Raw genomic sequence first — 144,179 nt, forward strand, 5'->3', positions numbered from 1 at the left:
TGGCCTCGTAGAATGAGTTTGGGAGTGTTCCTCCCTCTGCTATATTTTGGAAGAGTTTTAGAAGGATAGGTGTTAGCTCTTCTCTAAATGTTTGATGGAATTCCCCTGTGAAGCCATCTGGTCCTGGGCTTTTGTTTGTTGGAAGATTTTTAATCACAGTGTCAATTTCAATGCTTGTGTTTGGTTTGTTTATATTTTCTATTTCTTCCTGGTTCATCCTTGGAAGGTTGTGCTTTAATAAGAGTTTGTCCATTTCTTCCAGGTTGTCCATTTTATTGGCATAGAGTTGCTTGCAGTAATCTCTCATGATCCTTTGTATTTCTGCATTGTCAGTTGTTACTTCTCCTTTTTCATTTCTAATTCTGTTGGTTTGAGTCTTCTCCCTTTTTTTCTTGATGAGTCTGGCTAATGGTTTATCAATTTTGTTTATCTTCTCAAAGAGCCAGCTTTTAGTTTTATTGATCTTTGCTATTGTTTCCTTCCTTTCTTTTTCATTTATTTCTGATCTGATCTTTATGATTTCTTTCCTTCTGCTACCTTTGGGGGTTTTTTTGTTTTTCTTTCTGTAATTGCTTTAGGTGTAAGGTTAGGTTTTTTATTTGAGGTGTTTCTTGTTTCTTGAGGTAGAATTGTATTGCTATAAACTTCCCTCTAGGACTGCTTCTGCTGCATCCCATAGGTTTTTGGTGATCGTGTTTTCATTGTCATTTGTTTCTAGGTATTTTTTGATTTCTTCCTTGATTTCTTCAGTGATCTCTTGGTTATTAAGTAGTGTATTGTTTAGCTTCCATGTGTTTGTATTTCTTACAGATTTTTTCCTGTAATTGATATCTAGTCTCATAGCGTTGTGGTCGGAAAAGATACTTGATATGATTTCAATTTTCTCTAAATTTACCGAGGCTTGATTTGTGACCCAAGATATGATCTATCCTGGAGAATGTTCCATGAGCACTTGAGAAGAAAGTGTATTCTGTTGTTTTTGGATGGAATGTCCTATAAATATCAATTAAGTCCATCTTGTTTAGTGTATCATTTAAAGCTTGTGTTTCCTTATTTATTTTCATTTTGGATGGTCTGTCCGTTGGTGAAAGAGGGGTTTTAAAGTCCCCTACTATGATTGTGTTACTGTTGATTTCCCCTTTTATGGCTGTTAGCATTTGCCTTATGTATTGAGGTGCTCCTATGTTGGGTGCATAAATATTTACAATTTTTATATCTTCTTCTTGGATTGATTCCTTGATCATTATGTAGTGTCCTTCTTTGTCTCTTGTAATAGTCTTTGTTTTCACGTCCAAATAGTTATTTTATCTTTATATATGTATCTAATGAGATACCTGAGAATGCCCTGCTTTATTCAAGAGTAATCTAATTTTTTATTTACTTGTTCAATATGTGCGTGCACGCATGCGTGTGCATGCGCCCACACACACACACACTTCCTAAAATGATTGGGTTTTCTACTCTTGTAACAGCAGTGGCCTGTATTTTTGAATAAACATGAACAATTAAACATAATGATTGTTTTATGGAAACTTTTTGGTCAGAGACCCAAGATTTCAGTGAACTGTTGCTATTAATAATTAAATAATTTTTAGGTAAACATTACATTAAACAGCAATGCTATATTGTAATAGTGTACCTCAGTAGATTAAACCTGAAAATATTTACCAGGAATTAATTGTTTTAAAACTTTAGGTGTCATTTGGATCCAAATTCTAAAATATAAAATTTTCCTTTTTCCCCTATATATTTTGTGTATATTCTTGGAACTCTACAAAGAAGTTACTGTCTTGTTTTTTTTCCCCTCTGGCAAAATGAGAAAAGGGGTATTTTATGGAGGGATCATTAACAGGTACTTGTGCTTTGAATGGATTGATTGTACTTGCTGCCTTTAGCTATGAACATCTTTTTGACAACTGTCCCCTGTTGAATATCTTGGAGAAAAGAAGGAAGAGAGGAAAGGAGGAAGACAAGGAAGAAGGAGAGGGTGGGAGGAGGAGGGATGGATGGACAAAAGGAAAGTATTTCCAAATTGCAAGACAGCGTATGAATGGAGTTTTATCCTAGTTAGACAAGCTTTTTGAAACTCCCAGTTGATTATTTAAAGCACCAAATACACATTTCTTTGCAATGATGTGTATTCTCTTTTCTCATTCTACCACAAAGCAGTGAATCTTTAGCTTTGGAATATGTTGATTATTTTATTTTAAATTTTTTCCAATGAAAATGCCCAAATTACCAAACATAGTGTAAAAATTTCTTGTGTAACTTAAATCTTGTCCTAAAATTTTAACGATTGTTATAGTATTTATGGATCAAATATTATAGTATAGGTGTTATTTTTTTGTTAAATTTTGTAAATTTTTAAAGTTACATGGACTTTTAGAAGAAGCACACCTGTAAATATAAAGGAACATCTAACCCTTTCATGTTCATCACAGGTTTTTAAAAAATTTGTGCAGCAGTTTTTAACTCTTCTACAATCATATAATACAGGAAGAAATACATAATTTTGTCTCCAATTTTTAGTGGAGAAAATTGAAGGATAAAAAAAATCTCTAAAGTTTCAAAATAAATTATTCACTCAAAAAATATTAGGGGGCTTCCCTGGTGGCGCAGTGGTTGAGAATCTGCCTGCCAATGCAGGGGACACGGGTTCGAGCCCTGCTCTGGGAGGATCCCACATGCCGCGGAGCAACAAAGCCTGTGAGCCACAACTACTGAGCCTGCGCGTCTGGAGCCTGCGCTCCACAACAAGAGAGGCCGCGATAGTGAGAGGCCTGTGCACCGCGATGAAGAGTGGCCCCCGCTTGCCGCAACTAGAGAAAGCCCTCGCACGGAAACGAAGACCCAACACAGCCAAAAATAAATTAAAAAAAAAAAAATTTATTAGGTCCTTGCTCCATGAAGCAACTTATATAGCAGCAACATTTGTAGAAGAAAATTATGTGATTTTGGCAATTACAGTAATTTGGTAATTCACGTGAACAATGTATGAACAGAAAAATATAAAATTGCACACTTTTTTATTGAGTAAATTTGACTTGTAACAGTGCATATGTTTAAGGTATACAGTATGTTACTTTGATACATTTATATATTGTTAATGTGATTGCTGAAGTAATATCACATTATATAATTATAATACACATGATCACGTTATATAATTATAGTACAGTATTACTGTCTATTTATTATACTGTTCATTAGATCTTCATGGCTCATTTACCAGTTCTTACAAGTTTGTACCCTTAAAGACCATCCCTCTTGTCCCTGTCCCTGGTAACCACCGTTTTATTCTGTTTTTCACAGGTTTAACTTTTAGATTTCACATGTAAGTGACATCATACAGTACTTGTCTTTCTCTATCTGACTTACTCTCTTAGCATAATGTTGTAGCAAATGGGAGGATCTCTTCCTTTCTCATGGCTGAATAACATTCCACGGTGTATGTATACCACATATTTTTTTACCCATTCATCCACTGATGGTCTTTTGGGTTGTTTCCGTATCTTGGCTATTGTGAGTAATGCTGTGATAAACATGGGAGTGCGTATATTTTGTCAAAATCCTATTTTCATTTTCTTTGGTTGTATACCCAGAAGTGGAATACCTGGAGTATATGATAGATCTACTTTTAATTTTTTGAGGAGCTTCCATCTTGCTTTCTATAGTTGTTAGACTAATTTACATTCCCACATCTTCACCAGCATCTGTTGGTCCTTGTCTTCTAGATGATAGCCATTCTCACAGGCGTGAGGTAATGTTTCACTGTGATTTTGATTTGCAGTCCACTTAGGATTAGTGATGTTGAGCATCTTTTCATGTGTCTCTTGGCCATTTTGATGTCCTTTTCGGAGAAATGACTATTTACTTCTTCTTCCCATCTTTTAACCAGATTGTTTGTTGTTTGTTATTGAGTTGACTGAGTTCCTTATATATTTTGGATATTAATCACTTATTCGATAAATGGTTTGCAAAATTTTTCTCCCGTTCTGTAGGGTGTCTTTTCATTTTGTTAATTAATTTATTCTTTTGATGTGCAGAAGCTCTTGAGTTTGATGTAGTCCCATGTTTTGATTATTTTCTTTTATTGTTTGTTCTTTTGGCATCATGCCCACCAAATGATTGCCAAGACCAATATCAGTAAACTTCTCCCCTAACATTTTCTTTTAGGATTCTTATGGCATCAGGTCTTATGTTTAAGTCTTTGACCCATTTTGAGTTAATTATTGTGAGTGGTGTGAGATAGGGGTCTACTTTCAGTGTTCTGCATATGTTTCTCCAATTTTTCCAGCACCATTTGTTGAAGAGGCTGTCCTTTCTCCACCGGGTATTCTTGGCTTCCTTGTTGAACACTAGTTGACCGTATATGCCAAGGTTTAATACTGGGCTCTCTATTCTGTTCCGTTGGTCAATTTGTCTTTTTTCCCCCCAAGTACAATACTGTTTTTCTACTATGGTTTTGTGGTATAGCTTGAAATCCAGAAGTGTGGTATCTCTGGCTTTGCTCTTTTCTCTCAAGATTGCTTTGGCTGTTCGAGGTCTTTTGTGGTTCCACACACATTTTAGGATTGTTTCTTCTATTTCTGTGAAGAATGCCTTCGGTATTTTGGTGAGGACTATGTTCAATTTGTTGATGGCTTTAGAACTATTGATATTTTAACAATATTAACTCTTTGGATCCATGAACATTTGTTTGTGTCATCAATTTCTTTGATTTTGTTTGTGTCTTTCCATTTGTTGGTGTCCTTGATTTCTTTCAGCAGTTTTGCAGTTCTAATTGTACAGATCTTCCACTTCCTTGGTTAAATTTATTCCTAAGTATTTTATTGTTTTTGATGCTATTGTGAAAGGGATGGTTTTCTTTATTTCTTTCTCAGATGCTTTATCATTAGTGTAGAGGAATGAAATTGAGTTCTGTACGTTGACTTTGTATCCTGCCAATTTACTGAAATTGTTGATTAATTTCAATAGTTTTTTGGCTGATTCTTTGGGATTTTCTATATGTTCCATCATATCATCAGCAAATACTGACAGTTTTACTTTTTCATTTCTGATTTGGATCTATTTTCTTTCTTTGTCTTGCATAATTGCTCTAGCTAGGACTTCCAGTACTATATTGAAGAAGAATAGTGAGACTGGGCATCCTTGCCTTGTTCCTGATCTCAGAGGAAACACTTTCCATTTCTCTCCATCAGGTATAATGTTACCCTTGTGTTTGTTATACATGGCCTTTATGTTGAAGTATGTTCCTTCTATACCCAGTCTGTTAAGGGTTTTTATTATGAAAGGATGTTGTTTTATGTCAAATGCTTTTTCTTTCTCTATTGAAAAGATCATGTGATTTTTATTTTTTCTTTTATTGATGTGATGTGTTGGATTTATTGATTTGCATATGTTGACCCATCCTTTCATCCTAGGAGTAAATTCCGCTTGGTCATCGTATATACTTCTATTAATGTGTTTTTGAATTTGGTTTGCTAATATTTTGTTGAGAATTTTTGCACCTATGTTCATCAGGGATATTGGTCTATAGTTTGCTTTTCTTGTGGTATCTTTATCTGGCTTTGGTATCAAGGTAATGCTGGCCTCATAGAACAAGTTTGGAAGTGTTTTCTCCCCCTCAATATTTTGAAAGAGTTTGAGGAGGATTGGTATTACTTCTTTAAATGTTTGATAGAATTATCCAGGGGAGTTTTCTGGTCCTGGAGTTTTCTGTGTTGGGAATTTTTAAATGACTGATACAGTGTCTTTACTCATTATTGGTCTGTTCTTACTTTCTATTTCTTCCTGATTCAGCCATGGTAGGTTGTGTGTTTCTAGAAATGTATCCATTTCTTTTAGGTTGTATAATCCATTGGCATATAATTGTTCAGAGTAGTCTCTTATGATTCTATGTATTTCTGTAGTATCAGTTGTAATGTCTTCTCTTTTCATTTCTAATTTTATTTATTTGACTCTTCTTTTTTTTCCTGAGTCTAACTAAAGGTGTGTCAATGTTGTTTATCTTTTTGAAGAAACATTTTGTAGCTTCCTTGATCCTTTCTATTGTTTTTCTGGTTTCTATTTCATTTATTTGCATTCTGATACTTACTATTTCCTTAGTTCTGCTAACTTTGGGCTTAATTTTTTCTTCTTTTTCTAGTTCCTTGAGGTCTAAAGTTAGTTTGTTTACTTGAGATTTTTCTAACATCTTAATGTATTTATTGCTATAAACTTTCCACCCAGATCTGCTTTTGCTGCATGCCATGATATTTGATATGTTGTGTTTTCATTTTCATTTGTTTTGAGATATTTTTTATTTCCTTTTTGATTTCTTCTTTGACACAATGGTTGTTTAGACGTGTGTTTACTTTCCACATGTTTGTAGATCTTCTCATCTTCCTCTTGTTGTGGACTTCTAGTTTCATACCAATTGTGGTCACAGAAGATAGCTGATATGATTTCAGTCTTCTTAAGTTTGCTAAGATTTGTTTTGTGACCTATATCATATGATCCAGCCTGAATGTTCTATGTGCACTTGAGAAGAATGTGTGTTCTGCTACTGTTGGATGGAATATTCTATATGTGTCTATTAAATCCATTTGTTCTAAGGTGTGGTTCAAGTCCAACGTTTCTTTGTTGATTTTCTCTCAAGACAATCTATCCATTGCTGATAGTGGGGTATTGAAATTCCTGCAATGACTGCATTGTTGTCTATTTGTTCCTTAATATCTATTATTACATACTTGTATATTTCAGTGATCAGGTTTTGGGAACGGACATATTTATTATTGTTATATCTTCTTGATGTAGTGACCCCTGTACTGACCTTCTTTGTCTCTTCTTACCTTTTTTGGCTTGAAGTGTGTTTTGTCTGATACAAGGATGGCTATACCCACCTTCTTTTCGTTTCTATTTGCTTGGAATATCATCTTCCATCCTTTCACTTTGAGCCTATGTGCCTTTAGAGCTGAAATGAGTCTTCTGTAGAGAGCATAGAGTTGGACCTTGTTTTTTCAGCCATCCACCCACTATGTGCCTTTTGATCGGTGAGTTCAATCTGCTTACATTTAGGGGTGATTATTGATATGTAAGAATTTACTATTGCCATTTTATCTTTTGCCTTCTGCTTATTTTGTCTCTCTTTTGTTCCTTTTTTCTTCTCTTTCTGTCTGCCCTTATAAGTTGGTGGTTTTCCATGGTGATTTGCTCACTCTCCCCTTTTTTATGTTTATGTTTCTGCTCTAGATTTTTGCTTGTGGTTACTATGAAGTTTACATGAAACATCCTACAGGTAAAATAGCCCCTTTCCTGCTGATGCCAGTTTATCTTCATTCACCTATAAAGGTTTCATCTGCTTACTCTTCCCCTTTTCTATTTTTAATGTTAGAAATGATCTCTATGCTGTGATTTCATTACCAAGTTGTAGTATCTATAGCTATTTTTAATGCTCTTTTCCTTTAACCATTATATTATAGTTAAGAATTTAATATAGTGTTCTAGAAAAGATTTACAGTATTCTAATTATGAGTATTTATCATCTTAATCAGAGTTTTGTGTACTTTTGTCTTTTTGTTTCAGCTTGAAGAGCTCCTTTCAACATTTCTCCTAAGGCAGGTCTAGTGGTGGTAAACTCCCTCAGCTTTAGTTTGTCTGGGAAAGGCTTTAATTCTCCTTTATATCTGAAGGATAACTGCCACATATTCTTAGATGGAAATTTTTATCTTTCAATATTTTGAATATGTCATTCCACTATCTATCTCCTGACCTTCAAAGTTTCTGCTGAGAAATCTACTGTAGCCTAATGGGGGTACCTCTGTAGGTTGCTGTCTTTTTTTTTTTTTTCCCCCCTGGCTGCCTTTAAAATTGCTTCTTTATAATTGAATTTTGACAGCTTCATTAAAATGTGTTTTGGAGGTCTTTCTGTGATGAGATAACAAGATATTCTGTTAGCTTCGTGGATCTGTATATTCATCCCTTCCCCAGATTTGGGAATTTCTCAGCTATTATTTCTTTAAATAAACTCTGTCCCCTTCCCACTCTCTTCTCCTTCTGGGATGCCCATTATTCTTACGTTTCCCTTTCCAATAGAATCAGATATTTCTCATAGGCTTCACTTTTTAAAAATCTTAGCTCTCTCTTTTCTTCCACCTGAATTATTTCTATATTTCTATCCTTGAGCTTGCTAATTCCTCTTCTACCTGATTTGCTCTATTTCCAGTGCATTGTAATGCATTCTTTATCTCATTTATTGAGTTCTTCAGCTCCAGAAATCTGTCTGATTCTTTTTTAGAATTTTAATCTCTTTGGTAAAGTATTCCTTGTGCTTGTTATTTTCATTCCTAATATCATTGCATTGCCTTTATGAGTTTTCTATTGAATTTCTTCATAACAGCTATTTAAAACTCTTTATCAGTTAGATCACAATATTCCATACCTTTGGGTTTGGCTACTGGAAAATTGTCTTTCTTTTTTTTGCGATACCGTACTACCATGATTCCCTAAATAAAAAATGAAACACCATTTTTATTTAGGTAAGACTTTGTTTACTTTGATCCTAAGAATGCAACAGGTTGGCAGTTAGGAGCCTTCCTTTCCAGAAGGTGGCGCTATGGCACAAGTTTTTGGTTTCTCTTACCAGCGTTAACTAGCGGCTTCTAAGATTGGGAACCCACACAGTTAAAACAAAACAAAACAAAAACAACAACAACAAAAACAACGCGTGGTGGCAGAATGTGGGCGCAGGGGGGAGGTGTGTGTACTTAGCACTTGGGGCTTTGTGGGTGTCCATGGCCTGGTAGAGGTATCCTCAAGTTGGGATGGGGGCGGTGTCCCGGGGGTCCTTGGGTGGTCGGTCCCCTTGCCTCCAGGGGCAGACAGCAGGAGACATTTTACTTCAGTTCTCTTTGTCTGTCTACTTACCTTTCCTTTCCCTCTGCCCATTCACTGCAGTCTCTCCTCAGAGAGAGCAACTGGTCCCGCCAGCTGTAACACACGTGGCTGGGTAGACTTCCAGTCACTGCCTTCATCCTCCAGCTCCTCTGCCAGAAAGGTGGTGCTGGCTCGCTGCCAGAACAGCAGCCGCCTTCTGTGCTGTCACAGCCTCCTGCCACCAGCTCTGCAGCCACTTACCTCAATCCCTGCTACCTACTCCATGGTCCAGTCCACCCACTTTGGATGCACAGGTGGATGGATCTCTTGGATGTCGTTGTATGCTGTGGATAGGTGCTTTTTTTTTTTTTTTTTCTGGTTATGGACGTCCTAATAGTTGTAAATCAAAGGAGAGAGAGAAAAAAGGAACGATTCACACTATCATGATACTGACGTCACCCCAAAACTGCATATTTCATTGCTCTGTGACTATTTCAACAATTTGAGTAAGTTGTGTGGCATATTAGACTTTGCCCCTTAAATGGATATTTCAGATTTATATACAAGCAAGGAAGTTTTCCAGTTAATGAGCTATGGATAGTGAAAGTCTTTTTAAACTAAATATTTAAAGTAATATCAATACTAATATGAGTCAACAGCTGAGTTTCCCAAGTGCATCTTTCTGGGCACTAGCGTGATAGGGCTTCAGATTTTTGAAAGTATGTCTTTTACACTGCCCAACTCTCCAATTCTGGTGTAATAACCACAGAACCTAATACAGATACCAGGGCTACTCATATGAAAACTGCAATTTAGTGCACACTCCTGGTGGCCACGTTGAGGGTCTCTCCTGGCACAGTTGAGGTTTTCATCCACTGCAGAGATCTCTCAGCTCCTGTCCCGAGTGTTGTACATTTCCTTCTCTGAAGAACAGAATGTGTCTGCCTTAAGTACACAAATAAATCCTCTCACTAAATCAGAATTTCAGGGGCAGGGATGGGGAATTGCCCCTTGGGTATCAGTGTCTGAAAAACTGCTGTGTCTATTTCTCCCCTGAATTTCATTGCACAAAATTATACAATCTTGATAAATCTAGAGATGGTACTTCTAACACAGACATGTTCTCATCTTTCCATTTGTGAATTATTTTTGAAAAATATCTGAGTGTGTTGGATTGCTGAATTTTACTGACATGCCCTGTTTAAGCAGGAATGAGAATGCCTTCTGAAATGAATACTTCATTGGCAGTCCCTTCCTATTAGTGAGAACCCCTCTTCTCTATCTATATTTTCCTGGGTCCCACTATCACATACCTACCCCACACCCAGCCTGGAAATTAAGACCGCATGATTTTTCTGTTAGGATGAACTTGGCTGTTTCAATGTTTTAAGCTCAATATATGTCAGGGTTGAAATATAACTTAGATATGGAGATTTAAGAAAGTTGCTCTCGGACTTGTGATCAATTTAATTCAGCAAACATTTATCAAATGCTTACCATGTGCCAGGCACTGTGATGGAAGCTGAAGAAATAAAGATAAATAGTGGTTCTTTAAAAAAAAAAAAAGTGCTGTTCCTGTATGAGAAGCAGTATGATTCATTAAACTGGCACAAGTTATAATTTTAGAAACACTCCCACCACTGGGAATCTGTTCCTTTTGTCGAATATAATTTTTCAGCAGTCATGAGTGAATAATAATTGGGATAATTAAAATTGACCTTTAAAACAGATCTAAATCGTTTTCTGCTTAGGGTGCTGAAGCAGGACAATCCATGAAAAACTACAGCCATTCTCCCTCCAGATATTTGATTCCTCTGAAGGCTGGTAGAGTCACACACCCTTGCACGATTTTAAAACCATGAAGGGATAGAACTAAGTTTTATAAATGGGCTCCAGGATGTATAACTGGGGAAAAAAAACCCTGAAAGTTTCTCTTCTTTCTCAGTAAGTTATTTAAATCATAGCACTTATTTTTAAGTGAATACTCAGGGTAGTTGATAAAGAGAAAGCCCCCCTGCCCTTTTTTAAAAATAAACTTTATTTTTTGAGCAGTTTTAGGTTTATGTAAAATTGAGCAGAAAGTACAGAGATTTCCCATATACCCCCTTCCCTCACACATGCTTAGCCTCTGCCATTACCAGCATCCTTCTCCAGAGTGGTGTTGATACTTTTTTTAGTTTACAATTGGTGAACCTGTGCTGACACATGATAGTCAGCCCAAGTCCATAGTTGATGTTTCCCTCTCGGTGTTGTACATTCTGTGGGTTTGGACAAATGTATAATGACATGTATCCAGCATTATATTATTATACAGAATAGTTTCACTGCTCTTAAAATCCCTTGTGTTCCTCTTATTCATTCCTCTCTCCCATCTAAACACTGGCAACCACTGATCATTTTACTGGCTTCACACTTCTGTTTTTTCCAGAATATCATATAGCTAGAATCGTATGGTATGTAGCCTTTAAAGACTGGCTTCTTTCACTTAGTAATATGCATTTGGGTTTCTTCTGTGTCTTTTCATGGCTTGATGGATCATTTCTTTTTATTACTAATGTTCCACTATATGGATGTACCACAGTTTGTTTATCCATTCCCTACTAAAGGTGTCTTGGTTGCTTCCAAGTGTTAGCGTTTAATGACTAAAGCTGCTATAAACATTTTTGTGCCTGTTTTTGTGTAGACATAAGTTTTCAACCCCTTTGGGTAAATACCAAGGAACAGATTTTGGATTGCATGTAGGAATATGTTTAGTTTTGTAAGAACCGGCCAAACAGTCTTCCAAAAAGGCTGCACCATTTTGCATTCCCACCACCAATGAGAGTTCCTGTTGCTCTACATCCTTGCCAGCATTTGGTGTCATTAGTGTTCCAGATTTTGACCATTTTCATAGGAGTGTAGTGGTATCTCATTGTTGTTTTAATGTGCATTTCTCTGAAGACATATGATGTGGAGCATCTTTTCATATGCTTCTTTCTCATCTGTGTATCTTCTTCGGTGAAGTGTCTGTTAAAGTCAGCTTCGGACCATTTTTTAATTGGAGTTGTTTGTTTTCTTATTGGTAAGTTTGAGTTCTTTGCATATTTTGGATAAAAGTCATTTGTTCGATGTGTATTTTGCAAATATTTTCTCTCATCCTATGGCTTGTGTTTTCATTCTCTTGACTGTCTTTTGCAGGGCAGAACTTTTTAATTTTAATAAAGTCCATCTTATCAGTTCTTTTCTTCATGGATCGTGGCTTTGTATCTACAAAGTCTTTGCAGAACACAAGTTCATCTAGATTTTCTCCTATGTTATCTTCAAGGAGTTTTATAGTTTTGTGCTTTACAGTTAGATCTGTGAACCATTTTGAATTAATTTTTGTGAAGGGTAAAAAGTCTGTGTCTAGATTCATGTTTTTGCTTATGGAAGTCCATTTGTTCCATTACCACTTATTGAAAAGACCATCTTTGCTCTATTGTATTGCCTTCGCTACTTTGTCAAAGGTCAATTGATTATATTTGTGCAGGTCTACTTCAGGGCTCTCTGTTCTGTTTCACTGATCTATTTGCCAGTTCTTTTGCCAATACACTGTCTTAATTACTGTACCTTTATGGTAAGTCTTGAAATCAGGTAGTGTCATTCCTACCACTCTGTTCTTCTTCAATATTGTTTTGGCCATTCTGGGTCTTTTGCTTTACCAGATAAACTTTAGAATCAGTTTGTTGATATCCACAAAATAACTTGCTTGAATTTTGATTGAGATTGCCTTGAATCTATAGATCAAATTGGGAAAAACTGAAATCTTGACAATATTGAGTATTGTCCATGAACATGGAGTATCTCTCCATTTATTTAGTTCTTCCTCGATTAATTGCTCAGAGTTTTGTAGTTTTCCTCATATAGATCTCATGCATATTTTGTTAGATTTATACCTAAGTATTTTATATTTTTTAGGTGCTAATGTAAATAGCATAGTGTTTCAGATTCCTAATTCCACTTGATCATTGCTGGTATATAGAAAAACAATTGACTTTTGTATTTTAACCTTGTATCCTGTGACCTTGCTATAACCAGTTATTAGTTCCAGGAGTTTTTGCATAGATGATCTTGTCATCCATAACAAAGACATTTCTTTCCTAATCTGTATCCCTTCTATTTCCTTTTCTTGTCTAATTGCATTAACTAAGACTTCTAGTAGGATGTGGAAAAGGAGTGGTGAGAGGGAAAATCTTTGCCTAGTCTTGATCTTAGTGGGGAAAGTTTCCAGTTTCTCACCATTAAGTGTGGTGTTAGCTGTAAGTTTTCGGTAGATATTCTTTATCAATTTGTGAAAGTTCAACTCTATTCCTAGTTTACCAAGAGTTTTTACCATGGATGGGTGTTGGATTTTGTCAGATGCTTTTCTTCATCTATCGATAGCACCATGTGATTTTTCTTTGTTAGCTTGTGGATGTGATGGATTACATAAACTGATTTTTGAATGTTGAACCAGCCCTGAATACCTGGGACAAATTCCACTTGTTTCAGTATGTAATTCTTCTTCTATTTTTTAAAAATCTGTTAAAATTTTTATTTTATTTTACTTTATTATTTTGTTTTTGGCCACACCGTGTGGCTTGTGGGATCCTAGTTCCCTCACCGGGGATTGAACCCGGGCCCCCTGCAGTGGAAGCATGGAGTCCTAACCACTGGACTGCCAGGGAATTCCCTGTAATTCTTCTTATACATTGTTGGATTTGATGGCTAATATTTTGTTGAGGATTTTGCATCTGTGTTCGTGAGAAATATTGGTCTGTAGGTTTCATTTCTTGTAATATCTGTGATTGGTTTTGGTATTATGGTACTATTAGCCTCATAGAATAAGTTAAAAAGTATTCCTCTGTTTCTATCTTCTAAAAGGGATTATGGAGACATGGCATGATTTCTTCCTTAAATGTTTGGCAGAATTCACCAGGGAAGCCCTCTGGACTTTGTGCTTTCTGTTTTGGAAGGTTATTATTATATTATTAAAATAATTATTTGAATTATTGTTTTAAATTTTTTAATAGATATTTGTCTTTCTCCGTCTGACTTATTTCACTTAGTATGATAATCTCCAGGTCCATCCATGTTGCTGCAAATGGCATTATTTCATTCTTTTTAATGGCTGAGTAATATCCCATTGTATATAGGTAGCACATCTTCTTTATCCATTCATCTGTCCTCAACAAAATACTAGCAATGCAAATCCAACAATACATTAAAAGGATCATACACTATGATCAAGTGGGATTTATCCTAGGGATGCAAGGATTTTTCAGTATCTGCAAATCAATGGCTGTGATACACCACCACAAGTTAAAGAATAAAAACCATATGATCATCTCAATAGATGCAGAAAAAGCTTTTGACAAAATTCAACACCTATTTATGATTAAAGACTCTCCAGAAAGGGTCCTAGAGGGAACATATTTCAAAATAATATAGACCATATACAAGTAACCTACAGCTAACATCATACTCAACAGTGAAAATCTAAAAGCATGTCCTGTAAGATCAGGAGCAAGACAAGGATGTCCACTCTCACCACTTTTATTCAACATAGTTTTGGAAGTCCTAGCTGTGGCAAACAGAGAAGAAAAAGAAAAGGAATCTAAATTGGAAAAGAAAGAAGTAAAACTGTCACTGTTTGCAGATGATATGATATTAGACATAGAAAATCCTAAAGGTGCTACCAGATAACTACTAGAGCTCATCAATGAATTCAGTAAAGTGACATTTTCTTTGCTGAGGAATTTTTAGTCTACTTTAGAACATAATGCATATTGAAAAGATGCCATTTATATACAGTTGTGTATAAAGTGGATTTGAAAGTTCTGAAGAAACTAAGAGCATGCATCACCAAGGAGCTGTAGTAATCCAGAGGTTTGTCTGGGACTGTTTTTTATTTATGGAGGGGGTAGATTTAAGTAGTTTTAGGAGGAGGTCAAGGGTCTGGAAAACACTCAGATAGTGTCACTTAGATTGAGAGGATTATGTTTTCCCTAGCTATGGGAAGTTCCAAATTTCTAAGATTTTACCTGGAGAAAAGAATATATATATAATTTTTAAAAACAGAAGCTGAAATATTGTTTAATAATTTCAGTATAAAGCTGTTCTGTTGGCAGGACAAACAATAGGCCATTGATTAAAATGATGTTACAATAGGTACAACTACTGAGACAATGTTTGCTCATTTAATACATAAGAACGTATTATAGAAGCATGCACACAGGGATGTGCCGAGCACTCTGATCTGAATCATACATAAATCATGAACAATTACGGTGTGTCTGTATTTTCTGTAAGACACGTTACAATGGATCCTCAGTTTCCCTTTAGAGTTCCTAAGCTTTTCTGAGAACATTTGAGCTTCTGAGTACATTTGAACTTTTGAAGGAATAAGTGCATTTCAAAACTGAGATTATTTCATAGAATAATTTCTTATTAATATGAGTGTTATTATGAAGAGAAATAAACTTGCTTTAGCCTATTGAACTGTAATATTATCTGTCTATTTTCATTTGTTAATTCTTACAAGATTATTACTTGTACTCACCTCATTTTCTCCCTAAGTGGTAAATAGTTGTACTTTTCAGTTGTTTTGCCATCTCGTTTGTTAAAAACAATTATTTATGAATAATTGTTGTAGCTTTGAAGCATTTCAGGATTCATCTTTTTTTTTTGGATAGAAATAGTATGTATCAGACTATTGATAAGAATAATATTCAGTGGAAATCAAATATTTTTTAATGATTCCAGAAAAAGAAAATTAAATTGTGTCTTAACAATTTTGGCTCCAGTAATCGTAGTATAAAATATAGACATTTCAGATTGAAAACAATGGTTAAGGAGATTTTTGGGTGGCATCTGAGACTTCACCTTACTTGAATGTAATTTAGTTAAAAACACAGTGAATGTACAGAAAACACTGTCCAAACACAGAGCTGCTCTTTTCCAAGTACCTTATTGGACATGGTCACGTTTTTTGATCACGTGCATTCTCAAATTTGACTGTGTGGAAGTGAATTGGAACAACCAATTAGGGTTGTAAAGAAAATGATCACTTTTAAAATTGTTTCTCAAAGACAAAGATGACTTCATAAGTGCCAGTACATCTTACTCTTTTTTTTTTTTTTTAAAAACTAAGATTCATATGCCTTCTTTTGAGGAAAGAATAAAAAATGAGAATATGGCTTGGAACGTTGCATGCTGCCTTCTATAACTCTCTATAGGGAAAACGTCCTTATAGAATATTTTGAAGAAGCTTATGTGATGACTTGTCTTACCATACTGAAAATAATAAAAGCAAACACTATTAATCCTCATAGAAACCCTATGAATTGTGTGATTCCCCTTTGTCCAGTTGTGTGATTCAGTTGTGTGACATCCTCATTGTACAGATGAGGTAACTGAGGCTTAGGGAGGGCCAGTGACTTCCCAAGAGTAGGCAGCTTGGTAAATGTCATGCCCACACCCTGTCTGGCTCCAGAATCTACACTTGGTCCTCACTGTTTCCAACCCAGAAAGGAGAGACCCCAATACGGTGAGATGAGAAAGATGTGAGCAGAGGGGACTGAGTGGGGAGCGTCTGGGGAGACTCAGAAAGGAAGGCGTGCTGGGGGGGGGTGGTGGGGGAGGCTGGGAAAGGAGCAGGCTTCCCAAGCTAAACAGTTGATGGAGATAATCTTCACTTACCCTCCACCAGCTCTGTGACTTTGAGCAGGTTACTTAGATCCCTGGGACCCCTTTACCTAAAGGGGGAATGATGCAGGCCTGGTCTGCTCAACAGGCAGAGAAATTGTCCCCTGAGAAATTGTCACGTTAACATTCGAGTTAGCACAGCTGACTGTGGATTGTGGATGATCCCAATCTTCTGGAATTTTCTGAATGGCTAATAATGCCCCAGTAATGTCTCAACAGCTTTGTACTTGCAGTGCACACACTCACAACGGGAGCTTCTTTGCTCTTCCTTGTGCCAAGGACCCTTCGGGCACTTTGCTGAAGCCTGACCCCTTCTCACAGCAATGCTTGTAAATGCATAAAATGTATACATAGGGTTACAAAGTAAATAGTTATATTGAAATGCTGATATCAATGTACTAGAAATTGTAACATAGTGTCTTCTTAGTTATTAGCGCATTCAAAAACAAGATCTAGTGGTGACTTTAATAAATACTGTTATTTTGAAGTAAAGGGGACCATAAACAATATTTCTAGATGTCTTGGACAATGATTGCTATTAAAATATCTGTAACTTATGTTGGTAACATATGCACGGGCACTGGTGAATATAGTCTGGTTTGTCTACATTTGTGACTGAAGAATATGCTAAATTTTAGCTAGAGGTTAGTGAAAATAAAGATGTAATTTTTTTCTATTCATCTCAACAGACCCCCTATATCATATTTGTACCACACGTTAAGAACCCCTGAGCTGTGTGGTTCACTGCTTCAAGTTCTGTGAAAAACCCTCCTGAGCTTTGATTGAACTTCTAATGAATCTTTAGATCAAGCTAGGGAAAACCGGTACCTTAAAAGTAGTCTTCCTATTTGCAATCATTGTAGTCTGAATTTATGTAGTTTTTCTTTAATGTCTTTCAATACAATTTTTATAATAATCTCCATAAATGTCCTGCAAATTCTGTAAGATTCATTCTTAGATACTTTATATGTTTTGTTAGTATTTGCTATTCTATTTAATTTCTAACTATGGATAAGTTTAGAAATACTATCAGCTTTTGTATAATGAATTGTTAAGCTAGCCAATGACTTTCAGAATTTCTACCTCCATAATCGTATCATCTGGAAACGATAACGGTTGCTCTTTTTTATCCAATTTTGTGCTTTTAATTTTTAAATTTTCTCTTACGTACTGATAGGACTTTCAGTGCAATGTTCAATAGAAACAGTGGTGTCTGTGAAAGTGTTCTTTCTGATTTTCAAGGAAATACTTTGAATATTTTCCCACTTAGGAGTGACATGCTAGAACCAATTTTTAGCAGCTAGCAAGAGCCAATCATTAACTTTTCATGAATTTTGCATGAAAATACAATCATTATTAAAAATTAAATTACATAAACATAATTAATTAAATCATATTAAAACAAAAGTAATACATTCTGAAAACTCACCACTTCCTACTTTATGTCATCTTGCTGTTATCAGTGCTCTTGAGGTTATTTACATACCTTGTGTCTGCGTGGTGAAAATACTATATAATGATTCTTTTTCCAACTTCCTGGTCAGTGACATCACGTTGATAGCTTTGAATTGGCCATGGTACGAGTATTTACACCATGGAAAGTGGCAAATGCTACCAATCAGGGTTTTTAATTTTCCTTAAGAGCCTGTTGTTCAACGTTTACTAACACACCTCTGATCAAGACTGATGTTTGCCACAGGCTCTAGCATTTTCCTAGCCTGTTAACTAAAAAGAAAGGAAATTAAAGAAGAAGAGAAGGGAGGGTGGCAGGGAAATAGGAAGGAAAGGAAAGTAAAAGGGAAGGAAGAAGAGAGGAAGAGAGGACAGGAAAGCTTTAATCAGTGTATTAACCCGCACGTGGTGTTTCCCCCCAGATAGCGGTGACGCTCCTCTGGCGTCTGCCCTGCCCCGGGCTTCCTTCAGCAGCTCCTCAGAGCGGTCCAGCAGCCACGGCCCTGGCTTCGCAAGCCTTAATCGCAGAGACGGTGAGTCTGCAGCTGTCTTCTTGTCAATCCACGCTGATTCTTTCCCAGAGAGAATTATTTTCAGTTTTAGTTCATATTCCTTCTTATAGGTCAAAACTTAATTATATTGAGTTTAATGAAACTGAAGAAAGCAGCAGGTTCATCATATCTGCTAGTATTCCTCTGCTAGCTTTCTTCTTGCTTATGATCCAGTTTTTGGTTTGTTTTGATATCTTCCTTCCCTATTGATTGCCAGCAAATGATCATCAATAAGATTTATGAGAAGGGAATTATTGGAGTCTAGATTTTTTCCAGGGTTATCATCCCTTTTTAGTTTTAGGACCGGCGACAGAAGGGTGACTAGTCAAGTGCGCTGGTCATGAATAACTACAACAACACAAGAAGGAGCCAGTGCTGCAGCCACTGGGGAAGCCTGATGTTTGCAAGATGTGAAGCTGCCAAAGGATGTCATGGGAAAATGACTCCATTCCCAGGACTTGGCCTGGGAGGAGACCAGGTGAAGGCTGCTACTGAAAATAAAGATTCCCTTCCTATTAGTGGGAAGGGGGGAGTTAATGACTTACTTTTTGGAAAGGTCCATTTTTGCTACTTGAATGTTGTCGAGTGAATTACCTCTTCTATTGCACAAATACTAATTCAGTGGATTAAATAAGTGAATATATACACTTCAAATTCAAATGCTTTGCTACTTTTTTTGATTAACTTTCATTGGAGTATGGTTGCTTGACAATGTTGTGTTAGCCTCCACTGCACAACAAAATGAATCAGCCGTACCCATACAGATATCCCCTCCCTTTTGGACTTCCCTCCCACTTAGGTCACCACAGTGCATTAGGTAGAGCTCCCTGTGCTATACAGTATGTTCCCATCAGTTGTCTATTTTATACATAGTATCAATAATGTATATATGTCAATCCCAGTCTCCTAATTCCTCCCACCCCACCCCTTTCCCCCTTGGTATCCATACATTTGTTCTCTACGTCTGTGTCTCTATTTCTGCTTTTGTTTTGCTACTGTTTTAAGGGATAGATTTTTTAAAGGAAAGATGAATTCAGAAAGTAAAAGTTAAAATTAACTGTGTCCCATGTAAACGCACTGCTGTAAATTCTGGAGATACTACTAAGGAATTGAGTGTTTTCCTCCCTTTCTTTGACATTTCTAAGATCAGAGTTAAAGTCTAGCTTGAACTTTACTGTGTCCTTAAGGATCAAATTTGGGAACCTAGTAAGTGATCAAATAGATTGGCAGGGAAGAGTAAGAACACAGGTGAAGAAATTCAGTGAGCTCAGGATGGGAAGGCATGTCCATTAATTGTCCACCTTCATGGTCTTTTCCCAGGAAAAAGCATTTTGTGGCCAGATACTTACTCCTCAAAGCATCATTCATAATCATTTTTAGCACCCCAGTAAAAATATATTCTCATTGAAACCAGATTTCAATGAGATCAGTTATCAAATTACCCATTTTCGGTCTGGTGGTTATTCTAATATCAGCTTAACATCTAAACTTTCCAGTGGTTTCCCTAAAATTGTAAAAACTAAATAAGCCATATTTAATTAGTTTAAAGTGGCCCGAGGGGCTTGTGTGTTGTGTTTCTAATTTGCATGTGTAGAGTATCTTTATGATTCAGGCCTCCAGTGCTATCAATATGGTGGCACTGGGAAGTTTATAAACATTAGAAGGGAAAATCCTGAAGCTTAAGATGAACTTATTTCCATTATATTTAATTAAAAAACTAATAACTCAGAATATTATAAGACATCATTATAAAATGGTAAGTACAAAGCTTATCTTTTATATTTAAACTACTCTCTTTGCAAATTTAAATTAATTATTTTAAGAGTGGCAATCAACTGATGAGGGTTTTTTTTTCATGGTTGTTGCTACTCTGATTGCATATAGTGTACATTTCACTAAATATCCCTAGATATTACCACCTGATTTCAGACCCATTTCTAAAGCATGCTTTAGACAGCACAATTTATCAATATTCCTTCTGAAGGATTATCTATATGTGTTTTCTGTTAAAAGCCAGCATCCCCGAGTCTTTATTGACATTTCCTTTGCCTTGGTAAATGCTGGAGAACATATTAGTTCACTTTAGTTTAGATGATTATGATGTAAAATGTGGATAGTATGAAATGTGGATGAATATAATGAGGGCGATGATTCTTCATATATAGTAGTTTTAGCTTTTTGGAATATTTTGTGTATGATCTAGTGAGGAAAATCCTGTTAGACTCCCTGATTGTATGGTTAAAATTTCCTTGGTCTGTGTTGTGGTATTTGGAAGTTTTAAAGAGGGTGGTCTGTCTTACACCCCTAGTTTCTTATTTTGCCCATAAGTCATTGCGCTTCTAGAATGTTCATGAAGAATTAGAAATGTCTCAAATATCACAGCTTCCACCAAGAACTTTATACATAGCAGCTGATCAATTCATCTACCTGATACATAAAGGTAGTAAGAGAATAGTCTATACATAATTTTTGATTGTATGTGTGTGCATATATATAAATTTGACCCACTGTCTAACCCCCCAAAGCCAAATAATTCAAACTTTAAGGCATTTTATGATTTTAAAGTACTTCACTGATTCAACACATAACAAATGTTAATTAATTGACTAGAACTTATTGCACATTTCATGTTTTCTCTTTTACATATTTTTTACTTATGCAGTTTATGTATTTATTTTGTTTTCTATTAATTTATGAAAAGTAGTAAGATATTTCTTAGGAAAGACTTTGCAATAAATAGAAGAAAGAAGTCTATGAAGGATATTAAGAGGAATGAGCGGAGAAGTTAGGAGGGATCCAGGCGTTTCTAGGGACAGGTGGGCCAAAGCAGAGAGATGCAGACCTTGCATCTTTGAAAACCATGATTCCTGAGCATGTTACCACCTGTTTGCCAGTGTTTTCTGTGAGCTCCCTAATGGAAGTGTTGGTTATTGTAGAGATAGGAATGGGCTAGTATCATCACTCAACATTGGACTAAGTGCTCCTGGAGTTTACTTTTGAAATTTCTAGTCTGGTTCCTCTAGCATTCCCATTTTGAAGTCTGGGATTGGGTTCCAGATAATACATTTAACAAAGTATCCCCTCTGAGGTCATACACCTTACCTTTTTATACAGAGAAACACAAATTACTGGAAATGCCTGAATGTATAATTTTTCTGAACTGATGGATTTTTTTTAAGGGGTAAAACACAGACACGTACATGTATTCATATACCTATTCAAGAAAATTGATGCCATTAGATAAAAATGTAAAGTTCTTGAAGCTTTACATCTTTACAGTCAAATTGGGTTTGACTATTCATATTAGCTGAATTTGTTTTCATCAATATTAAATTGATATTTCCTAGAATTACAAGTGACCTAATATTTCTCATGTAAAATCAAGATTGCTGAAATCTGTGTATTCTAAATAAGAACATGCTATAATATTGACTTCATTTTTTTCTTCTCAAAAATCTCCTAAAGGAACTTTATGCAGTTTATCCAAGTTTATTCAAAACAAAAGTTAAAAAACCAAAAGTAAACAAACTACCTTAGAGTAAACCACGCTGGACTTTCATTCTAGATCTTGCATGTGAAAATAACCTTTTGTTTTTACAATTATTGTTACTGGAGGTGACCCTTCATGAAACTGGCTTTAGCATTTCAGATGCTGCTTTCCAACTCCGGATAACATGTTCTTTTTAGCCACGTGACGTGTCCTCTTTAGTCACCGCAGGCATGGTGGTGAGATGAGTGGTCTGGCCAGAGCTGATTGAGATTGATTAGGAGGAAGTGTACACACATTTTGTTCTCCTTTTTTGTTCCCCCAAAGTGCTTGCATAAACAGTCATCCCCAGAAAGAGGGACAACTCCGTTCATGGCCCAGATGCTGAAAATCACGCCCTCTAATGCGGCAAGCCACTCATCACTGACAGTGCAAATGAGACTGCTTTAAATTTAACTTGATCAAAAATGGCATATCAGATTACTATATTGTGTATTGCAAACAGAAAGTAGATGGAGACAAGCTGAACTGACTGGATGTTTTCTTTTCTCTTTGTAATTCTTCACCTTTCCTGTACCGAGACATTGATCATATTTCCTCACAACAGACTTATGTGTTGGTGGAGCCAGGAAAGACTTTGTCTAATGCTCCCAATACAATTGATGGCTGAGCATATTAGCAACAATTCTCAGCGTTAAGATATTTATTTCTCACTTTAGGAAGTACATTTACTAGTACAAGTTAATACTCCAGGTTTTAGCAGGAAATAAATACACATGATTCGATTAGGAGACAATGCTTAGGCCTGGGCATCAGACACTAAATATTTTCTTATAACCTGGAACGTCTGATTATTTGGACTCTGCAATATCCCAAATAAGCCATGATGTAAAATTCACTGTTTTTTACAAAGAAATGTTAGAAAATGGAAAGAGTGAATAATAATTTAAAATATCTAGACGTATATCAACTCCTGATATAAATCAGAATATTACTGAATACATCAAAAATGTTTGATGCAAATCTTATAATAATAAAATTGTCCCTCATATTTTTTCATAAAATCGTAGTTCTCCAGTATTTCTATCTTTTATTCACAGGCTACGTGCCTGGTAGAACTGGTCAGTATTCCCAAATACTAGTCTGAGCAATTCAGATGGCAATAAAAGGGCTTGCAAACCAGATTTTTATAAAGGCATATGAATGTACTGGGGACTTTTTGCCTCTGGATGTCAGATTTTTCATTCTGTTTATCTGTGCTTCCTAAAAGTTTTTAGACCTATTAGGGCCAAGACACATTCTTTTTCCGATTTTTCTTAACAAATGATCCTGCAGATGCAACTGTGGGTATTGAGTGCAGTGGACAGGCCAAATGTAATAGCATCCATGTAAAATACACCCATGTACTAAAGCACAGAGCACTGTCTTGGTGACCAGGCAACTTTATTAAATCACGGCATGATGGTAGCATGTGAGAGGAGAAGCCCCCAAATCCCAGGGTTCGTGCAGACCCTGCCGTACAGTTGTCACACAGAACTCATCTGCTCAGATTTTCCCATGGTCCTTTTCAAGGTCTGGAGTCTCCAGGTTACCTCCATAGAACCTAAGATGCTAGATGAGACAAACCAGAACAAACCAAACGTGTTTTTCAGCGTTGTCAACAACCTTCAGGGAGGCAATGTTGTCATTTCTCTCTACCAAGTAGCCCAAATTATAGCACTACCCCCAGAATAAGGCAATCCTCAGTCTCTTTTGGATTCAGTGGACTCTTTTGAATGGGTGAACATCTTCCAGGGATGCTCAGATTTCTTTGTTCCTGCTTCTTTCCAAGACAGTGTTTGGGTTTACAGAAGGGCTGGTGCCCTCATGGAGCTGGATGGTGGGGCTTCTCACGTTGGGGCTCAGCTCCTTGCTATCTGCTGAAGGGAGTTCGTCTGCTTTTAACGCTGAGGGTTACTTGGCACCTGCTCCTGAAGCCTGTGGCGGATTTACCTCTTGGTAAGACCGTGTTCCCAGGGAACAGGTCATTGTCCCTTCCGGGATCTTTGCGATGTCACTTCTTGCCTCCCTGAAGCCTGACCATGAGTCTCATTTGGTTTCCAGCCTGAGCAGCCTTGGTTACAGGTTTAATTTGCCTTTGCCAAGTTGACCTGTTCAGATCCAGTCAGACTCTCATCTCACTTCTGTGCCCCCTTTTGATGGCCTGTGGGCAGTCTGGTTCACCATGCCAAGGGGAAAAAGATCGTCAAATGGTTTTGTCCTGGCAGTTTAGTCCAGAAGAAACCTATCACTTCCACTCAAAGCTTGTTGGCCAGAGCTGGTCACATAGCCTCACCCAACCACCAGGGGGCGTGGAAATCGCAATCCTCTAAGTGCCTGGAAGGTAGAAGAAGGGAAATAGTTGGCAACCATTAGTAATGACTACACAGCCCCCTACAAGGTGATCTCCCAAAATTCCAAATGGAAGCCAAGACACAGCCTTTCCACAGCTTGCTTATTCCTCTCACTTTTCTGATCCCCCTGGGACTTCGCTCCTGAGCAAGGTGTCTGAATCACCCTCCCACCACCTTTTACCCTTCCTCCATTTCCTCTCTTTCCCACGATCGTCTGGGTTCCCATCTCTTCTTCCTGCCAAAGAGGGAGACATCACACGTCCTGTTTCCTATTTTCTTAGTTGGTCTTTGCCCTCCCTGGCTTCTCTAGGGCTTCATGGGATAATGATCACTGGCTAACAGGATTTACCAGAGAGGAATGAAAAAATTTTGCAATCCTTGCAAAATTATGTCTGTGTTTATAATCTGCCCAGTAAGTATCTTATGGTGGCCACAATTTTGCCATAGTATTTTTCCAAGAGTCAGTACTGCCTATGACGTACTTGGCAACTTCCCAAAAGGTATGTGGAAGCCCTTCTAAGCACTATCCAAATTCAAAAATAGTTGTCTAGCAAATTCCACTCTGTTCTTTTCCAAAGTAATCACTTTTACATCATGTATAATATACAGAAATGTTCATGAACGTTATTTATTTAACAGAATGTATCCTTGACATACACCGTGATGTCTTTGTGTACTCCACTTTTAATAAATATTATTGGCATCCCTATGGAGATATATTTTATCCCATTACATACTGCTTTACTCATCCAATGCAATTACATTGCCTCTTGTAGGGATATTCCCTTTTTCTTGTTTGGAGTCACTGATGAAAGACGTACCAAATGAGGTGACCTTCAATCCTGCCAAAGGGGTGAGGTTCAATTAGCAACCTTTCATGAGGCATCTGGGATCACTAATGATCAAAGCACACAGGAGTCTTGAACTTCTGGTTTAACTTGTAGCACAGAGACTGGTCCAGGAAGGCCACAGCCAGTGACAAAGGCTAATGGAATATCTCAGTGGACCCTGTGGTCAGCTACTCCCACCTTTGCTCTGAACATTAATGAGGAGCTTCTGGACTAGGGGCTGACTGGAAGATGGTATTTCAGGGGTTCCCTGTTCTCTCTGTCCTGTGATCCTTGCAGTAGACTCTTCCCTTGTTGCCATGTTTCCTCCAAGGAAATCCAGTGGAGCAGGCTTTTCTCCGACACAAAATAATGCCATACTTTGCTGGGGATGAATGCCTACACCCCAAAAAAATGCACCTTTGTCAGTAGTATTTACATTTTGTGATGCTTAGACCTCATCCTTTTTGCATTCTCATTTTACTACTCTATTTTGTATAGCAGCTCGTCTGTACATATCTCTTTTTATCCAAGGCTTCCACAGTGTGCTTACAAATTGTAATGAATTCAGCTACATAACATCACTAAAGAAAATGGTAAGTTTTACCATCAATGGACTTTTTTTCCAAAGGCTTCTGGCTAACTGAGCAGTCAAGTATGGATGGATAATTTAGTACTCATGGTTTTATTTCTAAGCATGTCACCCTTGCATTTCCTGACATGATCCTACACTGAATTTAATTAAAAAGAAAAAGGAGCTCTTGCCTTAAGAAGAGTAACGGTGTGTCCCTGGGAAGTGGTGGGGGCCTTGGAGCAGAGCGCCTGGCCTCCTGCCCTTCTGGGCATCCTGGATTCCCCACTGCTCTCTACATATCAGAGGGAGATGCAGCTATTCTGAGTGGCCTCAACAATGATCTGGAATCATATCTGTTCTGAATAACTCAGGGGGCCTCTGAAAGATGCACAATGATGCTTTTATAGAATTAGACCAGATCTCAGAGCTGCATCTCTCATAAACATGAAGATTTCACGGGAGATGCACAAATAAACTTGGTCATACATTTTATTCAGTCATGCATGAGGTATTTAGCACATGTTCGGATGGTTTATAGGCTTGCTGGGCAATTCGTATTTTATTTCTAAGGTGAGAAATGAGCAAAATCATCTTATAGTCTTGTCAATACAGAACTTCAAACACATAAGAACTGCAAAGCCTGAGATCAGTTCAGATCTGAATGCCTCTCTACTGTGTGTTTCTTTAAAATTTGGTCAGGAGTGTCTATGAGAGAAGCAAAACAAAACACACAGTAGCAATGGATTTTTGTTTATTTTATGCAGAAAGAGCTGCAGTGATGAATGTTAATTGCCAAGGGCATTGAAAGTTGTCCCTCGGGACACTGCACACAGAACTTAAGGGAGTCACGTGTGAACAGTCACACTGTACTTTTTTTCTTTAATATCACTGGCATTTAATTTGAATCACAAATTAACAAGTATACACTTATTTTTTATTTAATTTTAAATTGTTTACAAAACCATTATAGGGTATGTCTGCATTTAGTACAGGAATCTGTTTTACAATTAGGCAGCTCTGTGTGATTTTTTCATTATGGATACACTTTTTGGAAAACTACCTGTTGTCTCCTGCTCAGGCTGCTAGCAGACTGCAGGAAGCACAGCAGAAAGGGAATCAGAGGTTACCTAGACAGGTCCAGAGGGAGGATTTCTGCAATTTTTACATCCTGATAGCCAGAAATGGTATATGTAGATAGTTGGAATTGCTCCTTAAGAAATCAGAGCTGGAGCAAATGCTTAAATTTCCCTCAGCAATGTAGGCAGGGTTGTGACAAAAACACCAATATATAAATCCCAGAGATCTCTGAGTGGGATGGTCAGGGAGCGTCCCCAGGGCCTGCCGCCCTATGGCCCCTTTTTCCTGGGAACATCTGTTACTCCTGCTTATCTCACCCTCTCCCCACTCACCCAGCCCCGCCTGGAATCTGGAATGAGTTTTCTGTGAATTAAGATACATTTAAGAGAGGAAAGAAATACACAGAGCTTGATGAGCTCCCATTTGAGACAATGTAATGGAGATCTTGGAGGGAAACTTCCCTTGGTTACAATTTCAATTTAGCCATTTACTTGCTTGACATTTAGATGCCCTGGAGATAGGTTAGTCTGTTCACTTCAGATTATCCCACTTGACTTTGCTCCCTTTGGTATCTTTCTGCTCTGGACCTTGTTCCAACTTGAAGAAGGCATGAGCTATTCTCCTTTTCAACTCTGGGTAATTTCTACCTCTGGGTAATTTCCCCCTCTGCACAAAGCTGACACTCATTATGACAGTGCATGCCCCGTGGCCACCAGGGGCAGGGGTCATTTTCATCTTGATCAGTGACCAGAATAATTAAGGCCCTAGCTGAGAGTTTCCTGTTCAGCCTTTCCTCTCCCCAAAGACACAAGTCACTGCCTGTGTCTGAGCCAACGAAAGGGGGGGGAAACAACCACACAGGGATAACTAGAGACAGAAACCTTCCAATATATCTGCCAGTATATCAATATAAAAGACAGTCTGGTATTGATAAGCAAACAATACTGAATAACTGACAAATCGCAGGGATATGTTCTTAGAAGGGGTAGAGAATGAAAAGGGAGCTAAGCTTTAATAAAATACCCTCACCCGAACCTAAAATGATTGTTTTTTGCTTGTCTGCAAAGCAGAGACTGTAACACCCGTCCCACTTGCCGGGTGCATGGAGGAGTTGTGAGGTAGCACTTAGAGCATCAGGGAGGGTCCTGAACACATCACATGCTTGTGACAAGTTTTGGCTTTCCTCATTTTCTCTCCTTTATCTAGTATAAAGTGGCAGGTAACGGGCCATTCAGTAATGAAAAGACTGCAATGCCCCACACTCTGGATGTCACCCCTCTTTCACCATGACTGTCTCCCATCTTGCGATCGTGTATGGGAGAGAAAGTATTGTGCTAGATGCTCTAACACAGCTTCTTGTTGAATTCTCATTGCAGCCCTAAAGCATACCTATCACACTTTGCTGGGAGGGATGTTTTGTGTTCAGTGTCCTAAGCTGTGGAACCTTGTTCTGTGCAAGTCAGACCCTCTGGACATGTTTTCCTTTGTATGAATTGTGACACTTTATTCAACTAAGGGGCTGAGGCAGGAGACAGGACGGTGACAATGGAAAAAGACAGTCTGTGGTGTGGTCAGGGGAAGAGCTGGGTGGGAGGGCAAGTGCCTTTCTTGTGGGTTCAGCGCTGGTGACTCCAAAACAGTAATTGCAAATCCCTGGGCTCTGTTTCAGGGGGTGTTGGTTCCCAGGGGGAATTTACTGAAGATTTGCAACATTGAATAATGCAGGCTGATCAGTTTCAGAACCACTGCTCTGCAGCTAAGAGCTGGTGGGGCGGCTGTGCTCAAGCGTACCCACTTTAATGTTGTTTCAGTGTATTTTGTTTTGTTTTCCATTACAGAACAGTGATCTCCCTTACCCGTCAGTAAAACTGTTCGGGGCTCCCTAACAGTCCTCAGGTTACATTTGTGCATTTCCCACTTTTTCCAGTCATTAGAAAAAAGGGCATCTACCCCGGTGGACTGCGTGCATGGGCGAATGCACAGTAATTCAGCATCATCACCCTACAGGGGTCTGGGGATTACGCCGTGGCTGTGTTACCCAGCTGAAATGAATTGCTTTGCAGCACAGGGAATTCTGCAGTTTCATTACTTTATCAGAGTACCTACTTAATCACATAGCTTAATTTGCATACCAGTAGCACCTTCTCACCACAGGTAAGGAATATGAAATGTTCAAGGTTGATTACCAGCAGATGGTGAAGAGTGGTTGACAGAGACGTGGCTGCATCATCTGTGGGAGAGGCTGGTCCCAGGGCAGATGCTGGAAGCATGCTGACGCTTTTTACTCTGTTGCATTTCTGTCCATGTGGTACCCGTGTTGATGATACTTCCCGCTTCAAGAGAGATTAAAGATGACAGAGAAAGATTGTGAAATGCAAAAAGAAGAAGTTATCTTCAGTACATTCTTTACAACCTTGATACTAAGAATACAGGACATTTAGCAGTTTCACAGAGATTGAAACTGATTCATATAAAACTTCAAATGTAGAACCTTTAAGTTAAAATGATCAGCTAAATGCCAACACCTAATTTCTGACTTCTTTTGGCAATTATTATAAAATTACAGGCAGTTGCAGAATAATGTTACTTGGGACTGTTAGTTAACCCTCAGCTAGAACCCAGAAGGACTTATCATTCATCAAACATTAGATGGGACCTTTGCACAAATCAGTAGAAGTAGCAGGGAGGTGTTGGGTGGTGATCAATCTTGTTATTAAAGACAAAGAAAGACTGAAAACTATCACAGGTTGGAAGACACTAAGGAGACAAGGTGACTAAATGCAATGTGGGGTTCTGGAACAGAAAAAGGGAGTTAGTTAGTGGAAAAACTGGAGACATCAAAAGAAAGTTTGTCATTTTGTTACCATTGTACCAGTGTTAATAGCTTAGTTTTGATCAAAATACCATGGTGATGTCAGATATTAACATTAGGACACACTGAGTAAAAAGTAGACAGGAACTCCCTATCCCATCTTTGCAACTCGTTTGTAAATCTGAAATTATTTCAAAATAAAAAGTTTCATAATGCATTACAGAACAGCCAGAGTTGTGGCATGTTTAAGATGTGGATCAAAGGAAAAGACATTGTGCTTGTGGTTGAGAGGAAATTTTGGAATTTTGGAATAAAGATTGCAGGAAATGAGGAAATCTTAGAAAGAATTTGAGTTTTAAAGAATTTGTAAGCTTTCAATTTTGCTAAGGGTTATACACGTAGTGCCATTAGCAGAGGACATAGTGAAGCAACAGATGTGCCCACTTGCTAGTTTCACCTCCACACCCTGATGTAAGCGCTCCACTTCCATTTTCCTTTGAGCTGTCTTGTAACCATGTCACACACCTCCTGACATGTACTTGGTCGTAACAGCTTTTGTAAACAGGACATGGATGTTAATAATAGCCCCTAATAAAAAAGATAATAAATGTTGTCTAAAGTGTCAGACCTTATTATGAGAGCCTCAAATTAGATGTCAGGACAATGGGGAAAATTGTTTTTAAAGCTAGTTTTTTTGTGTTAAGGACTGTTTACATGACACTGTGTTTTCTAGACATGGATAATTAGCAAAATATCAGTTCCAGAATGCATTTCAAACCTGTTTCCCAATTTTTATATTGCATAATAATTTAAATTCAGAAAATTTAATATGACATCTAAATCCAAATTCAAAACTCATGTTTCTGTTAAACTAGAAGAACAAAATATATCAATAATACATTCACAGGTATCCCTAATTCTTCGGTGTCTCACAGGCACTGGAGAAAACAAAGCACAGTAATTTCCACTCTGCACCTATTGTCTTGAATACCTGAGAAACTCCTCCCCATTCACTTCCTCTGGGTTCTCGCTCACCCTCCCTGCTGACTTTTTAGAACTCTCCCTCCCTGCACAGAAATCACTTTCACCTCCACCCCTCCCATATTGCATTTCAAATTGTTCTTTGAAATGTCTGCTTCTCTTATGAGTCTGTAAGCACCATGAGTGTAGGGCTATGCCATAGCCCTCTTTGTTATCCCAACATTCCACATTGTACTTCCTCATGCTGGGAATCCACAATTAAGGTTTTCTAGCTTTATTTTCCAACAAAGGAAAGTTTGTTATTTTCCAACAAAGGAAAGTTTGCCCTTTGTTTATGTCCAACAAAGGGCAAGTCATGCATTGAAGCCAGTAACGACACTAGTTCCAAGCACTGATGTAATGGCATGGTGTTTAGTTGTCCACCTATTACATTAAGCAATTTCACTTAGCGGGACACCCCAATACCAGAGAGTCAGGGGTTATGAACTAAGAAACAAAACAATTAATATAGGCTTCATCCATTTACATTTAACCTGTGTTTTTATTTTGTGTTTGTGTGTGTGTATGTGAGTGTGTTTGTATAATTCTGGGGCATTATATAACGCAGAATTTGAAACTATGATTTTCATAAATCTTATTTATGACCCCATTCTTACAGGTTAATATAGATTTCAAAGATTTCTCTGTCTTTACCGGTTTTCTTCTTTTTATTCCCACAAAAAGGAGCTGGTGGCTGGTCTCCCCTGGTGTCAAATAAATACCAGTGGCTGCAGATTGACCTTGGAGAAAGAATGGAGGTCACAGCTGTGGCCACCCAGGGAGGACACGGGAGCTCCGACTGGGTGACCAGCTACCTCCTGATGTTCAGCGATGGCGGGAGGAACTGGAAGCAATATCGACGAGAGGAAAGCATCTGGGTATGTGCTTTACTGAAAAGCAGTCTGTCGGAGGATGAATTATGCCAGTTACTGCATGTTGCTGCCCATCTGTCAGATCAAGTATAGAACCAGAGCCTCCTAAGTTACTTGAAAGTGTTTCCACTGAATGTAAGCCACATGTGACGTTCCAGAATACACCGTCCATGGCTAATTTATGAAATAAGTAAAACAATTTTATAATGTAGCGAAATATTGAAAATGTCTTCCCATTATTCCTTTAAATAGTGTGAAGTCTAAGGAATAAATAAGTCACATACGACTGATTTTATTTTTGTTTGATAACAAACACAATAGTTTATATTGCCTCAGCATTTTTAAATAAAGCAAATTCATTTTCTCTGTGCCCTCTGATAAACTGAAATTCCTGAAAGACCCTGAACATGTAAAAATAGATGTAATGGAGAGTCTCTCTGTGGAGGACTTGTTGAGGGATATGTTGAGTTCCTGCTCCAACAGGAACTTGGGCACCATGTGGCCCCTTGTAATTTATGGACAGTAGATCCCTAGGATTCTTTGGAATCATAACTATTTTACATCAGTGACATAGTTCCTACTTCTGATTACATATCCATGCTTCTTTTAGAAGAATTAAATTTTGTTTGCTTAACTTTTTGAATATTAAAATTTATGTAATTTATTCTTTATTTAGCATTTCATATCTTTAAATCACAGTCTGCTGTGAATGAGAAGCTCTAAAAGTAGAGTGTTGTAAAGGTCTGCAGCAGGTTTGCAATTGGCTGATGGGGTGTGGCCTGAAGAAGATTCATCAGGTGGAGAAGAAATTACTTTTTTCTTCTTCTTAAAAATATAATTTAGATGGTTGCCAAGAGCCAGGGGAAGGGAGTAATGGACTGTAAGTGTTTTAATGGAGACAAAGTTTCAGTTTGAGAAGATGAAAAAGTTCTTGAGATGGAAGGTGGTGATGTTTGCACAAGAATGTGAATGTTAATGTCCAGAACTGTACACTTAAAAGTGGCTAAAATGCTAAACTTTTTGTTATGTATATCTTACCACAATAAAAAATACACAGTGTATCTTCCATTTAATTTAGGCTAAGAATGTTGTATAACTTAAGAAATTTTTTTTCTTAATTGTCAGAGTAAGAAGAAAATTGTCAGCTAAAAAGCCGTTATGTCTTAGCACATAGCTTATCTATAAAAGTAACAGGCAACAAAATGATAATATTCGTTGTGTAACAAACGGCCCTCATTTGAATTTCCTTAGAACTCTGTAACTTATTATAACTTAATAGATTGAGGTCTACTTAATTTCTTATCCCTGGAGCTTTTATTAGTTAGTCAATAAATGTTGATGCAAATTGAATCAAGAAAAACTAGTTAGTTGTCTAATACTAGATAAAAGAACAAAGTGGGAAGGGCTATGTGAGTGTTTTTAGGGCTGGCTGACCTAAGGTTTCCAAACAAGTAATTGCCATGTGTATGATCCGAAGCAGATATTAATGTTGTGCTTATTCTAAGAACACCAAGTCCAAAGCAGGGTTAAGGTCAATATTGCTTAAGTGAGTTAAAGCTTAATGAAACATCTACTTACATAGAGAACTTTTGTTCAAAATTAAATATTATTTTTCAAAATTAGTTAACTAATAGTTAATGCCTACTTATTCTTCATTGTATTAATTAAGGTTCATATTTTCGCCCCGCTCCAATCCCATTTGATTGAGCAACTCTAACAATTCTTGTTTTTAGTTAAGCAGGTTGGAGAGGAATCATATGTAAGCATCACCCTCTGCTGATTTCTTTAAAGGTCAGGCACCCTTGGGGAAGTAGGGTCAAGAATATAGTGGCATTATTAATCCTAGATCATGCAGGTGAGGACAGAAGCGGACCCCTCAATCCTATCCATCCTATCACACAATAAACATGGGTAAAGTGGCCTGCCTTACACTCCTGCTGAGCTTGCATCCCTCCCTGTGTCCCCAGCACTTCCTGGTGCCTGGGGCCGAGCACGTTGGTAAATGTTTGCTGAATTAAAACGAATGAGTGGAAGATCCTCACATCTTCTGCGTGCACCACCGTGGGTTAAGTGAATTCATCTCCTAATCTGGGCCCGACTATACACAACTGGCATTGACAGCAGCAAATCACACTAGTGGATGATTCTGACATTATCCTCACAGTTTCTTTAAAAAGATTGGGCTGGTTTGGCTGCTTTCCAGACCTCTCACAAAATGTCAGCTGCTCTTAAAAATCAACCATACACCTTACCAGAGGTTCTACCCCTTCTTCACGTGGTTGTTTTAGATATGAATTGCTGATGTTAACTTGAGAATGAATTTAAGATTTTAAAAAATGTCCTTGAGATATTATACTCTTCATTAGTGAAAGTAATATGTTTCTTCATGGTGCCATTTACTTAATTTCCTATCACTGCTTTAACACATTTTCATGGATTTAGTGACCTAATACAAGACAGAGTTATTATGTCATAGTTCTGTAGGTCTAAAGTACAGTAGACCTGGCTGGGTTCTCTGCTTAAGGCATTTTTCCTGGAGGCTCTGGGGAAGACTTGTCCTTCAAGGTGTCTGGAGATTCCCAGAACCTTCCCCAGGTTCCATGATTTGCTGGGAGGATTCACAGGACCAGTGTGTAGTCATACAGCTATGATTTAGCAGAGTGAAAGGACACAGAGCAAAATGAGCAAAGGAAGAGGGTGCTTGGGGTGAAGCGCAGAGGAAATCAGGCCCAGGTTTCTACAGTCCTCTCCCAGGGAAGTCATACGGGACTAGCTTAATCCCCCAGCAGTGAGTTATAGAAACCCACATGGAATATTACCAACCAGCTGAGCTCATGTACTGGGGGCTGGTCATGTAGGCACCCTCTGCCTTGCATGTAACAAAATCCCAGGCTCCCAGAAGGAAGGCAGGTACTGAGTATGAACCACACTGTTGGAACAAACATTAGGCACAGTAAGCCACCTTTATCATTAGAGTCTTGGGAATGGGCCAGACTTGCAAGCAGGCCTTTCAGAGGGCAGCAGTCAGGACTGCCCTCCTGATGCTTCTGCATACACACTCACTCACTTCCTTGTGGGTGTAGGACTGAGACACTGATCTCCTGTAGGTTGCCAGCTGGGGGCTGGTCTTTGCTCCTAGAGGTTTCCCACATCCCTTATGCTTTCTGTGTGGCCTGTTCTTGCAGCAGGGGGTCAAGTCCCTTTCGTCTTTAAATCGCTCTTTGTTCTTGTTCTCCTTCTACTGCACCTCTCTGATTTCCTCTTCTTCTAGCTGGAGAAAGTCCTCTACTTTAAGGGCTCCTGTGGTTAGACTGGATCGACTTGGGTAATCCAGGACAGTCTTCCTAACCATAATCCCATCTGCAGAGTCCCTTTTGCCATGCAAAGTAACATATTCACAGTTCCTTTCTTTAGGGCCTGGACATCTTTGAGGCCTTTCTGCCCACCCCACTGTATTTATACATCTCTGTTTTTTTTTTCTTTCTGCATTTGGTATCCTTTCCTAGCAAACACATTTCTCATTGGATCTGAAGATGTTTTCCAGAGTCATATGAAGTCATGTTGCAGGGGTATCTGAGCACCTGCTCGCAGTTGGTGTGTCACAGGTGTCCCCCCTGAGAGGCTGCTGCCCCGCCATCACTAGTGTAGCTCTCACCCACAGCAGCGTCCCCAGCTTGTGGCCTCCCTGATGTAACCTTGACCCCCAGCAGCAAGAAAGACTGTGTATTGGCTTTCTTCTCAGGAAGCCTCCTTCTACTTTTATAAGAAAGTCCAAATCAAGCACTCCTTCTCTGGCCTTAAAAGTTTTGTGGATGTTCTCCCTGTCATAATTATTTTAAGTGACTTTTCTTGTTCTTCTGGGTCTATCTGCTGTCTGTGCTCTGTCCGCTAATACATGTTAACTCTTTCCAAATTCCGAAAACTCTCAGAAAAAGGTCAATCCTAACTCCTTACTGAAAATGGACATGAGATGATAATAAGACAGAAGATCTTTACTTATGTTACTTTGGGCAAGTTGTCCATATGCTTTGCCACATGTCTGCCATGGAATATTAATTAATATGTGACATGCAATGTACACCTCTCTAAATTCTCAAAATTATGAAATTGAGACATGGCTGGCCACCAAGTCTTTGACTAAGGGATTTGAGGACTGCAGGTCCAGTTACTGAAGGTTAGTTATCCAAATTGACTTTCTTAAAAAAAGAAATTATGTTCTTCACTGGTGATATGTTCCACTTTAATATTTTTTCTTAATGAGTGACTGCTTCCATGGCTGAACTGGATTTCTATGTGAAAATAACCAAAAAAATTAAACAAATACTCAGATCTGTGAAATACATTCCAAAAGGGTTTTATTTAAATGGAAATAAAGGCATGTGTCTTACATGACAGAAAAGGCATCACCATCTCTCACCAAGGGATGCACTACATCTCAGGACATACAAACTCTTTTGATGTGCAGAGTAAATGTCCTCACTTGAAATGTAGTGGAAGAAGTATCACTGTTTGAACAAGTTTAGAAGGGGTGCATTTCCTATACGATGTGAACAATCATGGTTTATATCGGTCATTTAGTAAACCAGGTGGCTTGACCAAGCTTGGTGCTAAACGTCCATAGGACTTAGAAGATGAGTTTGCAGCTTCAGCCCAACTAAATCAGGAAGTGGCCAGAGTCTTAGGACGCTGAGGATCATAGACCAGCAGTGCAGTGAGCAGTGCAGCAGATCGGTGGTCACTGACAGAGCTCACTAATGTTGAGTTTCTACTGTTTCCCTGAGAATATGTCAGCCAACACTTACATCAATCTACTGTGACTCTGAGATTCATTACAAGAATTTTGTGGGGCAGCCCTTGCGAACCAGGATTCTTACCTGCAAGCTAATGTGAGCTCTGAGCTCCCTGGGGGCCTCTGGACCAGGCTGGGGAGAGGTGTGGGCGCCAACCACTGTCCTGCTCTGAGTCTGGGTCTGTGAGCATCCCTGGTGGGCAGGAGAGGTCTGTGAGTGGGCAGCCTAGAGCGCTGGCAGTATTCTAGAGGGGTGTTGGGGCAGCTCCATCACCACCCTCCTGGGCACCTATTTGGTCTTCTTGGGACCCTCTAGCAAGCCTTGTCCTTCCCAGACCACCTGCCTGCCCTGACTCTGTCTCTTCTCCCTCGCCGTTCCAGTTGTTTGGGAACAATGGGCTGACTCAATGAGAGCCAGGCCAATACCCACCTCTCCTCTCGGGAGACCGTGCCTAATGGTGTCCACTGCAATGGTGTCCTCTGTTGAGGCTTATCTGGCCCAGGGACCACTGGGTCCCTATTGGCCATGGGGACCTTTCCTCCTGCAATTCCTGGGTGTTTTTTCTTCTATTTTATCAATACTTTGTCTTCATTCTCATCTCCTTACTATTTCTCCCTCTTCTCCTCTATCCTTCTAGTCTTTCCTTATGTATTTTTTTCACCTATCATTAAATACTTTTCTCCTTATTTCTCTCTTCTCTCTCCATTTTCCCCTATATCCCTCTTCTATCTGTATTGTTACAAATTCTAGAAAATCAACTTGAATCAGTCTAGGTAATTTGGGAATCCGACCACACGGAGAAGGGGAGGATTTAGCTGGGTCTCTGGAATGGCTGTAACTAAGAGGCAGCCCTGCCCTGTGCCTTCTGTGGATTAGCTTCTGGCATTCATTTTCCTATATTGGTTCAAAAATCTGAGGAAATGCTCGGACTTACTTGGCTCTGGCTGAGGGGAGTCTCAGATCTCACCACCTGTGAAGAGCTGATCTGATCAGGGTGGCTCCCAGGCCACCCTACACTTAGCACCGAAGCCCCTGGATTGGGGGGTGGGGCCATGTAAAGACTTGATGTCCACCCTAATGGGGGCACTTAGAAGGGAGGGATGCTGGGAGGGCCATATTATCAAATTTCCTGTTCTTTGTCTCTCTCTCTCTCTCTTTCACTCTCTCTCCATGACCTTTTGCTTTCTTTTCTATATCTCTGCTTTCCTCTTCTTATACATCTTATCTTTCTACTCCTCGCCTTCCTTTTTTCTCTATGAATTAAAGGACCTAGATTGCTATGAGTCCTGCTACTCAACATGTAACCTACAGACCAGCAGCATCACCTGGGATCTTGATACAAATATGGAATCTCAGCCCCCACCCCAACCTATTGAATAGAATCTGCATTTTAACAAGATGAGCAGGGGATTCCAGTACAAGCTAGATAGTGAGAAGCACTGACTGGGATGAACCAAGTCCCATCTGTGGGGGAAATTGTTTTGCCCCTTAACTATCCTCCAGCTGCCTGGATCAGAGGAGACTGTGCCGCCTGCTCTAGGATGCAGCTTATCCCACGCACGTGTTAGCCTGAACAGGTGATGCTCTCTGTAACAGGGCCTCAGGAACCTTGCTCCAGTGCCCTCTGACTGCAAGACACCCTCTTTCTCCCTGATAGTCACCAACCTAGGGGGGGTGGAGCCCAGGTATTTTCTCATTGTTATCAGTGAATAACAATCAAGTGGTTAAAGTTAGTCCTATCTTTGAGAACTATAGTATTTCCTGAATCGCTATACTCTGCATTCATTAGGAGTTTATTCTTCATATTAAAAACTCATCAGAACTCTAATTCAGAAGTTGTATCCTTTATGAATTTAAGATGGAAATTGTTATTCAAAATGCATTGAATTAAACTTAGAATTTAAGTGCATTTTTCTTCCTATGCAGGCCCTTTGTGTGAAAAAGGCATTCTTCTAGGAAAGGACTGGCAAAATATATTTGAGAAAAATAAGAAAAGAAATTACTTGAAATAAACATAAGTTCTAGTATAAATAATTCTATTTAATAGATTTCTTTCGCCTTGAAAAAATAGGTAGCAGTAGGTCCTTAAATGAATATAAAATAGACATAGCAAATCGTTTGAACCTTTGTTCTTCTCTAGATCATTTCCAACCTAGAACACCAAGTAGACTAATTAATAAGGCTAATTAATATTGTATTGAAAGATTCACAACAATCTCACAGTGCTCTAAGAGAGCAACAAAGGTGACCCCAAACTTGCAGGGCAGAAAAAAGACAGGGAAATACTGGAAGCATGGGGGTTGGGAAGGGGACTGTTTGTTATACCTGTACCACTTCATTTATTTAAGAGAAAGAGCTGATGCACATATGGCAAAATATTTACCTTGTTAAAATAAATCTAGATTATCAGTACATGCATATCTGTTTTGGGGGGATGTTTGAAATATTGCATAGTCAAATTACTAAAGAATATTGGATTCAGGTTTAAAAGAATTACGTTTACTTGGTATAAATAGAAAGATCATATGACTGTGTAGTTTCAGAATAAAGAGGGATAAGAACAGTGTCAAATCATAATAAGAAAAACTGGACTCAGAGATAAGGAGGGTTTGTATGTAAGGAAGCAGACACTCTGCTAAGTGTGAAGCTCTATTGGTAGAAGGAGCAGAAATTCTCTTGACAGAGATTCCTGCTAATTCAGTCATTTAAATATATGTTGGTTTATTTCAGGTCTAGGTTAATACATTTATTGCTAATGAGTTGATGACTCAACAGAGCCAAGCCCCACATCAGGTAGGAGGTTGCAAAGAAGGGTCCATCCTACCACATCAGGTAAGAGGTTGCAAAGAAGGGTCTGCAGAGTGTGCCTTGGCTGTCTGAGGCTTGTGCCAGCTCCAGGCTTGCCGATTTCAAGTTTGGCTCTGAGACTGGGTGGTTTTGGGCAGAATAGGAGCAGCATTTCAATGATTCTGTATCGATCTCTTCCATGTACTTGGCCTTGTCAGGGACACGGCCCTCTCCTTCCTAACCATTCACCTCATTACGTCAAGCGCATTGATCCCCGAGGCAGTGACTTTGTACCATGGACAGTCTTGTTGATTGCACTTACCATTGTGGACCACAGTTGAATTTTCTGTACATGTCTCCCCCTTCTGGGCTCTGAGAGCCGTTAGGTCAGGGATTAATCTCCTCAGAGGGCCAGGCCTATTACAGATTCTCAATAAGGAGTTGTTAGATTGAGTTAAGGAAAAGTTGCTGTTCTCAAACAGACCTCAACCCAGATGGTTAGTTAAGTTAAAACTTAGCCAACTGTGTGATGCTGCTTGTGTGATGAGAGGCTTTCGGTGCCAAGCCTAAGTGTAACAAGAGGCTTAACACTTCTTCCCCACAAAGTTGTACAAGGACGATGCCCTACTGAACCTGAGAGAGAGGTGGTTCCATTTGCCCTTCATTGCAGGTCTCAGTGACAATAGAGATAAAAGCTGGATTTGGTCTGTCAAAAACTCTCAGAGCAGCTGAAAAGGTTGAGGCAGAGAAGTGAATGAGACACCTGAGCTGCTACCACAAAGTAGCCGATGGGTCCCTGGAAACCCAGGATCCAGTAACAACTGCCTCTTGCCAGGGCCAGCTGCATTCGGTGGGTGTGGAGCGTCCTTCCTTCCATTTGTCGATTACAATCCTTCCCAACTTGAAAACCTTCACTCAAATCCCTTTTACTCTGTACTAAAATTGTGTAGACACGCCCTTCTTTTTCTACTCCTAGGATTGTTCATTTTTATTTCTCAAGTATTACTTTTCTTTTGCCATATTTATTCACCTCGTGCTTATTTCACATCAATTCTGGCATCAGGGACTACAGCTTGTTTATCCCGATATCCTTTGTACCTACTTTATTGCTTTGCAAAAGTAACGATTTTGCTCATTTGAATTGCCAGGTGTTATCAGGTTGGGAGGGAGGGGTGTGGTGGTGAGTAGAATTTTAAATATGCAGCAGGATAAATAGCAACTCTTGAGACATCTTACAAATTACAGTTTTACTTTTCCTGGAATGAAGTAGTTCCAGAAGTGGTGTTATTAGAGATATATGGAAATTAGGATATATTTTATGAAAAAGGTAAATCTTAAACAGTAATATGAACAGAGTATGGCAGAGTTGTGGGGGAAATAGCTTTAGAAGTAGACTTTTTTATTCATTTGGGAGATGGCAAAAGTACTGTTTTTGATCAAGAAAAGTAAATGATGGAAAAAGTGAATTTTTACCAAAAAAGGTGCTCCGGCAGCAGACTCATTGAAAGGAAGTGCTGCAGAGCCAAGTTTTGGGAAGGTGGAAGGCAGGAGAGCCCAGGGAGCATCTCACCAGGGTTTCATGGAAATTCTTCCTCGTGACTGCAGTTCTGGCAGCTTAGCTTCATAGGATGTTGTACTAATAGTGGGTCTCATAGGGAACGACAGGCAAAGTCTACAAACTCTACAATTTGCACACATAATGTAAATGTACAGAAGGCACAGATATGGTATGTACTTCAGGCTATTCATGGGTGATTTCCTGGGTCTGTTGTTTTGACATAAAAGACTCAAGTGGTTTGGTACCAAACTAATTGGGATCTTGCGAAAATGGCCCCCAGCAGAGGTGGAGTGTTTGGAGCACTGCTGTGTTCACAGCCCTTGATAACTCCTGTGGTTTCTGCACTCTGCAGTCCTATGCCACTTAACACTTAGAACAATTTTCTGCCTTTGATGCAGACCACATTTTATATATTTGTATAGACAAAAGCAATGATGAAAGTTTAAAATTTTGCAAAACAGGAAGACAGGCTTTGAGTACTTTTTTTAATATTAATATCACAGTCTCAAAACTCTGAGATGTTGAGAATTTCTGATCAGCAAACCTCAAACTTTCAGAGTGGCTAAGATTAGGGCAGCAGTTGAGAAGCTGGATGCTGTTCAAGCATGTTTAAGGGTCTCAGACAGAGAGAAATATTGGTTTAGACCAGGGGCCAGCCAACTTTCTCTATAAAGGGACAGATAATAAATAGTTTTGGTTTTGTAGACCATGCAGTCTCTGTTGTGACTGCTCAACTCTGCTGTTGTGTGAAAGTAGCCAGAAGCAATATGTAAATGAACGAGTGTGGCAGTGTTCCAATAAAACTTTATTTAAAAAGCCACACAGCCAGCTGGTTCCGGGTTTAGGTTGCTTACCCCTGGTCTAGTCCACTTTGTATCTATTTAAGGTATGATGTATGGATTCAGTATGAAGAAATGAAAATTACAACATCAGTGTGACACAATGTAACCTCTCCCACTTGAACTCCACAAAACCTTTGCTAATACTCTCGCTTAGGACAGTCCTTTTCAAACTGTGTCCTAGAAAAACTTTCTTTTCATTTTAAATGTATGCATGTAATTTGATGTCTTTCAGAATAAGATATAGATAGTATACATCTGATCTATGATATTATTACATAGCATTTAGCATAAAACTAAGGTTAAAAAGAGAATCAATTTAAAGAAAACTATTAAACCAATAAGAAGTGTTATACTGAGTACTTAGTGAGTGCCTGACACTGCTTCATGCGCTTTATACATATTTATTAAACACATCCTCACAACAGCCCTCTTATGCCCAGTTTACAGAAAAGGACACTGAGGCATGAAAAGTTCAAGTTCACTATCCTCAAATCACAGAACTAGTTAGTGATGTAACAAGGATTTGAACCCTAGCTGTCTGGCTGCAGGGCCCACAGTCAAACCACCTTAGCACAGTACAGAGGATTCATGTTGGAGGTGAATAAAGTCATGATACAGGATGGGGATCCTCTTCCTCAGGGCGTGGGAAGCAAGCACTCTCAGACAGTGCTGGTAGGAGCATAAAATGGCATAAGCTGGGGATATGCCCAAAGCATATACCCAAAGCGGGATCTTGAAGAGATGTTTGTACACCCATGTTCATCACAGCATTATGCACGTCCTTGGAGGACAATTTCTATAAACTTAAGTGCTCAAAAGCACCCGCTATTTAGAGCGCTGAAGATGACAGCCCAAAAGGAGTAATGTTTTTAAGTCCTGTCAATACATCGTCTACACCAAGTAACAATTCCACTTCTAGGAGTTAGTCCCACAGGAACACTCAGAGGTGCACAGAAAGTGCCTGTAAGAAAACTAAGTGCATTGTTTACAGTCAAGATCCAGTTTTCTGTCAATAGGTGAACACAAAGAAATTACGAGACTCCATTTTATGGAATAATATAGTATTATATGGAATTCATTCCTTTGAAAACAATGAGGTTATTTAATTAATTGATCTGTTTATTTATTTGAGGTAACGCTGGTTTAAAACATTATATAAGTTTCATGTGTACAAGATTATCAAATGCATTTATTCATAATGAGATTTAAGAAACATTTTTTTTTTACAGCTAGGAAAAGGGATGTATTTATTGTGCTTCCATTAGAAATTTCCAAGATGAACATATACGTATATGTGCATGTAAATATATATAGACTATTTCTGGAAGCATACAAGATAAATTATTAATAGTATTTCTCATTCTGGGTAAAGATATGCCATGAGTACGCGATGAATGGTATTTTTAAACTACATGCGTATATTGCTGTTCAATTCAATACCAGGTTTTGAAAGGATTAGAGGAAAAAAAGCAAAGGCAATACAAAATAGTTTTTTAATTGTGGTAAAAAAAACATAACATTAAATTTACCATCCTTACCATTTTTAAGTGTACGGTTCAGTGGTGTTAAGTATATTCACGTTGTTGTGGAATAGATCTCTAGATCTTTCTCATCTTGTAAAGCAAACTTAAACCCACTAAACACAAATTTCCCTCCCCATCCCCTCAGCCCTTGGCAACCATCTCTCTACTATCTGTTTCAATGATTTTGACTACCTTAGATACTTCATATTAGTGAAATCATACAGTATTTGTCCTTTCGTGATGGTTTATTTCAAGTAGCATAATGTCCTTGAGTATCCATATTATAGCACAGGACAGAATTTCCTTCTTTTTAGGGCTGCATAATATTCTATTGTATGTATATCCCAGATTTTGTTTATCAGTTGCTATGGTCTGAATGTTTGTATCCCACCAGAATTCATACGTTGAAATCCTAACCCTTTAAGGTGATAGTATTAGTAGGTAGGGGGTTTGGGGAAGTGACTAAGTCTTCCACTAAGAAAGGGCTTAGTGACCCATAAAGAGGCTCCAGAGAGATCCCTACCGGATTCCAACATGAGAGAATGCAACAAAAGTCTGAGACCCAGGGCTTCCCTGGTGGCGCAGTGGATGAGAGTCTGCCTGCCAATGCAGGAGACACAGGTTCGAGCCCTGGTCGGGGAAGATCCCACATGCCGCGGAGCGACTAGGTCCGTGAGCCACAATTGCTGAGCCTGCGTGTCTGGAGCCTGTGCTCCGCAACAAGAGAGGCCGCGATAGTGAGAGGCCTGCGCACCGTGATGAAGAGTGGCCCCAATTGCCGCAACTAGAGAAAGCCCTCGCACAGAAACGAAGACCCAACACAGCCATAAATAAATAAATAAATAAATAAAAAAAAAAAAAAAAAAAAAAGTCTGAGACCCAGAAGAGGGCCCTCACCCAAACTTACTGGCACCCTGACCTCAGACTGTCAGCCTCTAGAACTGTGAGCAATAAATTTCTATTGTTTGTAAACCACCCAGTCTGTGGTATTTTGTTATATCAACTTGAATGGACTAAGAGATCTATTCGTCCATCTACGGGCAATTGGGTTGTTTGCACCTGTTGGCTATTGCGAATAATGCTGTGATAAACATGGGTATACAAATATCCCTTCAAGATCCAGATTTCAGTTGTTTTGGACATATACCCGGCAGAGGAATTGCTGGAGCTTATTATGCTAATTCTATTTTTACTTTTTTTGAGGAACCTTCATATTGTTTTTTATAGTGGCTGTCCCATTTTGCATTTCCACAAGGGTTCCAATTTCTCTGCATCCTCCCCTAAATAGTGTTTTTATTTGGTTCCCTTACGCACTGAAATAGCCTCAAGATATGTGGGGAGATGCAATCCACATGGACCCTGAGTGCTTGTGTGCTCTTTCTAGATAGGCTAAGAGTGAAGGCTCTAGCTGCATTTTATCCAGGCCATTCTCAGGGTGTGCTAGAGAAACAGCAGTCCTGAGAGATGAGAGGCCAGCCTCCCCCAGGCAAGGAGCAGGTCTGCATCTTCTCATTACAAGAGCAGTGAATCCCCCGAGCGTGGTGCTTGATCCTCTAAGGCAGCCCACTGCCTGCAGCATCATCCGTCCTGGACCCTTTGCATTACCTGTAGCACATAGGGAGGTTCATGGGAAACCGAGGCAGTATTCACTAAGCCGTGCCTCTGCCACGTGAACAGCTTCCAAAATGGTGCCATTTCTCAGATGCCTTTCTGGATGACCATGAACTATACGACGCTCAGTCTCTCTGTGCTGGTGTTTGGAATGCTTTCAGTTATCGTCTTTTCTCTTTCATGGTGCTTTTGTGCTGATCTTGTTTCCCAGATTATACACTCGACCTAAATTATGTCAAATATAAGATCTGTGTACTAACTGTTAGAAGTCAAACCATTTATATGGCCTTTTTATTAAACATAAAAAATATAAAAATATGCTCATTACTTACTTGAGATTTTCAGCTCACATTGGGATTTAGACTTAAGTTTCCTTCATGTAAGTAGATTCTAAGTCATTTCCACAGTGAATATATTCCTAATACAGGCTTTTAGATGATATAGATAAGAGTAAGTACTATTTCAACTTAAGAAAAACCTTGTTGGGTGACTTTCTTCTTTTTTAAAAATTAATTTTATTGAAATAGAGTTGATTTACAATGTTGTGTTCATTTCTGCCATGCAGCAAAGTGATTCAGTTATGTATATATACACATTCTTTTTCATATTCTTTTCCATTATGTTTTATCACAGGATATTGAATATAGTTCCCTGTGCTATACAGTAGGACCTTGTTGTCTATCCATTCTATATATAACAGTTTGCATCTGCTAATCCCAAACTCCCAATCCATCTCTCCCCCAGCCCTCCTCACTCTTGGCAACTTCAAGTCTGTTCTCTATGTCTGTGAGTCTGTTTCTGTTTCCTAGATAAATTCATTTGTGTTGTATTTTAGATTCCACATAGAAGTGATAGCATCTGATATTTCTTTTTCTCTGTCTGACTTACTTCACTTAATATGATAATCTCTAGGTCCATCTGTGTTGATGCAAATGGCATTATTTCATGCTTTTTATGGCTGAGTAGTATTCCATTGCATATGTGTACCACGTCTTCTTTATCCATTCATCTGTCGATAGAGATTTAGGTTGTTTCCATGTCTTGACTATTGTAAATAGTGTTGTAATGAACATTGGGGTGCATGTATCTTTTCTAATTATAGTTTTCTCTTGATATATGCCCAGGAGGGGGATTGCAGGATCATATGGCAACTCTATTTTTAGTTTTTTGAGGAACCTCCATACTGTTTTCCAGAGTGGCTGCACCAGTTTACATTCCCAGCAACAGTGTAGGAGGGGTCCCTTTTCTCCATACCCTCTCCAGAATTTGTTATTTGTAGACTTTTTAATGATGGCCATTCTGACTGGTGTGAGGTGGTACCTCATTGTAGTTTTGATTTGCATTTCTCTAACAATTAGCAGTGTTGAACATCTTTTCATGTGCATGTTGGCCATTTGTTTGTCTTCTTTGGAGACATGTCTATTTAGGTTTTCTGCCCATTTTTCAATTGGGTTTTGTTGTTGTTGTTATTGAGTTGTATGAGCTATTTGTATATTTTGGAAATCAAGCCCTTGTTGGTTGCATCATTTGCAAATATTTTCTCCCAGTCCGTATGTTGTCTTTTCATTTTGTTTATAGTTTCCTTTATTGTACAAAAGCTTGTATGTTTGATTAGGTCCCATTTGTTTATTTTTGCTTTTATTTCTATTGCCTTGGGACACTGACCTAAGAAAACATTGGTACTATTTACTTCAGAGATTGTTTTGCCTATGTTCTCTTCTAAGAGTTTTATGGTGAGGTGGCTTTCTTCTGGCATATATAAGGGTAAGCTAGGGCTTCCCTGGTGGCGCAGTGGTTGAGAATCTGCCTGCCAATGCAGGGGACACGGGTTCGAGCCCTGGTCTGGGAGGATCCCACATGCTGCGGAGCAACTGCGCCCGTGAGCCACAACTACTGAGCCTGTGCGTCTGGAGCCTGTGCTCCGCGATGGTGAGAGGCCCACGCACCGCGATGAAGAATGGCCCCAGCTCACCGCAACTGGAGAGAGCCCTCGCACAGAAACGAAGACCCAACACAGCCAAAAATAAATAAATAAATTTATAAAAAAAAAAAAAAGGATAAAATCAATCAGTTCAATTTAAAAAAAATAAAATAAAATAAAAGGATAAGCTGTCTCTGAGATTATATTACATTGGTTTGGATGCATGGACAGGAGTGCATCTGTCTGCCATGCACCCTAAATACCTATAGGGTGAGCTCCGGACCTGAAGCACATGACTCATCTTCCAGTCATTTTCCCAATTACCCTGTGGTATGCTTGAAAACCTCTGCTTATTTTATTGGCATACTCTACCTTTCACTTTGTCCTTGAGGAGGGATCAGTTAAGAGCTAAGGAAGAGCAGTTTTGAAGAAGAGTCGAAGGTCAGGGCATTTTTCTAGAAGGAGCTGTGCATAAGAAAGAAGGGCAGGTAGTGGAAATACCAGAACTTAACCTCACACTACAGCTATGGCCAAGGGAGAGAAGTTCAAAATAAATAATATTTGATGTGCATTAGACAAATGAAGTTTATTTGGATTTGAACTCCTGCCTTCTCTTTTGTGTTTTTTAATGTTCTTAATCATTCAACCTGAATGGCTTATCTTCCTCTCAGAGCTTTGAACATTTTAATGATTCAGTATCCTTCTTTTTGAGAAGAGAGAGAAGAGAAAAATCACTTGAGCAGTGGAAAGAGATCCCTGGGGAGCTCTTGTGTATGCTGCAGCAAATGCTTTATTAGCTAAAGTTCCCACTGATGGAAAATTCAGACATAGGAAAAGCTCCTACATATTGGAAGAAAATTTGAGAGTTTCCAAAAAATATCGTCAGAATGGAATGCAAAATTACTGTGGCAACACTCTTTCATCCATATGTACCCAAGTAATAATAAGTGAAATGGTCAGTGAATTACATCGCCAATAAGTTTTCTATCCTTAGATTAAATAAATAATAAATACATGAGTCATTTATTAAAGGAACCTGACTGTGATATCTAGGGTCTTTTGAAAACCCTCCCCTGTCAAACAGTACAGGGCACCTTTAAACTGAAAGGAATTAAATCTCTCCCTGTATGAGTTTCCTAGGGCTGCTGTAACAAAGTACTGGAAATTGAGGGGCTTAAAACAACAGAAATTTATTCTCTCATAATTCTGGAGGCTGGAAGTCCAAAATCAGTGTCTTGGCAGGGCATGGGCAGGGCAAGGGTCTCGGGAGAATCTCTTCCAGGTCATTCTCTTAGTTTATGATGTTGTCAGTAATTCTTGGAGTTCTTTGGCTTGTAGATCATCACTCCAATCTCTGCCTCCACTGTCATGGGGTGTTCTCCCTCTGTGTCTTTATTTCATCTTCCCTCTGTGCATGTCTCTTCTCTTCTTGTAAGGACCCAGGTCATATTGGATTAGGGTCCACTGTCATGACCTCATCTTAACTTGATGACTTCTGCAAAGACCAGATTTCCAAATAAGTTCACATTCACAGGTTCCGGAGTAAGAACTCCAATATATCTCAACGTGAACATGACAGTGGCCTGGAAGAACAGAGGTGGCTATAGTCAAACGATGCTTATCGTAAAGGAAAAGAGGCACTTTCTCATTTTGTTTGTTGTGCCCACTTTTTGTACGGGAAGAAGAAGATTAATCTGGAATTGATGAGAAATTGATAAGAAATGCTCTGGACACCATGGCAAATGGAATGTGAGAAAATGAGCAAACAACACCCCTGAGTACTACAAGGAGTGGCATCTAGAAAGGGAGGCTGGGGTTTGTGTCAAGGTGAAGAACCGTGGTTGGTGTCTGACATTTACTGAGTGTTTATTGTGAGCCAGGCATGGTGTTAAGCATTTCAGGTGCATCATATCATTTAATCTTTCTCCATGAGTGTCTTCATTTTACAGACGAAGAAACTGAGGCTCAGAGTTACACAATGGTCAATTTCTGTGTTACTCTGGAATATTCTAAGGTATGATTGAAGTAGCCCTTTATTTTCCTGTTTATTATTATGATTAATTACGTGCAGTGAGATAGATTCCCAGAGCACACAGAAGAAAGAGAGGATGAGAGGGAGGAAGACTGTACAACGCAATCGTGTTCTTGGTGGGGCAGAGGCAAGTCTGGGTCACCTTAGGGCTGGGTTTAGGAGGTGAGGGTGCACCCAAGGGCAGTGGTCAGAAAAGACCTGGAGAACTGCTGACCTCAGGATCCTGAATGGACACCTATGTGCTGTGGTTTTGCTGTTGTCCCAGCCCAGGCTGTGGCTCTGTTCTTAGGGATCTGCCATCTTTGCTCAAGGTTCCACATAGAAACAAAGATGCTGGATTGTTTGGTGCCTTTGTGAATTCTGTCTCCCTACTGGGAATGAGATGTAGAATAGACACAGATGTTCCTGCCAGGTTTGGAAGCCAGCGATGAGGAGTTCAGCGTTGGACAAAACGCATTCCCTGCTTCATAAAGGGGTGTGGACTTGCTCAGCTCAGGACCTGGGGCGTCTTGGTTCAGGGAAATGAGAGACAGAGCAGTTCCAGGCCAGGCTTTGCTTTTCTGCCCTCTTATCTGGACACAACCTCTCTGAGCATCAGTTTTTCCTGAGTCTTTGTCCTTTACTGGTCCTTTCCTCAGTCATAGGAAGCCCTCAAGATGCATCAAGATGTATATTATTCCCTAAATCAATCTGAACCCAATGCTTGGTCCTCAAGAACTACCTTAGGCCAAGAATCAACCAGGGAAGGGGAGGAAGGATGAAAGGAGGATGCAGGGGAGAGGTGCACAGGTAAGGGTCCTAGCTCAGCTGTCACCTGCAGAACAGAAGCAAGTGGCCTTGATTGTTCACACCTCACTTTACCTGCCTCCAGATTGGAGCCTGAAGAGCTTGACTGGATTCACTTCTCTCTATTAGAAAGTTGTTAGGTCATTTTCAAATTTCATTTTAATTTATTTTCTCATTTACACTTACTTTGGTTTTGCTTTCTGCTTTTTTCTCCTGATTTTGGCTTTATTACTTTCAAGTAACACTTTTCTTTCAATCACCATTTTCTTCTTCTTAATGCCAGTTTACGTTGTTAGCTAAGGGCTGATTTTGTTACCTTCACTCCTGTTTTGTCTATTTGACAGCCCCCTGAGATGATCTATTTACCGCACTGTGTTCCCCAAGAAACAGTGGGGAAGCTGCCTAACAGACAATCTCCTGGGAGACTTTCCGCTACCCGTTTTCAGTGGGAAGCAGTTTCAGTCAGAACTGGCTCGCTCATCATAGCTGGGTAATATAAGCATCCAAATCACAGGGGGTGGGAGCACGTGGCCTCTTGGCGTTTATCTTGATTGAATCATGGGTGTGTAACTTTCCGTCGTTCAGCTCTTGATTTGTATTAATGATTCAGAGTTCATTACCTTAAATAAAAAAGGTGTTCCTGCTGGCAAGAGCTAGATAAGATTGTGGGCAATTTGAGACTCTCACTGTGTGAAGTTGATGATGACTATATTCCCTGGTAAGAACTGAGAAATTCTGTCCTGTCCTGCCACCGCGTGACACCAAACAAGGTACAGTCGCAATGGGCTTTGTGTCACTGACATGAAATTGAGGGTGGGCGTGGTGGCACCCACCCAGAGTGCCCAGGAAATCTGCAGCAGTGGCTGGGACGAGTAGAGTTTCCCATTACCACAGGGAGTTCATAGGCAGGAAACTTTCTGTTTCTCATTGTATCAGTCTGGGTCTCATTGCTAACATTTCACCTAAATGAAAATGCACTTTTACTTTGTTTAAATTTTTCTTGTGGTAAAATATACATAACATATAATTTACCCTTTGAAGTATTTTAAGTGGCATTAAGTACACTCACATTGTTGTGTCACTATCACCCCACTATTCATCTTCAGAATTTTTTTGAGAGGTAAAACAACTAATATTTACTGTGTATATTTTGTATACAATTGTTAAAGGTTACACTCCATTGTCAGTTATTACAAACTATTGGCTCTATTCTTCGTGTCGTACAATGCGTCCTTGTAGCCTCTCTTACACCCAATAGCTTGTACCTCCCACTCCCCACCCTTTTTTTGCCCCCCTCCCCCCGGTAGCCACTAGTTTGTTCTCTATATCTGTGAGTCTGCTTCTTTTTTGTTATATTCACTAGTTTGTTATAGGTTTTAGATTCCACGTGTAAGTAATATCATACAGTGTTTGTCTTTCTCTGTCTGACTTCTTTCATTCAGCACAATGCCCTCCAAGTGCATCCATCAGAACTTCTTTCATCGTCCCAAACTGAAACTTGCTACCCATTAAAAACTAACTCCCCATTTCCTTTCTTTCTCCAGGCGCTGGCAATCACCATTTTACTGGCTTTATAAATTTGACTAGATACCTCATATAAGTGGAATCATATAATTTTTGTTCTTTTGTAACTAGCTTATTTCACTTAACGTTTTCAAGGGTCATCCATTCTGTGGCATGTGTCAGAATTTCCTTCATTTTAAGGCTGAATAATATTCCACTGTATGTATATCCCAGATTTTTTTAATCCATTCATCTGTTGGTAGATATTTGGATTGTTTCCACCTTTTGGCTATGGTGGATAATGTTGCTGTGAACATGAGTGTACAGATATCTCCTTGAGACCCTTCTTTCAACTTTTTTGGATATATACCCAGAAGTGAAATTGCTGGATCATATGGTAATTCTATTTTTAATTTTTTGAAGAACTGCCATAACAGTCTTGCAAGTGGCTGCACTGTTTTACATTCCTACCAGCAGTGCACGAAGTTTCCTATATATCCTTGCCGACACATCTTATTTTCCATTAAAAAAAAAAAAATAGCCAATCTAAAGGGAGTGAAGTAGTATCTTACTATGGTTTTGATTTGTATTTCCCTAACAAACATCTTTTTCTGTGCTTATTGGGCATTTGTGTATCTTCTTTAGATAAATGTTTATTGCAGTACTTTGTGCATTTTAAAATCAGATTGATTTTTTTGTTGTTGAGATGTACAAAGTTCTTTATATATTCTGGATATGAACCCCTTATCATATATATGATTTGCAAATATTTTCTGTTGTTCCATTGGTTGCCTTTTTCACTCTGTTGATAATGTTCTTTGATGTATCCAAGTTTTAAATTCTGTTGTTATGTTTTGATATTTCTTCTTTTTCAATGTAAGCATTTATAGCTATATGTTATATTGCTATCTATTTTGGCTTATGTTGTCTGTACTTTTGGTTTCATATCCAAGAAATCATTGCCAAATCCAATGTGATGAAATTTTTATACTATGTTTTCTTCTAAGTGTTTTATAGTTTTAGGTCTCATGTTTAGGACTTTGATCCATTTTGAGTTAATTTTTGTGTATGGTGTAAGGTAAGGGTCCAATTTTATTCCTTTACATGTGAATATCCAATTTTCCCAGCACCAATTGTTGAAAAGACTGTCCTTTCTGAATACATGGTACCCTTGTTGAAAATGATTTGTAGATCACTTTGTGAAACATTGACATCTTAAAAATATTAAGTTTTCTAATCCATGAACACAGAATGGTTTTCCATTTATTTGTGTCTTTAATTTCTTTTAGCAATGTTTTGTAGTTTTCAGAGTACAAGTCTTTTGCCTCCTTGACTAAGCTTATTCCAAAGTATTTTATTCTTTTTGATAATGTTGTAAATGGAATTGCTTTCTTAATTTTATTTTTGGATTGTTCCTTACTAGTGTATTGAATTGCAACTGATTTTTGGGTATTGATTTTGTATCCCGAAACATTGTTCCCTGATTAGTTCTAACAATTTTGGGGGGGGGGTGGATCTTTAGGGTTTTCTACCTATAAAATCATGTTGTCTGCAGAGATAATTTTACTTCTTACTTTACAATTTGGATGTCTTTCATGCCTAATTCTCTGGCTAGGACTTCCAGTATTATGTTGAACAGAAGTGACAAAATCTAGCATCCTTGTCTTGTTCCTGATCTTAGAGGAAAAGCTTTCAACCTTCACCAAAAATTATCATGTTCAGCGTGGGGTTTTCATATATGGCTTTTTATTATGTGGAGGTAGTTTCTTCTATTCTTAGTCTCTTGAGTGCTTTTATCATGTAAGTGTGCTGACTTTTGTCAAGTGCTCTTTCTGTATCAGTTGAGATGATCCTGTGCTTTTCCCCTTCATTTCATTAATACTGTATATGACATTGCTTGTCTTCTATATATTGAGCCACCCTTGCATTCCAGAACTAAATCCCACTTGGTCATGGTGCATAATCCTTTTAATATGCTGCTAAATTTGATTTACCAGTATTTTGTTGAGGATTTTTGCATCATTGTTTATAAGGCATGTTGGTCTACAGTTGTCTTTTCTTGTAGTGTCTATGTGGCTTTGGTATCAGAGAAATGCTGGCCTCAGAATGAGTTAGAGAGTGTTCCTTCTCCTTTAAGTTTTGGAAGAGTTTGAGAGGATTGGTGTTGGTTCTTCTTAGGTCTTCTAAATATTTGGTAGAATTCATCCATGAAGTCATCTGGTCCAGGGCTTTTCTTTGCCAGGAAACTTTTGGTTACCAATTAAATCTCCTTACTAGGTCTATTCAAATTTTCTGTTTCTTTTTGATTTAGTTTTGGTAAGTATGTGTTTCTAGGAATTCATCCATTTCACCTGGATTATCCAGTTTTTTAGTGTACAGTTCATAGTAATCTCTTATAATCCTTTTATTTCTGTTAAATATGTAGCCATGTCTTTGTCTTTATTTCTGATTTCAATTATTTGAGTCTTCTTTTTTTTATTTTCCTTAGTCAATCTAGCTAAAGATTTGTCAATTTTGTTGATTTTCAGAGAACCGACTCTTGGTTTCATGGATTTTTTCTATTGTTTTTCTAGTCTCTCTTTGTTTATCTCTGCTCTAATCTTTATTATTTCCTTCCTTCTTTGAGCTTTCAATTTAATTTGTTCTTCTTTTTCTAGTCCCTTAAGGTGTAAGGTTAGGTGGCTGATTGTGATATGTTTCTTCTGTTTCAATGTAAGCTTTTACATTATATTTTCCTCTAAGTACTGCTTTCCCTGCATCCCATGAGTTTTGGTAAGTTGTGCTTTCATTTTCATTTTCATTTCATTGTTTTCTTGATTTCCTTTAGTTCTTTGTTGGTGTATTCCTTTAACGTTTTGAGCATACATAAGATAGTTGTTCTAAAATCTTTTTCCAGTAAGTCCAAAACCTGTTTCTTGAGGTATGGTGTCTGGATATTTATTTTGTTCCTTTGAATGAGCCTAGTTTTACTGTTTCTTTGTATGCCTGGTGATCTTTTGTTGAAAACTGGGCATTTTACAAAACAGCCACCTCTCCCAGTCTTCTTATACTTGCTCTACACAGGGGAAGACCTTTGTAATCAGCCTAATGTGATGTCTTAGGGGTCTTTTCAGACCTGTGTTGTCTCTGGACCAGTGCGTGTGTTTTTTTTCCCCAGTTCTCCTATTTATACATCTGCTTTTAAATGTCTTGCTTTTCTAAGAGTCTCACTCTTGCTTACTCTTGGGGCCTTAGCTGTCCTATTGTACTCCTCAATCAGTAATCGCTTGTCCTTGGTGTCTGTGGGTCTATAGTTACCTTTGCAACCGTTTTTACAAATCATACCCGCTGCTTCCCATGGCTCCCTTATTCTGAGATCTGAGCCATTTTTGTTTGTCTGAACTCTGAGTTAGGTGTCAAAAGACCAGTCCTTAGGCAGCCCACAGACAGGTTAGAACATTACAGATCAGTGTGCTGTCTCTCAGGTTTGCAAAAGGGGGCTGGGGATCTGGCTGCCACTTTCCTCAAGCTGCACTAAAAAGTGACTAAAAAATGCCACAGGTTTCCTACCCTTTTAAATGTGACATTTTTTTGATGGTGCGTTCGCTTGGTTGTGGTAGATCTTTGACTCATTTCTAGAGTTTCTATAATGCCTTTTTAGTCTGTTTCTGGTTATGTACTTCAATCAAAACAGGAACATATTCTCGTCACTGCTGGAAGAAAAGAGTCTTTACTCTGCCAACCTGTCACGTGTGATGGATCAAAGGGCCCTTAGGACTGCACGTGGACACTGTCACTTTTTACAGAGAACCAATTGACCTTGTATAACTGGAGATGCTTCCCCTCAAACACAGCTCTGCTCCCTCTGCTGAGGGTGGTGTCAGTCTCTCCCGATGCTGCTGGAAATGGAACACTGCATGCCTGGACACCCCACAAAAATAAAGGGTACTGACGTGCTCCCAGGCCAATACTTGTTCAGGAAGTGAGAGAAGTACTGTAGATATAAAAACATGCCAGTTTCTAAGGCAGCCTTCACTCCACATAGGAAGTACATGGCCAGGATTTGATTTGATAAAAAATTAGTATCACAGTTAGAAACCAGACCTGACCTTGAGCTCCCTTAATGACTTCTTCTAATGTCTCCCTGTTGACCCACCCAGGCCTTATCTTATCCTGTGTCTGGCTATCATTGGCTCTGCCTGTCCCCTAAGCCCTTCCCTGCCCCAGGATCTCCTCTCTCTAGATGCATTTCAGGTGACCTACACTTACCAATTTCTATCAGATGTTTCCTGAGGGCCATCTGGATGTGATCCTAACAACCCGGGCTGAGTGATGCCACTTTGTGGATTCACTAAATGACACATTTCTGTGGGTCACGTCCTCCCAGCCCAGCGGCCCTAACAAGCACCAGCACGGAAGCTGCTGGCAAACGCTGGGAGGAGCCCTTAGTACTGCAGGGAGCTGCCGGGGGCAGCCTCTCAGGGCCCCACACCCAGGGCTCATCCCAGGAGACACTCCTGAGGAGGGGAAGGCAGGGCTGTGCCCTTGAGGAAGGAGGGACCGCTCACCTCTCTGACCTCGGGCTGGAGAAGGACGAGGGCTCGGGACCGCGGAAGACGGCAGGGAGCTCGCCCTCCTCCCTGAGAGCTCGGTGAGCTGCATCCAGGCGAGGAGGTGAGACCCTGCTCACTGCCCCTCCCTCCGGAATGCAGTCACTGCTACTGAGAACTCTACCCCAGCCCTGCTTTCATTGTGGCTGGTTAGAAAAAAGGGAAAACAAACAAAACTAAAACCAAAACCTGACTCAGCACCAGAAGATAAATGAACTTCCATGTGTATGTAGCACCTTTTAAGGATTTGTCTAATTCCAAATGAAATGATCTCTATTTTAACTCATTACTGATTACTAATTTTCTTCATTTCAGATACAGTCTATAACAATAGATTCCCGTCTGTGTTCTGAAGCAAATCCCCCAGCCTCGCCTCCCACCCCTGTGGGGCCTGGGGAGGGGGGAGGCATCTTCCCCCAGAGAAGGTGGGCATATGCCCCCCTCTCCCCCGTGCCTCCCTGGGCACCCCCTTGCCTGGGGACTGCGGTCTCCCTTCCTTACTCTCACACTCAGGGCCCCTCACAGAGTGGCCCTGACCTGACTCCCCAGACTCTTCTCACCATCCTGTTCCCTAAACTTCAGCCAAGTTCCGCCCAGCATCCTGCTTGTCCGGAGAGTGTACCGCCTTCTTCCAAGTCCAGGCCTCTGCATGGAGGTTTGCTCTACCAGAAATGGCCCTCCTCTTGTGGCAACAGTTTAAATTCCTCGTTATTAAATTACAAATCTGCAGCCTCCTCCTCCTTGAGCGTTGCCTGATTTCCCAGCAAACGTATCTGCTGCAATTCCCTGCAGAATCACGTCAGGTCAGGGGCCACTTGGTGCTAGTTTCGGTTCCTGCATCCCAGCCCGTGCATCCCTGAGCGCACAGCTCCGTCTCATTTGTCTCTGCCGTGGGTGTTTCCTCATCAGTTAGTCTCCGTAAACGTTGTGAGTGAAGTATTTTCTACATTTCCAGGTATAAGCAGCTGCCATCTCACAAGATAACTTTCTTAAAAGAAGTGATTCACGGTGTATAGAGCATATTGTAGTTTAACCAGTGGTGGGGGGCAGGGTTGATACAAGTTTCTTCTCATTATTCCTAATACCAGCTCACCAGAGTGATGCTTAAAGGCAAGGACAGTTATGCTAATTTTTGCAGAATAATTTTTAATTCACAAAAACCATTAATTCTAAGACTGAAAAGTTGTATGTGAGATAAGCGTATGGTTACTACATCCACAAGCAAATTTTTACAGCCCTGGGACATTATGATGCCCTTAAATCCTCTTGGAACAGGTTGAAAGTTAAACTGCATTGAGGATTTCTGAATTGCTGATACTATGATATACCATAGTTCTTTTTTTTTTTTAATTTTACTTATTTATTTATTATTTATTTATTTATTTATTTATGGCTGTGTTGGGTCTTCATTTCTGTGCAAGGGCTTTCTCTAGTTGCGGCAAGCGGGGGCCACTCTTCATCACGGTGCGTGGGCCTCTCACTACCACGGCCTCTCTTGTTGCGGAGCACAGGCTCCAGACGCGCAGTCTCAGTAGTTTTGGCTCACGGGCCCAGTTGCTCCGCGGCATGTGGGATCTTCCCGGACCAGAGCTCGAACCCGTGTCCCCTGCATTGGCAGGCAGATTCTCAACCACTGCGCCACCAGGGAAGCCCCCATAGTTCTATAGTTCATCTAAATTAATAAAATGAGATTTAAAAATCACATTCAAAATTGAGCAAAAGCCAAACTAACTCTTTTCGTATTAATTAAATGATAATAATGAGAAGTATGATTGTCCCTTTCGTAAAACATACCAAAATTATATGTTAGATTACATTCACTTAGCACAAAATGTCTTTCAAAAATAAATTGTAAGCACTAAACAATCTGAGGGATACACCTGTACAGTTTTAGTTGCATATCTGTGTGTACATGACTGACATGCCTGACAGCTTGTAATTCATGTTTTAAAAAATGATTCAGTATTTTAAAAGAATATAGCAGAAAGATAGCTTCTTATGCCTAAATCACCTGTTGTGCAAGGTCCTCACTCTAGTGCATTTTACACAATAGGGTTTTATTAGTCATAAACCATGGCTGACAGTCATAAGCGCCAGTGTAAATGGGGAGAATGAAAATAAAGATGGGGCCTGAGAAACTGAGCTATTGTGAGCCAAGGTCCAGGAAGCAGACTCTCTAATAGCTTATTGGGTGTCTAGGAGCCAACAGAACCTTCTAGATAGTCTGTATAGGAAATCATCTAGCTTTCCCAAACTACATACATTTGGAATTAAAATTCCATTTGCTGCCAGTATCATTGTAAATGGGGGAGTAAGTCCCCCTTGTAGGGTCTTTAAGGGCCACTGCAATATTTCTGCAGAAGAAATTACAGGGTTTATTATACTCACAGGTCCTAGAGGAGAAGACAGGGCGCACCTCACCATTCAGCAGCCACCTAGCAGGTGGGGAGTCGAGAGAGAGTGAGGACCTTGGGCAAGTCTGGGTGGAGCAGAAACAAGGCTTGAGGAGATTTCATCGTTTCTTGGAATGTCTAAGTCACAGTCGGGGAGGGCAAAAAGGGAATCTTGCGGCAGGAATCAGCCTGGGCACACCCACGCACCTGGTCCCCTGGGTGTTGAGGCAGCAGGAAAATAGGAAATTTAAAAAAAAAATTTACAATCCAATCATCTTCACTCTTTATTCTCATTTTCAACCTTATTTTCCAAAATATACAATCCTTAGTTCTCCGAAAGTTAGGGAGAGGAAACTGGCTTCCTATTAGTTAACGGTGATGCAACATTGAAACACTGGACATCCTGCTGAGGTTTCCATGGTGTCCGCTGGGCTCTGCAGCACCCAGCTCCTGGAACTTTTCAGACTCCTCAGTGAATTCATTATTGTTTAAAAGAAAAGAACACCCCGTCTTTCTGTTTTTGTTCCTTCTGTCACTGTTTTTATTCTACCTTGCCTCATTCTACAAACCATCGGCCATGGAACTCCTGTATAGTTTTTCACTGTACGTAAAACACCAATACATCTTCCATCGTGGAGGTAGTCAGGGCAATCACTGTTACCTCTCTTTTGCGCAGAAAAATGGAGGTTCATGGAGATTAAGAGATGTATACAAAGTTGGAATCACACCAGGTCAGGAACTCTAATTTAGTTCTTTGGACTTAAAAAAATATTGTTTTCTCCACAAATTCATCACTGCCTCACTAAGTTTATATGTGCAGCAAACATGGACAGAAGGCTCTTAGGTCTGGGCATTCATCACTACCTCCAGGGAGGGAGCCCAGGGGCAGCGGTGCTGAGAGCTCTCACTGCCCTCAATCTCCCCCTTTGCTCCCCTGAGCTCAGGTAGGACCCTGCGGGCAACTCATGTGGTCCCCCAGGGCTCTCCTAATGGGTCCAACATTGAAGCCAGGACACAGACCCCATGGGGCCTGTAAACTGCCTGCCCATCTGCACGAGGATGACAGGCAGACTCAGTGATGGGACAGGCAGAGCCCACACAGAAACAGTAAGGAAGTCACCTGCTCCTCTGTGCTTCATTGAACCTTTGAGAGACAGGCACGGAACCGAAAATGCCATCCTTGTATCAGGACACCTACCACACTTACGTCACTTTCAAACACAAAGTCAAAGAGACTTTATGTCACTCAAAAACACAAAGTAAAAGCTTCTTCAAGACAGGAGGTGAACAGGAGAATTCTATCTTTGAATATTCCTACAATATTTGTAGTGAGTATTTAACATGAAAAAAGTAGTCAAAGTATTTTTCTTAAAATCACCTCCTATGCAGCTATAAAAATCTTTAAGAAAAATAGTCCAGGATAGAAATATAATAGAGACTGCACACATTCATGAATTTATCTGCCTCCTAACAAGCCCAACTTGTGAAGTGTAGAGCATTTTATATGTTAGAGGCATCATTATAAATCGCTAAAATACCCGCTTGGTCACACTGCAGTACATTGTCATTGCTTTACTTGAATGCTCACCTAAGATTTTTCTCTGAAATGTACTCAGAGCAGAGACAGTTATACAATGAAAGTGAGAAATTGTAAGAGCATAACACTGTCTTAGAAATAGTCCATGTAGAAACCACTTACCCCAGCACAGTCTTGCCACATGTTTTATGTTCTGTCCACAGAGCCAGCCCATGGCAGCTCACAGTAAGGCGGTCAAAGAGAGTGTTCTGTCCTTTCTCTCTTACCTACTCAGACATCAACATTTTCTCCTGCTCTTTCTGTGTCAGCTGCTCTCAGGTGAGAATAAAGGAGGTGAAAATGTGAGCTTTCCTAGGAAAGCTCTGCCTCTGTCTCCCATCCTCTTCAGAGCCTTACACGGCGCCTGCTGGCAATTGTGGTTCAAGTAATATTGTTGGATGAATAAACGGATGAGAGACCCTGACTTAAAAGAGTCACTTTGTTGTACAACAGAAACTAACACAGTATTGTGAAGCAATTATACTCCAATAAAGATCTATTTTAAAAAATAATTAATTTTTTTAAAAAAGAATGCCACAAAGGGTAGTTCCATTTCAGAAAGACACTTCTTAAGATTGAAAAGTCTTTGAGATTCACAGTAAATCAATATTTCAATGCCATGGTGGCCCCTTAGACACTATGGGGAAGACTAGAAGGGATATTTTGAAAGACACTGACCATTTCTAGTATATTTCAAATCGTACCTCATGGTTTGCCCAGTGATTATAAATTTGATGCTGTTCATCGTATAGTCCTTCTTTATAGTGAGGCGAGCGGGGGCTACTCTTCGTTGCAGTGCGCGGGCTTCTCACTGCGGTGGCTTTCTCATGTTGCAGAGCTTGCGGGCTCTAGAGCACGGGCTCAGTAGTTGTGGTGCACGGGCTTAGTTGCTCTGCAGCACATGGGATCTTCGTGGATCAGGGCTCAAACCCGTGTCCCCTGCATTGGCAGGCGGACTCCTAACCACTGCGCCACCAGGGGAGTCCCTGTAGTTTGTCTTCTATAGACGTTTATTCATCTGTAGTAGCCTGTAGTAGTCAGGTGTTAAGTTTAAAGCATTAATTCTGCTATCTTGCTTTTTTAGCATTTTTGTGAATGAGATAAATCTTTGCTTTTACTGATTTGTAAAGAGTATATTATATTACATTATATATTTGCATTTCTGAAATTTTTATAGCTAAGACATGATAAACACATGGGAAGATCTGCTAAACTAAAATGGGGAATTTTCTTCTAAAACTTCGATGTAATGTCTGTGAAATAATCCAGAAGAGAAGTAATAACAAGCAGTTTTCTTTATAAACCAGGGAACATCAGTGAACTCTTCCTTGCATTTCAACCAGTCAGACTGATTGAATTCATAGTTAGGTGAGAGTGATTACGCTGTCGAGACAATTAAGTGAGGTGATCTAAGCCAAGTGCTTGGCTCAGGGCGTCATTTATGGGAAGCTCTCCACAAACACACAACATCATTATCATTATTATTTCATGAATAATTTGATAATATATTTGCTCCTGGCTTGGATTCTTCTCTCTTGGATACTTTTGCTAGCACAAAATTTTTTTTCAATTGTTGTAAATTTCACTAAATTTTGGAAACTGATGATCTTTTGTTGCCTAATGGTAAAATACCATCGGATTCTGATTTGAAATGGTACATAGAAAAACTCCTCTCTCATGCAGTTAAGAAGTGATTAGTTAGCAGTGTGCAAAACATTCAGGTAGAAATAGTGCCTCCAGGAGTCTCTATTTCAGAATTCCCCAGATAAGGGTAAACTCCCTACTCCCTCATGTAAACCGACATGTTCATGTTATTGTAGCATGGTTTGTCATCCCGTTGGTTTGGAAGGAAACTAGGATGGTAGAAAGAAATATGCAGAAAGATGCAGTCCAACTTAAGTAGAACCTGTTTTTAAAAAGTGACCCTGTGATACTAGCCCATTAAAAGCTCCCTTAGAAACCTCTGACATCCCCAGGGTCAAACGTGCATCATTCAGTGGCTGTTTCATTATCTCAGTCCAGTGGGTGTCATCCTAGGCACAAGCTCCACCATCACCTTTATTTTTGTTCTTCACTCTGCCCAGATCAGAAGCTGCAAGTTGTTAGGGAACCAAAAGTGCAGCCCCACTAGAAATGGGTAAAAAAAAACCCCAAATGTTTGTTTAGATGATACTATCTATCAGAGCTGGAGAGACACGAAGCCGATCATGAGAGAAGAGTCTCTGCTGTATATTAATGGGAACTTTTCTGGAACAACATGCTCTCTTTAGCTTTTCCACATGTCTATAATCACTAAGGGCTTGTCTAGCTACATGAGAAAAACAAAACCAAAAGCCCCACAACTGCCTAGAAGCTTATCAATATCAGAAGGGTACATCATTTTAAGTCCATTCAGTATAACACCATGCAGCTGTTAAAAAAGAATGAGCAACACTGAGATGTTCTGACATGGAAAGATCTATAAGACTTGAGTGGTTTAAATGGAAACAGGAGGTTGGAGAATAATTTGCAAAATATGATTCCATTTCTGTTAAAATGCATGAAGACAGCTCATGAGTGCTTGCACAGATTAAAAATATGTATGACTATGATGGTAAAGGACTAGAAACACATCCACTGATGGTGACCCCTGGGAAGAGGGTGGGCAGGTGGGTAAGAGATGATTTACATGTTTTACTCTGTACACTTAGTCTTGGAATATTTTATAAGAATCTGTTGATGTCTATAAAGTAAATAATAATAAGAGCAGATGCTTAGCACTTACTATGTGCCTGGCACTGTTCCTCAAAGCATGCTTCTGAAGTGAATACTGTAATCATTTTACAGATGGAAAAACCGGGACACAAATGGGCTGAGAAAATTGTCCAAGACCCCCCATTTAGTGATTGACAGTGAGGTAAACAAATTTCTTCAATAGCATAAAGAGGGTTGGATCACATGAGCTCTAAGATCTCTCATTTTTTTTAAACGTTTGTTGTTGTTCTATTTTATTTTTGGCTGTGTTGGGTCTTTGTTGCCACCCATGGGCTTTCTTTAGTTGCACCCAGCGGGGACTACTCCTCGTTGCAATGCACGGGCTTCTCATTGCAGTGGCTTCTCTTGTTGCGGAGCACGGTCTCTAAGCATGTGGGCTTCAGTAGTTGTGGCCCACAGGCTCAGTAGCTGTGGCCCACGGGCTTAGTTGCTCTGCGCCATGTGGGATCTTCCCGGACCAGGGCTCGAACCCGTGTCCCCTGCCTTGACAGGCGGATTCTTAACCACTGCACCACCAGGGAAGCCCTCTAAGATCTCTTGAGTGATCATGTCTCAAAGGGCTAAGAGGCTGGGCTATGGATTCAGATGTCTCTTGTAATAATCCAGCTCTGAAACTGGCTAGTTGTTCACCAGAGGCAGGTAACTGAGTCCTTCTGAGCCAGTTTCCTTATGTGTACAAGGTAGAGTAGGCACTGCCTCACAGCATTACAAGTGAGGACATATAGGGAGGAATGCCTAGAGACCCAGTTGGACCCTCAGAGTTGGTATGGAGATTATTTTAAGCTCAAAACATTTGGGAATCAACAGATGCAGAAAGAGCTTTCCTTATTTGACTAAAAGCAGACATTTCTGAGAAATGAGGCTTCTATGATTCCCTCTTCAAGACAGGTCTACTCCCAGGAGAGAACTCAAGAGTAAACCTACCACAAATCCCCTCTCTGGGGAGATTCGCATAGAAGAAGGAAAGACCCCTTGAACGTGCAGACACAAAATAATCACAAAATTACTTATCGTTCATTTATTCTTCTAAAAGAATAGAAGTCCTTTCTTCCACTTTCCTTTTCTCTGCTAAGTTAGATATATAAACCTCTAACTTTAAACATTTAGTGAGATAGTTACTTCTCTCGTTAGCTCCCATACATATGAATAAACTTCTTCTCCTGTTAAACTATCTTTTGTCATTTTAATTTGCAGGCCCCTAATTACTAAACCTAATAGGGCAGAAGAAAAGTCTGCTTCCTGACACTAGCAATTGGTTGGTGAATGATACCATCATTGCCTGTGACTCTGAAATCACAAGATCATAGATTAATCTGCATATCTAAAGAGTCCAACCTGTACTCTGAGGTTAAAAATAAGATCATCAAAGCATACTGAAGTATGGATATAAACATTTTGAAATGATAAAGATCTGGCTGTACACATAACATGTTTCTTCAATTCTGTAAAATTTTATGTAGGTGGAAATTTTACTGCAGAAACAAACTCAAAGACTGAAATTACATGAATAGAATATGGTGTAGCAAAATTTAGAGCTGAGCAAATGTGACATATAGTTAACGAGATGCATGCTTTTTATTATGTCACATTTTAATTAAAAATGAATGGTAATCAGTTCACAATAGTGACTTCAGTTGATCCTGCTTCTAAATGGTTAAAGCAAAAATAAGCTCCTGATCTGCTCTTCAGAAGATTAACTATGGCCATGGTAGATCTTTTTCTCTTTCCCTTTTGGAAGAGAAAAGGGGAGGGTGTCCCCAGGTGACAGGGACTGGAGTCTTGTGGGCCCAGCACACTTCCCTGTTGGGAAGAGGAAGGAGGAAGTATTTGCTTACGTTTCCCCCAGTGCCTGGAACCTAAGCTGCAGCTTCCCTAGAACATTGTTAATGATGAGAAGGATCTCATGGCAGAGGGATGGTGGCCACCGTGCCTAAACCAGGAACCTGATGCCTTCCCTGTCTTAGATTGTGGAGTTTCCTACCAGAAAATCTGAAAAGAAAGGATTTATGGGAAGCAGTAAATGCAGAAGTAAAAGACAATTTTTTTTAAGCAGATATTCATTTTTAATTATTTAATTATTTATTTATTTATTTATTTTTGGCTGTGTTGGGTCTTCGTGTCTGTGCGAGGGCTTTCTCCAGTTGCGGCGAGCGGGGGCCACTCTTCATCGCGGTGCGCGGGCCTCTCACTATCGCGGCCTCTCTTGTTGCGGAGCACAGGCTCCAGACGCGCAGGCTCAGTAGTTGTGGCTCATGGGCCTAGTTGCTCTGCGGCATGTGGGATCTTCCCAGACCAGGGCTGGAACCCGTGTCCCCTGCATCGGCAGGCAGACTCTCAACCACTGCGCCACCAGGGAAGCCCAGACAATTTTAATAAACCATAAAAATGGTTAAGTTGGTGCTGGGGGAAAGAGTGGCTTCTGTGTTCTTTAAGCTTTTCTGTACTATTTGAATTTTCTAGCCAAGTGTGCCTATGTCTATTATTTATTTTTTATTTCACCAGGGATTTTCTGACTAGTGAGACCACAGACTACATTTTTTTTCATTGTTATTTTCTATCAAAAAACAATGCAATACATACCATTTTTAAAAAGGAAACAAAGAAGAATTTCTAATCATGCATCAATAAAAAACAAAAGAGCACAAACATACATATATATTTTAACATATTGAGCAGATCAATCTGTTAAAATATATAAATGTTTGCATAGCGACCTGAAATAAATAGATTATTTAGTCATAGACCTTTTCATATGCATTCTATAGTAAGTCTTCTGAGAGATGAACTTTAATCTTTCCATCCAGAACTTTGGAGTATCTGAGATTTTGCCCTATTTGCAACAAGTTAAGCTGCCGTTTTCCATGGATGCAGGTAGAAGACAGAAGACTTATGGGTCAGAAACAAAGGACTCTATTACTTACTTGGTTACTCATAAACCACTGCAGCCAGCATGGGCATCCGAATATTTGCCTTGGTTCTCCTTGACCCTGAGTCACACAGGGGCTGTGTGGATAGGCCCGGATGGATGCCTGCACACACAGTGGGTTATAATACAAGAGTTCAGGGCATCAGAATCTTTTGGGAGGGAAGCATGCTTGCCCTTACCTCTGGAAGAAGACATTATCTTACAAGGCTGTTTTCTATCTAAACATCCTTGGCAAGATAGCTGAGAATAAAGGGCTGTCGGTGCTTCTGTTTGTAAGATGTGCAGAAATGTGAGAAACCCATGGAGAATTGTCTTACCTCTGCTCTAACACACAGCCTTTTACTTTTCTTAGGAAATGGCAATTATATGTTGCAAAGGACTTACTTCACATTTACTTAAACTTAGTTTTCAAATATATATTTCTTTGTCCTGTTCTAAGATTAACTTCTCTTGTGTAAGAGTTAATTTTGAAATTACAGTGTGAACCATATGACCCTAATCATTTTGGTTTAACAGTATTGCTAACTCAAATTTAAAATGCTGAGAAAAAAGCATCTCTATTTTGTCACTAAAACTACCAAAACAGCTTTAAATACACAATTAGTTTCAAAACAGCTGTTTGATCTTGACATATTTTTTTTAAAGAGCTTTTTGATGTGGACCATTTTTAAAGTCTTTATTGAACTTGTTACAATATTGCTTCTGTTTTCTGTTTTGCTTTTCTGGCCCTGAGGCATGTGGGATCTTAGCTCCCTGACCAGGGATTGAACCTGCACCCCCTTCATTGGAAGGCAAAGTCTTAATCACTGGACCACCGGGGAAGTCCCGATCTTGACCTATTTTTAAACATATTTGGCTAAATCCTATTTAAGTTAACACTTCCTCTGAAATCGGAATTGTGACAAACACTGTAAGAGAGCTACTATTTTTTGCATAAATGAGAGCAAAATCTTGTGGTAGTAAGTATGTTTCCCTTACAAACATAGTGTAGGATAAATCTAAATATTCTGATTTGAGAAGAAACTTTTGAATGGAGGAATTTTTCATTCCACTGTTGCAGGATTGTCTACTTTTCCCTAATATTAAAATGGACAGTTAGCCTCTTGAAAGAGGTTAAAAATCCATACGGAATGTCTCAGAAGGGTTTAGTTGTTCAGTGGCTTTCACTCTTCCTCACAAATTATTTAAAAATAGAATTTTTGTTCAAGATGTCTACCATTAGCGTGAAATTTATTTTCCAGTTTTATTGAGACGTAATTGACACATGACACTGTGTAAGTTTAAAGTGTACAACGTAATGATCTGATGTATGTATATATTGTGAAATGATTACCACAATAAGTTTCGTTAACAAGCATCACTTCACATTGTTACACATTCTTTTTCTTGTGATGACAAGTGTGAAGTTTGATGCTTACCTGGTTCTCTTCTTTTGGACTTTGGCAAATCTAAGAATTAATCCTACCACACATAGCCTATACTAGTCTACCCAAATCTAACAGTTAGTACAGACATTAACACATTTATTTGTTTGTATGTTTTATTGAGCGCAAGATAATAATCTCATTCTCAGAAGCAATGAAATCACCGAAAGAGCCAAATCTTGAGAAAGCCTCGTAGAGTTGCCCTGTTACTAGATAAAGCGCTTGGAATATATAAGTATGTTGTGTCACGTGTCTTCCTGTGACCTGTGATTGTTACTTGAAAGTGTGGAAATGCAGAACAGATCTCCTGTTATTATGAAAGGCCCATCTGTGACAGGTGGAAAGGAGGATGCTATCTTAAGAGCTTGTTCTGTGCAGTTCTCATGGAGGTGACTTGTGTCCTATAGGGAATGTCTCCAGGCTGCATTCCACTCTGGGTTCTTTGCCTCTGGTAGTTCTCCGTGATCACTCCTATGTTGGGGTCCGCCACGCCACTCCCAGGCTCCATGATTCACTGGAAGGACTCATAGGAATCAGCCTAGCGTTATATTCACAGCTGTGATTTATTACAGCAGCAGGACACAAAGTACAGTCAACAAAGGAAAAGGCAAGTGGACCAAAGTCTGGAGGAAACCAGAGGCAAGCTCCCTCGAGTCCTCTGCCAGTGGAACCACACAGGACACGCTTAAGTCCTCCAGCCATGAGGACAACATGTGTGAAATGTTGCCAACCAGGGGAGCTTAGCCTCAGCCTAGGAGCCCAGGCTTTTATGGGGGATGGTCATGTAGGCACCCTCTCCCTGGTACATATCAAAATCCCAGATTCCAGAAGGAAAGCAAGTGTTCAGCACCAACCACATTGTTTGCATAAACATCTTAGGCAGCAGTGAGCCACTCTTATCAATTCTGGGAGTGGTGAAAGCCCTCCCAAAATTCAGGTGCCTAGACACCAGCAAGCCTTTCTCAGGATGGTGACTCAGGCCTGCGATGTTATCACTGTTATCTCTTTTGGTTCTGATTTTTTTTCTTCCTTTCCTTCAGTCTTTCTTACCTTCAATCTTATATTCTATTATTTTAATAAGATGATCTGATTTAACACCCTTAGTTTCTTACATGAAAATACCAGCATGGTCCTGCGCTAAGGTGGACAGAACACACCAAGTCCTTCTGAAGCTCTGGAGGCTCTGCTCCCGAGGAGGGCACGACCAAGGCCCTTCATTCATTACCTAAGAAATGGTCATTCCCTAGTAAGGCGCTTAATCTGTCACATTTCAAAAATAAGGACTCAGGGTAATTTCCCTGAGTCCTTAAGAGCGATGACTCATAGAGGACACCTCTGAACTGGCCCTCTCTATAGGAGAGAACAAGGAGCCTGCGCTAGAAAGAATGGAAAGGCCTAGAAATGACCAATTGGCCCTGAAAATTGAGTCAGTGAACAAGTGTCTGTTAGGCACGGACGGTGTGGAATGTGGTTAAGGATGGTCTGAGTTAGCTAGGAGGTACCATCGTGGTCCTTCTCAGACACATACTCTTCCGGGAATTCAACTGGCAGACACAATTAAACTTGAAAACTTCCTGAATTTCAACAGTGCCACCGAGTGCCTTCTGCTTGCCAGAACTAGACTGGTCAGTGATGGTCTGAGGAGAAACTTAAACTACTTTGGAAATAAGGCAGACTTAGAGAGTGGTAGCGAACATGGCACCCACCTAGCATCCAAACCTTGTGAGACCCTGAGGGTCATGAGTATAACGGATTGTGGCTGAGCTGTAAGGGACTCACCGATCCAAGTCACTCAGCAAGGCCACCACAGGCCAATCCAGAAGCTAAGAGTATTATTTTCCTCGGGCTGCAGTAACAAAATGCCACATTCAGATGGTTAAACAACAGAAATTTATTTTCTCACAGTTTTGGTAGCTAGAAGTCCCAGATCGAGGTGTTGGCAGGGTTGGTTTCTTCTGAGGCCTCTCTCCCTGACTGACAAATGACTGTCTTCTTGCTGTGTCCTCACATGGTCTTTCCTCCGTGTGCACACTTCCCTGGTGCTTCTCTGTGTCCAGATTTCCTCTTCTAGTAAGGACACCAGTCAGATTGGATTAGGACCCACCCTAATGGCCTCCTTTTACCTTAATCACCTCTTTAAAGACCCTTTCTCCAAATACAGTCACATTCTGAGGTACTGGGGGTTAGGGCTTCAACATAACAGTAGGTTAAAGGAATTCCCTACCATTTGAAGTAGTTTAATGTTGAACTAAACACATATTGGTATCACTTTAAGTCAATGGAACTTCTTAATGAGAAATCTTCCTAAATTTTGTACAAATGACCCAATTTGCATATTACTATTTTCAACATATACAGGAGGCCACTGGGTTAGTGCTATTCTCCCAGTAGTCCTAAAACAGTCTAGACTCACAGTTAAATACTTTAATTCCTTTAATTTCATTGATTTATTTAATTCCTTGAAGCTGTTAATAGAATATGCCCACTACCCAGCACTCCTTTGAGGCATTCCTTAATAACACTAACCATACTTCATTTTCTTCTTTTGTGTTACTCTTGAAGTTTAGAAGCCAATTCATTTGTCAGAACTAAATTTGTGCCATGTATCAAATAACATACTTTTATTTGCAGTGTTCTAGTATTGTTTTCAACAGCCATATATTGATTTTGAGACAGGCTGGGACCTGGGACCCTTTGCTGGGACCTGGGGCCCTTTGCTGCAGTGTTGCAGTGCTTGCACCTCGACACACCTCTCCTCGAGCAACAAAATAACAAAGAAACTGTATGGGACTAAAAATAACGACGTGCACGCCCAGTTGGGGCAAATTCTGGACAAAAGATACAAAGAGACCAAAAAACCCAACTGCCACTTTTGAAGATCCCAGAGCAAAAGCAGGGTACTGCACGTGCCCCCTGCACACAACACCACCTAAGCGGTGGGCAAACCACCTAAGCCACCCTTCTGGCCCGACCCCTGGACACACCCCTGCTCTCACGCCATATAACAGGGGTGCCCAACCCCCAGGCCGCAGCCTGGTAGGAATCAGGCTGCACAGCAGGAGGTGAGTGGCAGGGGAGCGAGTAAAGCTTCACCTCCTGCTCCCCATCGCTCACATTACTGCCTGAAACATCCCCCCACCCCACCCCCTGCCGGTCCGTGGAAAAATGGTCTTCCATGAAACCGGTCCCTGGTGCCAAAAAGGTTTGGGAACCACTGCCATATAAGCAGCAAGCTCGCCCCCGCTTAGGGAGCACGCAAGCAAAGGAACCTGTTGTTTGTTCTCGCTCCCCCGTGCTGCAGCAGGGGCCCCAATAAAGCCTTGCCTGAATTTCTTGTCTGGCCTTTGATCAATTTTTATTGTTTAAGGACGCCAAGAACCCTGGTCGGTTACAATTTCAAAATACGGTCTTGATGTCATTGGAAGTAATTTTTTTCTGACTTTTTCTCTGTTTTCAACATCTTTGCCAGCAAAAGATATGTTCCCAGATGTCTTCTAAAATGTTTTCTTCCTGATCATTTAGAAAGATTGGGAAAGAAAGAGTATTGAGAAACTTGAGCTGTACTTTTGCTGCACAGGAAGGGTGAGCTGTGTTCCATTCTAGATTAATAATATTTCAAGCAGGAGGGAAAAAAAAAGGAAAAGCCTATAACTTTAGCAATGTGTTTGAAAAAGACTTGATTTCAACAATGTTTCTATCATGCTTACGTTGCAGCTGTCTAAACAATACAGGTAACAAAAGCATGTCAATTAAAAGCAGCATTTAGGACCCAGTTTCACAGATCTGCATTGGCCCTGGGTTTCGGATGATTTCAGGGCCAGGCGCTGTGAGTTCCTGTGTGGTGTAGTTGTGCTCAGCCATGGGGCAGGTGGGTTCCCTCTTGCTGTAGGAGAAGGTGGTGGGACACACGGAGATGGTTATCTCTTTCTGCTTTTGACTCTCCTGACTTGCTTCCACCAAGAGGCCATAAACCCAAACTGGAAATACTGATTAAGTGCATACTTTTTCCAACACATTGACCACAACTTGAGATTTTCATGGCGGAATATATTACATAAATGTCTGGAAAGCAAATATTTTAAGTGCACTTTAGGTAGATGTTTGCTTACTTTAATCAAGCAGAAGGAGAGATTATTCTTTTACCTTCTGGAACGTGTTGAGGTAACCTTATCTACAGAAGGGAAAACTTTAGAGTTCACCTGGTACAAAGCACCCGCACCCGGATGAACGAAGGTTGTTCCCGAGGCCAAGCTTGCTGTGCTTGCCGCACGACAGGCCAGTGAATCAGACATGACGCATTGAGGGAAAGAATACGACGTTATTCGGAAAGCCAGCAGACCGAGAAGACGGCGGACTAAAGTCTCAAAATAACCATCTTATCGGGGTTTGGATGCCAGTTTCTTTTATAGCACAGAGATGGGGAGGAGATGAGGAGGTAAAGTAAAAGGGCCATCAGTTTTGCGAATATCCCCTGGAATGGCCAGCCTCAGGGAGGGGATGTGTTAATTTCTTTTTAATTGCAGCCATCCACAGGTGGGCAGAGTCCGTATGTTTCCCTGAACAAAGGCACTTTGGTTTAACATTCAGGCAGAGGAACAGGGTTCCCCAGGCAGGCCATTATGTACAGACAGTATCCTTTTAGTGAACAAAAGCAGCGGAAGGCAAAGGTTAAAGTCAAAGAAACAGATCCACCGTGTAGTCAGATTTGGTTCTTCCCTGTAACAAGGTCTCAAAGAGTGAGTGGCTCCCTCCAGGTCACATATAATAATAATATATATAATAATAAAAATTATTCTGGTAGAGAAAAGAATGCAGAACTCTAGCCACTCTAACTCCTTAGTTAAAAAATGAGATTTATTTGCAGGATAAGAATGATGCTGCTATTAAAAATAATAATAGCAATAGCAAGTTTGAAAAACTTTCACGTGGACCTGTTCAGGTGCTTCATTGGCATTTAAGGCCTTCTAAGTATCTGTACTAGCCTCCTTCAGGTCAGCCTGTGTTGCTGGGAAACTGCTTTTCTCACTACTCTCTGGACAAAACTCTGGGTCTAGTTTCCATTATTCCGTGGAGTGTTTTTAGATCCCACCCGTTGTTAAACACACACACTTTTGTTATTAATACAAGAACAGATTTTTCAGAGTTTTTTCTTTGTCTTTTATTGTTAAAATTTTTTTAATTGAGGTATAATTGACGTAACATTACATTGGTCGCAGGTGTACAATGTCATGATTTGATGTTTGTATATGTTGCAGAGTGATCACCACAATAAGTCCACTTAACATCCACCACCTCACATAGTTACAACACTTTTTTTCTTGTGATGAGAATTTTGAAGAGCCACTCTTCTAGCTACCTTTAAATAGGCAATACAGTATTATTAACGTACATAGTCACCATGCTGTGAAAGTTCCATCCCCATGACTTACTCATTTGATAACTGGAAGTTTGTACCTTTTAACCTCCCTCACCCATTTGGCTCACTCATCCCCTGCCTCAGGCAGCCACCAGTCTGTTCTCTATCTGTGAGCTTGACATTTTTTTGTTTGTTTTTTAAGGTCCCATATATGTGAGATGATATGGTATTTATCTTTTTCTGTCTGGCTTATTTCACTTAGCATAGTGCCCTAAAGGTCCATCCGTGATGTTGCAAACAGCAAGATTTCATTCTTTTTTATGACTGAATAATCAAAAACATATTTTTTATTGGTTCTTTAGTAGATGCCAGCTTCTGATATCAGCTTTTAGGTGAAATTATTGTTAATCTTTTTATGTGTGATTTTATGAGTCAGAGTTCAGAAGACCATTTGGATTTGCTATTGTAGGCAGATGTTGAAAATTCAGTTTTTTAATAGAATCTTGTACTGTTTTGTAGATTTTACTTTTTGGATTTGATTCTCAAAAAGAAATCTTAACCTGTAAAATGTTTCTTACTCCCTTTTCTTACCAGGAAGAGATATTAGGAATCATCTAGGAAACAAATGTAGCAGTTTTATGCAATTTAAGCAATAAAAATGAGTTTTAAAATCCTCCTTTACTACCAGTAAAGCTTGAATTTTGTACTTAAATATAATATTTTCCCCCTTCCCCTTTTACCCAAGATTTACCCGCCTATTAATGTGCTGCCCTCGTCGTCTCGGTGAATGAAGTCTGCTACTGGAGAAGGTATGACCAGAAAGGATCACGCCGATGTATCTAACCAGCTGGTACGTATGTTTTCTCCAGGATTGTGTTTAAAGAAATGAATACTTTCTCAGTTCATGCTGCTGTCTTATACCTCTTGTCTTTCTTCCATATCACTTTTCTTCTCCCCCCATCAAAGTAGAATTTTAATATAGAATATATAATATAGAATACTGGAATACAGAAACATTCATTAGAGCCAAACAGTCTTTTTCATAAGGATAACTGCTCATGACAAAGATTAAAGATCACATGCTTGAAACCCACCTCTAATGCTGTATGAGGTAGTTTTTAAATAAAAAAGGCATAAGACGATTAAGTTTTTATTAGTAACCTTTATTAGAGAGTATTTCTGAAAGACTATTCTAACTAATTTTTTGTTTAACATATTAGGCAATCACCAGAACGCTAAGGGATACAGCTGTGTATATTCTATGAAATCCTTGGTTTCTACAGTCCTGAGATTGTATACCAAGCATAATTAAAGAAAAATACATTTGACCTTAAAGTAGAAATGATAAATAAACCTACTGATAACCCAGATATTTTTTTTGAATAGAATTTAGAGATGGATTTCTCCTATTGCGTAAGTTGTGATTTTTAAATGCTCTACAAAATGGAAGCTCATTGGTATATTGAGGGAGTGTATTTTTTGTAGAGTGTTAGTAATGTCTATGTATTGCATGCCTGAAGACTCCTTCCTTAGTGAAACTGCTGTATAATAAAGTCTTTCCAATACTTGCATATGTGAATTATGTTTGGAAATAATGTGAAATACTGTGAAGATAGCTACAGCAATACACTTATAATGCCCAGAGTACCGTTACCATTTATAAAGGTTCATGTAAACCTTGTTTTCTCTTTAGTATGCATGCTATGCTATTGGTAAGGATGTGCAGGCCATGAAAGCCGTAGTTGGAGAAGACGCCCTTACCTCAGATGATGTGCTTTACTTGGAATTTCTGCAGAAGTTTGAGAGGAACTTCATTGCTCAGCGTAAGATTACTATTTTCCTATGAATAGAAACAACATCATATGTAGTTTTGAGGACTTCTTTCCTAGTCTGAGAGAATTTACATTGGTCTCCATACAATTTTCCTTCTGATTAGAGAAGAGGTTCTTCCAGCTGCCTGCCATGTCTTTGTTCTTAGCCCTCTGGTTCCTTCCCCTCTACCTTCAATTTCTTTATCCATTTATTTAGCTCCTGTCTTATTTTATATCTTCCTTACAACCGGCCTTCTGCTCTCCTACCTCCATTGCCACTTCTCCTCGCTCTTAACCTCTCTGCAATGCTCTCCTCTGGCTTTGGGGGTTTTGGACTTTCCCAGTCCCTCTGTTTTCATCCTCCTGATTTCTTATCTTCCTGCTTCTTAATTGTTAATGTTCCCAAAGGCTTCATTACCTGTTCTTTCTGTGCTTTTTTCCCCTATGCTGATGACTAACTTGCTATGTATGAGCCTTTACCCTCTTTCTGAAGCTCTAATCCCACATCTCCAGCTAGGAAGCCTGTGTTTATGCCACCATCCTCTCTGGCTCAGCGTGGTGAGAACCAAAGTCTTTTCCCTACTGACCACCTGCCTAGCAATTCCCTTTTCAATTTCTGTCTACCTCTGGTATGACCATTACCCTAGTTAGCCCAAGCTCAGGAATTGGGCATTCTTAAGCCTCTTCATTTATTCTCCAGTCATCAAATATTTGCTAATTTGCATTGTTCTCCTTTGAAACATCTTATCCTGTTCTCTTTTCATTCCTATTAAAAAAACTTCGGCCAGTGTTTCTCAAAGTTGAATATGCTTTTGAATCTACCAGGGATCTTGTTGAAGTGCAGATTCTGATTCGGTAGGTGTGGGTGGGGCCAGAGAGCCTGTATTTTGACAAGTTCCTGGGCGATGTTGAAGCTGCTGATCTCTGACCACTCTTTGTGTCCCAAGACCTAGTCCAGGCCTTTGTCCCATCATCCTTGGCCGTTAGTGCCAGCATCTTCACCAGTCTCCCTGACTCTCTATGTGCCATTGCCGGGGTAAATTTAGTATTAATTTTATTGATTGTCCTTCTGTTAAAAAGTCTATAATGGTTTTTATTACATAGCATGTGTAGGGCTTTCAAGCTGTTTTGTTTGGTCTCTTCCCTGCCACCCCTGCTAATGCTGGTAAACTCTATTTTTGACCTCAGTGACACTTACAAACGATGTGTTTATTTTGGAATAATGCATCAGCTGCACACTTAGGATTTGTGCACTTTTCTATTTGTGTGATACATTTTTTAAGTACCATTAAAATCCCCAGAACATATGATTGTTGGGTTTTCTAAAAAAAAAAAAAAAAATTATGCAGAACCTTAATATCCCCTATTTGGTCCTGCTTTCTGACCTATCTGCCTTTTCAGGGTAATCTTGTGGCACAAGTGATAGCATTTAAAAGCTTTAGTCTTTTAATTCCTCCTCCTTCCTGCTGCGAGCCCTGAGCTGTCTTCTGTGCACTTCTGACATGTCTACTGTTTGGTCTCTCTGTGTTCTTTGTTACTTGGGTGCAGTAGCAACTTCTCTGTGCATTCCATCTTTCTTTCAAGTTGTGTAAAGTTCTTCACTTTTTTTCTCTGAGGGTATAGGGGGTGGGGGGAGTCAGCATGGTTATATTTTAATGTAGAAAATGTGACCTGGATATAAAATGAAAATAAATATTAAATTAAATGGAAGTTACCTAAAGTGACTCTGTATCTTCTAATCAGAAAAGCAATAGCAACAAGGAAATATATAATAATGCACCTCTCTTTGATTGACAGTTTTGAACATCATAACCAGTATTGTGAATCAGCCCCTTGATTCACAATATTATGAACCATGTCCCCTTTACAGGGACATGGCCCATGTTCTGTACCCTCTGCCTTTTAGGCTGCCCTTTCAAGCTCTTTTCAGTAATACCTCTTCCAACATATTGTAGTTTGATCCAAGGTTGAGAGTTGCTAGGGTGTGGGGTTGTTTGTTTGTTTATTTGTTTGTTTTGCAGATCGTTAGTGGCTGTAAGTTCTCTGAAACTTGAAGTTTTGATTCAGGGTCCACTTAGCATTTTCGAGAGTTACTAAGGTGTTTTATAGCATTCTTTGTTTCAGACATTCTCAGGACCTCTAGAGCCTGTCTGCCATGAATGAAAGAGGGTGATAAATAGAAAATGAAATACATACTGAAGCAAGCCAAAACTTGCTTCAAATAAAATCTGAACTAGATGGTCCAGTATATAAAGGAAACATACTTGTTAAAGCACAGGGATGTGGCATCACGGTGGTCTCCCATTTCTTTCCCCTCTTCAACTCAGAGTGACATTTAGGAGATGTAGAAGAAGAGGCTCAGTCATAGCAAGAGTAGGTAGACCTGTGTTCTGATTCTGGTGCTGCCACTAACTGTATGGTCTTGCTTAGTCATTTAACAGATTTGTGTTCCTTTTAGGGTTATTATAAGGACTAGAGATTTTGCTTTTTTTTTTTTTAAATTTATTTTATTTATTTTTTTATGGCTGTATTGGGTCTTCGTTTCTGTGTGAGGGCTTTCTCTAGTTGCGGCAAGTGGGGGCCACTCTTCATTGCGGTGCGCGGGCCTCTCATTACCACGGCCTCTCTTGTTGCAGAGCACAGGCTCCAGACGCGCAGGCTCAGTAGTTGTGGCTCACGGGCCCAGTTGCTCCGCGGCATGTGGGATCCTCCCAGACCAGGGCTCGAACCCGTGTCCCCTGCATTGGCGGGCAGATTCTCAACCACTGCGCCACCAGGGAAGCCCGAGATTTTGCTTTTTATATCGCTTTTTAACTTATGTAAAAAAAAAACAGTTTGTTGTATTGGCATGTGTCTATTTCTGTATTCTCTATCCTATTCATTGAACTATGTATCTATCCTTCCACCAATACCACACTGTCTTACTTACAGCTCTACAGTAGGTCTTAATATCCTCTAACTATATTCTGCTTTCTCAAAATTGTTTTACTTATTCTGGTTCCTTTGCCTTTACCTTTTGTTCATACATTTTAGAATAAGCTTGTCCATGTTGACAAAAAAATTCTGTTGGAAGTTGACCTTTTATTATGTTGAGTCTTCCAATCCATGAATGCGATATGTCTCTCCATTGATTTAGGTCTTGTTTGGTTGTATCATACAGATCCTCTATTAAAATATTTATAATCAAATATTTCATGTTTTGGAAGCATTGTGTATGGCATTGTGTTGTTGTTTTTTTTTTAACTTTTCTTTTTTTCTTTTTGTCTGTGTTGGGTCTTCGTTTCTGTGCGAGGGCTTTCTCTAGTTGTGGCGAGTGGGGGCCACTCTTCATCGCGGTGCGCGGGCCTCTCACTGTCGCGGCCTCTCTTGTTGCAGAGCACAGGCTCCAGACGCACAGGCTCAGTAGTTGTGGCTCACGGGCCTAGTCGCTCCACGGCATGTGGGATCTTCCCAGACCAGGGCTCAAACCCGTGTCCCCTGCATTGGCAGGCAGATTCTCAACCACTGCGCCACCAGGGAAGCCCCGGCATTGTGTTTTTAGTTTTGGTTTCCAGTTGTTCATTGTTAATATTTGGAAATATGACTAATGTTTTTGTGTTGATCTTGTATCCTGAGACTTTGTTAAAGTAATTGCCACTTATTAATTGCTTCTTAGAGATTTCTTGGGATTTTCTATGCAGACAGTCATGCTATCCATGAGTATGGACAGTAATATTTCTTCCTTTCTAATCTGTGTGTCTTTCTTTCTTTTTCTTGCCATGCTGCACTGGCTAGTACCTACAGTACTAAGTTGAAAAGGAGAGATGAAAGAGGACATTCTGGCCTTCTTTTGAATTTAGGAGGAAAACATTCATTCTCTCACCATTAAGTATGATGTTCACTGTCGGTTTTTTGTAGATATTCTTTACTGGGTTGAAGTAGAGCCCTTCTATTCCTGAGAGTTTCTGACATGAATGTGTGTTGAAGTTCATCAAATGCTTTTTCTTCATTAATTGATGTGGCCATGTAGAGTTTCTTCTTCAATCTATTAATATGGCAAATTACGCTGATGATTTTTGAATAGTAAACCAAGCTTGTGTTCCGAGAATAGACTCCAGTTGATCAGAGTGTATTGTTATTTGCTGCCTTCTTCATGTGTTGATTTTATTGTGCAATTTTTTTCCCGTTTCCGTGTGTGAAAGCTTAGATTATTGATCTGAGACCTTCCCTCTTTTCTATTATAAGCATTTAGTGCCATTCGTTTCCCTCTTAATAATGTTTTCTCTGGATCCTTCCACATTTTATGTGTTGTATTTTCATTTTCACTCAGTTCTATTTATCTTAAAAATTTTCCTTGAAATTCCTCTTTAACCATGGATTATTTAGAAGTGTGCATCTTAATTTCCAAATGTTTGGAGGCATTCTACTTCTCGTTCTCATTTTTATACAATTTAAAGCTTAGACTGTGGACACAGTGGAATAAAATGCGATTATGTTTGTTTAGTTATTTTATAGAGGTTCTTCAAATATCACTGGAGTGAAGTTTTCAAATATTAGTTTTACATAGTAGTTCTCAGTCTTTTGCCCTTGTAACCATAAGAGAGTTCCCTAAAAATATGTAACCCTGGCTGCTGGAGCCATGTTTATCAGGGGCAGTTCACAGTCACAGGAATAGTGGGGAGTTTGTGGGTCCCCACTGCACACTTTGTTCTGGGCCAGCACACAGGGATCCAGTAGGGATCCAGGGTCCAGGAGAGGGACCCAAACTTTGGGCTCTGGTGTTTATATTGCAGAATCAGGGAAGCCCAGGTCCCGTGTGGGCAGGAACTAGGACCAGCACTGGGACACACAGGACCCAGGTCCAGTCCCTCTCCATGGAACGAGCAGTCAGGCTGAGGGAGGCCCAGCCTCTCTCCTGCTGGTCAGGGCTGAGCCAAGCTGCGGTTGCAGCTGTATTGCTCAGTAGGCCCATGGCTGAGTCACCAGCTATGACAGCCGTAAGCTCTGGCTATGGGTAGTGTCAATGAAGTCTTGAGGAAGGCCGGCCTTCCTCCTGCAGGGAGGCAGTCTTGAACAAGTTAGCCCTGCCCTGTCACTACTTCAACAACCAAAATTTTCACTACTCCCTCTTGCTCCTCAACCCCACTCAGATAAAAGCATAGTTTCTCATGGGGTGGCCAACCTTTTATTTTTCAAACATTATCAACATCATTTCATACAAGAAAGGACATTCGAACCCCAATTAACTAAGAAGCACATATTGCAGAATAAGCTCGTTTGCCCTAAAACAAGACCCTTAGCTATTTCCATGGACCATCCTTGATTTCTCCATTATGCTGCTGAGTAGTGCAAAGTTGGTGCTCAAGAACTCCTTGGATGATGGTGTGCTATCAACAGCTGCTGTGAACGCAAGCAGCTGGCACCCTCGGTGGCTATATGGGCAGAGGAGTTGAGGAGACAGTAGGTGATGGCTCTGTGCTGTCAGTGAGGGCTGTCCTCTGCCCGCACCCCTTTTAATCCCTTTGTATCCCTACCACCTGAGGAATGAAGGCAGTGATGAGTTATTGGCAGAATTGCCCTGTCTGATAAGAGGGTCACCTGCAAGCCAGAGGGCCCAAATCCTCCCTGGAACACATCACTCCCTACCCACCACTTAACAATTCCCTTCAAACAAAGGTGCAAATTTGTAATAACTGTACCGTTAAGATATGCCGTCTGTGATTCGGACAACTGTGACTCCTTGCCCTGTTCTTGGAGGAACATGACATTTTGTAGGGAGAACCCAGGCCAGGTGGCCAAAGTCTCTGTCAAGTCTGTTTCTTCAGCCAATACTTTGATTCAAGTTGAGAGTGGTGGAGATGAGTGGGCCTTCACCATGATAGCCTTTCCCTGGTATCACTGGCCAAGGTTCCCTTTGGTGAACATTACATACAAAAGCTTGCCCAGCACACGCCTCGCTCTCAGCCGAGCCGTGGCCATGCTGCTCCTGGGATTAGGCACCTCCTTTGCACACCCTGTGGATGGTGCTCATTTCCTTGATTCTGTGAATGGGTCATTTGTTAAACTATTATTTCTTGAGGCCTGTAAACTATTATTTCTTGATGTCTGTGCAAGTTTCAATTCTGCAATTTCTATTTCCTTCTTCTTACGGATTGAAAAACACTAGTGAAATTCCTCATCTTACAATCTCTGCTCCTTAACATTAACTGTAGTCTTCTTAAAGTCCTTGGTCTTGCTCTCTCAAAGGCTCCCTGGGGCTTGATTCCAGTGGGCTGGTGAGGTGGACACCACTGAGCTTGACAACATGCCATACTCCACCCAAGCCAGGAGATCTCGGTGTCTGGGGGAAAAGGCAGGGGCCGTGAGACAGGAGACAAGAATGGAAGTAAATTCAGGGGTAAAGCCCAGGGAAGAGTCCATATGTCAGTTGCAGGTCAGCTATGGGCCCTGTGTCCGAGAAGACGCCCCTCAGTGTGGGATGACCAGCTGCTCTCAGAGAGAGCGAGGCTCCTGGCCCCGGCTTCTCATGTGATACTGGGGCAGATCCTATGCACAGAGGCTGTGGCCTGCAGGGGGCGTGTATCAGCACCTCTGCAGGGTCGAGGGGCCAAAGGGGGCCATGGGCAACCTCTCCCAGGAGAAGTCACCTGCCCTGGGGCTGGGGCATCAGTCCCTCAGTCCCACACCATCTACCTTTCTACCTGGGTTCCAAGCCCAGCAAGGCACAATCCTGACTTCCCCAGTGTAGGATCTCCCCAGTGTGTGACAAGCCAGGCTGTGGCCACCTACCCCGAGGGTATAGTTCAGCGGGGCAAAGCCCGTCACTGCCCCCTGGTGAGGCAACTACAACAGAAAGGTGAGCTTTTGAGAGCAAGGGTCAGGAATCAGGGAAGAGAGGCAGAAACCCAAGAAAGGACCCATCGCCTGAGCCCACATCCTTGTCCACCTCTGTGGGGTCAGTCAGCCTCCAGTGTCTGCTCTGAGATCACAAGACCCCACAGTACTGGCCATCACAACCACCTGCCTCAGAACAAAACAAGAGGGCACAAGAGCAGGAGGCCCATATGATAAGTGTGGTCCGTTGAGGAGGTGCTCCCTGGGCCAAGTGACAAGACATGGCTTCTCAGGGCACAGCTGCCCCCAGACTCAGCATAAATGTCTGGGCTGTGAGCCCATTGATTCTGGGAAGGGCACCAGCACAAGGTGAACAGATGCTCCATCCTTTGCGTCAGGCAAGCCAGGAGCCAAGCACTGACAAGCAGCCTGCGTTACACCCTCGTGTTTCACAGGGCAGGAGCCTCGGGGGTGGGGGTGGGGAATGGGGCCTGCCCTGAGGTCACAGCAGAGAAGGTTTGCTGCTGGAGGGCCACACACAGGACAGCTGTATAGAATGTGATCAAAGGCTCTCTGGTGCTTCATGCCATTCAAAACCAGGGGCTCTTAAACAGCCCGAGGGTAAGATACCGCCAAATCCTTGCTGAAATTTCTGAGCCCATCCTCAGATCCCAAATTTTGCCCAGATTGCCAAAAGTTTCATGGACTTCTGGTCAAGGACCCGATTCATCTGGACTGCCCAGTGCACAGCAAGATTGCCAGGACGGGGCCTAGGGATCTTGCCCACACAACCGTCCCTGACATTTGCTCCTGGAGAACCACCTGCCCAGCTACCGACATCTCCTCCTTCCCTCTCATCAGGCTAAATGCAACTGGGAGAAAGGCAACACAAAAGGAGGCAAATGTGGAAACATAAACCCGACAGTGCTGTCTCCCCCAGCCAAGACTAAGAGTCCATGAGTCTACCCACTGCACTCACCTGAAAGCCCCCACATATCACCAGAAGCACAGAGAGCACACAGGCCATCAGATACACCTGACCTCAGTTTCCTCCTGAGAGAGCACTCAGGGGCCTCCCTGGGATTTGGAGGTGTCAACAATTCACTGCCTTGTGGCTTATGCCACAGAGCAATTTTGAACAAGGATTATAGTACCGGTAAACTTTAAGCACTGCTTTAAGTCCAATCACTTTATGTTTAAAGAGAGAGGAATTGGGACTTCCCTGGTGGCGCAGTGGTTGGGAATCCGCCTGCCAATGCAGGGGACGTGGGTTTGATCCCTGGTCTGGGAAGATCCCACATGCCGCCGAGCAACTAAGCCCGTGCTCCACAATTACTGAGCCTGCGCTCTAGAGCCCACGAACTACGACTACTGAGCCCGTGTGCCACGACTACTGACGCCCGCGCGCCTAAAGCCCGTGCTCCGCAACAAGAGAAGCCACCGCAATGAGAAGCCTGCTCACCGCGACTAGAGAAAGCCTGCGCACAGCAACGAAGACCCAACGCAGCTAAAAACAAATAAATCAATTAATGAATTTGAAAACAGAGAGAGAGGAATGGAATATTTTAAACAGAGACATAGGAGCCCTTTAAAGGGCAAAAACATGTGCTTACAGCTTTTCACATGGAAAAGGAAACAAAAAGTGACTGGGTTTGCCGTTTTCCTTGAATTTGTCTAGTACTAGCACTCGATAATATTGACGATCTTCACGCTTGATCACAAACAACATGATGCTGTAATATTCAAACTGTTGGTGAAACTTTTTTAATCTCATGATTTACTCTGGAACAATTGTGTTGACATAGGTACTGATGGTGCAAAAGCAAAGGTGGCAGAAGTGCTGGCACCTTAACCCAAATCAAGGAGTAGCACCAAACTGTACTAGTTGGGCTTGTATTCACTATCATACACTTGTATTAACAGTGCCAGTTCCAGTTAAGAATGTTCTGTCTTCAACAGTAAAAATGATTGATGTTAGTAAATCTTGACCATTGAAATTGAATATTTTATAGTGGATGATGAAATTCAACATACAAACATCACACATCTGTATATCAAAGGGAGTGGGAAAAAGTTAGATCAGATACTGATAAAGAGGAAGTGGATGACACGGATGATAGATGTGAAAAATTAGCTAAAATGTAGCACAGAAAAGAAACGGTCAGAAATTATGAATGAGAAATCTATGGACCTAGAGTCTGCTGGTGGCTTGATTTTGGACTTTGCAGCCTCCAGAACTGTGAGAAATATACGTCTTTTGTTTAAGCCACCCAGTCTGTGGTGGTTTGTTATAGCCCTTTGAGCTAAGACACATTTTAGTACCAAGAAGTAGCAAATACCTAAATATGTGGAAGTGGCCTTGGAATTGGATAGTAGGTAAAGGCTGAAAGAGATTTGAAGTGCATGCTAAAAAAGAGCTGAAATCGCCATAAAGTCCTTTCAGCCTATACCTATTAAAAGTGATTCTGGTGATGGCTCAGAAAGCAAAGAGGCACACTGGAGAGAAAGTCTCCATCTTTGTAGAGAATACAGAAATAATCATGAACAGATAGAAATATGGACGTTAGATGCTATTCTGGTGAGGTCTCCAACAGAAATGAGGAACACATTATTAAAAATTGGAGGAGAGGCAATTCTTATTATAAAGTGGCAAAGAACTTGACTGAACTGTGTTCTAGCGTTTTGGGGGAGGTAGACCTTGTAAGTGATGAAATTGAATATTCATCTGAGGACATCTCTGAACAAAGTTTGGAAGAAGTAGCTTGGTTCCTCATCACCGCTCCTAGTAAAACACATCAGGAGAAAGATAAATTGAAGACCAAATTGTTAAGCAAAAAGAAATCAGAACTTAGAGATTTGGAAACTTCTCAGCCTATCCATATTTGAAAGTGAGAAAGCTTGTTCTGAAGAAACTCTAAGGGTGCAGCTGAGCAACCCTTTGAAGAAGAGATCATAGGTGTGATATTAATTTAATTAGTCATCTCAGCAGAGGCCAGGAGTAGAGAAGGGACACTGCCAGTTTGAACTAAAGGGGACAGAGAAAGCCAGGCAGAATGAGGAAGGCTGTCAGAATTCTTGGATTCTACAGAATGGGAGACTAGAGCCATTTGGCTGTGAATGTGTACTCCTCTTGACGAAAAGGGAAGAAGGACCCCAAAGGTGATTCCGAGGTCATCGGGTCTGTCAATCCCACCACAGGCCCAGGGGGCCTCAGTTTCAAAGTGTGAGATTGTCGCCCTCACAGAGAGTCATGGTGTAGGTGGAGGCCCTACAGAGAGCTGCAGTGTGGGTGGCACCCCACCAAGCTGAAGGAGTGGGGCTGCCCCACCGAGCTGTGGGGATGATGTTGCCACCCCAGCGGGCCTGGAGGGCAAAGCATCAAACTAAAGAGGGTTATTCTCGTACCTTAAGATCTAATGGGATTGGCCTTGCTAGGCTTTGGACTAGCTTGGAAACTGTCACCCCTTCCTTCTTTCCTGTTTCTGCCTTTTGGAGTAGGGCTGTCTATTCTATGCCAGTCCCAGCATCGTATTTGGAAACACTTAACTTGTTTGGGTCACAGATTTACAGCTACAGAGGAACTTTGCCTCAGGATGAATAGTACCTCCAGTCTCACCCATATGTGATTTAGATGGTGTTTAGATCAGACTTTGGACTTTAAATTTTACAGTTGATGTTGGAATGAGTTAAGGCTTTTGAGGCTGTTGGGATAGAATGAATGTATTTTGCATACAATAAGGACACGAATTTGGGGTACCAGGGGCAGAATGCTATGGACGTATATCCCCCCCACCAATTCTTATGTTGAAGCCCTACCCTTCAATGTATTTGGGGATAGGGCCTTTGGGAGGTAATTAGGGCATGGGAATGGAGCTTTCATAATGGGTTTAGTGCCCTTAAAAGAAAAGACACACGAGAGATCCCTCTTTCTCTCTGCCATGTGAGGACGCGGTAAGAAGACAACCATCTGAAAAGTAGGAAGAGAGCTCTCACCAGGAACTGAATATGGCACCTTGATCTTGGACTTCCAACCTTCAGAACTGTTAAGAAATTACCGTCTGTTTTTCAAGCCACCAGGTCTATGGCATTTTGTTATAGCCGTCCAAGCTGATGAAGACACAGAGAATATATAAGATGGTCTAATATACATATATCCAGGGTTCTAGAAGTAGAGACAGGAGAGAATGAGTAGAAGTAACATATGAAAAAGATAATATTATGTTCTAGATGAGATGAAGAATGTGTATTATCAGTGAATGAAGCAAAATAGATCACATGGAGGATACATTTTTTTAACCTGAAACTAATCACACGTCAAGAAACTGGAGAACACAAAGACAACAGACAGTCTTCCAAAAAACAATTAGCAAGGAAACTGATCACCCACCATGAAAGGGTGTGTTGATGGCATAATTTGAAAAAAACAGTAACAAAAGCCATATTCGATGGAATAAATACTCAAAGTTCTGAAAGGAAAAACTTTTCCTCTGGAACTGATTACCCTGTCACATTATAATTTATAAAAGTTCACCAACAAGGGAACTGATAAATTATTTTTAATGTATGCATACAATGCAAAATTATAAATAATTAAAAAATTAAAGAACATCTAATATATCCATTTTTCTTAAAGTAAGAATGTTGAAAGAAGAAGCCAAAGGCAATATGATTTACATGACACCATATATAACCAAAAATATTGTTATTATACATAATTTTGATTATCTACAGCTCTGCTAAAAGCATAAACATTTTTATAAGATGGATATATACCAACTTCTTGATGGTGGCTATCTTTCTCATTGTTGGTGAGAGGTGTAAAATGGGACAACCCTTACGGAAAACAATATGAAGTTTCCTCAAAAAATTAAAACTATAACTACCATGTGATCCAGCAGTCCCACTTCTGGGTATGTATCCGAAAGAATTCAAAGCAGGATCTCAAAGAGATATTTGCACACCCACATTCTTCGTAGCATTATCCAAAATACCCAAGACGTGAAGAAACCCAAATGTCCATCAACAGATGAAGGGATAATGCGGGTCTAAAAACACAAGGAAATATTTCCTTCCTTGAAATAAAAGGAAACCATGTCTCATGCTACAACATGGATAAACCTCTAAGACATTATGCTAAGTGAAATAAGCCACTCATCAAAGGACATATCATAGCCACTCACATGAAGTATCTACAGTAGTTAAAATCATAGAAACATACAAAGGTGATTGTCAAGATCTCAGGGAGGAGGAGGGAGAATTAGGGAGTCTCTGCTGTCCCAACCCCCGCCTGGGTCCTGGGGAAGGAGTCAGAACTCAGAACCGGGAGAAGAGCCTTTGGCCAGCAGGGAAGGGGGGGTGAGGCCCAGGGCGGGTCCACAAAGGATCAGAGCATCTGAGTGCATTAGGAGGAAGGGGCTTCAGAGGTGGGCCAGCACAGGCCATGACGGGGGCTAAGCAGGCTGCGAGGGGGTGCAGTTCAGGGAGACAGCAGGGGTCTGCTCCCTGCCCCTCATTGTTTGCTCGTCTCACCCTTATGAGCGGGTCATTTCCCCTGCTCTGATGATTCGAAGTCTCTGCCAGCAACCGCAGGACGGTGACTGAGGCCTCCACACTCCTCAGCATGGATCCCAGCTCCCACCCAGATCTGGGGCCGCAGACACCTCTCCCCCACCCCTGCTGCCCCTGTGAGCAAGCTGTTCTTGTGAAACACGGTCATAGTTTGTCAGGAGGAACTGTTTTCTATGGGAATACAAATCAGTGTTGATACCAATACACACACATGTCCAGCCATGGGTGGAAAGGGAAGGGACAGTAGTTCTGGGGTGTCTTTGCACACCCCTAGGCCCCTAAGGCCAGTCCCCACAGCCACAGCCAGATGGGTCCTCCTCCCTCAGTTGAAAGAGATGCTGCTGCACAGAAATCCCACAAGTTCCACAAAGGGGCCCAACTGTCGTTTCCCTTAGACACACCTGTAACAGGTGCCCCATGAATTTCCCCACGCCCATTCCCCTCGTTGCATCCTCACTGGGATTAAGAGGTAGCTGCCTCAACCACTCTCCACATTGCAATAATCCCAGTGGGACTAGAGAACGCTCCCGCTATGACGAGGCAGACAGTCCTGTCCCCATGGCCAAGACTTTTCCTGTCTGGTCAGGCCACCCACACAGGAAACCCTGGATGAGCGGAGGGTCACCACAGCGCCATCGCCTGGCCACTTCAGGGAAGCAGAGAGCAGCTCCATAAAGACAAGGGCCGTCTCCAGGCTCCGTCCTAGAAACTGGTTAGTGTCCAGAGGGCTGAGAGGCACAAAAGCAGCTCTCCCTCCCCAGATGGTTCAGGGATGCAGAAGATGCTACAGATGCCCCAGAAGGCCCCTAGCCAAGCAGGCTTTAGAGAAGCGGATGGTGAGGGGGTCCCTGGGGAAAGTGAGAGCTATGTGTTCCCAGGGGCAGCCTGAGGAGTCCTTGTCTATGTGGAGGAAAGGTTTGGCCACCTGTAGATCCATAGCTCCTGTGACCTCCCTCACCCTTCCTTCCTCTCAGGATCGCTCTCTGTGGAGCAGCTCCACACGAAGAAGATGACAGTGGCCTGAGAGCATTTCCCACCAAAACTATCTTTATTCACAATTTTCATACATCACTCCAAAGGTCCTGCCCACACCCACCTCCCCCACCTCCCTAACCCCCCACAATCCCAGGATCAGCTCTGGGGTGAGGAGGAGCCCCTAGGCTCCCCTGGGGGCCGCCCTGGGGTGCTCGCCCTGGAGGGCCGGCCCGGCTGTTCCCTACTGGCTGCAGTGCTTCCTCTTCTTCCTCCTCTTCCCTGTGACAAACGGGTCACGCTTTCTCTTTCTCGGCTGTGAGGGGCGAGCCAGCCCCAGAGCCAAGGCTGGCCTCGCAGAGACCCCGTGGCCAGCCCCGGGGATGGGCAGCTTCTCAGCAGCGGCTGGGCGCCCACACAGAGCCCGCTTGCTCGACTTGGGAGCAGCTGGTGGAGCTGGGCTGGGGCCTCTTCTCTGAGGGGAGGGGGCCTGGGGAGCACTCTGGGCCCCCCAACCTCCAGGGGAGGCCAGGCCTGAGGCAGGGGCAGGAGTCTGGGACAGCCCGCAAGGCGGCAGGCTCTGCGGAGAGGCCAAGAGGGAGGCCAGGCTGGGGAGCGCCTCCTCGTTCTCACTGGACGCGTCCCTGGGGCCTCGGGCCTCCGGAACAGGAGAAGCCTCTCTGAGAACAGACGCATCCCTGGGTCCCAGTAGAGGGCCAGTGCGCTTTTGACCCTGGGGAGGGGAGGGCCATCCGGCCCGGAATGGAGAGACCTCCTGACGTCCTCGACAGGGAACAAAGACTCTGAGCACGAACGGGCCAGTGTCTGTTCGGATGGGCCTATGAAGAGCCTCAACATCAATCTCTGGTGGGCAGGCTTCATCACTGACCCCTCGATGGCGGTCTTGGTCGTGCCTCTGGGCACCTTGGCCGGCGTGGGACTCAGATGGACTTGAGCCCATTCCGGGTGCACTGTGGCTCGGGGCTGCCGGCCCACCCTCGTCCTCTTTCAAGGCCAGGAGTCGTTTCTGCACCAGCTGGTAGGAGGGAGGAGGACAGTGACGGCTCCACGCGCACGTGTGAGAGGAGGAGCACTGGGCAGTGGGACAATGGCCCTGGGGGGGAGGACGGGACGGGTGACCCCAGGACTAGACTCCAAGTACAGACACGGTGGCATTCCTGCCATCCTCTTGCACCTTATTCCCAGCTGTGTGTCCTTCCCTCCGCTCCCGGCTCCCCATCCTCTCCTTCCTATCACCCTGCGCTGCACCCACCCCAGAGAGGGCCCTTCCCCATGCCAGGCCTCCGAGGCAGGGAAGGGACGGACAGAGCCATGTGGGCCTCCTGTTCTGGGGCCCTACCTCTCCCCTGCTCACTGGGGTCCCTCCGTGCCCTGGTCTTCCTGGGTGTCCCTTGTCTCCCCTGTTCTACCTGCGATCCCTCCCTCCTCTGGCTCCCCTGGGCCACCTGGTTTCCCCTGTCCCCTGGATCACCTGGGGTCCCCCCTCCCCTGGGGTCCCCTGGCTCCCTAAGTGTCCCTCTCCCTCCCCTGGCTCACTTCTTCAGGGGTGAGTCCTTCCTCCTGCTTCAGCTCCTCAGCAAGGGCCAAGACATCCAGCTGTGGGTCCGGGGAAAACAATTCTGCCGGGAATCGAGGATGAATGACTGCCTCCACCTCGGACAGAAAGAAGAGGCTGTGAGCATCCTTGGCCAGGAGTGGCCTGTGATACAAGAAGACCAGGAGGGAAAGTGAAAAGCAGAGACCCACCCCCACTCTCCTCCACAAGGCGGGGATGGTCAGCACACACACACACACACACACACACACACACGCACATGCACATACACAGTCACACACAAAAGAGCACATATACAGATGCACATTCACAGACGCACAAAGGCATACACACAGACACAAACATATACACACATACATCTACGTAAACCTCCCCGAACACCAGGCTCAGGAACAAGGAGCTGAGCTTAAGTCCCATCGGCCTGAGCAGAACTCAGATCTTGGGTGCTGAGAGTTCCATGCCCTGGCATCTTGTAGACCCCAGGCTCCAGGCCCAGCCTACCTTGGTGACAGAGTGTTCCCGGGAACGCAGCTCGTCAGTGTAGCTCAAGAGACACGGGTCCAAGTAGGTGTCGTCCTCTTCCTGCTTCAGCTCATTTCCGTCCTTTCCACATTCTGCAGGTGACTTGCCTGTGGCTGAGTGGACGGGCCCCACCAGCGCCTCCATCCTGTCCACATACTCCCTCACAGTCTCAGGGGGAATCTCCTTGGGCGCCTTGGGCTCCGGGGGCCACTGGGATCTGTGTGGCTTCGGGTGCGAGGGCTGGGCCCTGGGGCCGGACATCCTGGGAGCACAGGCTGAGGCAGAGCAGGAGGAAGGGAAGGAAGGTGAGGGACTCCCGGTCCACCTCCTGACCACCGAGCGCACGTTGGTGAGGGCATTGTTTGGGGGACGTTGATGTGGGTGTGGGAGGGGTCAGGACCATCTGAAGCCTCATGCACAGTTGGAGAGGGGAGGTTAGGGGGTCATCTAAGAGAGTCACAAGTAAGGAAGTGGGGAACCTCCAATTTTCTAGGGGTCTCCCCATCAAGCTCACTTCTTAGGCAGACTTCGTGTGGGGTCCTTTGACAGGTGTGAGAAGAGTTATAAAACTGACCAAGTCAATACCCCGTAGTGACAAAGGGCAGCTGAGACCCCACCCCCCCACCCCCCGCCTCGGTGGCTGTTTTGGTTGAAAGACCAATGCCCCTGTCTTGAAGGAAAAGGATCCACATGGGGACGGTGGCCAAGCCTAGGCCCTGTTACCTGTGCCTTCAGCTCCAGTGGGAAGCTGGGTGCCTGGCTGAAGGCGCACTTTCGGGGCTGGGGGCCCCCGAGGATCCAGCTTCGGTGGGGCTGGAGGAGGCAGGTGCTGCGCGCACTGCATCCACTGCAAATGCTGAATGTGCGTCTCCTCCTCGGCCGCAAATTCCATGAACCTGGGGGGTGACGGAGGCACAGGCCACCCTGAGAAAAAGGCCTGGGTTCTGGAGCCCAACAAAGGCAGCCAAGAATGAGGCACTGGGAGAGGATGTGCCTTGGGGCCGTCAAGGCCCTGTGAGGTGCTGTCCACAGCAGAGAGCTGCTCCTGGAAGTGATAACAAGATCTGGGACCCTTCCTGCCTCACCAGCACTGGAGGGCATTCAACAGCATAGACCCAGGTCGCTGAATTGAACCAGGTCAACGGGACACATGGCTGACCCAGGGGGCACCCTCCTCATGCCCCCGTCCCCATCCAGAACCACATGAGGGGCTGACAGCCAGAGGCTGGAACAGGCATGTGTTCCCCACAGGGGTCCTTGCCCGAATCCAGGACCCTGGGCTAGGACTGAGACTCCTGGAACATAGACCTGGAGACAGGGCCCAGGAGAGGCTGGACGATGTGGATGCTGAGCTTAGAGGAGAGGCCTTCCCTTCCTCTGAGAGGCGCTCGTTTGTTTGCTTTTGTTTCTTAAACCAAGGGGATTACCATGGAGCAAACACTGGAAGGGCCGGAGACCCTTGGGCCGACGACAGCTGGCTTCCCCAGCCTCTTCAGGGATGCCAGGGTACCCACTCAGGGCACTTTTCATGAGGAGAGGTGGTCCCAAATCTATGTTAGTGGCCGCCAGTCACCCACCACTAAGGAAGCAGCAGGCTGGCGGGTGGAGCTCTTTCCACGGCCCAGCCCATATGGCCGGAGTTGGACCCCTACTGGACACACAGCTTCACCCTGCCCCGTCCTGAGACCTTCATGTCAAGGCAAGGGTAGGTCAAAATCAGGGGAAGGCAGAGCTCCTGGTGGAGGAAGGACAGAAGTCTCAAACTCTCAAGGTGAGGGAGGGGTTTCTGGGGGACAGTAGGGCCCCTGGGCTGCGGGGACCCTGTGCTGGGTGACAGCCCTTCTCCTCTGTCCTCTCTGATGAGCACCCCCACGGCCAGACCCTGCCCTCACCCACTCGCCTCACCCTCCACGCAGCCCCTGGGCCCAGGACGCTGACTCACTTTTCCGCCCTCTCGTAGTAGATCATCCGGTCAAGGTTGCTCAAGCGCCGCCATTCCTGCACGGCCCTCCACAGTCCCTCCTCCTGCATCATGGTGGGCTTCAGGCGGGCCAGGGATCGAAGCACTGGGCTGTAAGCCCTCGGGGTCAGTCTCCAGGCCCAGCCCAGCCCCCACCTGCCTGACCCCACCCGCCCATGTGGACCACACATCACTCAACCCAGAATGACTGAGCAACAGGAGGGTGAGAGGCGGGCGTCTGGGAGGGCAAAGACAAGCCTTCCCGGCCACTGCTGTCACCGCCTCACACTCACTCAAGGTTGACCATCCACTCCCAGGCTAGAGCTGGGACATTGTGCCTTGGGGAGCTCTTTTCCTCCTCAAGGCTGCATTTTCATAATAAAAATCACTATCATCAATGAGGCGTGGCATGTGCCAAGCAATCTGCTAACACTTCATAGATTAGCCCAAGGCGTCTTCTGCACAGTCCTCTGAGTGAAGTGTAATTGTCCCCTTTTTACAAGGGACCGGAGGTTTAGGATGGAAATGCCTGCCAGGCTCACAAGTCTAGTGGGAGAGAGCCCACGCCCTTAGGAGAGCTCTACCATCACCCTGTTCCTCGTGGAATTCTCCACAATGAAGTGGAGGCATGCATAAAGCGCCCTCCTGGGCCCCGCGCTCCTCCCCCTCCTCTGAAGTGACCTCCCCTGGCCATGTACGCTCAAGTCCTGTATGAAGGACACGGCACCACAGGACAGTGCGGCATCCACTCCTTGGCTCCTCACCTTACACCACGACCCTCTCTGACTGCAAGTCTTCAGTCCATATTACCATGAGAATCATGGAAGAGCAAGCTGGCCAGACTCACAGGGTGGTGGGGCCAGTTGAGATAGGGCACATTTCAGTCCTGATGTCACGGACTGGCAGGCCCACCCATGTGACCGACAGTGTGCCCTCTCATAGCATGGACATCGCCCTCACACCTTCCTTCCAGTATCCCTAGAAAGCTAACGTGCGAGTCCATCCCCAGTTCCTCTTTATCTAAAAGCTCCCATAAGCCCAGGACCCCCTGAGCGTTCACTCACATGAGAAAGCAGGAAAAAGCTTCTGCATCAGGACTCAGGTGAAAGTGTCTCCGGGCCAGGGGCTTGAAGCGCTGCCAACGTCGGAAGTTACTGTACTCTCTCTGGGTGTTAGAGGAGCCATCCTGCGAGGCGTTGGGCTGGTTGGTGGCCAGGCGGCCCTCCCTGGAAGTGCCATGTGGCCATGGCCCAGAGTTCACTGGGCGAATGATAGGGGCCAGCTGGGCAGCTGGTGGTGGAGCTTGAGGAGGAAAGCCTGGGGTCCAGCCTCCCTTGCCAGCCTGACTAACTCCAACAGCTGGAGCAGTCACAACGGTCCCCATCACAGGGAATGCTATGAATTCGGGTGCAGGACATGCAGCACTCCTGCTGAGGGCCCCTGGAGCGCTCCAGTTGAGGGGGGCCTGAGTAACGACAAAGGTCTGAGTCTGGGGGGCCTCCACTGTCCTCCCTTGTGACCTGACTTGGACAGTGAGGTTGCAAGCCCCAGGGGCACTGGGGCCACGGCCACCATTAGCCACCAAAGGCGTCCTGGGGAAAGCTGGCAGCAGCAGGCTGCTGCCAGGAGGGAATGCTGGGGTGATGGGACGTGGCAGGTGCTGCTGCCAGGGTGGCCGGTGCTGGGCGCCAGGAATGGGTGGAGGGAAGGGCACTGCCGTGAAAGTAGACAAGGAGGCACCGGGGTTCATGGTCACATCCGTTCCCAGCACTGGCCATGCTGTGGAGGCAAAGGAAAGGAGTGAATGGAGGAGGAGAATGGGCAAGTGGGACTGAGGCTTTCTGTGGCATCAGAGTGTAAATCTCCACAGGTGAGGGACACTTGGACAAGGGAAACTGTGCAGCGTGCAAATGTCTTCAAGTGATTTTCATGCCCTGACCTCCAGTGGAGAATTATTCCACTGGTGACCCCGCGCCCATCCACCAAGGTCCCTGACCCCTGTCTGCCGAGAAGAAATCGCCTCAGCAAGCACTGACTTGGAGAGCCTCCCTAAGGCACCCCCTGGCACCTAAGCCTCACAGGCTGTCTCCCAAGATCTGGAACTGTGTGGACATCCGCTCTGTGAGAAATGCCCCTCAGCCGGCGTACTAGCAGGTAGGGACCTTCTCCAAGGTAAGTTCTAGGCACCCAAAAGCCCTTTGTGGACAGGTATTGTGTAAAATATTAGGGCCCCACCTCCTCCTCAGTCCTCCTTTTCCTGATGCTCAGTAGAAATCCCCTCTTTCTTTCCTAGCCTCACAAAACAAAACAAAATGCTGGAAAATATCTCTCTAATGGAATCCCGATACAAACCCATAACACTGGCCCAGAATGCACCTGCATCTCAGAACAACCCACAGCAGACACGTAACATGGGCCAGGTCCTGCCACCCCCTCCCCAGTGCCCAGAGTCACTGTCATCACTCAGGAGTTCTGTTCCTAGGTGGCGGGGCTGGGGGGAGTGGTGTGTGAGAAGTAGGCGCGTGTCCCTTAGATTCTGTCATTTCACAGCCAGTGATGGCTGCAGAGGATTAAACAAGGGCCAGGGAATTGTCATGTTACATTGGTCATGGGACTACAGACCGCCTGTGGTCCTTCCCCCTCCAGCTCCCAATAACGGAAAGACAATCTGAGAAGCAGGCAGAAGCCAGTTGCCATGGCGATCAAGTTGTCTGGATCACATCCCTGTTCAGGAGAACAAGGTACACACCACGGTGCACCTACTTAACCAGAACAGGTGTCATAGGACGTTTAATAATAACACAGAAGATCGTCTTCCTGCCCCTGGGCTACACTCCTTCCCCCTTTAAAAGAGGAAGCAGCCTTCACAGACATTCCACCCGAAACAACCCCACTCCACATCTGTCCCCTGTCCATGAAGGAGTGACAGGAAATATGAACAAACTCTTCCTCTCAAGGCAGCCTGAGGGTCCACCATAAGATACTGGACGAGATGAAGTAGGTCTGAAGTACTGCGATTCCACAAAAGGAAGAACAATTCAGAGCAACTCAGGAACCTGAGCCCTCTCTTGGCTGAAGTTACACGGTTGCCCATCCCCTGTTGAATCCAAAGCAACAGTTGCCTGGACTGAGAAGTGAGCTCTGGGCTGGGAGGAGTGGACGAGGTGTGGGCTGCGGCAGTTAGAGTAACCTCCTGCCTAGCTCTCAGAGAGGACACTTCACTGCAGGTGTGGCCACACACAGCCCCACTGAATAGTTTTCTCACCAAGACCATCTCTCCCCACGGCCCCCTTAGATACAGTATGCTCCTGTTCAAATCCCTTAGAAAGATATGGTGAGGCAAGCTTCAGGTGCCTCAGGAACACAAGACAGGTCTAGGCTTTCCTCATGACCCTCCCTGTGTCACCACCAGGACATCACACACATCCTTACACACACGTTTCAAAGTGGCTTGTCTCCCTTCTAGAAAGAATCAACCTGCCTGCTGCCATCCTTTCTCCATAGCCAGGGCAATTCCTCTTGATCCACCTCCAATGACCCCTCCTCCCCAGTGCAGTCTCAGGTTTCTTCAGGCTCCCCAGTCTCCCCAGGTGAAATGTCCTCGTGTGTCCAGGGCTCTCTTCTCCCTCTACTTCAGTCCAACTGTGTGCCCACCGTGAAGTGTCACGTGTGAACCCGAAGGATGTGAGGGATGGCAGGGTCTCTGAGAACACACCCCCAGCCTATAGGCTTACCTCCTGCTGAAGCCATCCTGCAGGCTTGGGCACGGACTACTGCTGCCTGGTAGCCTCAATGAGAAAAGTCAAGACCAGGACCCAGAGAGTGACCTGCTTCAACAGACGCTCAGGATCCAACTGAAGGAGGGGCAGTTTGAGTCATAACAGTAGAATGTGGCTGAAACATTCTGCAGTGGGGGAGGGGCAGAGGGCACGTGGGTCTGGGTAGGGTGGGGGTGGGGAGACATTCCACGAGGGCTCTGGCAGGTAGGCAAGAACCGGAAGTTCCTTCCACCTCACACAGTGGCAACACAATTGGCGTGTGCCTCTTTACTCAGTTTATAGACTGTTTTTTTGATTCACGGCACCGAGGTTGGACTTGACGGTCCCTTCCTTTCACTTCTTTTTCCATCAACCTAGTTTTGTGTCCCTCAACACACTCTGCTTCCTACCTGGCTCTTGACTTACTTCAACAGAGACTAGACTTTCTGAACAAAATTCAGAACTGTTAGTCTGATAAACACTTGGGTATTTATGGCCACATGGAACTGAGTATTTGAAATTAGGATTGTCTCAGCAGATCCAGTGTCTTTGACTGCTGTATGTACATCACTCCTAAGGGAGTGGTCCTTGTGCTCCAACCAACATCCAGCAGGACCAGCCTTACTAATGATCCTTTGTGCTGGAAAGCCCCCGTCCATCAAAAAACCGTCATGCAGCCCCCATGTCCAAGACCAGAATTCACTAAATGTCTTTCTCATAGTATTCCATGGTTGTAAAAGATTTAGTTTTTTACCTTTTAAATGATTTTAGCATAATATTTTAAGCGAGCAACACCGTCTCATGGTTCAAAATTAAATTGTGCAAAATGGAATATGCAGTGGCGAGTCCTCCTCCCACCTCTTTCCCGTGTCAACCCAATCCTCTTTCCCGGAGGAAACCAGTGTTATCTCTTTCACTAAAATCTTCCCAGAGATACGTCATGCAACTAAAAACGAAGGCAATCTGTTTTCAGTTTTTAAAATGCCTTCATTTTTTTTCTAGATGAAAATTCATATATGTTCCAATATATCTGAGGATATTTCCAATGATTGTCTTTGTACGGGTATCGTGGCTCCTCTGTTTCTGCACTAGATTCCTAGAACAAGACTTTCTAGTCTCTTAAATTTCAAAGCACCTGAAAGAATAGGGTGGCTCGATCTAGTAAAGAAAAGTAACAAATGCCTAACTGAATTTGACTTTTGAATTTCACATAAACAATGAATTCATTTTTAGTACAACTTTGTCCCATGCAACATTTTGGACATAGTTTTACTGCAAATTCTTTCCCTGTTTATCTGAAATTTATGTTTAACTCGAAATCTGTATTTTATCTGGCAACACTACCAAAAAATTAGAACATACTAAGCTATTATCAGTTACTCATCCTTATGAGAAAGAGAACTTGGAGTGACGAGACTCAAGTGTGCATCTTGGCTCCAACAGAAAACACAATTGTAAACATACACAAAATCTGCAGGCTCTTTGGATGAAATGGATTTGGAAGAGCCATCATATAGCACTGAACATCTTGGCTTAGTAGGGGTAAGGACAGAAGTAAGGAACAAGAAGGCAGAAAATCTTCTTCTCTTTCCTTATGTTAAAGGGACTAAACATCCTAGAGCCCTGGTTTTTCTAGGTGTTAAAAGTCCACTACCCATGAGATGGATGTGCACCTTGACACAATGCCAAGAGTTTATCCACCAGTGTCCAATCCCCATTCAGACAAGCCCACTTCCATCTAAATCCTAGCCTGCAAGCCCTGCTTACAAGTTTGTTAATTTCCTGTCTGCATTACATACACTTGCTCTTTAGAATCTAGGCTCATCGTTGCATATGGCCCCATCTGCATGGGAATCATGGTAGCATTCCTTTTACAAAACTTGTTTGATTATTATTTTCATATTGAGAATCCATGTCAGTCAGTTTACCACTATCAAAATGATATGAAAGAGTATTCGTGTTTTGTGTTGTGAGAAGAGAGGACTGTTAGGAAACTTGTCAAGGGAGATGAAGGCTGAAAACCTCAGAGGATGGCAACCAAATCTCTTGCGAGACGAGATTCTCTCACTGCTGTAGCTGCAGTAGAACTCCAACTGATTGTGGGGTGTTGGGGAAGGAAACAGAGGTTTAGAAGGACTGTGCCACAGTGTGAAAAAGACTCCTGTTGGTGTTTAAGAAGTTCCTTGCCCCTTGTCAGGAAAAACTGACTCAGAAGAAGATGAGAAGATAAGGTGAGACTATTTCAAGCAACATCATGGTGAAACTTTATATCTAAAGAAACTTTAGACATAAAGTTTCTAAATGAACTTTATATCTAAAGAAACTCCTGTCGGGGACTGAAAAAAATAAACAGTTTGGGAACATCGCTCAGTACTGGAGCTTTTACAATGAAGGAAAACTCATATGATTTTCAACCAATAACCTCATTCTAGAGGGATTGTGAGGCAAAGTATTGTACCCAGGCACTCGAGAAAGGCAGGCTTCCTTGTTGCTTCCTCCCTTTGTTCAGTCATTCAACCAATTATTTACAAGATTCTCACTCATAATTCTGATACAGTATTTGAAGGACTCTTCTCAAGGCCACTGATACAAAAATTGCACTGTGCAAAAATTAGTCAGTCCCAATTCTGCAATCACTTTTGTAATACTTCAAAATCCTACACCCCAGAGACAGAGATAATCAAATTAGCCCAAATGTAATTTGGGAAGAGCAGTCACAGAAGGGAGTATCTAAAAGTCCTTTGGATCATGATCTCTGACTATTCCTGCACAGAGGCTGCGGGCAGGCATTGACTACTGAGAAAAAACAACTCTGGACATGCATCACAAGCCTCAGAAGACAGTTCATCTTCCACTCAATCACGAAACATTAAAGAAACGAAGAGATACCATGTTTGTATCTTGTGGAGTTTTCAAGTCTGTGCACTTGGAGGCGCTTAGTGCTGTTAGATGTGAGGGGTCTTCAGGGGCATCCTGTTGAGTGAGAAATGCTCTAATCTTGCAATTGAACAGAAAGAGGATCTGATGATTGAAGTTTTTTGGGGAAGTATTACAAAATCAGGTCAGTAAGTTGATCCTGCTACTATTTTTGTTGTTGTTGTTGTTTTTAATGCCAACTGAAAGTCTGCAAGATATTACAAAAAAGGAGGGAGGGAAAGTAAAATTGTTCCCATACTACCTGCTGTGTTGAAATTGGCCCAGATTGTCCACTCTCTCTCAAAGTTATTTAAAAAAAAAAAACACCGTACAAAGGAAACACCTGTGAATCAACATTTATTGAAAAACCTCCATGTATTAAATACACTGAGAAAAAATATTCTAGTAGAGTAAATGCGTTTGGAAAAACTCTAGGAACGGAGTCAGGAGACAGTATCTTAAGAGTGTTTCCCAGGTCTGAATTCTTTGCTAGAATTGTTCTTTAACGGAAACTTCAGGCTTGCTAGGAAAAAGGACCTACTGTATTTTGAAAGGCATAAACAAGAACCAAGGAAGTGCAGTCCAAAGGGCATGAAAGCACTTGCCCCAATTTGAGGCTACTGTGCTTAGAGCGGAGCTCTCCAGAACTCTTTGTAGCTAAGTGCATGGGTTTCACGTGTGCAATAGAAAAATCACGAGTGCACATCTCACAAGAGCTGGTTTTAAGAAGAGACCAGCACGAAAGTTCCCGGCGAGGAGCGTCGCCAGAGACGCTCTGCAGCGTGCCCGACACTCCACCTCTCTCCTCTCTGGCAGAGAGCTGCAGGACCAGATGCCCGCGTGCCCCGCGCCTGCACGCCTGCGCACGCCCACTGGGGCGGGGCTCTCGGGCACGCGGACCGCCGTCCTCCCACGACTCCTGGCGTCTGTTGGGGCAGTTGGCTCCGGAAGAGAGGAGTGCATGCGCGAGCGCGGAGGGTGGGGCCCCAACGGCCGTCCGGCGGGGGCGGGGCCTGTCATGGCGGCCTCGAGAGTCAATTCCAGGAACCCTGAGGTAAGGGGTACGGGGACTTTTCACCCCTCAGGTGTCACCGCTCTGCGCTGGTGTTCACCCTGTGGGTTGTTTGTGCCCTTGTCCGTGTAAGGAGACTCCCCACAATGTGGATTCACGCCCCCATAGAGCTCGATTCCCTTGAGGGGTTTACCCCAGGGTTATTGGCACCACTGGGGAGCCGGCTGCATGAAGGGTTCAGTGATTGCGGGGCCTACAGTCGGGGGGAAATAGTGTGTGTGAGCTATTAAACAGGTGCCCAGGTGCCGTTCTAGGCTGCGCGTTCTGAAGAGTCCAAAAGCTAGAGGGACGTTCTTGCGAGTTGAAAACCCTCATCTGGTTCCAAAGGTGTAGCTCAGGTGATTGGAAAATGAGTGAAGATCGAAGGAACACACTCATGGTTTCACTAGTGTCTTCCTTCTTATCATAAAAACATCAATCAACACTTATGTCCAAACTGCATTCTTTTGTCAGTGATGGGAGCAACTTTGCTGAATGTGGTAGTAAACATGTATTTGTAGTCTGATGTCAAATCATGATTGATTTGCAAGCATAGATGGGGTCTGTACATATTTAATTGGTTGGTGGGAATCTGATATGTAGTCAAAGGTGTGGGTTGGTTTTGTCTGTGGATGTTTGTGTCTGAAGGGAGGTCATGCCTGTGTTTTTGTGAGAGTGTGTAAGAGTGAGTGTTGTACTTGGAGGGTGTTGAGATGTGACGCAGGCATACTCAAGGAGTTGGTGGTTAGGTGTTTGTAATTAGGTGTTTGGGGAATATGTTTACATGTGTTTTTTTCACCCATGAATTTGGGGATTTATGTGTGTCTAATGGTGGATTTGGAAGGATTATCTGCATATGCGTAAGGGCAATGTCAGGAAAAGTAGTGGTGTATATTACTTTGGGTGTCCAGTCTGTTTATTTTGTATATTTGGGGAATGTAGGATGATCATTTGTGTATTCAGGGCATGTTGTATGGTTATGGGGTGTTTGTGTGGGTGCATTTTCAGGAGCTGTCTATGTATATTTGGATGTGTAGAGGGCAAGTCTGTGACTATTTTCTGGGACTGGTGGATGTTGTATATGTAGGTATGTTGTGTTTGTATGATTCTGTATTCTGCAAGATGGCAGAGTTAATTCTGTGTGAGAGGTTGGGAATGTGGGGTTATGTATATGCCAGTAGTGTGGTACTGTATGTGTATTTGGAACAAAGGGCATATAGGATGATATTATTGCATATTTGTAGTGTTCTGGGTAATTGTGGTTGCATTTGGGACTTGTGGAGAGTTATGTGTTAAATGAGTTTGTGTGTGTATTCAAGGGGCATGGCCACTTGGAGGAATATTTGCTGAGGCTGTGCATTTGTAATTTTCAGTAGGAGCCTCTGAAGCTTATGTATTTTGGGAAGTGAGTATATGTGTATCTGATAAAGAGGTGGGGTTCTATGTTTCTACAGGGAAGTTGGACAATTGCATTTCTATGTATTAGAAATATGTGATATGGGTATTTGTTAGTACTTGCATATGTGTGAGCTGGCTCCTAATAGCTAGGGATCATTTGATATATGGAAGTTGTTTCATAAATGGTTTGCTGGAGCCACTTCCATGTATCTTACTTGTGTATTCTAATCTGTGTGTGTGTCCATCATCAGGTTCATGCATTATCAAAGTTTGTTCATAAGGTATGGAGTTGTTAGGAGTATTCAAAGTGTATTTCTTTGGAGAATGCTAGGGTGTTTATACATGTGTTTGGTAGGAGTAAGAGGTGGTCTGTCTATATATTCAGGGTGAGGGTAGAAATATATATATATAAACACCCCCCCCCACATATACAGTTGATATGTTGGGGTGGTGGTGGGGAGCTTGTATTCTGGAGAGGTAGCATAACGTATAGTGTTTGGGAGGGGATCTGTATGTTCAGGGCTTGGGAATATTTGCATGTGTGTGTCCATAGGTGTGTGAGAATTGTGTATGTATATTAGTAAGACTGCAGAGGTTGTCGGTGTTTTTCTGTTTTGAGTGTGTCTGAGCATTTGGGGTGTATACTCATGAGTAGTTTGTGGGTGTGTGTATTTGTGATTTGTGAGTATATCAGGAGGCTTAGAGTCCTCTATGTGTCTATTTCCAAATGTAATGCCTGAAGAATGTAGTGGTGTTGCTTGTATGTGTGTTCTCAGTATTAGTGAGGTGGACTTATATGTACAGTTGACCCTTGAACAACACACGTTTGAACCACACGGGTCCACTTCTAGTGGATTTTTTTTCCAGTAAATACTACAGGACTACTACACGATCCATGGATGCAGAACCACTGCATGGAGGGTTGGCGCCCTAACCCCCAAGCTGTTCAAGGGTCAGCTGTATGTGATAAGAATAGGTTATTTGTGGCTGTGTGTGTTTTTGAGTTCCTGGGGCTTCTGGGGTATGTATTCTGGGGGATGTGAGAGTTTAGTTTGTGTGTTTGGAAACCACTAGATGGTGTAGGTTATGTGTGTGTGCAGGAATCCTGGAGTATATGTATTTTAGGGCTGTGGGATTGCATATGGGTCTTTTTTGGGTTGCCCATGAGACAGTTGTGTACTTGGTGAGCCTGTGTGTTTAGGTACTCAGTGTGTACATCTGGATGGCATATTGGTTGCACGTGTTTGTTTTCAGGCCCATGTTGTGTGTGTATATATAGTTGTGAGAGTGGAATGTGAATATTCAGGGTGAGTAAGGTTTTGTCTGTAAAAATTTAGGTAGTAAGAGGTAGTCTGTGTATTTATTCAGGGTGAGGGTAGAAATGTACGTGTGTGTTCAGGATATATATATATATATGTATGTATATGTATATGTACAAACACATATGTGTATGTGGTATCCTTTTGGTTATATATCTGTGATGGGAGTTGAGCGTTCTACTTGGGGTGTAAGTGGATTGTGTGCACAAATTCATAGGAAAAGGTATGGGATGTGCTGGAACTGGTTCATACTATCCTGGGATAGTCAATGGTGCATATCTCTTCCCAGCTCTGTGTTCAGTGATGTCAGGTGGGTAGCTTGAAATTGGTCATGCTGGGAATATTTATACCACGTAGATAGCATAGGTGAAGTCTTTCCCACCTTTCTCGGAGAGTTTTTTAGCACTTACCAGCACACCACTGATGTGCGTGTTTGGATGTATGTATGTATGAAGCAAGAATATTTGGGCATCGGTGGGTACGTATGGGACACCCATGTGAATTGTGAGTGGGGCATCTGGGGCTATGGGCCCCTGTATATGTGCATTGACCCTGGTAATCGTGAATCATTGCATTGCTCCTATCAGGTTGGTCTGTTCTTTAGGGCCAAAGAATCCCCATAAATGTTGTTGATTCCCAGTAGAAATCATGCAGATGGATACAGGGGTGTCTGTACCTTAGGCAGGTGGACACTCCTTCAGCATTTGGGTGGTCCTAGCATCTGGGTCCCTAGAAGGGGGGGCCTGGTGGACAGATGGCCATGCAGAGCAGAACCTTCACAGGTGTGTTGTTGGCGTGACAGGCAGCAGTCAGAAAGTCACGGGGCTTCCTGGATACGAGGTCAGATGACCAAGGGCTCTCCCAGGAAAATACCCTGAGAATCAGTTGGACAGCTACAGGCGTTACTGGCTCTTCTGGGGCACAGCTGACGTGCAAGGACACCCTCCACATGGGGTCCAGAGCCACGTGTCCCTGAGCCCGACTGCCCCAGGGTGGTGGGATCTGTTGCGTATCAGGCTGGTCAACTGTATCACTAGGTCTCAACCAACCTGTCTCCATGGAAACCTAAGTCCTCAGGGATAGGCAGGACCTCTAGGGAGCAGTGAGCTGACAAGGACAGAGGTGAGGAGGCTTTGTCCCTGAAGGAGAGTTGGGGACTGAGACCTGGAGAGCCTGGGGAGTCCCACTCTGAGGAGATATGGCTCTGATGTTCCCAAACCCTTTAGACATGTTCTCTGTTCTTTTCTGAAGGCTCAAGATGCTTCTAGCAGTGGGAAGCTTATCTCAGTTTCATGCTTCTCTGATAGGATGAACTGACCCTTTTATTCACTATTCCACATCGAGCTGCAAACCCATCAGATGGAACCATGTGATCATTGTGGCCACCAGCTGACCCCACAGCCACCTTGTGGCTCCCTTGGACCCACCCAGGAATTTCTGAGCCTTCTTTATGGTGAGTCTTGTGGCCTTTTCTCCCTCATTGTGAATCCTCCTGCCAATAAAACATGCTGTGAGTGTTAACAAAAGGAAACCTCAACTAGAATTGGAGTCTGGAAGGCCCGTAGAGGGAGCTCTCATGCCGTGTCACTCATCATCAATTACCCCAACAGGAAGAGGTCATTTACTGACCCCAAACAGGAAGTGCAACCACTTTACTACCCCAGCTGGAGGAGGGAAGACTTCCTTCCTGGCCAGCAACAAGAAATAGAAAATAGAAAGAGCTAATAGAAAATTCCGCAGTTTAGCCAATGAGAAGCCATTGTCACCTGAAGTTTCACTTTCCTCCAGTGAACTTTCATTTTTTCCCTTGATGATGATTTTCTTTCCTTGTCCCACCCTCTTTACTTTAAAAGCCTTCTGGGACTTTCCTGGTGGTCCAGGGGCTGAGACTCTGCTCTTCCAATGCACGGGGCATGGGTTCGATCCCTGGTCGGGGAACTAAGATTTCCACATGCCATGTGGCGTGGCCAAAAAACAAAAAGCCTTCCATGTTGTGTAACCCGTTGAAGTATCTCCCTTTCTGTCAGATGAGATGCTGCCTGATTCACGAATCGTTTAATAAAGCCAATTTATTCAAAATTCAAAGTAAATCTTCAAATTTACTCAGTTAAATCTTGTTTTTTAATACATTGGTGGCATTCAGAGGTGGCCACTAACAGTTTAATATGTATCCCTTCAGAAATGTTCTGTATAAAAATATGTATGTGCACTTTTGTAAAATCCACTCTTATGATTCCTCCTGCTAACACGATGATTTTATGATTAAATGCTTATCTTTTTAAAAAGAAAAAGATAAATATATTGGTGGCAGTGATGGGATCTGAAGCAAATTTCTGATAACATTTGGGACAAGGAGAAACAGGTGTGGTGCCCACAACTCCTTTGAGTTCACTGTCTTTTGCCATTCCTGAAGGTTGTTGGTAAGCTCCTCTTGGTTTGAGCTCCATTCTCTTTGATTGAGTTTGTGCTCACAATCTAATTGGCTTTCCTTTACAGGGCAGGTCAGTTTGGCTGGTAGAGGATTCTCCCTGAGGCCAAACCCCTAGCCTTTCAGATGGAAATTCCCAGGACACAGTAACATCTCTTGGTTATTGCCAGTATATTTTTGAGTGGTAAAGCCTAGCCCCTAATTTTGTTCCCTGGATTCCACATTGGGCACTGCTGGCAGTGTAGTCTGCACTTCCCCATCTGTTTGGCATCAGCCCTCAGTTTCCATGCTTGGAACTGTTGGTGGCGGCTATAGTTCTCCATTTTGTTAGGCATCAGTTTGCAGTCCCCATTCCTTGGGATTTGCTGGTTGGATCTTTTTCCTCAGTCCAGGGATCCCTGGGAATTGGTGGTGGTGCATACCAGGCCTTCTTTTGGCCAGGACATAGTAACATCTCTTTGTTACTGCTGATATATTAAGGCGCAGTTCTTTTGTGTGTTCTTTTGGGTTGACAAAGGCTAGCTAAGGAAATGAGATCCTTTATCACCAAAGAGTTGAGAATGCCAGCTTCTGGCACACCTGCTTATTTTATATTTGAGAACTATGGTCCTGGAGGCTGTAGATATTTAGAAAGATGGCAAAATTATACTAATATTGATCTAGAATTACAATGTTCATTGTGGGGAATGTTCCAGTTAGACAAGATTGTTCATTTAAGGAAAACACTAGAGAGCAAGGGTTCCCAAATTGGACAGGGAGAATGAAATGCCTGCTTTAATTGGTATGTAAAAGTTTACAGAAGGTTTCAAGATTCCAAAATAGCTTCGTTTAGAGACTTAGAACAAAAAGCTAATGAAAAATTAAGGAGACAAAAGGTACCTGAAACAAAAGACCATAGGACGGATGTGACTGCAGATTTAACTCCTACTGTCCCCCCCTTTCCTTTTTCACCTGAGTACTCTTGTTTTACTCATTTTCTGTCTGAAATACTTTTCTATTCCCAAGAGAATATTTAACAATTGCCATTTAAAGTAAAACTAGCTGAGGTTGCAGGTGAGCCCCCTCAGGTGTCCTTTACCCCTTGGTCAAAGACTGAACTGAGAGCTATAGTCAAAGAATTCTCTAAACCTAGGGAGGAACTCCCAACATTTTTTGAAGAATTTAGAGTCACTGTCACGGCCTATGTCCCCAAACTGCTAGATCTTTATCCGCTTGTACACATGTTGGTAGGACTGGGGGAAGCCCCAGAATGGACGCGGGAAGCAACTATTAAAGCCTGCGGTCATACAAGGTCTCACACCTATTGTAGAAGACTTAATTTCCCGGGAGGTAGTCATTCCTGTACTCGTCCCTTCAGCATGCCAATCTTGCCTGGTTGGAAACCTGGCAGGATGGCGATTTGTCCAGGACTTGGGAGCTGTTAATAAAAATAGTTATTCCCTGTTTTCCTGTTGTTCCAAACCTAGCCACCCTTCTGTCACAAGTTTCAACTGACTTGGAATGGTTTACTGTTGGAGACCTTTGTTCACCTTTCTTCAGCATCCCGGAGACCCAACAGCCAATATCTATCTGCCTTTACTTGCAACAGTCAACAATATACCTGCACTTTTATGCCTCAAGGGTTCACTGGGACCCCTTCTTTTTTCTCCCAAGTACCTCACCAAGATTTAAGTACCCTCTAGTTCCCTGAGAAATCAACCTTTTTACCATATGGAGATAACCTCCTGCTGTACTCAGCTACTGTAAAGATTCCATAAGGCATGCATAAAAGATTCCATTGATTTGCTGCAACAGTTAGCTGAGAAAGAACACAAAGGAAAAATTACAATTATCTCTAGACACTGTTCATTACCTAGGACATAATCTAAGCACTGAAGGAATTCAGCTATCTCCAGAGAGAATTAGGCTGATACAGGAACTTCCTAGACTCACAACTAAGTGCTAGCATTGTGGATTTCTAGGTTTAGCTGGTTATTGCAAGCTCTGGGTTCCAAATTTTTCTCTTTTACCTCTTCCACTCTATGAACTTATTAAAGATTTAGTTCCTGAATCCTTTGCTTGGGAAGATAAACATAAGCAGGCTTTTATAAGGCTAAAACAAGCACTGCAAGAGCTGCCTGCCTTAGGGTTACCCAAATGATCAGGTTCAGGTTGATCCGGAAACCTTAAGGTGAGATCTCCACTGGAGGCAAAATATATTAGCCCTTTTAAGTTAGCAAAGAGATCTCTACCTAATAGATTAACTTTAGGTTATTCAAAATCTTTTACTTGATTTGTGCATGAATGGCATAATCAGGCCCCGCGGAACTATGTGAGCATGGTAGTAAACATAGGCCTTTTGCCTATTATAGCATGCAACTTGAGTCAGTTGCTTATGCCTATCTCAGTTGTCTTAAGGTTATAGCCACAACTGCAAATTTAGTGGAAGCCTTGGCAGATTTGACTCTAGAAAATGAAGTTTATTTGCAAACTCCACACATTGTCCACAGTCTTCTTAACTCTGAATTGACAACGTTTCACTGCAAGTGTCACTAGATTCACTTCCTGTGAAATCCTGCTTTCACCACCTAATCTTTATCTTAAACTTTACAACGTTCTCAATCCTGCTACGCTACTACCTCTGTCTCACAAAGGTGAGGACCATGACTGCAAGGTAACAGTGTCCCATGGGAATTCCCTGGTAGGCCATTGCTTAGGACTCCGAGCTTCCACTGCAGGGAGCGTGGGTTCGATCTCTGGTCAAGGAACTAAGATCCCACAAGCCACGTGGCACAGCCCAAAACAAAAACAAACACAAAACACAAAAACAAAACAAACAAACAGAAAACAATGTCCCATTTTGTGACACCGTGTCCTGAGTAAAGATGTTACCAAGTCCAAGCTTGCTGTGCTTGCCGCACGACAGGCCAATAAGTCGGAGATGAGGTGTTGAGGCAAGGAATATGACTTTATTCGGAAAGCCAGCAGGCCGAGAAGATGGCGGACTAAAGTCTCAAAATAACCAGCTTATCGGGGTTTGGATGCCAGTTTCTTTTATAGCACAAAGATGGGGAGGAGATGAGGAGGTAAAGTAAAAGGGCCATAAGTTTTGCGAATATCCCCTGGAATGGCCAGCCTCAGGGAGGGGATGTGTTAATTTCTTCTTAATTGCAGCCATCCACAGGTGGACAGAGTCTGTATGTTTCCCTGAACAAAAGCACTTTGGTTTAACATTCAGGCAGAGGAACAGGGTTCCCCGAGGCAGGCCATTATGTACAGACAGTATCCTTTTAGTGAACAAAAGCAGCAGAAGGCAAAAGTTAAAGTCAAAGAAACAGATCCAACGTGTAGTCAGATTTGGCTCCTCCCTGTTCCAATTCCCTACTGTCAATGTCCATTCCACAGTCTTGTGGAGAAAGGGGTGACGGCCCTTCTAATTGCTTCGTCAGATGGAACTTTCCGGGAGTGTCCACCATCGGTGCCAGTGTTCCAAACGTTGATTTTTTGTTGTTGTTCCTCTCTGGAAAGTGTCTCCTTTACACCTGTAGCCTTAAAAAAATATTCTCAGCCTAAAAGTTGAGAGTTATGATCTATTTGACGGGAATTTTGAGAGCTTCAAGCCTGGGAAGCAGCGTCTCAAGTTAAGGAATTTAGCAGTTTTCTATGTATGGGAAGATGCAAGAGTCTGGGCTCACTGAAATCATTCATTTGATATGTACCTCAGCTACCCGGGGCCTGTATCCTATATTCTCATATCCTGAGTTTCGTCAGGGCTCACCGGCTCACGTTGGAGGGCTGCAATCGCTAATGACTGATGTATCAGGCAATATTCCATTTCTCAGATCCTCTCCTCTTGGTCAGGATTTTGACCAATATTTGGGAGACATTTCAGGATCAAATTTTGTCCCACGGTGCTGGGAGGCTCATCCCAGGTCAGGGAAGAATGCTTGATATGCCACTCCAGGTGCTAGTTTTTGGATTAGGCCCTATTGATAATTAAAGATCCTCTGGATCCTCTATCTAATTATGATCCAGGAGACATTTTCCCTTGTTGCTTCCTCCCATACCTAGAATCACACTATTACAATTATTTTATGTTATAAATGTGATCTATTTCCTCAAGATGTTTAGCCATAGAAGTATTGTTGGAGGCCTGGTTACATACTGGGTACTGTAAGAGACACCAATCTTATAAAATAGACAGGATATAAGTAATGCAGCTAGTAACGTTAACAAAGACACAGTGCAGCAGGGAGACACAAAGAGCAAACAATCTGGAAACAAAGAACAATGATCAGTATAACTACTTGTAATCCAATTGCAATAGCGAGCGACCAGAGGTACCATAACTGAGTTAGTGAGCCATCCGCTGTTTCAGTGTACCAGCAGTGCATACTTAGACATGCACGGCTTAATCTTTGAGACAAGCATACGCTACTGGCAGGATCAACCAGGTAGAGAGAAAAAGATAAATGTTTCAATTCTGCATACAAGGGTATAATTTAACAAATTACTGTAAGTCATAATTAGTTTAAGGGGAGACTTTTGCTTACACCTGGAAAACACAGATTTAAAACAGTCATTTTTCAGATAGAAACCATAAAAATTATAACCATAGTCACCAGTTTACCCAGTCATGTGCAACTAATCGTTTTTGTTAACAGCTTTATGAAGCCATCAGGTTTCCCATTAGAATTCTTCAAGATCTTACCCGGTTCACCTTTATGGTCTGAAAACCAGAAACTTGTATTTATCCGAAGGTCCCTTCTATAAATCTTCTTGAAGAGGAAGCATTTTTGCAAAGGCATCAGAGTGATACCATAACTGTGTACAATGACGAAAGAATTAAGAAGACACTTTTTTTGGGGGGGGGGTGTAATCCAGATTTTATTGCTTATTATGTCATTCCATACAACTTTAGGTAAACACGTTGAGAAAATATACTGGGAGTATTAAACAGATGATGGCAATATTGATGAAAATGTTCAAGTGTTTTACATAAGGTAGTAAGAGGCACCGCTGCCACCATCACCACCACCCCCCCGAAATTTGTACATTTCGTATAAAAAGAGTAAAAATAGTTCATTAGCATTTAACTAGCATTATTCTTTGTAATCTATGAACCACGATATGCCTGAATAATTTCAGAATCTTCAGAGCAAAACAAAGCATTTTCTTCCACTAGCAGACATAGCAGTTTCCGTTTCTTTAAAAAACAAGCAAACAAATCAGCAAAACAAAAACTATACACACAACCCCAAAACAAAAAAGTTGGCATATTCCAGTGGTCCGGAATTTTGACGTTTCTATCGCATTAATTCAAGAAATAAAATGTGATTCAGCATTTTAAAATGAGACAAGCTTCTTCACCATAGTTATACTTACTTTATAATTGAAACGATTTAACTGAAGCCAATGTTAACCCAGCAAAAACCATGGCTATAACTCAAACTGCTCTTTTGATAAAGAAACTTCTTTAAAAGTTAACTATTCTTTAAAAACTCAGACCCGAGCTGCACAGGTGTAATTGAGGAACCAACAACTGACTCTTCCAGAAACCACAGCAACAGTTCTAAGTGTTTTTGAAGCTGGGGAGTATATACAGAATCACTGTAAACGGCACATACGCATCAGTAACTTCCTGCTAAAACAGCATTTGAAAGACTTCTATGTCTATTTTTACAAAGATCAGTGGGCTGAGACATACATTTGGCTACTTGAAAAGAAACAAAGAGAAGGCACGTTTAAATCTGATTACGATGCAATTGACAAAGTAACGTGGTTGCTGCGGTGACATGCAGCACTTTCAGATAATAAAGAGAATTCTGACTGGTAACATTTTACCAGGGCATACCAAATTTTAGGAACTCCATATAATCTGTAGAATACCCGTATCATTTGGCATACAATATAACCTAAGAAGATTTATTGCTTATTTGACAACACTTCCCGTGTAATTCAACATACCAAGTCAACCTAATTAGTTAATATCTCTCTTTGGGGGTGTTTCAGGGGCCCTTTGAAGCACCCCAAAGTTAGCTAGAGCTCAAAGGAACTTCATTATAATTTGATTTGGGAAGTTTTGTCCGAAAAATAAGAAAAGGGTTTAAAACTGTCAGATAGGATCACATGTCACTGTGAAACAATAGTTATTCAGTTAGCCAAAGTAACAATAAAAGATTTCAAAGGCAAGTACAGAACAGATCTCTTAAAAGGTAGAAAAACTTAAAATCTGGTATCAAAGGCAGTCCAAAATCTTAAGAAACCTTGTCTTCTTAACAGAGAGAAAAGCGAAATTCAAGTTTTGCACCAGCTTACTTTTAAAATTTATTTACTCAATTAAACTTATTTTAAACTTAGTCAACCCTGACCACGTACAGAACTCTGTTTTTCAGGGTCCACTTTCCATAAAACTTCTGTCACTTATTTTAGCACAATTCTGACTTTCAAGTGGTCAAATATCTGGAGAGACTTATTTTAGATAGACCTTCCTAAAGGATAAGTATTTTTAAAAGTTCACCTAAAGCTCTTATTTCATTTGCATTTTCTTTCCTTAAAAGTTTCTTCACATCAGGTTATTTCCTTGCTGACAAATTTGCAATAGATATAACAAGATTTTATTTAGCTTATAGTAAACCTAGGCACAATAAAAGTATTATACTTAATGTTGATGACTCTAACAGCATGTCTATATTAATTAGATCAACAAACGAACGTTAATACCAGGTCTTAATTAATACTGAATATTTCCCAGTTCACATGAACCTGAAGCTCATTTAGCTCAATTTCTCTTGTATTTAGAATAGTTTGGTTTGTAAGTGCTCACTTTTCTTTAAGCCAATTAAATAGAGCTCATCCACAAATCAACCTCAGCAATGTTATCCAAAGACAAAGACACATACAAGGACACAAACATACAGAGACGTCATAGTTGTCATTTCCAAATTTCAGCACGGAGTCAGGTACAGCCATGTGAAACCCATCAGTTTACAAAAAGAGGTTGGATTCAAATTAGGTTTCTGACAGATGGAAAAAATCAAACTCACTTGTCTAGGTGGCTGAATTTTTACAGAAAAGACACTTAGGTTTTTTATTTATCCTTGATAAGTCAATTTCTAAATTACTTTACCCTCTTTTAAAAAGATGCATTTTAAAAAGATGGCAGAGATGAGGGTTCCTGAGAAGACTAGAAAGGACATTTGCATCTCAAAGATACAGGCAAGTTTTTCCTAGGATGACTTTGTTTCCCCTTTGTTTAATATTTACAAGCCTCTTAAGATAAACAGGGAGGGTTTGGGGAGTGGTATCTATTGGAGAGTCAATCAACTCGTTCCCCACTGTCAAAGTTCCCTGGGGCTCCTGTGGGGAAATTAGAATGGGGCGCCTCAAGTCCAAGGGCGTCGCCTGGCCTCTTATAGGTTGTCAGCACAAGGGAAATTGCCCTGCTGTGGAAGTGGCTCCCGGTCCAAATTGGGTGGCCTGTGGAGTCTTAGATGGTGATACTAAATCCGGCTCCTGTGCTCTGGGGGTTAACACAGAAACTTCTATTTGATCCCCATGGGTAGGGGAAACAGGAGGTGGTGAATATGATGGCGGCATGGGGGGAGGGTGGGCAGTTGGAACAACTGCCGGTGCAGCTTGCTGTTTTGCAAAACACCTGTAACTGCGAGATCCTATAAAAGTTGAGTGAGCCATTCAGGGGCTATCGCCCTTCTGATCCTGTATTTTGGGTCCGCACCCTATTACAATAGTATATCATGTGTTTCTTAGTCATAGGCTCAGGGCTATGTTTCACCCATTTATCTAATATAGGCCCCAAAGGGCTCTCCTTCAGGGTAGATGGAGTATTTCCCATTGTGTACACCAAAACGCAAAAGACGCAAGCAAACTCTGGCATCAGTGCACACCAAACCAAGACCAAAACCAACGAACCAGTTCCCAAATCGGTTCTGAGGGGGTGTAGTGGTGTAGAGAGCAGCCGTCTGGTCCAGAAGCCCACAGGCAGCTAGGAGGAGCTGTGTTAGTCCAAAGGCTCCAGGACACATAGTCCATTCTCAGCCCAGAAAGAGCAGCCAGGGGGAACCAGTGGGAGGGCTTGACTAATTGACCTTTGTGCCTGCTGTAAAGCTTATTGTTTAGCTCTTCACCAGTAAAATGTGAAGGGTTTGTACGTGGCTGCATAAATGGGTCTACGAATAATGGACAAGTGTGGTATTTGTTGCCTCCGGAGTGTGAAGAGACCTAAGTAAGACGAGTTGGGCTTGCTATAGTGTGTTGGGGAGCGGAATAGTTAACAGCTGAGGTTTAGCTGCAAGAGGAACTTCCTGGCTTTTAAAGGATCAGTTAATGCCCAGAAATTTAACAGTTGTGGACAGCCCTTGAATTTTCTGTGGGGCAGTAGCCCACCTGGATGTTATAGATGGGTCACCAACCATGTTAGGGCCTCGTGCACCAATCTCCTGAGGGGCTCTGGATTAGAACATCAGTATAGTGCCAGACGGTGCAAGGGGACACCAGGTCTTGCCAGCAAAGACTGTGGGCAATAGCTGGACTGTTAAGATAGCCAGTAGGCAGACGGGTTAAAACATACTGGGTGCCTTCTGCAGTAAAAGTAGACTGCAGCTGGGACTCCTCAATAACTGGTACTGAATAGAACATAAGAGCTAGATTGTCACAGCAAAGTAATTCCCTGGAGCCCTTTGGATATCCTTAATTACCTGGACAGTGTTGGAAATGGGAGCCTTAATAGTGGGGATCAGCATTGATATTTCCGTAGTTGCTTATAAGGCGCCACTCATTAATAGCAGGCTTTAATAGCAGCCAAATGGGGGAATTGAAAAGGAGAAATGGTGTGTTTAATGACTTCTTCTTGTCCTAAATTTTGAATTTTGGGCTGCAATCCCACAGCCCCCTGTCATACATGTTATTGGGGGATATTTGCTGTCTTAGGTGGCAGTCTTATGGGCTCCCAATATTCGGCTTCCACCAGGAAGACCAGGGATTTGGGTTTGTTCCAAATGGCGTTGCGGTACATCAGGGCATCCGTAGCTGTAACGGGAAAGGGTAGGGCCAAAGGGGCTACCACCACTACAAGATTTTTAATAAAGATTGTTTCAGTAGTGACAGTCAATGGAAGCTGAATGCTTTCCACTCCCCTGACTATTATGCGTTGTAATCTAACGTGTGGCCCTTGCTTATAATTGGAGGGTTTCCCAGGAAGCACTGAAATTTGAGCTCCAGTTGTCAATGAGAGCCATAAGAAAAGTTGTTTATGTGTGTCCCAAGGATAATTAGAGAAGTATATGGGCAATTGTCCCAGAGGAGGGCCACGCTCCAGGGATCTGCCAGGTCCCTAAGGCAGAGGCCTTGGCAGAGGTCAGGGTACAGGATTCGGAGAGGTGACAGCTGCCCATCACTCCAGTCTGCTGAAGAGTCTGTAACGCCTGAGCAAAAATTTCTACCTTGTGCTTGGGCTGTCCCAGGGTTACGTCATTAGGGACCCCGATCTCCAGAGCTGCCAATACAGGGAGGTCTGTTAGTCATCCCATGAAGGATGGAGCTGGGTGAAGCACCACCCCTTGGTGGAGACCAGTAAGGGTCCCAGAAGCCCCTATATCCCTTAAGGGTCCTCTGTTGGGTTCCTGGCCGATGGGGCAGCGGGGCCCATGTGCCTTTACTGGCAAGCGAGATTTGGGGCTTCAGAAAAATTATCTTTCTCATGTCTAGCTACAACATGGATGCAGTCCAATGCCTGTTGTACTGTATCTGACGTTTCTTTGAATTGTAACAGCATGGCTTTATAATTAGGGGGAACACAGTTCTCCCCCTTCCCTTGGAGAAATGTTTTCTAGAAAAATTTGCATTTCTATCATGGTATAGTTACATGTCTCTGTTTCTTGTTCATGCTGGTCATCCGATGTTTTGGTGCAATGGATGGTGACAGGGAATACCTGGAAGGGAGTTTTCCTCTTCCCTGACTCATATGCTGCCACTTCCCGTTTAGGGTGTCCCAGTCAGCCTCGGTGGGGTCAAGGGATGATTTGCAACAGCAGCAAGAATTGCAGCAACATAGGAGGCACTTACCTCAGCGGCATTTGCCCTCTCGGGGTGCCATGATGCCCCTGGTAGAGCTGCCTCTGTCATGGGTTAGGGCTGTGTGGGGAACTCATGGATGTATGTTTGGGGTATAGGACGGTTTGGGGTAATAGTAAAGCTGTGTAGAGACTGTGTATGTGTGATCTGGGGAGAGATGAGGGGCCTGAGTGCCTTTATGAGTGTACGGTTACTGTAGCACGGTGCGGCTGGGTGGTGGGGCTGGTTCTGGGTGTTTTGAGGCTCTGTGTGCAGGCATTTGAGAAGAGGTAGGGGTATGCATTTTAATGTTTTGTGTGTTGGATCTGTGTGTATTCAGAGTATAGGGGTTATACATATGCTCATCCTGTAGGGTAAGAGTTTAGGGAGTGTATTTTTGGTGTGGAGGAATTTGCAGAGACTGGGGTTGTCAGTGTAAATTGGGGTTGCTAGCTGTGTGTGTATAATCAGGGGATGTGACAGAGGCTGTTTATAGTATCTCAAGAGGGAGATGGGTGTATGTTTGTATTGGGGGTGTGAGTTCATCATGTGTTGTGGGGGGAGTATTTAGGAGAAGGTTGGAAACATTGTGTCTCTCTGATGGTATTTTGTGTTTGTCTCAGCTTCTGAGGCATTGTACATACGTGGATGTTCATAGCTGTGGGGGAACTGTATGTGTTATATTTGGATTTTGGGGATTGTGTCTTATATTAAGAAGTATGTGAGTTTGGTTTGGATGTATTTGGCTATTGTTGAAGGGTTTGTGTGTTTGCATTGGGGGGTTATATGGGGTTGGGTGGATTTTTGTGGGATATGAGGATTTAGGTGTTTGATTATCGGGGGCCGTTGGGGGTGTGTTTTTGTATTCAAGACTGTGGCTGTGATTTTATTGGGGTTTGTAGTGCATGTATACTGGAGCAGGAGTGTTCTGGGCACACAGGCATCTGCTTATAGGTAGGGAGTTTGTGTGTTTGAGGATGTTTGGAGCTCTGTGGGGCTGTGTGATGGTGGCACAGGCGACTGTGGGCAGGTGGAGTGTGTGTTGGGCTGGAAGGGAAACTCGAGGGCATGTTGGTGACTGTGAGGTGCCCATGTGAACTCCCACGTGGACTGACCTTTGTTCCTTCTGACCTTCTATGGCTTGTACCCATCCTGATCTTCTGTGGCAGCTACTCCCCTGCAATGGTCAGCAATACTCTGCTCATTCTTAGCCAGATGAGTCAGGAAATGTCACTTCCTCTGGCAGCTGGATGTGTCTCTTGCAAGTGAGTGGTCCTGGAGTCCAGGGTGCAGGACTGGTGGACAGATGCAGAGTGAGGCTGATTCCCATTCCCCCATGAGCCCTCTCCTCAGTGAGGTGGCCAGGAGGTCAGGGCTGTATCTCCAGAGGGTCAGACATGGCCAGTCCTCTCTAGAATGTGCTGGAGGGGCCAACTCATTGAACGGACCCTGCCAAGAGATAAACAGACCCCGAGGACAGTTCCTAAGGGAGAAGTCTATACCTACCCATCTTCCACTTTCTGCTTTGGATGGCCTCTACCACAAGGTAAAAGCTAAGCCCCCTCACACGGCCCTTCTTGGCCTGGTCTTACTGACCGACCAGTCTCTCCCCACATCCTGGCTCACTCTGGGCCCTCTGGTGATAGCAGCATGAGGCCCCCTTGCATGTCAGTTCTCACCTCCTTCCCTTGGCCCATGCTGCCCTTGCTGTTTGTCCTGCTCTTCCTCCCCCAAGGCTGTGAGTCACCTTCTCCAGGTGGGAAGGATCCACTGAAAATGCAAATTTGGGTAATTACTGCATCACCTGAGTCTCTAGCACGTGCCAGGCACTATGACGCTTGCGAAATCCATAAAACCCCACAAAGCGGATGTGCTATTAGTTGCACTTTGCAGGTGATGAAGCTGAGGTTCAGAGGTGAGCAACCATGACCAAGTACCCTGTATGTACCAGAATATCAATCAGACTGGTCAACGTATCCAATGAAACCAAACATTAGTCTGATCAGGACGCCTAGATGCCAGGCTGTAAAGGCGCAAAATATGTCCCAGCAAGAGAAGGAGCAGTGCCAAGTACCCCAGCAAAGAAGCAGAGTTCATATCCTGCTTTCTTAATCAAAATAGCTGCAGATCAACCCACAGTTTCCTACTCTGTTAATAGGAGGAAAATACCAATGTGCGTTGTCCTATAAAACTACCTTAAGATAGTATGTATGATCCCGAGTGCTTTGGTAATGACCCCAAATCATCATCATGAAGTTGGGATACTTCTTCAAACACTGCAAGTCTTACACACTGGCATATAGAATCTGTCAAGTCAGTTCTTTGGGTAATGATGGTAGATAGAAGTGGCCCAGAAGGACAGAAGACAGAAAATAGAGCAGAAACTATTTGTCCAGAGGTGACAATGGGTCATAGCCAAGGTTCAAGCATTACTAGGGAGGTGGTGAAAATAGTAATGGGCATAGAGTGTAATAAGTCAAGGATATCTAATGTAGTTTCCAATGAAAGTTTGTGAAAGACATATAACTAAAAAGATAATAGGCTGGGAGGTGAAATAGTACAAAACATTTGATATATTTTTTACAAGGATAAAAGAAGATAGAAATGAACATTAAAGAAGTAGGTCCAATAGAAAAACTGTAAGATGGTAATAACCTCACAATATGATGAGGCAACTTAGATTTATTTTGTTTAAATAAATTGGTAGCCTATATTTAGAGTAGTTTTAAGTTTAAAGAGAATTTGCGCAGAGTATAGAGTTCCCATACACCCCCTCACATCTATTCCCCAAACCAAAGTTTCCCCTATTATTAACGTCTTGCATTAGTGTGGGGCATTTTTTACAATTGATGAGCCAAAGTTCATACATTCCTATTAACTAATATCCATAGTTTACATTACAGTTTACTCTGTTGCATATCCTATGGGTTTTGACGAATGTATGACAAGCATTGACCATTACAGTATCATACAGAATAGTTTAAGTGCCCTACCTTTTCCAGGATGTCATATAGCTGAAATCATACGGTATATATCCATTTCAGTTTGGCCTCTTTCATTTAGCAATATGTGTTTAGGGTTCCTCCATGTCTCTTCCATTTAGTACTCTTATAGCTCAAGCTGCCATAACATAATACTATAGGCTTGGTGACTTTAACAACTCACAGTTCTAGAGGCTTGGAAGTCTAAGATCACGGTGCTGGCCAATTCAGTTCCTGGTGAGGGCTCTCTTCCTGGCTTGCAGACAACTGTCTTTTCACTGTGTCCACACGTGGTGGAGAGAGACAGAAAAATCTCTCTGGTTTCCTCTTACAGGGGCACTAATAGAGCCTAATCCTCATGACATCATTTAATCTAATTACCTGCCAAAGGCCTCATCTCCAAATACCATCACTTTGTTAGAGCTTGAATATATGAATTTTGGGGGGACAGAATTCAGTTGATAGCCTCATTCTTCTAACAGTATAAAATATGACGAATAAAGAAAGCTCATCATTAAATTATCTCTTTTCTAGCAATACATAGATATTTACTTGCTTTTTATAAACCATTTACATATTTTAAGGTAAATGAATTAAAGATTTTAAAAAGTCAGGTAGAACAAGATAAGAAATTGTAGGTACAAACATGTTGAAGCAAAAACACGTAAACCCCGCCGTTGCACGGTCTCAAAAATTCAGTTAGAGTTCTAAGGTCTGATTTAGGTTTCCACCTCTGGTTCATGCCATTTGCTCTACCACAACAATAGGGATGGGGTAGTATGCTAAAGTTAGGGCATTAAAAAAACCATTAGAAAACAGATACCTCGTTAAACTGAATGTTTATTTGGTGTGAATTGAGGCTGTTTCTTCTTAACGATATGATTCATATTAAAACTTGTCAGGACACAGTAAATTAACTAAACGTAACTTGGGGAGAAGCTTTACTTTTTACGGAGATAAAATTAACCGTTTTAACTCTCATGATTCAATAGCATTTAGTACCTTCACCATGTTGTGCAACCCTTACTTCTACGTGGTTCAAAAATATTTTTATCGCTGTAAAGGGAAGACCTACCCATGCTTTCTTCTACCTAACCCCTGGGCAGTCACCAATCTGCTTTCTGTCTCTATAGATATATCTATTTGGATATTTCATATAAGTGTAATTTATACAGTATGTGACCATTTATGTCTGGCTTCTTTCACATAGCATAATTTTCAAGGTTCACCCATATTGTAGTATGTATCATTACCTCATTTCTTTCTTCTTCCCATCTTTAATGAGGTATAATAGAGAAATAAAAATATATATTTAAGATATACAACTTGATGTTTTGATATGCATATACATTTTTGAAATAATTGCCACAATCAAGCCAATTCACATATCCATCACCTCATATAATTACCACTTTCTTTTTTCTTTCTTTATGGTGAGAACACTTCAGATCTACCCTCTTAGCAAATTACAAGTACACAATACAGCATTGTTAACTATATGCACATTGTTGTACACTAGATTTCCAGAAATTATTCACCTTGCATAACTGAAACTTTGTACCTCGTGATCAATACCTGCCAATTTTCCCATCCCCTCATCTACTGTCAACCACTGTTCTGCACCCCACATCTATGACTATTTCAGATTCCACATAAAAGCAGCATCCTGAAGTGTTTGTAGCTGCCTTTCTGTATCTGGCTTATTTCACTTAGCATAATCTCTTTCAGGTTCATCCATGTTGTCACAAATAGCAGCATTTCCTTCATTTTAAAGGCTGAATAATATTCCATCGTATACAGGCATACCTTGGATATCTTGCAGGTTTGGTTCCAGACCACCAAAATAAAGCAAATATTGCAACAAAACAAGCCACATGGATTTTTTGGTTTACCCGTGCATATAAAACTTATGTGTAGGGCTTCCCTGGTGGTGCGGTGGTTGAGAATCCGCCTGCCAATACAGGGGACACGGGTTCGAGCCCTGGTCTGGGAAGATCCCACATGCTGCAGAGCAACTGGGCCCGTGAGCCACAATTACTGAGCCTGCGCGTCTGGAGCCTGTGCTCTGCAACAAGAGAGGCCGCTATAGTGAGAGGTCCGCGCACCACAATGAAGAGTGGCCCCCGCTCGCCGCAACTAGAGAAAGCCCTGGCACAGAAACGAAGACCCAACACAACCAAAAATAAATAAATAAATAAATAAATAAATAAATAAATAAATAAATAAATAACTTATGTGTATACTATATTATAGTATGTTAATATGCGATAGCATTATGTCTAAAAAACCAATGTTCATACCTTAATTTTAAAGTAATGCTAATTGGGAAAATGGCACCAATGGACTTAATGCAGGATTGCCACAAACCTTCAATCTGTAGACAACGTAGTATCGGCAAAGCACAATAAAATGAGATATGCCTGTTTATATACCACACTCTATTTATCCATTCATGAATCTACAGACACTTCGGTTGATCCAATATCTTGGCTACTGTGAAAAGTAAACATGGAAGTGCATATGTCTCTTCACGATACCAATTTCATTTCCTTTTGCTGTATACCCAGAAGTGGGATTGCTGAGTCATAAGGTAGTTGTATTTTTAATGTTTTGAGGAACTTCAATACTGTTTTCCTTAATGGCTGTATCAATTTACATACCCAACAAAAATGCACGAGGGTTCCCTTTTCTCCACATCCTCATCAACACTTGTTATCTTTTGTCTTTTTGATAATTGCCATTGTAACAGGTGTGAGGTGATATCTCATTGTGGTTTGACTTGCATTTCTCTGACAGTTAGTGATGTTGAGCACCTTTTCATACATCTGTTGGCCATTTATATGCCTCCTTTGGAGAAATGTCTATTCAAGTCCTTTGTCCATTTTTAAAACTAAATTTGTTTTATTTATTTATTTTTGGCTGCGTTGGGTCTTTGTTGCTGAGCGTGGGCTTTCTCTGGTTGAGGCGAGTGAGGGCTACTCTGTTGTGGTGCACGGGCTTCTCATTGCAGTTGCTTCTCTCATTGCAGAGCACGATCTCTAGGTGCGCGGGCTTCAGGAGTTGTGGCTCACAGTCTCTAGAGCGCAGGCTCAGTGGTTGTGGCGTGTGGACTTAGTTGCTCCACGGCATGTGGGATCTTCCTGGACCAGGGCTCCAACCCGTGTCCCCTGCATTGGCAGGTGGATTCTTAAGCACTGCACCACCAGGGAAGTCCCCCATTGGGATTTTAATGGGGATTGCATTGAATCTGTGGATCACTTTGGGTAGTATGGATATTTTAATGATAGTAAATCCTCCAGTTCATGAACATGGGATATCTTTCCATATTATCAGTGTCATCTTTAATTTTCCTCATCCATTTTTTATACTTTTCAATGTAGAGATCTTTCACCCCTTTGGCTAAATTTATTCCTAAGTATTTTATTCTTTGTAATGAAATTAAGAATGGGGTTGTTTTCTTAATTTCCTTTTTTGGGTAGGTCATTCCTTTTGTATAATGACTTCTATATGCTGATTTTATATCCTGCAACTTTACTAAACTCACCTATGAGTTCTAACAGTTTTTTGGGTTTTATTTATTTATTTATTTATGATTGGGTGTGTTGGGTCTTCGTTTCTGTGCGAGGGCTTTCTCTAGTTGTGGCAAGCGGGGGCCACTCTTCATCGCGGTGCGTGGGCCTCTCACTATCGCGGCCTCTTGTTGCAGAGCACAGGCTCCAGACGTGCAGGCTCAGTAGCTGTGGTTCACGGGCCCATTTGCTCCGTGGCATGTGGGATCTTCCCAGACCAGGGCTCGAAGCCATGTCCCCTGCATTGGCAGGCAGATTGTCAACCACTGCACCACCAGGGAAGCCCCTCTAACAGTTTTTATTGCTGTTGTTGTTGAATCTTTAGGATTTTCTACATGTATGATCATGTCATCTGCAAACAGAGGTAATTTTATTTCTTCCTTTCTGATTTGGATGCATTTTATTTCTTTTTCTTGCCTAATTCCTCCGTCTTCCAGTGCTATGTTGAATAGAAGTGGTAAGTGTGGACATTCTTGCGTTCTTCCTGATATTAGAGGGACAGCTTTTAGTTTTTCACTGTTGAGTAAGATGTTTGCTGTGGTCTTTTCTTTTTCATATGCCTTTATTGTGTTGAGGTACATTCCTTCTACACCTAATTTGTTTAGAGTTTTTATCATGAAAGGATGTTGAATTTTGTCAAATCCTTTTCTGCCTCTATTGAAATGATCATATGATTTTTCCTTCATTTTGTTAGTGTGGTGTATCACATTGGTTGATTTGTGTATGTTGAACCATCCTTGCATCCCAGAAATAAATCTGACTTGAGCATGGGGTATGATAATTTAAATTTATTGTTAAAATTGGTTTGCTAATACTTTGTTGAGGATTTTTGCATCTATGTCTATCAAAGATATTGGCTGTAATTTTCTTTTCTTGTAGTGCCTGTGTCTGGCTTTGGTATCGGGGTAATGCTAACCTTGTAAAATTAGTTTGGAAGTGTTCCCTCCTATCCAATTTTTTGGATGAGTTTGAAAAGGATTGGTAGTAATTCTTCAAATATTTGGCAAAATTCATCAGGGAAGCCATCTGGTCCTCGATTTTCTATTTTTTTTTTTTTTTTTTTTTAATTATTGATTCAATCTCCTTATTTGTTATTGGACTGTTCAGACTTTCTGTGTTATCTTGATTCAGTGTTGGTAGGTTGTATGTTTGTAGGAATTTATCCATTTCTTCTAGATTATCACATTTGTTGGCATAATTGATAATGGACCCTTATGATTCCTTTATTTCTGAGGCATCACTTGTATTGTCTCCTCTTTCATTTCTGATTTTATTGAGTTGTCTTTTGTATTTTTTTCTTAATTCGTGTAGTCAAGAGTCTTTCAAGTTTATCTTTCCAAAAAACACCACTTAGTTTTGTTTCTATTTTCTATTGTTTTTCTATTCTCTATTTGATTTATTTCTGCTCTAATCTTTACTATTTCCTTCCTTCTGCCAAATTTGAGATTACTTTTTTCTTCTTTTTCTAGTTCCTTGAGGCATAAAGTGAGATTGTTTACTTGAGGTTTTACTTCTCCTTTAATGTATGCATTTATCACTACAAACATCTCCTGTAGTACTGCTTTTGCTGCATCCCATAAATCTTGGTGTGTTGTGTTTCATTTTAGTTTGTGTCAAGATTCTTTTAAAATTCCCTTTTGATTTTCTCTTTGACCCAATGGTTGCTCAAGACTGTATTATTCAACATGATAAATATAATTAACATTGCTCTGTGTCATGCATGAAGGTTAAGAGAGTAAATCCTAAGAGTTCTCATCACAAGGAAAACATTTTTTTCTTTTTCTTTTATTTTGTGGCCATATGAGATGATGTTCACTAAACTTACTGTGGTAATCATTTCTTGATGTACATAAGTCATATCTTTATGCTGTACACCTAAAACTTATGCAGGGCTCTATGGCAGTTATATCTCAATAAAAGTGGAACAAGGGAAAAGAGTATATTGTTTAGTTTCCACATATTGGTAAATTTTCTTGTTTTCTTTTCTTTATTAGAATTTTGTTTTTAATTTAATTTTTGGCTGTGTTGCGTCTTCGTCACTGCATGCAGGCTTTCTCTAGTTGCAGTGAGCAGGGGCTACTCTTTGTTGTGGTGCACAGGCTTCTGATTGCGGTGGCTTTTCTTGTTGCGGAGAACAGGCTTTAAGGTGCACAGGCTTCAGTAGTTGCAGCACTCGGGTTCAGTAGTTGCGGCACATGGGCCCTAGAGCGCAGGCTCAGTAGTTGTGGTGCACGGGCTTAGTTGCTCTGCATCATGTGAGATCTTTGCTTACCAGGGATTGAGCCCATGTCCCCTGCATTGACAGGCAGGTTCTTAAAGCACTGTACCACCAGGGACGTCCAGATATTCCTGTTTTGTTACTATTATGGGATTTCTAGTTTCATACCATTGTGATCAGAAAAGATACTTGAAATTATTTCAGACTTCTTAAATTTGTTAAGACTTGATTGTGGCCAAACATATTATCTATTCTGGAGAATGTTGTGTGTGTACTTGAAATGAACGTGTATGTGCTGCTGTTGGATGAAATGTTTTGTATATGTCTGTAAGGACCATATGGTCCATAGTGTTGTTCAAGTCATGTTTGTTGATTGATTTCCTTCTGGGTGTTCTATCCATTATTGTAACTGGGTTATTGAAGTCCCTTACTATTTGTGTACTGCAATCAATTTCTCCATTTAATTTCGATATTTCCTTTAGAGCTTTATGTGCTCTGATGCTGGATGCATATATAATTGTTATATCCTCCTGTTGAGTTGACTCTTTTATTATCATATAGAAACCTTCTTTGTCTATACAGACAATTTTTGACTTAATGTCTATTTTATCTGTTATGCATATAGGAACTCTCACTTTGTTTTGGTTGCCATTTGCATGGAGTATCTTTTTCCATCCTTTCACTTTGAGCCTGTATGTGTCTTTTAATCTAAAATGAGTCTCTTGGGCTTCCCTGGTGGTGCAGTGGTTGAGAATCTGCCTGCTAATGCAGGGGACACGGGTTCGAGCCCTGGTCTGGGAAGATCCCACATGCCACGGAGCAGCTGGGCCCGTGAGCCACAACTACTGAGCCTGCGCGTCTGGAGCCTGTGCCCTGCAACGGGAGGGGCCGCGATAGTGAGAGGCCTGCACACCGTGATGAAGAGCGGTCCCCGCACCGCGATGAAGAGTGGCCCCCACTTGCCGCAACTAGAGAAAGCCCTCGCACGAACCGAAGACCCAGCACAGCCAAAAATAAATAAATAAATAAAAATAAAAGTAGCTATAAAAATTCCCCATGTAAAAAGCTATATGACTCCTCCAAAAAAAAATAAAATAAAATAAAATGAGTCTCTTGTAGACAACATAAGGTTGGATATTGTTTTTTTATCCATTCAGCCACTCTATGCCTTTTGATTGGGAAGATTAATCCATTTATATTAAACTAATTATCAATCAGTAAGGACTTACTATTGCTGTTTTGTTAATTGTCTTATGTGTGTTTTGCAGCTGTTTTGTCCTCTTTCTCTGTAGCTTTATTTCATTGTTGTTTGATCTTTTTTTTGGAACGATTTACTTTGATCCTTTTCTCTTTATCTTTTGTTTATTTATAGTAGGCCTTTTCTTTGTGGTTAGCTGAAGGCTACATAGAAACCTTGTAGTTCTAAACATCTATTCTTTTACTCCCACCCAAACTTTGTGTCCTTATAGTCAGTTTCCTTCTTTGTATATTGTTAACAAATTTTAACTTTTATCTCAGGGTTAAAGTACTTTATACAGCACCATTACAGTGTTTTTATGCTATATTTGTCTGTGTGTGTATGAGTTTACCATTGAAATTTATGCTTTTGTTTGCTTTTGCATTTCTGTTCACATGTTTTCATTTCAAAGTGATCTCCCTTAAGCATTTCTTATAAGGCAGGTCTAGTAGTGATGAACTCACTTTGATTTTGTTGACTTTATCTCTCCTTTATTTTTAAAGCATAATTTTGCTAGGTATGGTCATTTTTGCTTATAGGTTTTTTTTTTTTTTTTCCGGTACTTTGAATATATCATCCAACTTTCTCCTGACCTTTAAGGTTTCTGCTGAGAAATTCACAAATTGTTTTCTGGGAGTTCCCTCATATGTTCCAAGTCACTTTTCTCTTGTTCCTTTCAATATTCTCTCTTTGTACTTCACACTTAACAAGTTGATTATAACGTGATTGCGTGTAGTCTTCTTTGTGTTGATCCTATATTGAGCCCTTTGAACTTACTTCTACTGCTACACTATTTATTTTCTAGATATCTTATATCCTTTTTGTTCTTCAGTTCCTTCATTATTACATTCTTTTGTGGTTGATGTGTTTCCCAGTTTACCATTTTGATTCTCTTCTTATTTCTTTTCTGTATATTTGTGAGGTAGTTTTCTTAGTGCTTATCCTAGGGGTTAAAGTAAACATCTTAAGTTTATGAAAAAACAAATTTGAAGTAATGACATTTTCATTTAATAATAACACAAATTCTGCTTATTTACATCCCGCATCCTCGTTTACACTGCACTTGTCACAAATGACATCCTTATGCATTGTGTGCCCATTAATAGCCTTATAATAACTATTTTATATATTTGTCTTTTAAATCACATTTTGAAAAGAGGCGTTACAAACCCTAACTGCAAATGTGTTGGCCTTTTAAACTTAGTGTAGTTACCTTTACCATTGTTCTTTAATTCTTCATATGGTTTCAAGTTACGTTTCATTTCAGCCTGAAGGATTCCTTTAACAGTTCTTATTGAGCAGATCTACTAGTAATGAACTTCATCAGTGTTTCTTTATATGAATGTCTTAATTATCCTTTATTTAAAAATATCTGGTAAAATATACATAACATAAAATTTATCATCTTAACAATTTAAGAGTGCAGGCCAGAGGCATGAAATATATTTACACTGCTGTGCTATCATTACCATCATCCATCCACAGAACTTTTCATCTTGCAAAACTATAATAGTCTGTACTCATGAAACAACAACTCTCCATTTCCCTTGCCCCCTCACCCCTGGAAACCACCATTGTACTTTCCATCTCTGTGAATTTGATTACTCTATGTACTTCATATAAGTGGGATCATACAGTATTTGTCCTCTTGTGACTGGCTTATTTTACTTAGCGTAATGCCTGAAGGTTGATCCATGTTGTAGCATGTGTCAGAATTCCCTTCCTTTTTAAGACTGAATATTGATTTATTGTTTGTATAGGCCACATTTTGTATATCCCTTCATCCCTCAATGGACCCTTGAGTTTTTTTCACCTTTTGCCTATAGCGAATAATTCTGCTATGAACATGGGTGAACACATAACTCTTTGAGTTCATAATTTCAATTCTTTTTGAGTATTTAATAGGAACTCGAATTATGGGATCATATGGTAATTCTATTTTTAATGTTTTGAGGAACGACCATACTGTTTTCCTTTCTGTGTGCACCATTTTCCATACCCACCAACAGTGTACAAGTGTATACATACTGGATATTAACCTTATCAGCTATAGGATTTGCAAATATTTTCTCCCATTCAGGAGGTTCGTTTTATTTTTTGATGAAAGAAGTATTTTTAAATTCTGAATACCTAGTTTATCTATTTCTTTTATTACCCCCACTTTTGGTGTCATATTCAAGAACTCTTTGCCAAATTTCATGTCATGGTTTTCTTCCCAGAGCATTCTTCTAAGAGTTTTATAGTTTTAGGTCTCACATTTAGGTCTTTGATTCACTGAGTTAATTTCTGTATGTGGTGTAAGGTAAGGGTCTACCGTCATTCTTTTGAATGTGGATATTTTTTTTCCAGTACCATTTGTTGAAATCGCTATCCTTTCCCCATTAGGTGGTCTTGGCACTCCTGTTGAAAATCATTTGGTGATGTATATACGGGTTTACTTCTGGGTTTCTATTTTGTTCCACTGGCCTAGTCTCCGTCCTGTATGTGTGTTTATGCCAATACTATGTTGATTACTGTGGTTGTGTAGTCGGTTTTCAAATCAAGAAATTTGAAACTTCAAATTTTGTTCTTTTTACACATTATTTTGACTATTCAGGCCTTTTAAATTCCATATGAACTTTAGGATGAATTTTACTACTTCTGAAAAAACCTCACTGTGATGTTTAAAGAGATTGCTTTTAATCCGTACATCCCTTTAAGTCGTGTTGACATATTAACAACATTAAGTCTTCCAATCTGTGAACTCAAGATGCCTTTACATTTATTGGTGTCTTCATTAATTTCCTTCAGCAACGTTTTCTAGTTTCCAATGTACATGTCTTTTGTCCCGCTGGTTAAGTTATTCCTCGTTTTTTACTATATTTCATGATATTTTAAATGGTATTTTTTTTTTTTTACTTTTCTTTTCAACCTTTTCATTCTTAGTGTATAGAGAAACAACTGATTTTTGAGTGTTGATTTTGTATCTGGCAAGTTTTCGAAATTCATTTATTAATTCTAACAGGGTTTTTTTGGTGCATGTGTGTTGTCTCTGAACAAATATAATTTCATTTCTTCCTTTCCGATTTAGATACCTTTTATTTTTTATCTTGCCTTATTTATTTCACTAGGAATTCCAGTACTTTGCTGAATAGAAGTGGTGACAACAGGCATCCTTCCTTTGTTCCTGATCTTAGGGAGAAAGATTTCACCACTGAATATAATAGCTGTTGGTTTTCTATCTGTGACCTTTGTTATGTTGAAGTCATCAACTTGTATTCCTGGTTTGTTGAGTTTTTTTTTTTTTAATCATAAAATGGCATTGAATTTTGTCAAATGTTTTTTTCTGCATCAATTAAGATGATCACATGGAGTTTAGTCCCTTCAATCTGTTTACATGCTATACTACATTGATTGATTTTCATATGTTGAACCAACCTTGCCTTGCAAGAATAAATCCCATTTGGTCATGATGTATAATCCTTATAATGGGCTGTTCTGTCTCTTATTATTTTTTAAAGGGTTTTTGCATCAGTATTCATAAGGGATATTGGTCTGTAGTGTACTTTTCTTGTAGTGTCTTTAGGTTTGTAATTGATGTAATGTTAACCTCATAGAATGAGTGAAGATACATTCTCTCCTCTTAAATTGTTTGGAAGAACTTGAGAAGGATTGATGTTAATTCTTCTTTAAGGTGTTGGTAGAATTCACCATGAAGATACCTGGTGCTGGGCGTTCAGTTGTTGGGAGATTTTTGATAACAGATTCCATATCTTAACTTCTAGATCTGTTCAGAGTTTGTATTTCTTGGTAGGATGTGTGTTTCTAGGAATGTGTTCATTTCATCTAAGTTATCAAATTAGTTGGTATACAACTGTCAATAGTACTCTATTGTAAGCCTTTTTATCTCTACAAAATTGGTAGTAAGGTCCCTTTCTTCATTTCTGATTTTACATATTTTGTTCTTATCTCTTTTTTTAATAGTCAATCTAACTAGTTTTGTCAATTTTGTTGATCGTTTTCCTCTTTTTACAGCTATTTTGAGGCATAACTGACAAAACTGTAATATATCTAAAACGTATAACATGATTATTTGATATACGTATATATTGTGAAAGGATTCTCACAATCAAGTTAATTAACATACCCATCACCTGTCATATATTTACTTTTTGTTTGTGAGGACACAAATTCTACTCTCTCAGAAATTTTCAGTTACAGAATACAGCATCATCAGTTAGTCCCCATGTTATACATTAGCTCCTCAGACCTTATTCCTTCATTTTATCCCTCATGTTATAACTGAAAATTTGTATCCATTTACCAGCGTGTTCCCATTCCCCCCCATGCCCAACTGCAGGCAACAACTCCTGCTCTGTGTTTCTATGATTCCAACTTTTTTTTAGATTCCACACATAAGTGATACCATGCAGCATTTGTCTTTTCTCCATCAGGTTTATTTCACTTAGCATAATGTTCTCCAGGCTCATTCATGTTCTTGCAAGTGTAAGGATTTACTTTAAGGCTGAATAATATCCCATTGTGTATGTTATGTATGTATATTTGTGTGTATGTGTGTGTGTGTGTGTGTGTGTGTGTGTGTATCAGATTTTGTTTATCCATTCATCTGTGAGAGACAGGCACGTTCTTTCCATACCATTACTGTGAATAACATTTCAAAGTTTGTTTTTGTTTTGTTTTTTCCCCGTACCACGTGGCTTGTGGGATCTTAGTTCCCCAACCACGGATTGAACCCAGGCCCTCCCCTCAGCAGTGAGAGCATGAAGTCCTAACCACTGGACAGCCGGGGAACTCCTAAAATAATATTGTTTCTTTTTGCTATATGACCAGAAGTGGAGTTGCTGGATCACATGGTATTCTAATTTTATTTTCTTGAGGAATCTCCATACTGTTTTCAGTACTGCTTGTACCAATTTACATTCCCAAAAACAGTGCACACAGATTCCCTTTTCTCCACATCCTCACTGGCATTTATCTCTTGTCTTTTTCATAATACACATACTAACAGGTGTGAGGTGATATCTCATTGTGGTTTTGATTTGCATTTCCCTGATGATTGGTGATGTGAATCACCTTTTCATATACCTGTTCTCCAAATGTTTGTCATCTTTGGAAAAATGTCTTTTTAGGTCCTTTGCCAATTTTTAAATTGTGTTATATGGTGTTTTTGCTACTGAGTTGTATGAGCTCCTTGTATACTTTGGATATTAACTTCTTTTTAGATACGTGATTTGCAAATATTTTCTCACACTCCATAGGTTGCTTTTTCTTTTTCTGAATGGTTACCTTTGCTGTTCAGTACCTATTTCGTTTGATGTAGTCCCACTTGTACATTTTTGCTTTTGTTGCCTTTGCTTTTGGTGTCAAATCCAAAAGAACAGTGATGAGATTAATGTCAAGGAGATTACCCCCTATATTTTCTACTAAGAATTTTAAGGCTCAGGTCCTATGTTCATGTCTTTAATTAATTTTGAGCTTATTTCTATGTCTGGCGTAATGTGACTTTTGCATGTGGCTATGCAGTTTCCCCCAAAACCGTTTATTGGAGAGACTCTCCTTTTCCCATTGTTTATTCTTGACTTCCTTGCTGAAAACTAATTGACTATATATGCGTGGGTTTATTTTTGAGCTCTCTATTCCTTTTTGTTGATCTGTGTTTCTGTTTTTTGCCAATACAGTACTTATGTGATTACTATAGCTTTGTGTTATAGTTTGAAATCAGGAAGTGTGATGTCTCTAGTTTTGTTCTTCTTTCTCAAGATTGCTTTGGCTCTTTGGAGTCTTTTGTGGTTTCATATGTGTTTTAGGATTTTTTTTCTATTTCTCTAAAAAATGCTTTGGGGAGATTAACCAAGATGGCGGAGTAGAAGGACGTGTTCTCACTCCCTCTTGCGAGAGCACCAGAATCACAACTGGCTGCCGGACAATCATTGACAGGAAGACCCTGGACTTCACCAAGGAGGATACCCCACGTCCAAGGACAGAGGAGAAGCCACAGTGAGACGGTAGGAGGGGCGCAATCAGAGTAAAATCAAATCCCATAACTGCTGGGTGGGTGACTCACAGACTGGCGAACACTTATACCACAGAAGTCCACCCACTGGAGTGAAGGTTCTGAGCCCCACGTCAGGCTTCCCAACGTGGGGGTCTGGCAACGGGAGGAGGAATTCCTAGAGAATCAGACTTTGAAGCCTAGTGGGAATTGATTGCAGGACTTTGACAGGACTGGGGGAAACAGAGACCCCACTCTTGGAGGGCACACACAAAGTAATGTGTGCATCGGGACCCAGGGGAAGGAGCAGTGACCCTGGGGGAGACTGAACCAGACCTACCTGCTGGTGTTGGGGGGGTCTCCTGCAGAGGCGAGTGGTGGCTCTGTTTCACCGTGGGGATAAGGACACTGGCAGCAGAGGTTCTGGGAAGTTCTCCTTGGCGTGAGCCCTCCCAGAATCTGCCATTAATCCCACCAAAGAGCACGGGTAGGCTCCAGTGTTGGGTTGCCTCAGGCAAAACAACCAACAGGGAGGGAACCCAGCCCCACCCATCAATAGTCAAGTGGATTAAGGTTTTACTGAGCTCTGACCGCCACAGCAACAGTCAGCTTTACCCACCACCAGAGCCTCCCATCAAGCCTCTTAGATAGCCTCAACCACCAGAGGGCAGACAACAGAAGCAAGAAAAACTACAATCCTGCAGCCTGTGGACCAAAAACCACAGTTACAGAAAGATAGACAAGATGAAAAGGCAGAGGGCTATGTACCAGATGAAGGAACAAGAAAAAACCCCAGAAGAACAACTAAATGAAGTGGAGATAGGCAACCTTCCAGAAAAAGAATTCAGAATAATGATAGTGAAGATGATCCAGGACCTCGGAATAAGAATGGAGGCAAAGATCGAGAAGATGCAAGAAATGATTAACAAAGACCTAGAAGAATTAAAGAACAAACAAACAGAGATGACCAATACAATAACTGAAATGAAAACTACACTAGAAGGAATCAATAGCAGAATAAGTGAGGCAGAAGACCGGATAAGTGACCTGGAAGACAGAATGGTGGAATTCACTGCTGCGGAACAGACTAAAAAAAAAAGAATGAAAAGAAATGAAGACAGCCTAAGAGACCTCTGGGACAACATTAAACGCAACAACATTCGCATCATAGGGGTCCCAGAAGGAGAAGAGAGAGAGAAAGGACCAGAGAAAATATTTGAAGAGATTATAGTCGAAAACTTCCCTAACATGGGAAAGGAAATAGCCACCCAAGTCCAGGTAGCGCAGAGAGTCCCATACAGGATAAACCCAAGGAGAAACACGCCGAGACACATAGTAATCAAAGTGGCAAAAATTAAAGACAAAGAAAAATTATTGAAAGCAGCAAGGGAAAAACGACAAATAACATACAAGGGAACTCCCATAAGGTTAACAGCTGATTTCTCAGCAGAAACTCTGCAAGCCAGAAGAGAGTGGCATGATATACTTAAAGTGATGAAAGGGAAGAACCTACAACCAAGATTACTCTACCCGGCAAGGATCTCATTTAGATTTGATGGAGAAATCAAAAGCTTTACAGACAAGCAAAAGCTGAGAGAATTCAGCACCACCAAACCAGCTCTACAACAAATGCTAAAGGAACTTCTCTAAGTGGGAAACACAAGAGAAGAAAAGGACCTACAAAAACAAACCCAAAACAATTAAGAAAATGGTCATAGGCACATACATATCGATAATTACCTTAAACGTGAATGGATTAAATGCCCCAACCAAAAGACATAGACTGGCTGAATGGATACAAAAACAAGACCCATATACATGCTGTCTACAAGAGACCCACTTTAGACCTAGGGACACATACAGACTGAAAGTGAGGGGATGGAAAAAGATATTCCATGCAAATGGAAATCAAAAGAAAGCTGGAGTAGCTATACTCATATCAGATAAAATAGACTTTAAAATAAAGAATGTTACAAGAGACAAGGAAGGACACTACATAATGATCCAGGGATCAATCCAAGAAGAAGATATAACAATTATAAATATATATGCACCCAACATAGGAGCACCTCAATACATAAGGCAACTGCTAACAGCTATAAAAGAGGAAATCGACAGTAACACGATAATAGTGGGGGACTTTAACACCTCACTTACACCAATGGACAGATCATCCAAAATGAAAATAAATAAGGAAACAGAAGCTTTAAATGACACAATAGACCAGATAGATTTAATTGATATATATAGGACATTCCATCGAAAAACAGCAGATTACACGTTCTTCTCAAGTGCGCATGGAACATTCTCCAGGATAGATCACATCTTGGGTCACAAATCAAGCCTCAGTAAATTTAAGAAAATTGAAATCATATCAAGCATCTTTTCTGACTACAACGCTATGAGATTAGAAATGAATTACAGGGAAAAAAACGTAAAAAAGACAAACACATGGAGGCTAAACAATACGTTACTAAATAACCAAGAGATCACTGAAGAAATCAAAGAGGAAATAAAAAAATACCTAGAGACAAATGACAATGAAAACACGACGACCCAAAACCTATGGGATGCAGCAAAAGCGGTTCTAAGAGGGAAGTTTATAGCTATACAAGCCTACCTAAAGAAACAAGAAAAATCTCAAGTAAACAATCTAAACTTACACCTAAAGAAACTAGAGAAAGAAGAACAAACAAAACCCAAAGTTAGCAGAAGGAAAGAAATCATAAAGATCAGAGCAGAAATAAATGAAATAGAAACAAAGAAAACAATAGCAAAGATCAATAAAACTAAAAGTTGGTTCTTTGAGAAGATAAACAAAATTGATAAGCCATTAGCCAGACTCATCAAGAAAAAGAGGGAGAGGACTCAAATCAATAAAATCAGAAATGAAAAAGGAGAAGTTACAACAGACACCGCAGAAATACAAAGCATCCTAAGAGACTACTACAAGCAACTTTATGCCAATAAAATGGACAACCTGGAAGAAATGGACAAATTCTTAGAAAGGTATAACCTTCCAAGACTGAACCAGGAAGAAACAGGAAATATGAACAGACCAATCACAAGTAATGAAATTGAAACTGTGATTAAAAATCTTCCAACAAACAAAAGTCCAGGACCAGATGGCTTCACAGGTGAATTCTATCAAACATTTAGAGAAGAGCTAACACCTATCCTTCTCAAACTCTTCCAAAATATTGCAGAGGGAGGAACACTCCCAAACTCATTCTACGAGGCCACCATCACCCTGATACCAAAACCAGACAAAGATGTCACAAAGAAAGAAAACTACAGGCCAATATCACTGATGAACATAGATGCAAAAATCCTCAACAAAATACTAGCAAACAGAATCCAACAGCACATTAAAAGGATCATACACCATGATCAAGTGGGGTTTATCCCAGGAATGCAAGGATTCTTCAATATATGCAAATCAATCAATGTGATACACCATATTAACAAATTGAAGGAGAAAAACCATATGATCATCTCAATAGATGCAGAGAAAGCTTTCGACAAAATTCAACACCCATTTATGATAAAAGCCCTGCAGAAAGTAGGCATAGAGGGAACTTTCCTCAACATAATAATGGCCATATACGACAAACCCACAGCAAACATCATTCTCAATGGTGAAAAACTGGAAGCATGTCCTCTAAGATCAGGAACGAGACAAGGATGTCCACTCTCACCACTATTATTCAACATAGTTTTGGAAGTCCTAGCCACAGCAATCAGAGAAGAAAAAGAAATAAAAGGAATACAAATTGTAAAAGAATAAGTAAAACTGTCACTGTTTGCAGATGACATGATACCATACATAGAGAACCCTAAAAATGACACCAGAGAATTACTAGAGCTAATCAATTAATTTGGTAAAGTTGCAGGATACAAAATCAATGCACAGAAATCTCTTGCATTCCTATACAATAATGATGAAAAATCTGAAAGAGAAATTAAGGAGACACTCCTATTTACCACTGCAACAAAAAGAATAAAATACCTAGGAATAAACCTACCTAGGGAGACAAAAGACCTGTATGCAGAAAACTATAAGACACTGATGAAAGAAATTAAAGATGATACCAACAGATGGAGAGATATACCATGTTCTTGGATTGGAAGAATCAATATTGTGAAAATGACTATACTACCCAAAGCAATCTACAGATTCAATGCAATCCTTATCAAATTACCAATGGCATTTTTTACAAAACTAGAACAAATCATCTTAAAATTTGTATGGAGACACAAAAGACCCCGAATAGCCAAAGCAGTCTTGAGGCAAAAAAATGGAGCTGGAGGAATCAGACTCCCTGACTTCAGACTATATACAAAGCTACAGTAATCAAGACAATATGGTACTGGCACAAAAACAGAAACATAGATCAATGGAACAAGATAGAAAGCCCAGAGATTAACCCACGCACCTATGGTCAACTAATCTATGACAAAGGAGGCAAAGATATACAATGGAGAAAAGACAGTCTCTTCAATAAGTGGTGCTGGGAAAACTGGACAGCTACATGTAAAAGAATGAAATTAGAATACTCCCTAACACCATACACAAAAATAAACTCAAAATGGATTTGAGACCTAAATGTAAGACCTGACACTATAAAACTCTTAGAGGAAAACATAGGAAGAACACTCTTTGACATAAATCACAGCAAGATCTTTTTTGATCCACCTCCTAGAGTAATGGAAATAAAAACAAAAATAAACAAATGGGACCTAATGAAACTTGAAAGCTTTTGCACAGCAAAGGAAACCATAAACAAGACGAAAAGACAACCTTCAGAATGGGAGAAAATATTTGCAAACGAATCAACAGACAAAAGATTAATCTCCAAAATATATAAACAGCTCATTCAGCTCAATATTAAATAAACAAACAACCCAATCCAAAATTGGGCAGAAGACCTAAATAGACATTTCTCCAAAGAAGACATACAGATGGCCAAGAAGCACATGAAAAGCTGCTCAACATCACTAATTATTAGAGAAATGCAAATCAAATCTACAATGAGGTATCACCTCACACCAGTTAGAATGGGCATCATCAGAAAATCTACAAACAACAAATGCTGGAGAGGGTGTGGAGAAAAGGGAACCCTCTTGCACTGTTGGTGGGAATGTAAATTGATACAGCCACTATGGAGAACAGTATGGAGGTTCCTTAAGAATCTAAAAATAGATTTACCATATGATCCAGCAATCCCACTACTGGGCATATACCCAGAGAAAACCATAATTCAAAAAGACACATGCACCCCAATGTTCATTGCAGCACTATTTACAATAGCCAGGTCATGGAAGCAACCTAAATGCCCATCGACAGACAAATGGTTAAAGAAGTTGTGGTACATATATACAATGGAATATTACTCAGCCATAAAAAGGAACGAAATTGAGTCATTTGCTGAGCCGTGGATAGATCTAGAGACTGTCATACAGAGTGAAGTAAGTCAGAAAGAGAAAAACAAATATCGTATATTAATGCATGTATGTGGAACCTAAAAAACTGGTACAGATGAGCCAGTTTGCAGGGTAGAAGTTGAGACACAGATGTAGAGAACGGACATATGGACACCAAGGGGGGAAAACTGCTGTGGGGTGGGGATGGTGGTGTGCTGAATTGGGCGATTGGGATTGACATGTATACACTGATGTGTATAAAATTGAAGACTAATAAGAATATGCAGTATAAAACAAACAAAGAAAACAACTAGTACTAAACTTTCATTGGGTTATTTGTATGGAAATATGTTAATATAAATGTTTCAGACATTACATGAAATTTCAAAAAAAAATATGTAATTCATTGTGATTTATTTTCTTGTTATAGACATTCATAAGCAGAGGTAATTTTGTACCTATTTTGTTTTCTTTTATTTAAAGGGTTTCCCTTAAAACTCTGTAAGCATCAAGGCCTATAGAGTTTTGGACATCACTGACATGTTCCCTGGACTAAGTTAGTTTACCTGTGTAATCCTAGTCCGAGGAGGAGGTGGGTTTCTCAGAGAAACAAACATGCAATACCCATCACTGCCATGGGAACATGAACTCACTGAAGATTAGGAGAGTGGCAATAGCTCCTGGCCTGCAGTAGCATATATTTACTAAGACTTTCTACTGTTTAAATGAATTAGCTACTGCTGTGTAATAAAGTACTACAAACACTTGATGGCCAAAGCAACAACCACTTATTTAGCTCCTGAGTGGCTCTGTTGATCTGGGCCAGGTCCAGCTAATTTTGGATAGGCTGCTGGTGCTTCTGCATCAGCCATCCAGTGGGCCAAAAGTTGGCTGGTTTAGGATGGTCTCAGCTGTGATGACTCATCTCCACTCATCTTCCAGGTAGTCAGTCTCTCATCCTCTAGGAGGCTAGCCTGAGTGTTCATATGGTAGTTGGGTAGGTTCCAGGAGAGAGAACAAATCACATGGGGCTTCTTGAGACCTGGATTCAGAACTGACCATCACTCTTCTGTTGCATTCTGTCAGCCTAAGCAAGCAGATGTCTCTCCTTTCCCTGAAGCAGTTAAGGAACACCCTGGTAAAGGAGACCCAGCATCTTTGACAAATTTCATGGTGACTCTTTGCTATTGGCCTGAATTGACAGTGGGAGATACTACCATGGCAATACCAATGAGGATGTAGAGATTCCAGAATGGCAGAAACCAAGAGGCAGCACTTAATTATCAGTGGGAAGGTGGATATAATTACATAATAGAGCAGTGCAAGAGTGGTTACCAAGTACCTTGACCTTTGGATTGTATAACAGTGGCTACTTTGTCATAGTGTCCCTAGGGGCAAGGTAAATGTAGAGCACACTAGCATTTCTTTAATTGCATGATACTGGCTCCTCCCCTAGTATACAGAATTCGTGTCAGTTCACAGACACACAAACCAATCAATGAGGGGACTGTTGACTGTTTTTCCTATCTGAAGAAAAACATGGTAATACCAGTGTGTGCGTGTGTGTGTGTGTATTGTCCTATTTCCCAAAGGTTGTTGAAGTTATTATTCAGAGTAACTGTGGGGATGGGGAATATGAAGACTCTTCAAAGCCTCCATAAACCCAATCTGTGTATAGCCCCAGCTCCACAATGTATAAGTGGGATAGATGTGGGAATAGATGCTGCAGAATCCTCACACTGATCTTCAAACTTGTAGAGTAAGAGCTATTTCAATAGAAAGAGCCAAGTGGAAACCCTGGAAACTGACATTTTAGCCAAAACAACAACTCAGAAAGAATAATGCACTTCAGGAGGATATACTGAGGTTAATGCCAGAAGAGTCATAAAAGATGTAGTGGTAGTAGTCTCCATCATATTCCTTTTCCATTTATGACCCTTGCAGAACCAGAAGAATCATAATGGATAACAGTAGTCTGCTATAACAAAGTATGGTAGTCTCAATTTATAACTTCTATGCTGAGTGTTGAATCGTTGCTAAAAGACATCTACCAAATTCAGACACTTAGTATGTGGTGTTGACCTGGTGATCACATTACTTTCCATTCTCATTAATGAAGAGGCTGGGCTTCCCTGGTAGCGCAGTGGTTAAGAATTCGCCTGCCAATGCAGGGGACACGGGTTCGAGCCCTGGTCCGGGAAGATCCCACATGCTGCGGAGCAACTAAACCCGTGTGCCACAGCTACTGAGCCCGCATGCTGCAACTATTGAAGCCCACGCGCCTAGAGCCCATGCTCCGCAACAAAGAGAAGCCATCACAGTGAGAAGCCCATGCACTGCAATGAAGAGGAGCCCCCGCTCACCGCAACTAGAGAAAGCCCGCGTGCAGCAATGAAGACCCAATGCAGCCAAAAATAAATAAATAAATAAATAAATAAATGTATTTATTTTAAAAAAAAGAGGCTCATGAGCAGTTGGCTTTTTCATGGGAAAACAGAAGTATACATTCATTGTCTTGCCAGGGGCCCATGTTAACATTCTTGCTCTTTGTCACATATAGTTCACAGGGACCTTGACTTTATGCAGAAATACCACAACAGTCCACAATAATATCAAAATCTTGATTGGACCTGGTGAACAAGAGTGACAAACAACTCAGATGACCTAGTAATTTACATTTGAGTTTAGCTGATCAGTAGGGCTGCCTTAGGCTGACTCTGTCTCTCAGCTGAGGTCACTGCTTCTCTCAAGGCAACCTTCTGCACATGAATTTCACCTTCTGTGTTCCAGCAACCTTCAGTGCTCCTCCTCACTTTGGTCTTGGAGTTAGCAGTAGCTCCACAGGTACAAGTTCTGGGTGTATCACTATCTCTTGTTTGTTTCCCTACCTCCTGCTCACACATTTAAAAGTTCCTGTATTAAACCCTCATAAGTTGCCTGAAGTATCCCATCTGTACTCTGCTAGGACCTTGGTGGGACATGTCCCAGTGGTTGGAAATTCTCAGGAGAGAATATTTTCTCAATTCACCTATAAGGGATGACAGCTTTCCATGTATGGAAAGTCTATGTATGTCTCTGTGTTGGCCTCCCAATTTCACATAGGTCTCAATGTTTGTACTGTGTCTTTTTGTAGTGCAGTCTTTTAAAGTTCAGCTGTGGGGTTCTAAAGTAAAATGCTTTAGTTTTTGCTTATTTTCATGGATTCATAATCACAGGTGACTTTGATTACTTGCAGTAATTAACTCTGAAGGATTCAGAGGACTTTCCTCTCAAACCAGCCCCAGTCTGAATTCACAATACTAACCCCCCTCCCCCATATACTTTCATATTCCTTAGATTGAAATTCTATTATGGCATGTTTGTTTGCTACCTTTACCTCCATCTAATTAATACTCTGCCCAGGATTAGAGCAAATGTTTCTTACTACTCTTACTCCACAATGCCAGCTGAAGTGTCTTTTTCTGATCCATAGAAGGCAGTTTTTTCCTAATACGGTTACAATAACTATTCTGGGCTTGCCAATCAAAATCTACTACACCTAGAATGATGAGACAAAATTTACTTCATTTTTTACCATAACACATTTTCAAAGAGTACATCACCAGGAAATTGTGTCCAGTTTTTTCTTGACACAGCACACTCTATGCTCACATCATCATGTCTGGCTTTGGATATGTAGCTGCAGACAGAAGGGACATCATCACCAATGGGGAAACAGGCATGCAGCTGGTTCTATTACCAAACATATAAAGCAAAGGTTGGACAGAGATATAGCTAACGTTGGAAAAACCTGACAAGCCTATGCTTAATTGGCTCCCTCTTGGATTTGGATTTGAATACATGAATTATCTGAGAGGGTATCACTGCATTTTTAATCTCAGGAGGGACTGAGATAATAAAGGCACCCAAGTTATAACTCTGCCCGGAGTCTTGAGTTCTGTCTGATTTGAAAGGTTCTCTGGTTCATCAATTATGAAAGAGGATTTTCACCAAAAATGGCTTTCTGTTTGTGTCAAGGCTATTCAGAGAATGTTATAATTATCTATTTTCCAAAACTACTCAATTGACAGATAAGTGGAACAACTAAAACCGAACTATTTTTGTTATCCAAGATTGTTTTTCATTTTTAAATTTGTATATTTTCCTAAATATTTATAACTAAGGTATAGAGTATAACACAAGAAAATTATTTTTTTAATCCCTTAAAAATATACATTAACAGGTATCTAGGACCCAAACAAAAATGTAGGCCAAATATACACAATTGTGGAATTTTAAGCAATATTTAAGGAACAGCAGTTAGATGCTAATTACACTTCATAAAGTCAGGCTGATCAAATATGCCTTCCTTGGGTCTCATGGATGTACAGGCCTAACATTAGGTCTGTTGTATTATTTTAAAACATTTCCCCTTGGCGCTTTAACATTAACGAGGTATGATCACAGCACTTCTCAGTATGATACACTGGCCCTGAAGGTAAGTGACAGACCTGCCAACTGCTGACTGCCAACTGGCAAGTGGTGGTGAGAGCTAGAGTGTGAATCCTGGCTCTAGCACTCACTTGCTGAGTGACTTCAGACAAATGATTTCCATCTGAGGCTCAGTTAAAATATTAAATATGTACTTTATTTCTTGTAGAACTTTTGAATGACTAGTATGGTACTAAGCTAGGTGCTGGGGTTCCACACGAAAGTCTCAGTTTTGTCTTTATGAGGCTTGTGGTAAAGGAGAAAGCAACAAATAATCACAAACACACATAATTACAATATGTGATTGGTTCTATAAAGGCAAAACATAGCACGCTATGTGAGACCATAACAAGGACAGTGAATTATAATTGTGGGTGCCATGGAGAAAGTCTTCTAAGAAAGTCATAACTAAGCTACAGCATGAAGAATAAGGAAAAGTGAGACCAGCACAGTGGTCAGGAGCAGTAGTCCAAGCAGGGACCAGAGATGTGAAGGGTCTGAGGGGAACATCATGTTCTTGAAGGAACTGGAGGGAGGTCAGTGTGACTGAAGCACAGACGAAGATACCAAAGAACAAGGCTGTAGACATTGGCTGGGCCTCATCAGCCATTATAAGGATTTTTAAAGAATCTTAAATGCAAAGGAGATCCTTCTTGGGCTTTTAAGCAGGGGTGTGAAATGATTTGAATTGCACTTTCAAAACCTCACTCTGGGCCCTACAGAAAGGATAGATGGCAATGGAAAAGGAAGGACTTTGGGAAAGACAGTAAAGAGCCTGGGAAAGCAGTGTAACTCCAGGTGAGAAGTGATGACTGAGAATTTTTCAGACTGTATGAAAATACATGAATCCTTGAGAAAGAGCACAAAAATTATCAAAAATGTGAAATAAAAATTGTACATCTTTTAAGATTCAGAGCACCAAAGGCAAAGGAGAATTTTTAAAAATAGAAGAAAGCATATGAGTAGTAATCAATTGCATTCTTATATACAGCAAAAAAACTAAACAGATTTTTAAAAAGATAATATTTATAATGACAAATACTATCAATATATTAATTATATACACGACACAGAATAAATTTAATAAAACTTGTGAAAAAATAAACAAAACTTCAGTGAGACATGTTAAATAAAAATTAGATAACTGTTAATTATATATATGTATGTATGTATATATATATATAATTAACATATAATATGTATGTGTGTGTGTATATATATATATATATATATATATATATATATATATATATATAACTATGGATGGGAAGAAAATGTCATAAAGATGTCAACTCCCAAATATAACCATATATGCAATGCAATTTCAATAAAAATAATGACAAGGATTTTTATGAAAATTCCAAAGCACATATTAAATTTCTTATGAAAGATAAAGAAGCCAAACATTGCCAAGACAGTTTTGAAGAAGAGCAAGGCAAAATTCAGTGTAGAAGGGGCATGTTTTAAAGTTTAATAAGTTTTGATAAGCAATAATGTAGCAAAGATAGGGGTGAGATAAGAGAAGAGAATAAAAAATACGCAACATAATCACAATCATATGGAAATTTGATATATGACTAAGGTGACACTGAAGATAATTTGGCGAAAGAATGGATATGCTAGAGTCAAGACGGTGTACTAGGAGGACACGGAATTCACGTCTCCTCACAACCAGGGTACCTACCAGGCACCGGTGGGGGACCACAGACACCTAAAGGGAAGGGAGGAACCCCCAACGACCGAGTAGGACACGGGGAATGGGGGGAGTGAAGGGGGAGAAGTGGAGGCGGGACAGGACTGGCACCCCTGAGGGGTGGCTCGGGGAGGGGAAGGGATCCCATGCCCGAAGGGGGAAATTGGGGAACCATTGGGAGGGCAGAGGATCAAAAGGGAGTATGGCCAGGTTTCCCCTGCCCACTTGGACCCCCAGGAACCTGTTGGGATCCTGGGCCTGATCCTCTGCCCACCTAGACCCCCTCCAGCCACGCAGGCCCTGAGGGAGTGGGAGGGAGGGAAGGGGGAGAAAAAGTAAAGGCTGGAGCTCCAGGACTGGCACTCTGAGTGGTGGCTGTAGTTTCTACACCCAGCGGGACCCACCTACAGTTAGGGGTCCAGCGGTGACAGGGGAGACCGTAGGGGAGGGGCACAAAGGAACGGAGGGGAATGCAGCCAGTGCTTTCCCTGTCCACTTAGGCACCAGGAACCCTGTTGGGTTCCCAGGCCTAATGCTATACCCTCAGAGCCTCCCTCCTGCCACGCAGAGCACAAGCCCCACCCCTACATCCCCACCCAGGGCCCTACTTCTACACTTGGAGAACCCCTCCAACGAGCTGGGCCTAAACCCCACACACACACTCTCACTCAGGGACCTACCTCCAAACTCCAGAACACCACACTCCAGAGGCCCTCTCACCTTCTGTGCAGGTCCTAAGCAGAGGCCCGGCCCCACGCTTGAATGTCGCCCCACCTAGGCCCCATCCAATGCTCAAACGTAACCCCCCCACCTGCCTAGGTCCTGCCCCACCAAAAACCACGCCCCTGCCTAACTTCCACCCCTGCTTAAACTCCGCCCCCATAGCCAAGGCTTTTTTTTTTTCCCCCCTCTTTTAGATTGGGGTCCTATTTTACCTTGTTGATTCATTGTTGATTCTTTTATATTTTTATTTTTCCTAATACATCTTTTATTTTTCTAATTTTATTTTATTCTTTATACTTTGTTAGTGTTCTCTCCTTTTGGCTTGCCACCCCCTCCCCTTTTTTTTTTCTTTTTTCTGTTGTGGTTTTATTTTACCTTGTTGCAGTTGTTTCAAATGTAGTTTTATATTTCCTAATATATTTTTTATCTTTCTAATTTTATTTTGTTTTTTATTCTTTGATACTGTACTGCTCTTTTTTTTTCTTTTTTTCTTCTTTTTTTTTTTCCCTCACCATGAAGCTTGCAGAATCTTGATTTCCAGGCTGGAGGTGAGGCTCAAGCTCCTGAAGTGGGAGCTCTGAGTCCAAACTGCTGGACTAACAGAGAACCTCAGACCCCAGAGAATATCAATTGGGGTGAGGCCTCCCAGAGGTCCTCATCTCAGGACCAAGACCCAGCTCTATCCAACTGTCTGTAAACTCTAGTGCTGGATGGCTCAGGCCAAACAACCAGTAAGACAGGAATACAGCATCATCCCCCTAAAAAAAAAGAAATGACAAAAAAATTTGTTACAGACAAAGGAGCAAGGTAAAACTTACAAGACCAAATAAGTGAAGACGAAGTAGGCAACCTACCTGAAAAAGAATTCAGAGTAATGACAGTAAACATGATCCAAAATCTCGGAAAAAGAATGGAGAAAATAAAAGAAACATTTAACAAGGATCTAGAAGAACTAAAGAACAAACAAATAGTGATGACCAACACAATCACTGAAATTAAAAATACTCTAGTAGGAATCAATAACAGAATAACTGAGGCAGAAGAACGGATAAGTGAGCTGGAAGATAAAATGGTGGAAATAACTGCCAGGGAGCAGAATAAAGAAAACAGAATGAAAAGAATTGAGGAGAGTCTCAGAGACCTCTGGGACAACAATAAACGCACCAACATTCGAATGATAGGGGTCCCAGAAGAAGAAGAGAAAAAGAAAGGGTCTGAGAAAATATTTGAAGAGATTATAGTTATAGAAAACTTCCCTAACATGGGAAAGGAAATAGTCAATCAAGTCCAGGAAGCACAGAGAGTACCATACAGGATAAACCCAAAGAGAAACCCACCAAGACACATATTAGTCAAATTATCAAAAATTATTTTCAAAGAAGAAATATTAAAAGCAGCAAGGGAAAAGCAACAAATAACATACAAGGGAATCCCCAGAAGGTTAACAGCTGATCTTCCAGCAAAAACTCTGCAAGCCAGAAGGGAGTGGCAGGACATATTTAAAGTGATGAAAGGGAAAAATCTACAACCAAGATTACTCTACCTAGCGAGGATCTCATTTCAATTCAATAGAGAAATTAAAACCTTTACAGATAAGCAAAAGTTAAGAGAATTTAGCATCACCAAACCAGCTTTACAACAAATGCTAAAGGAACTTCTCTAGGCAAGAAAAACACAAGAGAAGGAAAAGACCTACCAAAAAAAACCCGAAACAATTAAGAAAATGGTCATAGG

At 41.4% G+C, this 144,179-nt stretch overlaps 2 protein-coding genes and 1 long non-coding RNA gene across 7 annotated transcripts; 2 read left to right on the forward strand and 1 right to left on the reverse strand.

The window, feature by feature from the left end:
* The first annotated feature begins 18,616 nt into the window (after positions 1–18,616).
* On the forward strand, positions 18,617–73,836 carry LOC309621859 (uncharacterized protein). Of its 5 annotated transcripts, XM_082409185.1 has the most exons (5): positions 18,617–19,041; positions 31,438–31,631; positions 55,883–55,992; positions 62,363–62,432; positions 67,213–67,915. In XM_082409185.1, exons 1-5 carry the CDS (start codon positions 18,990–18,992, stop codon positions 67,327–67,329), a joined length of 543 nt encoding a protein of 180 aa, XP_082265311.1. In that variant the 5' UTR covers positions 18,617–18,989; the 3' UTR covers positions 67,330–67,915. The 5 variants fall into 5 exon arrangements, 1 of the variants encoding a protein (XP_082265311.1); XR_014240292.1 differs by lacking the exons at positions 55,883–55,992; positions 62,363–62,432; positions 67,213–67,915 and adding exons at positions 72,742–72,846; positions 73,690–73,836; XR_014240293.1 differs by lacking the exons at positions 55,883–55,992; positions 62,363–62,432; positions 67,213–67,915 and adding an exon at positions 65,095–65,615.
* A 13,562-nt stretch (positions 73,837–87,398) lies between these two features.
* On the reverse strand, positions 87,399–94,968 carry LOC309621858 (NUT family member 2G-like; the record flags this gene model as incomplete). The annotated part of the gene is made up of 7 exons (XM_082409184.1): positions 87,399–88,196; positions 88,718–88,834; positions 89,238–89,533; positions 89,982–90,154; positions 91,201–91,329; positions 92,283–92,997; positions 94,953–94,968. The coding sequence occupies 7 exons, from the start codon at positions 94,966–94,968 to the stop codon at positions 87,405–87,407; spliced, it is 2,238 nt and encodes a 745-aa protein (XP_082265310.1). The 3' UTR covers positions 87,399–87,404.
* Positions 94,969–98,877: 3,909 nt separating this feature from the next.
* LOC309621857 lies at positions 98,878–103,750 on the forward strand. The gene is made up of 2 exons (XR_014240291.1): positions 98,878–98,946; positions 102,968–103,750. It is a non-coding gene; the product is annotated as an uncharacterized lncRNA (long non-coding RNA).
* The last annotated feature ends 40,429 nt before the right edge of the window (positions 103,751–144,179 follow it).

Source organism: Balaenoptera borealis (genome assembly GCF_965194805.1).
Source record: "Balaenoptera borealis genome assembly, contig: HAP1_SCAFFOLD_1111, whole genome shotgun sequence".
Classification (NCBI taxonomy): domain Eukaryota; kingdom Metazoa; phylum Chordata; class Mammalia; order Artiodactyla; family Balaenopteridae; genus Balaenoptera; species Balaenoptera borealis.

Bases quoted from the DNA above. Each gene is read 5' to 3' on its own strand.
- LOC309621859 (XM_082409185.1), top strand. From the start codon at position 18,990: ATGTCATGGGAAAATGACTCCATTCCCAGGACTTGGCCTGGGAGGAGA. The intron at 19,042-31,437 runs GTGAAGGCTGCT...TCCCACAAAAAG, and splicing joins TTGGCCTGGGAGGAGACCAG to GAGCTGGTGGCTGGTCTCCC. The intron at 55,993-62,362 runs GTGGGCATATGC...ATCATTTTACAG, and splicing joins GGCATCTTCCCCCAGAGAAG to ATGGAAAAACCGGGACACAA.